Below are 142632 nucleotides of genomic sequence, written 5' to 3' on the forward strand. Positions count from 1 at the left end.
AGAATATTTATATACATAAAGTTTATATGTGGGAATTTACGGTACATATATAAGTATAAAGTCTATGCACATGAATAAAAGATATTAGATTTATTTTCTATTTTTTTAATTTGTTTTTTTTAAAGAATTATAGTGCAATAAGTAGAGAATAAGGGGAGGAGCCGTGTTAATCTAGATAATCTAGATAATAATTGCTAGTATAGTATATTTACATGTAAAGTTTTAGGAGTTAGTGATAGCAACTTTATAGCAAGATAGGATAATGTCAACTACTGGACCATAGCGAATCTGCGAACCACTGGCCGGTCAATTCAATCATCTATTATTGCCCATCGAGTATGCAACGTTTATCTGCCGCAGCTTCTGCAGTTCTGCCGGATGGCCGAAGAAAGAAGTTATCCAAATATTATCGATATAGAGATAAAAAAAGGGAAATGCTGCGCGTCGGGCGACCGAGCGGCCGAAAAAAAAAATTGGACGCCTGGAACCACGTGTTGAGTATTTTAAATAACTTTAAAATGATTTTTCTCCTAAACTAATTATCCAATCTACGATCCGATCATGCCGTTGTATTCGTTGAAATTAAATCTTTATAACAAGACCACACATGATTATATTTTGATAAAAAAATATTTTAGCTTTTTTATTGATATTTTTCTAAAATGCTGCATCTGGTTCTTTAGATGTTTCAACCAGTAGTTTTACGTTGTTTCAGCTAGTGTACTCGTGATATTTCACTATATACGGATCAAATGTTGCAGTGGATTTTGATATTATAGAACGCGTCATTGCAACAAATCACTCACATATTTTGGAAATCCTCTATTAAGGAAATTTATTTCTTTTTTTTGTTCCATCAAAAATGTTTCACCTAATGTACTCACAATGTTTCACTATATATAGATCTAATGTTGCAATGAACTAAAACATTCCATTGCAACAAAAAACCCACATATTTTAGAAACCCCCTATTAAGAGAATTCGTTTCATTTTTTGTTCCACAGAAAAATGTTGCACCTAGTGTACTTATAATGTTTCACTATGTATCAAATGTTGCAGTGAACTGAAACATTCTTTCGCTATTTGCTGAAACATTGTTTTTATATAAGGTGAAACAACACCCGATTTAAACGAGTGAAACATTTTCGATATATTTAGTGCAACAATTCCGATATACCTGGTGGAACATCGTGTAACATTTAAAAATAATTCAATAATTAGGTAAAAAAATTTCGTCAGAATATATCAATGTGTGGTCTTGTTTTGAAGATTTAATTGCAACGAATTTAATGGTGCAATCGGATCATGATTTAGATAAGTAATTTAAGAGAAAAATCAGTTAAAAATAAGTTTACACGTAAATCGGGCGCACCCCCTCCCGATCGGGCGCCCGACGGGGAGTCGTGTCCAGATAAAAAGGTTTCAAGAAACATTATTGTCGCTAAAATTGGTTGTGCAATGGAGCGTACATCCAAACACCACGCACTATAACCACACGAACACAGAGGACGTTGAGAGTGCAGACTACACCAAAAATGACCGTCGCTATGCGAGTCCGATCGACGATCGTCACCGGTTGATTTGTCCCTCTCAGTTGCTAGTGCGCACGTTAGTTAGGAGACATGCCAATTGCCAAAGTTGATGTCCCTTAGCCGGACGGCTGCTGGTTTTTGCGTTCTTAAGCAATGATCATGTATGCAAATTGGTATGGCCAAACTTCTATGGGCATCAAAATAATTTCATCCCGATCTTAATTTTCGCTGCAACTTATTAGAAATACTTATATTTATATAGACGGATGAAGTAGCCCTCACTACTTAATCCTGTTGTGCAAGTAACTAAAATGATTAACTCTACGGTTCAAAAATTTATTGTAAAATTTAGTACTATGTATCAAGAGGTACCAAATTTACAGTAGAAAAGGTGGTACATCATGGTACCTCCTCAAGAACCGTAAAATTACTCAACTAAAATAGGACAAAGTATAATAGTCCTGAATTTTTCAGCCCCCATTTTGTGTGCCTGCTCGGCCACCGCACACATAAATACACGTGCGATGAGAACTGAGTATAGCTCAAGTGGCGTGGGAGCGAGGGTATTCGCGCAGCCCATCTGAGTTCAAATCCTGAACACAGCGTGTTTCTCATAGGGTTCCTTACACCCTCTTCCTCTCTATACAAAAGAATCAAAGATAGCCAGCTCCTTCCGGTTATTCCCATTTTTTTTTCTTTCAAAAAAACTAAATACACGTGTGATAGTGATATATATCTTGCCCAGTCACGCCCACCGCGTACGTAAATACGTGACTGTCGTGTGGGATTGGAGGGGCAAGAGCTAAAACAAGAGCGTATATATGATCCCTTCAGTTTGCTAGGAGAAGAGCGTGCGAGAGGAAGCCGCGAGAATCGTGCAATCTCACATCGGAATAGGAAGCATCATGAATTCGAGCCGAAACGTGCATCGAATATCCTGCACAATCAGGTGGTATGTACGTTCTCTTCTGCTCCCCACTCCGTGCAAATGTTCGAGGCGTGTTCTTTTCAGTTAAGAAAAGAAAATGAAAACGCAACAGGAAAGGGAGACCCAGCAACAACTTGCAGGAGCAAACCTGTCTGTCCTCCCAACTCTGAGGAATGAACATGGAAGCTGTCACGCTCTGATAAATCCATCCTAAATTAAAAATCATTCTCTAAAAGGAATAATAAAATTAATTAAAATTCGAAGTTAAATTGGTAAACATTAAAATGCGTATAAGAAAAATTTTAATGTGGCTTGGAGTATTTTTCTTAAATTCTCCATGCTCTAAATTGGTCCCTCAATTTTTATTTGAATATTCAGAGCACAAGAAATAATTTAAATGCAACAAAAACCAAGTGCAGAGTTAATTAAAAATGAAAAGCTAAAAATAATTCTCTCCTTCTCTTTGGGCCATTTTCGGACCAAAGTCCTCCTCTCCCTCAGCCCGTGGGCGACCCTCTCTCCCTCCTTCCTCTCGGGCCGACCTCCTCCCCTCCCTTGCTCGGCCCAACTCTCTTTCCTCTCCCTCGGACAAAGTCCATTCCTAGTCCCCCTGCGGCCCAGCTGGCCCAGCAGCCGGTCGTCTTCCTCCTCCAGCCGACCGCCGCCTGTTCTTCTCCCAGCCGAAGAACAGAAGCGCCGCCACCCCTCTTGATCTCCCTCCCCAGTGGTTTCTCCTCCAAATTGAATGCAAAAATCGGTTCCTATCCTCCTCCTCATCAATTCCCCCACGTTCTTCCCTCTTAATTCGGCCTTTAATCATCGAATTGAATCTCTGATGAACTGCCGCCATTGATGGCAGCCCGGCGAGCTCTCCGGCCGTTCCTCTCCTCTCCCCGGCCGATCCCCTCCTCCTCCCAGCCTATAAAAGGAGTCCCGACCCCCTCCTCTCTCCCCACACAACGCAGCCCTCCCCCTCCTCTCTCCCTGGCTGCCGCGCCGCTTTCTTCTCGCGCCGCCGCCGTCGTGCAACTCCGGCCGCCCCTCCTCGGCAGTCGGGACCTCCTCGGAGCCCGGCGTCGCCACTATCTGCTTCGCAGCGACCTCCTCTTCCCCGGCCTCCTCTCCGTTTCGCCCAGAGGCTGCCGGGAGTGCATCCTCATCGGCAACCAGTGGCGCCACCACCGTCGTTCTCCTCCAGTCGGCCCTCACCATCGAATCGAGCGACGCCGCAGCGCGCCACTGCCTCCACCGGCGTCGCAGCCGCCTCCTCTTCCTCGGCCCAACCTCTATTTCTCCTGGAGACTGCCGGAAATTCGTCCTCAATGGTGAGCAGTGATGACGTCGCTTTCATCCTCGTCCTCCGGCAGCCCTCCCTCGTCGCTAGAGTGCCGGCTCGCTGCACCGTCGCTGCCGTCGGCTTCATCTCGTCGTCTTCGTCGTCGGCCGCGCCTCCTCGCTGCCCGAAGACCCGTGGAACGTCGCCACGTCGCAGTCGCCTTCCTCTGGTCGCCGTTCCCGCCAAGACTAAGTGCTGCCCGTCATCATCGTCGTCAAGTCCGCAGCGCCAAGCCCCTCGTCGTCCGCCTCTTCGTCAAGCCCGAGGATTGCCAGAGCCATCCCCTCGTCTTCGACCCGTTCGTCTCCGTCGCCTTCCTCCGTTCGTCGTTGCTGTGCCAAGGTCTTCGCCGGTCGCCATCGTTGTTCCCTTGCCGCGTCGTGCCCGTGGTGAGAACCCTCCCCTTCCTGCCCTCTCCTCGTCCTCCCCTTGTGGTCGCCGCGTGGATTGCCCATGTGTGCAGCTCACGTGGTAGTCCCGGCTGCCAGTCGCTCTATCCTTTCTCTCTCGAGTGATGTTACATTGCACATAATTTAATGGTATAATAATAATAATTAAACAACTCGGAAATATCCACTTTAATTGCACTTAAAATTCGGATGGTCGTTTCTCGGCCATACAAGCTCCTAATTCACTCGTTAAATTGTTTAATTTCTGTTATAACTTAAAGAACCCGTGTTTATTGTTTTTATGTGTTGTTATTGTTTCTTTCTTAGATTTGTAGCCCTGTTTTGTTGTTCGTGTAGCTGCCGTCGTTTCGGAAGTTCCCAAAGTGCAGATCAAGTCGTCTGAAGACTTTCTCTTCGAGCAAGGCAAGTCATACCATATTTCTTGAACATATTGAATCCCATTATTGCAAAAACTATGTTGTTTCACTTCTATATGCATCGCTTTTATAAATTATATGACGCTCACCATTGTTTATTTAATAGTTAATATTCCAATGTTCCTTGTTATATAGCCATGTTGTTGAATTGCTACCCATGCTCTTGACAACCCTAGTAAAATGATAAAATGACTAGTATGACTCCGTATATGATGGACTTACTAGTTGCACTAGGTTGAGCTTATCTATGCTTAGATCCAACATGGAAACCCTTTTTATAAATTAGACTGTGGGTAATAACTAAAATATTCAAGATTGATGATCAGGTGGCTAGCTGAGCCTGGACATGTTGGAATCTCATTCAAAACTCCCAAAACCTGTTTTTGGTGGGGCGCGAGGTGCATGGTTTTGTTAGAAGCACCTCGGCCACTATAAGGACCAGTCTTCGGGCCTCTGTTGCGAAGCATAACAGTGCAACCACAAGTCTAATGGGTAAGGCCTGACTAGAAGTCTAGATCATCTCAAAACAAAGGCCATCGGTATGATAGGTCTGGGGCTAGGGGAGGCCGACTTTGACCTGGCGCAAGAGGGGGCCTGTCTCGTCCCGGGGGATCCGGCAACCTTTACCTTATCGAGGACCGGCGGGCGGCGAAACCTTAGCGGGTCCTTCTGTTTTGGGTTGAGCTAGGTGGATAGTCTTGTCACGATCTTGACTTTTCGGGTACCTTTGAGGTATCGCGATGCATGGCTGACATGAAGTCAAGTGTGTCTTGTGGGTAAAAATGTACACCTCTGATCGGAGTAAAACTATTCGAATAGCCGCGCCCTCGGTTATGGGCAAGCCTAGCAATGTACCCAAGTTAGTGTTTTTCTTCTGAGTGATGGTTGGAATTCATGGCACTTTGGACAGGTGGTTAACCTGGGGTTTAAGGCCGGTTTGCGTGGTTTCGCAATCGTGATAATATTGGACCGAGTTTAAACTATGCTTTAAAAACATTAAAATATTGCAACTCTGGCTTTACGCAAAAATGAACCCTATTATGCCAACTCTTTGTTCCCCTTTGCACTATAATTCATTTCCCGGCATGGCTTGCTGAGTACGATGGTTGTACTCATTCTTGCTCAATCTTTCCCCCTTCAGTCAGCGAAACTATTTGAAGAATATGTCTTAGGTGGAGTCCTGGCTTATACCCCAGTTAAGTGCCTGTGAAGATGGAGCCGTAGGCCCGCTAGTCTGCTGCTGTTTTTCTTTTGTTGTCGGGCCTAATGTGCCTTTGTAATAATGTAAATATTATCGTGATAATTAATAAAGATGTGTCTTTTGTATCAAGTTTGTTGTGGTGTACCCCTGCATTTCCTGCGACGGGGATTAATACATTAGCGTTTGGGAAAGGTATTTTCCGGGCGTGACAAGTTGGTATCAGAGCCATCTCGACTGTAGGATAAGCCAAACGAACAAACCCTAAGGACTTATTTGCCAAACGAAAACTATTTGTCAAATTTCCATTTTCCTTCTTCCCTATGCTATTTACAAAGTGTTCATCTCCCCCTCCCTTGCTTGGATTCAACACATAATAGTTGTGAAGAAGGAACCTGCCTCCGAAGTTCCCCCTCTAAGCACCAAGGAGTGAAGATCCTGAAGAATCCTATAATTGAACCTAAGCTACCAAGAGTTCCGTAGTTTTCTTTTAGGCGTCTGTTTTCTTGCTTGTGTGTGTAGCGCATGGTTTACATCGGTGGGTTGTGATGTAACCATGATAGGTTGCTTGCTTAATCAACTTGCAGAATTAATGTACCGACATCATATCAATAAAAGATTAGATCTTTTAAGGTCTTACCCTTAGTTCTGATCTATCCGTCCCCAATTTTTCCCTCTCTCCCTCTCCAAACCCTGCAGCAGATGGCTGACAATAAGAACGGCAAGAAAATCGGAAGCTATGATAATAGTGCCTCAAGCTCCCAAGCTAATGAATCACCGGGTGTAGGCTATATGGCAGTGGCCCAACACCTGATCCGTCAGAACAAACAGCTCATAACTCTATTACAGCAAGACAGTTTGCAATATCAGAACTGGAGTCAAAATCAACATCAAGCCCAGATGAATCCGACGCAACCATTCGCATCTCAAGTAAGCATAACGCCGCCACCTCAGAAGGCTCGCAATGCCAAACCACCAGGTGATCTACAGGATACTGCTGAATTGTGGTCCGGTCAGACCGGGCTAGTGCGGCCGGTCAGACCGATGTGTATTGCGCGGTCAGACCGGCGCAGCCCGTGGTCTGACCGGCCGACGCTGTGTCGGTTTCGGTTTCGGGTTGTTTGTTTGGATATCCGTGATTATTTCATGATTATGGCTTCTAGATGGATACTATACGTATGTAATACTGTTGTTTGCTACTAATGTGTCAAGTTGGAATTAGCTTGGTCTCGGAATATGGTTTCTTTGTTTATTTCATGTGTAGGTGACTCGATGCCTCGGGAGAGTATTTGCGGTGATGGACCGGGAGTCGGCTTGGGGATAAGACAACGTCTGTGGTGGTCAGAGATCATGCGGGATACTTAGGCTAGAGTTGATGCACGTGGTTGATGGAGATTCCATATGGCATACGATGGAGGTATTGTGTGCATATGGGATGCGGAGTCAAATTTGGAAGGAGTCCAAATTTGATATGATTGGTTATGAAAAGTTTGTTTCTTGTACTAGAGAGTTTTCTAAGGTGTTTAGGACTTCTAGTATGAGTTTGGTTCGTGGCTTTAGGCTACCTACCTCGGGTATAAATAGAGGGGGAGCGTGAGGCTTCCCGGTATCGCTTTAGAGAGCAATTGAGTTGAGTTTTGAGTTAGGGTTTCGAGTTTAGTCAAAATTTTTGTAAGGAGTGCTATTGGTGCACTTTGTAAACACAGAGAGAATCAATAAAGTCGTCATCTACTTTAATAGTTCTTCGATTTGTGTTTCACCAGGTTTCGGCGGTCTAACCGGCGGCTCACCGGCGGTCAGACCGGTGGCATCGCGGCGGTCAGACCGGCGGCGACAGGAGTCGGCAGCAGATCATCTCGGCGGTTCAACCGGAGTTCGATCGCTGTCAGATCAACGTTCATTAGGCGGTCAGACCGGCGCATTCACTTCGGTCAGACCGCGATCCATCGAATTCGAGGTTTACTTTTTTTTCCGCTAAAAGTTTTCAGTTTTTGGGTATACCAACCATTCACCCCCCCTGGTTGGCTTAGTTCTTGTGATTCGATCCTACATATGGTACTGAATTAATTAAGTCACCATTCTGGGTACTACCCAGCAGAGTTTCCCGTACCTTTGGAATAGGGGTTGCCTTCACCCTAACAATAAGCACGGTTACCGCGCTAACCATGGCAAACAGTAAGACACCGTATAAAACTTATCAAAAATTCAAATTATTTTTCAAAATTTATTTGAATTTAATGGAGTTATCTCAGTTTTACCTTTTATCGTACCCGGCAATAAATGTGATAACCACGATAACCCTGCAGTTATCGCCGGTTTTGTAAACCCTGCCTACCCAGCCGCAACACATAAATACGCGCGCGATATATATGTCGCCCATGAGCCATGCCCACGCACACATAATCTCGTGTGGGATGATTGGAGAGGCAGATCAAAGAGCGTAGGATCACTTCAGTTTGCTAAATTCGATCATGCACATCGGAATAGGACGCATCATGAATCCAAGCCGAAGCATCCCCTTTGTATCCTTCACAAGCAGCGATCGAGAACCACGGTAAGATGAACGCCAACGCAGGTGGCATATGTATGCTGGCTCATGCTTCCCTGTCAGTGCAAACGTGCGAGGCGTACGTGCTCCCTTCAGTTCAGCAGAATGCAGGGAAACTGCAGAGCGATGGGGAGAGCCCAGCAGCAGAAACAGCAGCTAGCGTGCCTGAGCAACCTCTCCTCCGGACACAATAACGGCGTGAACGTGGACTACATCCCCTGTCTACTCTCTCTGTTTTTTAAAAAAAATCAATCTGAACTAATACTTGTCCCGACTCTAGATTCTAGATTCATTTTTAGAATTGAGTTTCTTTTTAGACTGAGAGTAGCCCGCAAGGCTGTATAGTAGCAAAAGAGCTGTAGCAACCACATCTCAACCCAAAACTAGCATGAGTGGAGCGAGCTTAGTTCCAAAACTCTATGTAAATCCATTAAAAATTGTATACAAAATTTTAAAATATACTCTCTCCGTCCTAAAATATAAGCATTTTTAGACTAATACTGTGGAGATTATGGGTATCCTATATCTACACGGCGATGGTATTTGAACTGGGTACAGGATACTTAATGTAGATAGAATATCTTATCTGTATCTCGGGTTTGTTTCTTAACTTGTGTATCAAGGAAACACCCTGAGAATTAGTCGGTTACGACTGTATTTTACCTGTATCTTCATATTCCGTTAGGAATATAGATTATCTTTTGTAACCCGGACTCCTTCCCATATATAAGGGGGGTCCGGGCGCCTCTAGGGGCATATGTTGATTTTTCCCGAATCATACAATCAATAATACACTCGGCGGATTCATCCCCGGACAGGAGTAGGGTATTACTTCTTTCATAAGAAGGCCTGAACCTGTATAAATCCTTTGTCTCCAAACCCATACACTTTTCTAGCTTGATAGCCACCCCCTTTATTATTGCCGAAATCTAGTTTCGACAGTTGGCGCGCCAGGTAGGGGTAGCGTCAAGCTTTTCGCCGATCAGTGCAATGGGTCCCTTTTCCGGCATCGACGACCTCGTCTTCCCACCCGGGCAGGCGTTTCGGTTCGGCAGCCTCGACTTCATCACCAACAACTTCGGCAAGATTTCTCTCCTCGACTCGGAATCAGACCAGTCGGGAGAGAACCGGCTTTCGGTCCCGTTTGGATTCCCGAACGCGGCTGAAAGCTATTTCAAGACCATCTCAGCCGAGTCGGCTTCAAACCACTCGGCCGAGATCGCATCTTCTCCAACGACACCAGATCAAGATGACGGGGCTTACCCACCAGTCCTGATGAAGCTCCCCGACGATTTAGCGGCCATCTTCACCACGACAGCATCTTCATCCCGTAGGCCTAGGCGGAAGTCGGCTTCAACACCGATTTCGCCTAGCTTCAGGGAAGTCGGCGTCATCCTCCAACCACTCGGCACGGTTTCGACGGACCAGCTGGAAGACTACAACAGCTCTCCCACCGTCGACTCACGTCCTACTGACATCGTGGAGTACGACGAGTTTAGTTCTCGCTACAACGACTTCGACGACTTCGACGACTTCGACGGAAGCCTAGATGACAATTACACCCCTCTCTACTTTGGCGTTTTCATGGCCAATAATGAGACGGAGGAGCAGCGCCAAGCCCGGGAGACCGAAGAACGTCGCCGACTGGAGGAGGAGCATCAAGCACAAGAACAAGAACGGCTACGGCGCGAGCAGCAGGACCGTGAGCGGACTGCGAAGGAGGCTGAGGATCGACGTCAGCGAGCTTTGGAAGCAGGGCGCCGAGCACGTGATCTCATCGGTCAGCAAGATGTCGAGGGGACACCGGTTTTCCGCACCCCTCAACAGAATGCGGTTGCCGCGATCACCCTTCTCGACACCCTCCTCAACCAAAACGAGCTCAATCGTTCCGACCACGTCGTCAACATCTTGAACCAGACGAAGACCATGATTGCGGCGACGGTCCCAGTTAACTCCGAAAGCGTCCACACGCCGACTGGCAGCCGGGTCCCTCACTTCCGATCTCATGACTACCGTCATCCAAGCCTCAGCATCACTGGAGCAGGATCCAATCGCAGGAGCAGGGGCCACGACGAGCGGTCTGTTCACTCGCCTCCCGAACTTCATAGGGAGCGCCGAGTGGAACGGCCTCGCTCACCACCTCGTCGCCGCCCCATCGATCTTCGCGACACAATCACACAGCGCCGAGCAGCTCGAGGCTACCATCACTCGCCGGATCGCCGCGACGACGACCTTGACGGAGTTGCTGCCTTCACCGACGACCTGCGTCGAGTGGATTGGCCAGCCGGCTTCAAACCGACTGGAATAGAGAAGTACGACGGTACCACTAATCCAGAATCGTGGCTTACCGTCTACGGTCTCGCAATCCGCGCAGCAGGAGGTGATAACAAGGCTATGGCGAACTATCTACCAGTGGCTTTAGCGGATTCCGCCCGATCTTGGCTCCATGGATTGCCCCGTGGTACCATTGGATCTTGGGCCGAACTACGCGACCACTTCATCGCCAACTTCCAAGGCACCTTCGAGCGTCCCGGCACACAATATGATCTTTACAACGTCATTCAGAAGTCCGGAGAATCCCTTCGAGATTACATCCGGCGATTTTCTGAACAACGTAACAAGATCTCCGACATCACCGACGACGTCATCATCGCCGCATTCACCAAAGGGATTCGCCACGAAGAATTGGTCGGCAAATTTGGGCGCAAACCTCCCAGAACAGTCAAGCTCATGTTTGAAAAAGCCAACGAGTACGCCAAAGCCGAAGACGCCGTCACCGCATCGAAGCAGTCGGGTCCCAGTTGGAAGCCGAAAAACACGCCGGCTACGGGAGGAGGTGGAAGTAACAATCATAAGGACCGCAAGCGTAAGCCTGAGGAACTTGTTGCAACCGCTGCTCACTCTTCTCGACAGCGTTCGCGCGTCAACACCTTCGACAAGATCATGAACTCCCAATGCCCGCATCATCCAAACTCCAACCACGTGGCCAAAGAATGCTTCATCTACAAGCAGTTCGCGGAGCAGTACACCAAGTCTACTCGGAAGAACTCCGACGAGGAACAAAGCACGTCAAGGAAGAAGGACGACGGCGACACCCCGGCTGGATTTCAAGACCACCGCAAGGAGCTCAACCATATCTTCGGCGGCCCCCTGGCTTATGAGTCTAAACGGAAGCAGAAGTTGACTGAACGGGAGATCAATGCTGTTCAGCCCGACACGCCCCAGTATCTTCGATGGTCAGAGATTGCAATCAAGTTTGACCGCTCGGATCATCCTGACCGAGTGGTCCACCCGGGGCGGTACCCCCTGGTACTAGACCCAGTGGTCCGTAATGTCAAGCTTCGCAGAACCCTCATTGATGGTGGCAGTGCACTCAATATCCTCTTCGCCAAGACTTTGGATGATATGCAGATCCCTCGCTCCGAGTTAAAACCAAGCAATGCGCCTTTTCACGGAGTAATTCCAGGATTATCCGCAACTCCACTCGGCCAGATCACTCTCCCGGTCACTTTTGGCACTCGGGAAAACTTCCGCACAGAGAATATCAGCTTTGAAGTTGCCGATTTCGAGACAGCATACCATGCCATACTCGGACGCCCGGCGTTAGCCAAGTTCATGGCCGTCCCGCACTACACTTACATGATGATGAAGATGCCTGGTCCCCGTGGAGTCCTATCCCTACGGAGCGATATCAAGCAAGCTGTCACATGCGACAAGGAGAGTTGCGACATGGCCCAAACCCGCGAGATGGCGTCTGCCCGAGAGGAAATCTGACTGGCTGCAACCACGGTGAGCGAAGGAGAAGTGCCCGCTGCCAAGATTTCAAAAAGTGGGGAAACCGAAGCCCAGACTAAAAAGATTCCCTTAGATCCTTCTGATCCTACCAAAACTGCTGTAATAGGCGCCGAGTTAGATTGTAAATAGGAAAGCGCGCTCATCACCTTTCTTCAAAATAATAAAGATATCTTTGCGTGGAAACCTTCGGATATGCCCGGTATTCCCAGAGAGGTGATTGAGCACTCCTTACATGTCAAAGAAGACGCCAAGCCTATTAAACAACGACTCCGCCGATTTGCACAAGACAGGAAGGACGCGATCAAGGAGGAATTGACCAAGCTGTTAGCAGCAGGCTTCATCAAAGAAGTCCTTCATCCCGACTGGCTGGCAAACCCGGTTCTAGTTCGGAAGAAAACAGGGCAATGGCGCATGTGTGTTGATTATACCGACCTCAACAAATCTTGCCCTAAAGATCCTTTCGGGTTGCCTCGCATTGACTAGGTAGTTGATTCAACCGCCGGCTGCGAGCTTCTCAGTTTTTTGGATTGCTACTCGGGGTATCATCAGATCCGACTGAAGGAATCCGACTGCTTGAAGACTTCATTCATCACGCCCTTTGGGGCATATTGCTACGTCACCATGCCGTTCGGACTAAAAAACGCAGGAGCAACTTATCAACGCATGATTCAGAGATGCTTCTCAACACAGATCGGCCGCAACGTTGAAGCCTATGTGGATGATGTAGTCGTCAAGACCAAGCAAAAGGATGATTTAATTTTGGATCTGGAAGAAACCTTCGCGAGCATCCGCGCTTTCAGGATGAAATTAAACCCTGAAAAGTGCACCTTCGGAGTACCGTCAGGGAAGCTGCTTGGTTTTATGGTGTCTCATAGGGGCATCCAAGCCAACCCGGAGAAAGTTGCTGCTATCCTCAACATGAAACCGCCAAGCACCCAGAAAGACGTTCAGAAGCTGACTGGATGCATGGCGGCGCTCAGCCGATTCGTTTCAAGACTTGGCGAGCGGGGGATGCCCTTCTTCAAGCTACTGAAGAAAACAGATAATTTCCAATGGGGACCCGAAGCACAGAAGGCCTTCGAAGATTTCAAGCAACTCCTCACCAAGCCACCGGTCTTAGCCTCACCACATCCGCAGGAGCCGTTGTTGCTGTATGTATCAGCCACCTCCCAGGTCGTGAGCACAGTCTTGGTTGTCGAGCGTGAGGAAGAAGGCCATGTCCAGAAAGTTCAGCGACCAATTTACTTCGTCAGCGAGGTCCTGGCCGACTCCAAAACGAGGTACCCTCAGGTTCAGAAGCTGTTATATGGTATTTTAATTACTACCAGGAAGCTGTCTCATTACTTTCAAGGTCACTCGGTAACGGTGGTCACATCATTCCCACTCGGTGATGTACTACACAACCGCGAAGCAAATGGGCGGATTGCTAAGTGGGCTTTGGAGTTGATGTCTTTGGACATATCATTCAAGCCCCGCACTTCAATCAAGTCTCAAGCGTTAGCTGATTTTGTCGCCGAGTGGACCGAGTGCCAAGAGGATACCCCCGTGGAGAAAATAGAGCACTGGACCATGCATTTTGACGGGTCAAAAAGACTTTCGGGCACTGGAGCTGGAGTGGTTTTAATTTCCCCGACTGGAGAAAGACTAAGTTATGTGCTTTGGATACACTTTTCGGCGTCTCACAACGTCGCCGAGTATGAAGCGCTCCTTCATGGGCTACGGATTGCAATTTCCCTAGGGATAAAGCGTCTAATTGTTCGAGGTGATTCACAGCTGGTTGTCAACCAAGTTATGAAAGAGTGGTCCTGCATTGACGACAACATGATGGCATATCGACAAGAAGTACGCAAGCTGGAGGATAAGTTCGATGGACTTGAGCTCAGCCATGTTCTTCGACACAACAATGAAGCTGCCGATAGACTTGCGAACTTTGGATCCAAGCGCGAAGCAGCGCCCTCTGATGTTTTTGTCGAACACCTTTATACGCCGACGGTACCTCACAAAGATGCCACTCAAGTTACGGGTACCCATGACGTCGCTATGGTTGAAGCCGACTGGCGAGAGCCCTTCATACGATTTTTAACTTCTCAAGAGCTCCCTCAAGATAAAGATGAAGCCGAGCGGATTTCAAGGCGGAGCAAACTTTATGTTATGCATGAATCTGAGTTATACAAGAAAAGCCCTTCAGGAATTTTGCAACGCTGCGTATCTTTAGAGGAAGGGAGACAATTGCTGAAAGATATACATTCTGGGATATGCGGAAACCATGCTGCAGCGCGCACCATTGTTGGCAAAGCTTACCGGCAGGGTTTTTTCTGGCCTACTGCAGTGTCCGACGCCGACAAAATTGTGCGCACATGTGAAGGTTGCCAATTTTTTGCCAGACAAATTCATCTACCAGCTCAAGAGTTGCAGACTATCCCGCTGTCTTGGCCGTTTGCGGTTTGGGGGCTCGACATGGTTGGCCCGTTTAAAAAGGCAGTCGGCGGTTACACGCACCTCTTCGTGGCCATTGACAAATTCTCCAAGTGGATCGAAGCTAAGCCTGTTGTCACGATTACAGCAGATAATGCTCGCGATTTCTTCATCACCATTGTGCACAGATTCGGAGTACCCAATCGGATCATCACTGATAATGGCACACAATTCACCGGCGGAGTTTTCAAAGACTTTTGTGAAGACTTTGGAATCAAGATTTGCTATGCCTCAGTAGCACACCCAATGAGCAATGGACAGGTGGAGAGGGCCAACGGCATGATACTTCAAGGGATTAAAGCTCGAGTTTTTGACCGGCTAAAACCCTATGCCGGCAAATGGGTGCAACAGCTGCCATCAGTACTTTGGTCTTTGCGAACTACACCCAGTCGGGCCACAGGCCAGTCACATTTTTTCCTTGTCTACGGGGCAGAAGCAATGTTGCCGAGTGAAGTCGAGTTCGAATCTCTGCGCTTCCGTAATTTCCGTGAAGAACGCTATGAAGAAGACCGAGTGGACGACTTGCATCGACTGGAAGAGGTCCGCGAAGCAGCTTTGATTCAGTCAGCTCGGTACTTACAAGGGTTGCGGCGTTATCATAATCGCAATGTTCGATCTCGTGCCTTTCTAGTCGGCGACCTGGTTTTACGGAAAATTCAAACCACACGAGATCGGCACAAGTTATCTCCTCTATGGGAAGGGCCATTTATTATCTCTGAGGTTACCCGGCCAGGTTCATACCGACTCAAGCGCGAAGACGGCACTCTCGTCGACAATTCTTGGAACATTGAACATCTTCGTCGTTTCTACGCTTAACTTTATCATTGTATTTCCCTATTTTGACTGTCAAACATCAAGTTTTCTCCTTGAAGTTGTCAGTCGGGGGCTATCATCATAATAATGGAGTGTGATTTTTTATCAATTCAGTTTGCTTACTTGGTTTATCATTGCCTTGTTTGGTTTTTCTACTTAGTTTGAGAGGACTGAAAGTTTTTAATAGCTTCTTTGGGTTTTAGGCTCAACAAAGCTTAGCAAAAACTTTTAAGAAATCAAAAACTTTGCAAGAATCATCAAGCACAGCATAAATACACCAGTATTGTACAAATTGAGCCTCCATGTATTACATCTACACTCAGTCAGAGTCAGTCCTTTCATCATCAGAGTCATCATTACTCGGCTGGAGGTCGTTGTTGCGAAATTGCTCCACAACATCACTCGCTATTTTGTCAGCCGCAGTTTGCGCACTACTGATAAGATCAAGGGCAGCTTCTTCACTTGTCCCGTCTGCAAATCCATCAATGGTGTCGACTTCAATTCTCGGGTACAAGGATTTTGTCATCGCCAAGGCCATGCCAGCTCCCATACTTCCAGCTTTCTTGATATTCTTGAAATATACTTCCGGAGCAACACTCAGCTTGTCAAATATTTCGGTTGCGTCGAGTGTACTCGGACCACCATTATTGAGGAACATGGCTTGGATAATTGGTGCAGCGGCATTGGCGACATCATCTCTTGCTCCTTCTAGCCTCTTGATCTTACCAACCAGGACGTCGAATTGAGCTTGAGACTTGATCTTGCGGTCTACAAAACATATTTATGGTGAGAATCTGCTGCATTGAAAAGAGACAAGTTCAGGCCAATAGCTGGCAGTACCTTCAACTTCCTTCAAGGCCGAGTCCCTCTGCGCAGCCAGTTCTACATTGTCTCTCTCCAGGGCTTCAACTTGCTTTTTCATTTGTTCCATTCTGGCGGCTTGCGCTGTTTGAAATCCAGTTGGTTGAGGATACAGTTATGTTGGCCTAAATCAATGGAACATATCTGGATGATTACCTTTTGATGAACCACTTAGTTCGAAGTTTGCATCCTGGAGCTGGGCGATTCGGTCCCTTAACTCTTTCTCTGTCTTTTTGGCGCACTCCTTGGCCTCATGCAGCTGGTCCCTAACTGCTTCTCGAGTTCCCAAATGAGGAACCAGCTTTTCCAAAGTTGTGGTCTTGGCTTCATTGCGAAGATGGATTCTCTGCATGATGGATCATAGTTCAGTTCTGCTAAAAAGAAAAACAAAGTTACAGGAGGCCGTCACTTGGAAGACTTACGTTTACAATACGAGTGGCTTCTCCGAGCGCTTTCTTCAGCTGGCACACTTCTTCATCTTCTTTTTGACGGTTTATGACTATGCCGGCGGCTTGTGAGTTCTCGTCCCACCATTTGATCAAGATAGGAGGACGAGAGTCGTCGGTCGCCTTTATGCGAGGGATTTCTTCTCCGTCATCACCTGATGGTCCTGATGTGTTTCCAGGGCATTAGACGGATACACTGAGGTTATTTAAATCACCGTTGTATGAGAAGACAACTAACCTGAAGATGTACTTAGCTGAGCGTGAGGTGATCTTTGTTCCTTGCCTGGAGATCCAGCTATCGAGTCATTACCAGCTTCTGGCCCTTGGGAAGCTGTCGTCTGCGCTTCTACTTCAGGGATTTCTTGATCAGGGCCTGCGTCCGACTGGTTTCCAGTCGGGGGCTCTTGAGTTGTTGCTGCTTCAGTTGTTGCCGACTGGTTTCCAGTCGGCGGCTGGTCACTCGGATTGGCCTGGTCACCCGAAGCATGGGCGCCGGTCGGCTGGCTTTTGGCAGTCGGCTGGCTTTCGGCAGTGGGCTCGGGGTCTTTGGATATATTTTGCTCTGCCATGGCTGGATCGGGGTCTTTTCCAGATGGATCTATATCAGATGGTTTCCTGCAAAGTATTCTTTCAGAATTTAGCATCATTTTCATGAGAGAGCTTACCAAAGTGAAATCATACCGAGAGGTCTTATACCTGGAAGATGTTCTAATTTTTAGCATTGCGCGGCCGGCCAGTTTTTTTCTGGGCATGGTGCGCTTTGGGGGTTTATTAGGCGAGCCCTTATCCCCAGATTTATCATCGTCGCCTTCATCGTCATCAAGCACCAGTTTCCTCTTGCGAGGACCCGTCTGACCAGTTGATTTGGAGGTCTGAGGCTGCGGATCTGGTCTGATCGTTGGCCCTCCACCTCCCTGAGCAGTGTGTTGGCGAGGAGACCGGCGCTGAGTGACTGGTGGATCTGACTTCATCAGTGCATATTCCTGAACAAGATGCTTCCATAGTTAGTCAATTCAGCATGAAGACGAAATTATGTTCTGATCATAGTTTGAAGATTTCCGATACATACCTGCGGAGGCGGATTGAATGCATTATATGGCACGACTGGCAGCTGGTGTGAGTAGCTGACGACGATTGCATTTGAGAAGATTTTATACATCCTCTCCTTCATGATTCTGAAATCCAGAGAGTCTGATTCTTCACGGTTAGGATCATACTTGCCGTCGAACTCGAATGCCGTGCGAGATCTTTCCTTGATTGGCGCTAGTCGGCATTTGATGAAATGCCGAGTGATCTGTTCTCCCTGTAAGCCTTGTTCTTTAAGATTTAACATACGATCCAACAACTCCAAGGCTTGTACTGCTTCATCTCCGATTGGAAGAGAGTTCCAAGTATCTTGGTACACTGGAGGAAGACAAGAGTACCCGGGAAGAGCAGGCTCGGGATTCTGGACATAGAACCAGTTTGCATGCCATCCTTTGTTCGAAGTCTTGAAGGGCATCGAGAAATATTTTTGACTCAGAGTTCCCCTTAGTTGGAATCCTGCCCCCCCGACTACACACGGTTTGTTCTTGTTTGGTTGGGGCTTGAGGAAGAAGATCCGGCGGAATAGGGCAAAGTGAGGTTTGATCCCCAAAAAGGCTTCACAAGCATGGACAAAATTGGCGATATGCACTATGGAATTCGGGTTTAGGTGATGCAAGCTGATTCCATAGAAATTCAAGATCCCGCGGAAAAATTTTGAGGTCGGAAGAGCAAAGCCGCCGTAGAAGAAATGCGAGAAGACCACAATCTCATGAGTATCCGGAGACGGGAAGGCCTCACCGTGCGCTGGTCGCCACCCGATGATCTCCTTGGCAGGGAGAACGCCGTGCGCCACCATCTCCTTAAGATTCTCCTCCGTTACATCGGATGACGCCCATTGGCCTTCGAAGCTTTCTCTCTCTTCCGCCATCAATTTCACTCAAATGTGCTGATTTGATTTGAGGGATGGCTTGGGAGAGGTGAGGGATTGAGGCAGTGGATCACGGGAAGGATTTTGATGCACTTTTCGGAGGTGGATTTGGCCGGAGTTGTGAACCCTAGTTCGCCGGCGCAGCTTTGCACTGTAGCAAGGAATGGGGAAAATGGCGAGCGTTCCGGCGGGGAAGACGAGGCGTCGCTTGGATTTCGGGTTTTATTGTTAAGGGTATCGGAAGTGCTAATGGGCCTAGGCCTGAACAGTACTTCAGCCCAATACTTTTAACAGCGTGGCCCATTGTGTTCCTTAGGGACTTAGGCATATTTTGCTTTGGCAATATTATGCGCACAACAGTGTTGCCCAATGCTGATCAAATCCTTTTTATGCGGTCATATAATTCTTTGGAATTATTGCAATGCAAATTAAAAAGGTGCCCGACAGAAAGGCGTTATGCTGTTTTTGCAAGCTCTTTTAGGCTACAAAAGCTGTTTGGGTTAACTAGGGATGACTTGTTTTTATTATAGTCATTTCCTTGGCATGTTATATGCCTGTTTTCATGGTAAATAGTCATGGCCTAGGCTATTCGACTTATTTATTACCATAATCTTTATAATACTTGATGGGTAATCTTTAGAGTTTTTATATTCGGATGCCTGTCGAGTGTGTTCATTCGTGAACCTTTTAGAGTGTAAACCACTCGGATTTCTTTTATTGTGGCTAAAAAGCAGTCGGCTAGCATGCCTATTTAGGCGCCGCGTATGCTTTTGTCATATAATGCACAATTGTGTTATTATTTTGTCTTTCAACTATATGTTTAGTTTGTTAACTAATCACATAGTTGGGGGCTACACCTAATTAGGTGCATCTATTCGATGCACCATATTCTTTATCTTTTCGCCCTTTACAGTCCACTCGGCAGATTTTGGCTTGAAGAGTTTGAAGTACTTGGATTATCATCTTTGAGAAGGCTATGATGGTCGACTGCAAAGGACTCGGGGGCTACTGTGGAGATTATGGGTATCCTATATCTACACGGCGATGGTATTTGAACTGGGTACAGGATACTTAATGTAGATAGAATATCTTATCTGTATCTCGGGTTTGTTTCTTAACTTGTGTATCAAGGAAACACCCTGAGAATTAGTCGGTTACGACTGTATTTTACCTGTATCTTCATATTCCGTTAGGAATATAGATTATCTTTTGTAACCCGGACTCCTTCCCATATATAAGGGGGGTCCGGGCGCCTCTAGGGGCATATGTTGATTTTTCCCGAATCATACAATCAATAATACACTCGGCGGATTCATCCCCGGACAGGAGTAGGGTATTACTTCTTTCATAAGAAGGCCTGAACCTGTATAAATCCTTTGTCTCCAAACCCATACACTTTTCTAGCTTGATAGCCACCCCCTTTATTATTGCCGAAATCTAGTTTCGACAAATACCAAGTCAATTTTTTTAAATTTTAACTACTGATAGCAAAAAATTTAAAAAATCAATCATGTAATTTGATGTACTAGTTTTATCATTAAACAAACTATCATAACATATCATTTAACTATTTTTATTAAAACATCTTACTTTTGCTGATATTATTGGTCAAAGTAGTATCTCGAAAACCGTCTTGAAGTCTAAAAATACTTATATTTTGGGACGGAGGAAGTACTTTAGTTTCTAACTAGAATCACCAAATTCAGTCCTAGACTTATAATTTACTACCTCCGTCCCAAAATATAGCAACGTCTAGATACATTGTCTTAGGATGGATCTTATTCCATACTAGACTGCTATATTCTGAGACGGAGGGAGTATGTTTTTCTCCGCCGCTGCACACTGGGAAGTAATCATGTGGTAGATCATCGGTTGATCCTCCTCAAACCGTACATTCTAGAGAACGTCTCGAATATGTGAAAGCAAGAACTGTCATCCTCCTCTTTGATTGGTCACTCACGGCAGGTCAATTCAATCATCTTTCGTTCGGAATTCGGAATTGATCCCGTACTCCCTCCGTTCCAAAAAAAAAACTTAATCTAGTACACGTTCCAACCAATACTAGATTAAGTTTTTTTTTGGACGGAGAGAGTATGCAACTCTTATCAAAAATATATACTCTAAACAGCAAATTTCAGAATGGCAACCAAATGAACAGCAAAATTTTAGCAAACATTGTTTCTTTTCTTGAGGAATATTGTAATCACATATTTGTAGTCGAATAAAGTACTAGCAGTGTTCACCCTCAAAATTTTAGCAAATTACTACAAGTCTGAAAAAAAAATATCAATTTTTCACACTTCTTATGTTTGTTGAGAAATTAGCAACATTTTCCCTTTTCTTCTGTGCCTGCTGATCAATAAGCAATGCTAAGCTGGCTTCTTCACACTTCACTCATACAGCAACATGTTTCTTTTCTTTTGTATTCTTTTTCTTGCTGCTCCTCGGTTACTTCAAAAAAATAGCACCCCTGCAACAAAAGAAGTAAAAAAAGGAAAAGCACCACGCAGAGACACACACAAACACAAGCCGACCATACTTCTCCCAGTTAGCTTTAGTTTCCCTGCTTCTCTCATTTCCTGCTCCTCTTTTGCTTTCCCCTATCGCTTCAGATGATTCATGCGTCATACCATGCAGTGCAGATTTTTTTTTCTCTTTTTTTTTTGTTGAGGAATTTCACTTTTGATGAATAGTAACATTTGATGCAGTGAAATTGCAAAACAACAATGAATTGTTCACACACACACACACACGAACTGAGTTGAATATACATCATCGAACAGCTTGTCAGGTTGGCCGCTCTGAAGTCTGAACCTATACTGACAATAAGAACAGAAGGGACTCTTGGCAAGAGAATGATGGCCAATTCGGCATCTCTGGCTTCTTAATTACACACAAGAAAAAAGGGAAAGAAAGAAAGAAAAAAGAGGAATCACCATAGATTCAAATCAAATCATGGAAGAATATGCGAAAGATTGGTCAAAAAAATGGCAGATTTCTTGAGAGGGAAGATTGCAACTTTTGTACATACCCCCACTACCAAAATCCTCTTCAGTAAAGGAGAAGCTAGCTACCTCTTTGCACAAAGCCAATGATCCTCCATCTTATGCATTGCCGGTAGAGCTGGCTAGTGCACATCATATAGCTCCTTCAGTCTCATCCAGATGCTCACTGGAAGAAGGGCTTTCTTCTTCTTCTCCGGCTAGTCTCTCCGCCGCGGCGCAACCGTCGTCTTCCCGGCACGCCTGAAAAGCCACATTTCTGTCAGCCATGGAGCTTTGGTAACCAACCTAGCAGAAGGTGAGTTGAAAGCTTTTCATGTAAGTTTGAACCTAATGTGCTTAATATTTGAAAATTTTAATTGTTGATGTTCAGAACCATGGCCCTCTTACTTACTGACCTGTGAGACCCACTGACAAATGCTGATATGCTGTTCTTTTGTTTTGTTATATATGTGGTGACAATAGTACTGTGTTGCCAATCATTTGTCTGAGATGCTTATCTTAGTTGGTTTCAGATAAACTAAACAAAAGCAGGGAGCAGAGATGATGAGGACATATTGTTCCAGTAGTGGAAGCTTAGATGCCTCAAATACTAATAACATAAATGGGCTGCTATTGATTATGTGTAAATAAATAAATCATCACCCTACTTGCTAAAACTAATATTTGTTATTTATTATAGGTGTAAATCATTTTGTGTTTTACTTTGATTTCTTATGCATTTTGTTAGTTTGTTTCTGAACAAACATATGCAATGTACATTGCATGCCTGAACTGACAACGAGCAGAGCAGAGTAGTCGTCAGACAGCATGAGCAGAGTATCAAGGAATGTTCATGCATGGCACAGTCGTCCATTCCAAGCCATTTTGGTCCATGTTTCTACTCGAATTTAGTACTCGAAATGCCATAAAATTTCTGAAGAAAAAAGAAAATGCAGGGTATGAGTCGTATGACTGAACAGCAATGCATGCATGATGCATCAACGAACCTGTTGTGAATAGGGTCAGGCCCCTTGGGGATCCTCCTCTTGCTGCCTCTGAACTCGTCTGCACCGGCCGAGTACCTCGCCGGCGACCCCGCCGTCAACTCCGTCCACCTCCCGCCGCCGCCGCCGCCAGCGGCCGCAGCACTCGTACCCTTCACAGCATCCATCGTCGTTGTCGTCGCCACCAAGACGCAGACGCAGAAGAAGAAGAAGAAGAAGAAGAAGACAAGAACTATCCTGCAGCACGCCATTGCCCTTAGCAACCTCTCTGACCGCCGCCTGATTCCCATATAGAAACAAGAGGAGACAAGACCCTTCTTCTTCTTCTTCTTATCGACTTATCTCAATTCTCTCCTCGATCTCAAGGAAGAAGGAATGGCATGTCGTGTCGTTGAGCTGTAGGAGAAGCAGAGAGCCAAGAGCCAAGCCAAGGTGTATGAAGCTACCAGACAGTGTTCAGAGAAGAGAAGAGAAGTTCAGAGAGAGGATGTATGATGATGATGACAACGACAATGACAACAACACTGACAAATGCCAAGGAATGTAAGGAAGCATGACACGATCTTAATTAGGAGAGGAGTACAGTGCAACACTGATAAATTGCTCAGCTAATGCGGCTTTTCATGGGGGTGGATTTGAGGTGATGGGAATCTGTGATTCTTATCCCCTCTCCTGCTGCAACGCATGGATGGATGCTTGCTTCGGTTTTTCTTCGCTTCTTTCTTTTTTTTCTCTCTTCTCATTCGCTTTGCGTCTCTTTGCGTGATATGCTTTGCTTTGGGTGGTGATGGTTGCTTTCTTTCTCTCGCTGCTGCTGCTGCTGCTGCTGCTGCTCGCGTCTTCCCCAGCTAGCTATAGCTTTGCTCTTTGTTCTTTGCCTTTGCGAGAGAGGGGGTTCAAAGCAAATCTGCCGCGCTTTTGTAGGACCAAGCATGGGGGATAGTGAGCTGAGCAACGTGAGTTGAGTGAGTGTTTGAATCTCCTGAAGATGAAGATAAAGATGAAGATTAAGATTAAGATTAAGTGTTTTACGCAAAACAAGGTGATAATAACGTGTGATTAATTGAGTTTCAATTATTACAAACTTGAAAAATGGATTAGTATAGAAAGTTTTCGCACGAAACGCACCGTTTAGCAGTTTGAAAAGCGTGCCACGAGTATCCAAAATTTAATCTTGCTTGCAGAAGAAACGAACAGGGCTGAGTGTTGCTTCAGTTTTGAGCTCTCCTCTCTTTGGAACTTTGTGGGTCCTCTCTCCATCTTTTTGCATTGCTAGCTTCTTCTTCTTCTTCCGGCCTCCTTTCACACTCTCTGCCCACACACCCACGGAATCTCTCCTAAGCTTCTTGATTTCCTTTCTTTTCTTTGTTTCTTTCTTTCTAGTTCGAGATTTTTTCTTGAGCAATTTTACGGTCCTTGAGGAGGTACTATGAGGTACCACTTTTTCTATTGTAAATTTAATATCTCTTAGTACCTAGGTACTATGAGGTACCAAATTTTACACTAAATTTTTGGTACCTCATGGTACCTCGTAAAGGACCGTAGAATTGCTCTTTTTTCTTTATACGGACGGACTTTGTTTATGGATGGTTCTTGCTTGTGGCCATGGATCCCACATGTCGTGGTTTCTTGGTGCCATCGGCTTGGATGTGCGTCGATATTCGTGCGCAATTTCGAATGAGGTCATTAATTGATACTCCCTCCATCCCATAATACGAGATAATTTTAGAGGGATATGACACATGACAATACTCGGTAGAATATATCGCATCCCTTCAAAATCTCTTATATATGGGACGTAGAGAGTAGATTATTGTTGTCTATATAATCTTCTCTTTCATCTTTCTCTTCCCTTCCCTTCCACCATAAAATTCTACTAGTATATATGACACCTGCTCTTAGATGTAACATTACAATATTATTGATGCCCTGATATGGTAGGATTAAAATGGCCGAAAATGATATTATTTTTACGGAAATGGTATAGCTAGGATTATTTTTATATTTTTAAATGTAACTCGATATTTTTTTTCTTTTTTATTAATGTAGGATTTTCAACTTTTGATAGGACGTTGTGGCTACCTTTTCTATTAATTTAAGATAATGATGTATAGATAAATTTTGATTGTGCCTCCCAACTCATCATGTGCTAGTTCTTACAACCGGATATATTACCCATATAAAATGCCGGAAATTTGGCCATGTTGTTTTCTATCTCTAAATAAATTAACAGAGTTGTTGTAGGATCCATGTTCTATCTGAAAAATATAATATGAAGTATTCCTACGACCTCTCACAAAACACGCGAACGGGTCCTTGTAAAATTTGAGCATAATTTATTTAAGGGGCAAGTGAGACTAACATCAATTTTGTCAGTGACCCACTAACTGCAGAACACAAGACAAGGACAAGGAGCACAAGCTCTGTAGAGGAACACTAAAAAAACGAGATTTCTCCAAACATTTTTTTCTAAATTGTGAGTATGTTGAGAATTGAACACGGTATTTTTGAGGTTGAAACCACACGCTCCATATCACTGTACTAAGGATATCTCTGAAAGGGAAACACTTAAAAAAAATAAGCATTAATATGGCCCATATATATGAAGTGTCCAAAGAAGGAAGAACAAAGCAGTTAGCAGATAACAGGTAGGCCCAAGTACATGAGTTCAAAACAAGGTATTGTCCAAAATTTGAAGGAATAATTGTACTTGCACACAATCATTTCGCTTCTTCCGCTCACTTTTACTTTCTTTTTTTTATTCCCCTTTCGACAGTCACCTCTTTGGCTTACTGACAAAGGATCGAATTATGAGAGAGATTATGCCAAATTAAGAATAAATGCCTTTTTAATCCAAAACTGGTAGAAAAGAGATTGCCCACTTCACTGGCATTTTGTCCTTAAATGGCTCATCAACCAAACCAAATCAATAAAGTACAAGAACATTCAATTGACAGAGCTTGAGAGGTTGTAAAAAAACAATTCATTTCAAGTCACTCAGCTTGTAACAGTCCTCATCAAATCAACCTTTCTTACGACATAAAGACTCTCATTGCCAAAAATTCCTTCCAACTATTGTATATGAGTTAGACAAAGTTCTAAACTAACTATTATCTCTGTTCTCAAATTAATTATGTTTTGCATATTTGTAATAAAAAATTAATAAGATTTATTATGGAAAACTGGCATAAAAAAATTTCCATGGAAAATACTACTATACGTTACATTGATTAAAAAATTGTTACAGTCAAAGATGAAGATGCAGGAACGTGGAAGTAAATAAAACAAAAAAGTTAGAATCACGGCCAATCTATTCCGGCCTCATCTTTTTCGCTTATGCTTATACTCTCTCCGTACTTATAAAGGAAGTCGTTTAGGACAATGTTTAAGTCAAACCTTGGGAATATAAATCATGAATAACTCTCAAGTTATTGAGTTTGAAAATGTAAAAATTATATGAATAGATTGGTCTTGAAAAATATTTTCATAAAAGTATACACACATCACTTTTTAATAAATATTTTTATATAAATAAGAAGTCAAAATTATGTTTTGGAGACCGTGTCGCTGTCCTAAACGATTTCCTTTACGAGTACGGAGGGAGTACTTATCAGACAAAATTTAAATTTTCAACCTTAAATTTGGAGTTGTTTTTGACTTTTTCATCGAAGTTTATTTTTCAGCCTTTGTTTTTAGAACGCTAAGAACATGTGTATAAAAGTTTTATTCACAAATTACTTTTCGTTTGTAAATATGCCGTTTGACTTATTCCACAAATAAGCGAAACGATGAAGCCGTTCATATCTTTTACACTTTTACTGAGATTTTGAGATTTTGTGTGATCACATAGATGAGCGTGCGTATGTATGAACACCAGTATTTGTACAGTATTCAAAATAAACCTACATCAAAACACTTTATATATAGTGCATTTAAGCATGCATCCACCCACTTTAATTAGCCTTTAGCTAAGCCATCAAACGTGCAGGTTGGCAGCAGAGAGGGCTTTTTTATTTTTTTCTCTTGCTCCGAGAGATTTTTCCGAAAGAGCCCCTGCACTTTCCTCCTTTCCCAGACGACGACGGAAAGTCCCCAGTCAAATACGGCCGTCTTTAGCTTCACTCAACTCGATCGCTACCTCGTGTAATCTACTCATTGCTACCATTCATCCATGTTTTTTTGTTGAGATAGATTTAGAGATCCTTTAGTAAAAAGAGCGTATATCCTGCAGGCAGATGCATGTGATCCATCTATACGAATCAGGTGTCTTTTTTTTTCTTTCAATCTACGTACTTTGAGATGAAGACGATGATGATGATGAATGAATGAATCTAGCCTGGTTATTCCAATCTTTTGTTAAAAGAGTAGATGGCCGTATATACCCTTGATCTGGCATCTCTGCACGTATGTGTACCTCGATCCGGGAGCGTATAGATGCTCTGTAAAAACATGCCCTTTTTTCTTGATGCAAAGTTTATGACAGATTATGGGATGGAATTAATTAATTTCTTTGAAGTATATGAGAGCAAATTTTATAGAAGATTAGGTGGTCGTCGCCTCTAATTTTATCCATCTAAACTTGTGCATTAATACATTATCTCTAAATTAGCTCTACCACGCCAATCTCAATAGTTTATTTTATTTGTTTGCCTAATTCACTCTTCATTTTTCTCCTTTTTTTTCGAGTTTGTGCAGAGGCTTGCATTCTCTTTTTTTTTCTCTCCTTCACTTTATTATATTAGTTTATGTGATATTTTAGGGCAAGTGTACAGTAGGTTATACACTTGTGGTACTTGCTCTGAGATTCGCCGTTTGATCTTCGGCACAACTTCTTCAAAGTGCAAAGCATTGTTGAACGATGTGCGTTTGCGTGATTGGTTGGTTAGGAATTTTGTGTCGTGTCTCAAAGTGAGAGACGAATGATCAGGTCACAGGCTCAAGCACAGTAGTCCACCTTGGTGTCTTCGCATCCGGTTTTTGTACCGTCCATCCAATTTGCTTCAGCCTGATTCATAGTAGTACTCCTAACCAAAACCCAGCTACTTATGCTATACTGATCAGTGATTGGATTAAGTTATCACCGAGTGGAGAACATTGTAGCACAATACAAAATTACAGTTAATACTGCTAGTGCATGTTCAGATTTATAGTCAAGACCCCTTACATTTAAGGACAAAGGGAGTAGTAATGTGATGGAATCAAACCACTCTATAGAAATGTTTATGAAAAAATCTGTATATATTTAGATGAGATCGCATTGACAGAAGATTTATCCTACTCAAACGAGCATAGGAAGATGGCAACTATAAATCTGTAAAAAAAAATTGAAAGATTGTTATAAAATTATTATAAGAGTTCAAGATAAGAGAAATGAAACAAACTAATCTCCTGAAACAGATTTTCTATGGATATTAAGGAGAGTTGAAATTCAATGAAAGACTGTTGTGGTTAGTTGAGATAAAAAAAATGAAGAGAGAGAGATGGTTATTTTTTAGAAGTGTAGAGGGAAGAGGGGGAGGGAGAGAGTTTCCCCACCTAAATCTTGTATTGATCATTATAAAGATACATAGCACCGTTTTTAGAACAAGGGAGTGGATAGAATATTAAAAGCACAACATAAGGGATGAAGAGAAAGACAACATAGCACACAAACATGAAGAAAAAAATATGAAGCCACGAAGATACTAATGTTAAGGGCTCATAACACCGGTTTACACCACTTTTGAGAACATCAACTTGCTGACTTAATACTGAAAAATTGAGGGCTACATCACTTGTCTTCATGAAACCAACCAAACATGTCTTCATGAAACCAACTAAGCCTGCCTATTAGGTTGTTGTTCTTTCCGATGCCACCCAAAACCCTTTGAGGGGAGGGGAGATGATGGGCATAGCTTCAAAGGTGGGTCGTTGTAGAAGTATGAGTAGATCCAAGATATGATCTAAGAGCTTGCTACCCAGTTTTCAACTAGATGAGTAAGCCTAACCTCCAACGCACATTAGATATGAAAACCTTCATTCTAAAAAGCTGATCTCCAACTACCATCTGATTGCCACTCAATTAGACGCCTACTTAAAGGGAGGGAGGGGCGCTAGAAGATAGCAATGCGATCCAAGAGGGTTCAGCGGATAGGAGCTAAATTAGCATGAATGACATAAGCAAACAAAGGAGAAAAACGAAGGCAAAAAATGCTTTCAAGAGGCAAATGCTAAAAAAATGATATATGACGAAAGACAATGGCCTTAACAAATGGGAAAGTGCACTAAGAATGTTTACCTAGCTACCTATCGGACCAAGGTGGCAACAAACTGAGAGGAAGCAAAAAAGATCAAATTGTTGGAGGTTGGAGCAAAGGAAAGGGCAAACACCCGCCATGCCAGAAACAAAGGAGATCAGCTCTACCATCGCTTATCATGGTTGCAAATTGCTAGGACTCATAACCTTCCTGACGAGCAACTATTTTCTAGTGGATGGATATGTGTGCCGCCAACTGTTCTATGAGAAGCCAATTCTCGTTTATCGAAGCCATGGTCGGCTAGAAATGCTCTACCTTAGCGGCAAAGGCAATTGTTTCCAATGAAGGTGACTAGCTGCTGAGAGGAAATTGCAGATGAAACAACAAAGGACAAGGGGATACTCGCAAAGGAGACATGATGTCTATGACCAAATCCGACCCTAGCCTGCACGAAGGAGGGAGACAAGGTAGGGGGAGATAGGGAAGAGAACGAATGTCGGACGAGATAAATGATGATAGGAGATAATGATGTGGAGCACAGAGCCGTAGACCGGCTAGAACTCATCGGGTGTCATCGGCAAGCTACGTCGCCTAAGCACCTTCAAGCCCTCTCCTAGCACCAGTTTTAAGGTCCAGGTGATAGCAAATGTGAAAAAATGTTAAGGCAAGGAAGAAAGAGAAAGGGAGAAAGAGGACTAAGAAGATGGATAGAGAGGACCTTACAGGAGGTGGGGCTGCCGTCAGCTATGGCAAAGGGTAGGTATTAGGGTTAAGACTCAGGAGGGTCCTCGCTTCTCAGGTCATTCGGAGGAGCAAGATACCATGAACAATTGCTATGATTGGTTGATATAAATAAATATGCAAAATCTAAATCGAGAGCACTCTCGATTTAGTCATAACGAGCGACCCCCATCAGCATTATCTAGATATGTGTTAACTTAAAGAATCTTACTTTACTATAGTACTAATCCATTAAGTAAGTAGGGAAAATATTCCTATCATCTATGCTTCAAATAAATTTTCTCTTAAATTACTCATCCGATTTACAATCCAATTACACCGTTGTGTTCGTAACAATTAAATCTTTACAACAAGATCTTACATGATTATATTTTGATAAAAAATCACAAATTACTTTTATGATATGTCTAAATTACTTTTAGACTTCACTAAGTTACTTCTTAAACATATAAAAGTAAATTCAGTAAAATCTAAAAGTAATTTACATATATTATAGAAGTAACTTAGAACAAAAAAAAGTAACTTTGGCATGTCATTTGAAATAAATCCGTTGTAGAGATAAAAATATGACTCTATCTAGAAATTAATTTAATCAGCACAAATTATGAAATTAAGTAAAAACAATAATAAAAATAATCACCTCAGAGCATTATGAATGTATAGGAAGTATTTTAATAAAATCTAAAAGTAACTTTTATATATATATATATATATGATAATTCGTTTAATGAAAAAGACATTAATTAAAGTTACCTTCGTTTTGTTCTAAGTTACTTATATAATATATGTAAATTATTTTTACTCTTTATTGAATTTACTTTTATATGTCTAATAAGTAATTTAGTGAAATCTAAAAGTAATTTAGATATATTATAAAAGTAAATTATTATTTTTCATAAAAATATAATCATGTGAGATCTTGTTATAAAGATTTAATTGTTACGAACACAACGGCGTAATCGGATCGTAGATCAGATAAGTAGTTTAAGAGAAAATTGTATTCGAAGTATATGTAGATAGTGTCTCTCATGGATGGAGTGGTAGCTACCGCCAGTTGTGTAGTCATGTCCAAATAAATATGTTAAGCCGTGAAAATTAACTATAATATAAAATTTAAATGTTAGAATTAACAAAGTTTTAAAAAAGAAAGCAATATTACCTCTAAACTAATGCACGTCAAATACAATGCATCTAGTACACGACGCAGCACAAGCACGACAACTGCTTGGACCTGGTCAGCGCTGCTGACGTGTGAATGGCGTGTGGCCCATCGCGACACGCTCTCTGTCAAGGCGCCGCGAGCACGTCACCGCGAACCGCATCCATCCGCACCCCGCCCGGATCGCGACACGTGACGCGACCCCCGCCGTCGGATCAGGCCCCGCGTCGCCATCCAACCCCCACCCCACGAACCTCGACGCCTTCCCGTCCAGGTTCACTTCCCCACTCCCCCACCTCGTCATCTTCCTCCTCCTCCCCACACCACCACCCCCAGATCCCGCAAACCGCGAAACAAACCACCCCCGCATCTCTCTCTCTCTCTCTCTTCGTCGAGCTCCTCCTCCTCCGCTGCTGCTGCCGCCCATGGCTTCGTCGTCGAAGAGGAGAGGCGGGGCTGGAGGTGGAGGAGCGGAGAAGAAGGACCTCTTCCATGTCGTCCACAAGGTGCCCGCAGGGGACAGCCCGTACGTCAGAGCCAAGCACCTGCAGGTGATTGCACTTGTTCTTCTTCTTCTCTGTTCTTGCCGATTCTCTATTGAGCTTTTTCCTCTTCTTGATGAGTAGGAGTAGTATAGTAGACGATTCATGATTGTACCAGCTAATTAACCAGCATTGAATTGGTAGGTATAGGGTATAGCTTAGCTTGATTATGATTATGCACGAGTGTTCCGTTTGTCAGTTGTGATAACTTGTATTCAATCCGAGTGAGTTTTTTTTTATTAATTCGGTATGTTTAATTTAGGAATTTTTTCATGCCAATTGGCGGTTTTCTTGGCACTGAAAGGAGGGTATCTCTCGCGTTGATTATTAGATCTCCTTTTTTTTTCTTTTCCTAATTCTTGCCGTAAATATTTTCCTGTCCATGAAATTATAGCCGCAAACTGACTCGTTTTCCTTTCAATAGTAACGGCTAACTGTCGTCGTATGTTTATCCCCAAGGTTGTTGTTTAGTTTGATATTAATTGGAGTTATTCAGTTATTTGCTTTGTCTCTTTGCAGTTTGCACCATAGTAGTAGTACTGTTCATTGAATCGTTGACTGTATTATGATCCAAACACAGGGATGATTTGATTGCCTAATTTTGAGGTCCACGAGATTAATATTGAACTACTTATCATGCTTTAAAAAAAATCCAGTCACACACTTTAATTCAGGATTAGTAGAGACACAAGAATTTACTGAAGTTCTCACAGAATTCAGTAGTAGTTGCTAACCTCGGCAAAACAACTTCGTTTCGATGAATCAGCTTGTCGATAAGGATCCGGAGACAGCCATCGTGTGGTTCTGGAAGGCGATCAACTCCAGGGACAAGGTGGATAGTGCCCTGAAGGACATGGCTGTGGTGATGAAGCAGCAGGATCGCGCCAAGGAGGCGATAGAAGCCATCAGATCATTCAGGCACCTCTGCTCAAGGCAGGCTCAGGAGTCCCTTGACAACCTTCTGATCGACCTCTACAAGGTGTGTTTCGTTCTAGTTCTACCTGCATATCTCACAAAATTACTAACAAAATGATTGCTGCGGTGTACTGACAATATGCGGGATTTCATTTTCAGAAATGTGGCAAAGTCGATGAACAGATCGATCTACTGAAACAGAAGCTGAAGATGATATACCTTGGAGAGGCCTTCAACGGGAAGGCGACCAAGACAGCACGTTCCCATGGGAAAAAGTTCCAGGTCTCTATCCAGCAGGAGACTTCTCGCATTCTGGTACAGATTACCGCTCCCCCTGTTACTCCTACTGATTGGTAATTTGGCATGTCAATGCTGCATTCAGTTACACTCGAAGTTACTGAAACCTTCTTGTGTGCATATTACAGGGCAATCTTGGCTGGGCTTACATGCAGCAGAGCAACTATTCAGCCGCTGAATTGGTGTATCGCAAGGCGCAAAGCATTGAGCCTGATGCCAATAGGGCATGCAACCTTGGGCTGTGCCTAATTAAGCAGAGCAGGCATGATGAAGCAAGACAAGTACTTCATGATGTTGTGCTACGCAGAATCTCCGGATCGGAAGATGACAAGGTGGTAGCCCGAGCTAAGCAGCTTCTCCATGAACTTGAGCCGGTGACGCATGTTACGTCGCCAAATAATGCTGGGCTGAGTGTCAGTGAAGAGATCATGGAGAGACTAGACCTTGTGTTGAACGAATGGACGCCGTTCAGGTCAAGGAGGCTGCCGGTATTTGAGGAGATAGCTACCTTAAGGGACCAAATTGCTTGTTGATCCCTTTATTCGCAAGGTTTTTGTTCTTTTGCTTAATGTGCATACGGGTGCGTTGCCTTAGAAATTCATGTGCATATGTAGAGGCTGTTGTGGGCTTGTGGCAGTGCGAGTAATGGAGTAAAGGTTGTGATGTTCAGATAGATATCATATAGCTAGAGATCATGCAAAGCATCCAAGGAATAGTGTATTTTGTCTTCATGTTCTATGATGCTTATAATGTGTTGTAAACATTCTACAGACTACAAGAAATCCAAGTGTACACTTCACTTGGCTTGTTGGAATCAAAAACTGGAAGACTGAAATGGTTTGGTTTCAAGTTTGCAGCACAAAATGTCTCTTTCTCTGAAGTAAAAATGAAAATCTTCGCTATGGAATGCAGAGTTGGTCCTAGAGATGTATACTTCCGTTATCCTTTTTTTAAAAATACTAATACAAAGTTGAAAGGAAACAAAATGATGGGGAAAACAAAAATCAGTCAGATCATATCAGACAAGCATTTCCAGTTCGAACTGGCCTGTTTAGTTCCAAAGTTTTTTTCTAAACTACCAACTTTCCATCGCATCAAACCTTTCATACACACATAACTATTCTATCACATCGTACCAATTTCAATCAAACTTCCAAACTTCAGTGTGAACTAAACACATCAGTGTGAATTACTAACAACAGAGAGCAGCATACATCAAAGTATCAAACAGCCAAACACCATCTATATTCCGTGACAGAAAGGCACCCAAGAATTGGATGACTAAAAGAAATTGCAGTATTATTCATGAACAAACTCCAACATTAATATTCACAAATTGAGTATTTGCTTTCTTTCTGATGTTTCTGTCACTACACCATTTCTTTTCAAGCTAATAGTAACTGTACAAATCTACTTCCCCATGTCAGAGAACAGAGCAAAAGTAAGTTCCATCCTAGATGAGTGAAAACTCACAACAGGTACAAGAATGTGTTAAGTTCTGAACACCAGAAAATTCGCGTGTCAGAGCACTGAACTACTCTCCATTCTTCATACACTGATGCGTGCCGTATGCCCATTTCCAAATGGAAATTGAAGAGCACTCGCCACTGCAGATACAGAATTTACACAAAAAAAAAACATAAGTAAACTGTTTCACAAATGTTACCATGTCAGCAACATGCACGAGCACAAAAAGTTCAGAAAACTTGCACCTCTGGAGGAGTGCAAGACGAGGACGAACTCCATGTCTCTGTTGCCGGGGGGGAGGTCGAGGACGACGGGGAACAGCCCCGGCGGCGGCGCGGCGCACCTCCGGCGGCAGACGACGAAGTCCTCCCGGCGCGCCTCCTCCTCCAGCCGCCGGCGCAGCGCCGCGAGGCTCTGCTCCTTGAACGTGAAGTACCTCCACGTCCCCTGGTCGAAGTCGTCCACGCGGCCGTCGTCTCTCGCCGTGTTGTAGAAGATCGTCCGCGCCACCAGCGCGCCCGGCGCCGCCTCGCTCGGCGGCTCCTCCTCCTCCTCCCCCTCCTCCGGCGGCGGCGGCGGCTTCACCACCTTCAATTCCTAGAGAAAGAGAGATCCCATTTGCAATTCAATTATTCAAGAATTCAAGATTATGCACATCTCAGCTTAAGAATTCAAGATGGAAGAAAGCCAAGCACCTTGGCGGAATAGAATCTGACGAAAGCAGTAGTGAACGCCGTGTCGGGCTCCGACGTGGCGGCCTCGAGGCGGGCGTCGCAGGACAGGGCGCGGCAGCGCGGCGGCGGCGCCTCCGATTCCGGGACGACCTCGACGACCCAGGAGCTCTCCTCGGGGGCGGCGTCGCGGTCGACGGTGACGGCGTTCTCCCGCGGCGTGAGCCCGAACCTGGCGCGGAGGAGGCGGCCGTAGAGCCCCGTGAGCGTGAGGTGTTCCCCCTCGCGGCGCGGCGTCCACAGGAAGGCGCCGTCGTTGGGGCTGGGCGGCGAGCCCGCCTGGATGACCCAGCAGCACGCCGCGGAGCCGCGGCAGCCGCCGTCGAGCGCGGCGGGGAGCTCGGTGGCGCAGAGGTAGAGGCCCCGGTGTCCCTGCAGCCTGACGTAGTCGTCGCCGGAGGTCTCCACGGCCCAGACGGTGCCCCGGCAGTTGCGGCGGTAGCCGTGGGTGACGGCCTCCCCGCCGCCGCCGCCGCCGTCGTCCGCCGCGCAGAGGTACGTGCCCAGGTGGCTCCTGAGCCGCACCGACCTCGCGTTCTCGAAGACCTCCATTGCTGCCGCGGGGCCAAGAAACCAAGAACCGCTTCTTGATTTGGAGAGACGGGTTTGGGCGGGAGGAGGAAGACGAGGCTAGTTGGGGGGGTATTATTGTCCTTGGCAATTCCAACCTTAACGGCTTCCGATTGTGGTAAACCGACTACGTGGCACTTTATGGGGCGTTGGGATCTAGGATCAACGGCTCAGATTCGGCACAATTTAGGTATCTCACGCTTCAGTGCTTCACCGCCATCATCATTTATCAGCAAGTACATGAGACCATTTCCTGTTACTTGTGACTGCACGCTAAGGTTTTGTTCGGTTTGGAAGGGGTTAAAGGGGATTGAAGGGGTTTAAGGGAAAATAATTCCACACCACAATAGATGTGGAATAAATCCCCTACAATCCCTCTCTCTTGGGATTAACCGAATATAGCCTAAGGAGGATTACTCGTGCCACTTTGTTTTCGAACTCTCCATTCCTACATTTCAGGGGAAATTTGCCAAATACTTCGATATTAAATTTATTTATTTATAGTAAGTACTCAAAGTGCTCAATTTCTCTTCGTGTTTGGGGTGTATTTTAGGCCCATTTATAGCAGTGGAGTAAGTTCCACTTTAACTCCCTCAAATATACATCTAATCTAATTCATATCCATCAATAGTAATACTAGATATCTTGAACTCCTAACAAATAAAATCGGTACAAAATGATTTCCTCGGTGGTTTTAAGGGTGGTTTCCACTAGCGTGGCTCGTTTACTAGTCCAAACATCGAGTCAGCATGTGATGCCCGTCAATGGGCTGTAACCAAATAGGATATTTGTAGAGTATGAGAATCATTGGTGCCAGGGTATACGCGAGTTTGAGGTAAAAGAGATAGGAGGCATGGATTTTTATACATGTTCAACCTCCTTACCTGATAGACAATAGCCCTACTCCCGTTGGCTAAATCTAGTGTTTTATATATCAGTACCATATATAGTACAATATCTGGGATGACCTAATCTAGTCGCTGCTGACCTAAATAGTCCTTGTAGCATCCGAGTAGAACTATATTTCTCCTTTCTTATCCGGAATATCTTCCGTATACGAGGCATGATTCCGTATAAGACTATAATAGTTGGTGTATGGTGAGCCTCACTTTGCTTAATACAAAAGTATTGGGTATGCCTTATCTATAACACTGACAACGCCCACCTGTCATCATCTCTCTCTTATTCCCTTCCTCCTCCCTCTCTCTCTCCCATTCCCTTTCTCCTTCTCGACAGTGGCGGTAGGATGAGAGGAGCGCCAGAGGAGTTGTTTTACACCAGTTTTAATAGTTAGAGAATGTCAAGATACCCGGTTTTATGAATCAGATTCGACCTATACATTAAGGGACTCATAGTGGACCTTTTCCTCTAGCAAGCTTCCTTCCAGCACTTGATCGGCCCAACCCAATCACACGTGGGCCCCACCCCCGCAGCTGCCCTTGCGCCGCTTACCAGTCCCACTCATTCACATCCCTACCCAAACTGTAATTACAGACAACTCGAGGGGGGCATCTGCAAAATACCACTACTCTCCGTCTCCTCCTTGGTCCAAGGGTTAAAAATCCCTCGTCCTCGAGGTAGTCGCGACCTCTCTCTCCTCCGTCTCTCCATTCCCCACTCGCTCTCGCCTCTCCCCCCTCCTCCCCACCATGGCGGTGAAGGGGAAGGGCAAGGCGGTGGCCTCCGCGTCCGCATCCGGCGGCGGGGTCAAGCGGCGGAAGGGCCCCGGCGACGCGGCGGGGCCCTCTTCCTCCTCCTCGGCGGCCGCGGAGGCCGCCAAGCGCCGCCGCCGGTCTGGGGTCCTCCAGTTCTTCGACGACGCCGCCTTCGTCGGGGACGAGGAGGAGGATGAGGATGAGGAGGAGGAGGAGGAGGAGGAGATGTTCGCGTCCGACGGCGACGACGACGGTACGGATCGCCTCCCGGTTCCCTGGACGACGACGAGTTGGGGCTGCTCTCGCGGGCGGGTTGGGTTGGTTTGGGGTTTGGGGGGTATATGAGCAATGCGGCTTCTATTGGGTCAGTCGCTTGTTGGGGATTTGATTTACTACATGTGTTGTTGTATTGGTTGGTTGGATTTGTGGTGCTTGGGGGTTTCAGTGACTGTGTCCCAAAATCTCGCATGTTGAAACTAGGGTTTGGATGAGCACTTAAGAGGTTGAGAGGTGTTGATGCATATGGAAGTGTTTGGGTGAGGATTTAGATCAATAAACTTCTGTTTTGAATGGAGACACAGCTTACAGGTTTCTAGTAAGTGGCTCGGTGAGTGAGCCACTTTCTCTGGAGCGATTCGATGGTCAGTGGTAGAGTAGAGTCTGGGAGGACTTCGTCCTGTTGCTTCTCCTTTCGTTTGAATCCATCTTGTTAGAAGTTTTTGTTGGCCTTAGACCAGACAGAATATTGGGCAAAAAACAATTTGTTTGTGCCTGTGAACTTGCCATTGTTCTACTGTAAGAGCAAATGTTTTTTTTTTATCTGAAGGATTAAAGAACCAAGGAATCTATAATGTCCACAATTGTTTTCATTTTTTGCCATTTTGGTGCATGGTGAGGTAAGTTAATGCTTCCCTTTTCTGTTCTTTTTTTTTCCTTCAATCATTGGTATGGTGCTGCATTTTCATACTTAGGATGACAGTGTCAATCTTTAATTTTTTACCATTTGATCTTTTGCCTATGTTAGGACTGATTATTCTGGCTACTTGGCTAGAAGATATTGCTGTATTTTACACTTAATGTTCATAGTAATTACCAGGACGATGCATGTTATTGCACTTGAAATGGCACTAGTGAGCAATTTATCCTGCAGCTTTTGGCCATTGGCATCTTAAAATGTTATTATTGCCTGATTATTCTTTGAATCTTCTGTTGATGCAATCTTGTTCATTAACTGCAGGTTTCTTCACCGAGGGAAAGGCAGAAAATGTTAACTTAAAAAGAACTGAAAGGTCACACCCTCTTCCGTTTCTTGGGATAGTTAAGGAAGAGGAGCTGAGTGGTGATGAACTTGAAGAATTTATCAAGGATCGTTATTCAAGTCGAGTGAAACACACCCCTTTTGATGGCTCCACCAATGTACAGGATGACGAGTTTACCGAGGATGGTCTATTGAAAGAGCCAGTAATTTGGAGGATCAAATGCATGGTTTGTGATTTACTAGTCTTTGACCTTACATTGTTAATCTAGTATTTGGCTGCAAGGTTCTGATTTGTTTGGCTGCATTTCAGGTTGGGCGTGAGCGCCAAATTGCTTTCTGCCTCATGCAAAAGTATGTTGATCTGCAAAAGTTTGGTACCAAAGTTCCAATTATCTCAGCATTTGCACTTGATCATGTGAGAGGATTTGTTTTTGTTGAAGCTGAGAAGGCCTGTGATGTTACAGAGGTACATGATTTGTGGCTTCCATTGTAAAAAGATACCCACATTGAGGAGAGCAAGTCAAATACAGTAGATGTAATCATTTATTCATTGCATTATGTGGTTTGATATCATGCTCTGTGAAGGGTTGAGAACTTATTCTTTTATCTGCTACTCCTACTTAAATTAGCACTGTCTTCTTTTTGCCATTTCTCACACACTTCAATTCAATTCACTCTTTTGTGTAACATAATAATTTGAGGTTTGGAACTGAAATAGGCTTTACATGTGTAGTTCTGTTACTAAAATCATAGTTTCTATGATAATCTAGGAAAAAGTTGTTTGCTCAAAGATTTCTTCCTGTCCTGCTTGTAATCTGACCTACTGAACATTTGCATTTCTTACTACAGGCATGCAAAGGATTTTGCAGTGTTTACATAAGCAGAATTAATTCTGTTCCTGTAGCTGAAGTTCCTAGCTTGCTATCAAGCCGCGCAAAACCATTTGCAATATCTCCAGGTACATGGGTGCGCATGAAGACTGGAATTTATAAAGGAGATCTAGCACAGGTATGTTTAACTCAGCTTCTTACTTTTCTGGGCCCCCAACCCTTTTACATATCGTCACATTTTTTTGTTCTTACATCACTACACCCCTGTGAATTTGTAGGTTGTTAGTGCAGATGAGGGGCGAAAACGGGTGATGATCAAGCTTATACCCAGAGTTGATCTCCGGGCTATTTCAAAAAAAATTGTAATTCTCTTATGCCCTCTTTCTGTATTATATTTATTTTTGGCAGTAAATGATGCCTCTCATTTTTAGTTGGTTTCATTTAAGTTGTACTGACTTATCTATATCAATGTATAATACCCCAAGTAGCTTTGTGAAAGTCTTGTGAAACTCTAACTAAGCTAATTACATTATATATTGCCTGTACCTGTTGAAATTCTTACATTTCCAATGATGGGTATGTACCTCGTCCTTTTTCCCCCTGGTGGTGGGGTGGTTAGGTTGGAGCTTCATCTTTGTCAGAGAAACTTCACATGTCATTGTTGTTTTTTGGTACACTGGATAATGTGACATTCCAGTGAAACCATGTGGTGTCTATTGCGTATTTCCATTTTGCTCAACTGTAGTATCATGGCTTGGGTGGCTTATATTATACTGTTGTTTTTATCTTTGATTGTACTATTGTCTTGTTCATCTGTTTTTCTTGTTAACAACCATTTCTTTTTATTTTTTTCTTCCATTGTTCTTGTCCTTCTAATAGTTTGAGTTTGCTACCACATTATTTATATTAGCCTTCACCTTTGCAGGGTGGTGCTATTCCACTAAAAGAAGCTGCAATTCCTGCTCCACGTCTAATCAGTTCACAAGAATTAGAGTAAATACTTCCTTTCTGTTTCCAGTGTCTCTCTTCATGCACTCAGTATCCTTCTCATATCATTTGTTTCTACCTAGGCTTTTGACACTGTTGCCACGATCTCATTGATATTAGGTTCTTCGGATCTCATATTGAAAGGAAACATGATCGCCAGACAAATGATTTTTATGAAGTGCTTGATGGTCTCATGTTCAAAGATGGTTTCCTGTATAAAAGGGTTGCACTTAGTTCTTTGATTTACTGGGGGATACAACCAACAGAAACTGAACTTCTCAAGTTCTCTTCCACTCCAACTATTACAAGTTCAACTGATGACTTGGATTGGGTCTCCAGCATGTATGGTCCTAAGAAAAGAAACGTTCCAAAAGAACCGGATATGGAGCCTTCCTCTTCGAAAGCTTCATCTTCTAAAGGAAAATACTCCAAGGCATCTTCTAAGGCATCCACTTCTACTGAAGATTACGAGGATAAAGGATTTAATCTCCATGATCTTGTACTCTTTGGGTCAGTCTCTGTTATGCAATCCTTACTAATTGTCACAAAAGTTTAGCAGATGTCATCCTTATTTTTGTTTCATATAAACAGGCGAAGAGATTTTGGTGTGGTCATTGCTTTTGAGAAAGATGGTCTTAGGGTAAGATTCTTTATAGCACACTATTGTACCACATCCATGATTTTTGTCTGAGAATATACTGTTTTTTTTTAGATATTAAAAGGTGGTCCTGAAGGATCTGCAGTAACTGTTAGAAAGCAGGATATTAAGGACGTTTGTGCAGACAAAATGCTTACTGCTGTTGATCATAAGAAGAAGATAATATGTATTAATGACACCGTTAATGTTCTGGAAGGGCCATTCCAGGTGAAATGTTAACCATCCCTTATTCCCTTTAGCAAGAATTGTTGTAAAGTTCTTTTTGCCTGTAATCTGGGAAAATATGCATCTTTTTTCGTTCTTTTCAAGAAAACATTCACCTGAAAGAATTCTAAAGGCAAAATTGGTTCCATTCCACTTGAAAGGTCACTAGTTTAGATATATACCATTGAAAGATTGTGGTGCACTTTAATACCATCGAAAGGTACATCTGTTTTAATTTTTCTTTTTACCATTCCATCCTTTGCCAGTTTGGTTTTTTGCTATTTTTCCTTTTATTTCCACACCAAAAGGGTGTGCGTCAGTACATGTTTGCCCTCTACTGCAGTGCTGTTTGGTTTCAGCCAAGCACGAAGCAGTTTAATCAACCAAGCAAACTGACCCCCAAATTCATGAGAAAACCATCCATGCCTACCTCAGTAACCTTGCTAGTTGATATACCTCCATCCCAACAAAATCCCCTGCTCTATGCCCTCTGTTGCACCATCCTTTGATATCAATCAAACACAGCAGCACACAGAAGTGACAAGTGGTGACTGGTGAGGTGGTGGGGCCATGTGTGGAGGTTGTTGTTTACGAGGATGAGTAGCTGGACACCTCATCCTTGCTGGGAAGCGAGACGGTGCCATGGGGAAGCAGCCAGGGATGGCTTTGGAGAATCTTCACAGGAGCAAAAGGGATGTGAGAAGAGGATTGAGGGAGAGATGGGGTGATGGAATGGAAATTGAAGTGAGCAGAGTGCCAAAATCGTCAACAGTAACAGTTTTAAGGACAGGGCATGATGGAGAAGTAAGAAAACTGAAGATCTTAAAGTGTGCCCATGAACTTCGATGGTATAGACCTAAAACAGTGATATTTCAATGCCACGAAACCAATATTTCCAATTCTAACCCCGGTCAAAAAAAATATTTCCAATTCTAACATACCAAATACTAACATACCTGATATGGTTATTGTAATTCTCTCAAGTGTCTGGTAAAGTCGTAATTTAGCATATTTTAGGAAATATTTTGTACTCCCTCTTCTTATTTACTTGTTAGTTAGAACATCAACATAGTTTGTGTATGCACTTGTTTTATCATTACATTTTCTAATCACATACTATATTTATGAAAAATACTTAACTACATCCAAGAATATTTCATGACAAATATACTAATATCATTTTTACATATTATCTATTAATTTTGGTATATATTTGTGATTTAAGATTTCTTGGTTTGACTGCACGCATCTTAAAATGACGTCTATCTGTGAACTGAGGGTGCCTTTTAAAATGAATGTAACGCATTATTCTCATAATAAAATGATTTACAGCACTAGTCTATGCTTCTACATTTCTTTAATTATGAGAATTTGATTCCTCCCATTTGGCACCCTTACTGATTCATTTAATATTTTTACAGGGTAAGCAAGGAGTTGTTAAACACTTGTACATGGGCATACTGTTTATCCATAATGAAAGTGAAAGTGAGAACAGCGGATTTTTCTGCGCCCAGTGCAGTTCATGTGAAAATGTCAAGAAGCGGAAGGAACTGGCAAGTTTCACTTTTGGAAATTCGGTATGTAGAATTGCAGATACAATGCATGCACTGTTCTACTTCCTCTATTCCATATTGTAAGACGGTTTAATTTTGTCCTAAGTCAAACTTCTCTAACTTCGACCAAGTTTATTGTAAAATGTACCATATCTACAACATCAAATTAGTTTCATTAAATCCACCATAAAATGTCTTGATTGTGTATTTATTTGGTACTATAGGTAATTATTTTTCTATAAACTTGGTCAAAGCTAAAATTTGACTTATAGGACATAACTAAGATACCTTACAATATGGAACGGAGGGAGTACTTACTAAAGAAGGTTTGATATTTTCTGTGACACTTTGTTTTTGATGTACCAGGACGATAATCCTATTCCCATGTTTTCATATGAACAAAATGAGCAACGGGACAGTAAGTGTTCCTGGAGATTGATGATTTTGTCAGCATAAAATAGTTTTTTTCCCTGATTCCCTTGATCCTACAGATGAAAGGCCTTACAGGAGCACTAGAGAACAACTTTTCTCAATTGGGGAGATGCTGCGTATTCGAAAGGGTCCTATGAAGGGCTATCTCTGTCGAGTAGTTCGAATATTTCGCAATGATGTAACTGTTAAGCTAGATTCACTGCTGAAGATTGTCACAGGTTGGTTACTTGAGTATCCTTGCAGCTGTTTTTTGACAGTGATTGACTACTTCTGTGTAATGTTTGCAGTGCAAGCTGAGTTTCTTTCAGTCCCAGCTAAAAGAGGGTAAGCAGCTTAGCATGCTTCTCTTCTCTTTTCATTTTGTGCTTGTTTTAGTAACGTGATTTTGTAAACCATCATATTGTTGCTTAATGCCACTTACATCTGTGCACCTTATTGCATTACCAGGGATAACTCTTCTGGTGCTCCATCTGGTCCTTTTGGTAAGTGCAAGTTTCATGCACACTGCAACTATTGCCAATTTACTCGCTGCTGGCTTGCTGCCATGGAGTTTGTTACCTATGCTGATTGTAATGTAGGTTCAGAAGCCGATAAACCCTCATGGGACAATGGATTACCATCTTTTGGAAGGTTCTTTCTTGCTTTCCAGCTTCCTACTTTGTGAATGTTTTAATAAATTGTTGGACTTCAGATTTCCTAATCAACCACCTTTATCCGACCCCTTCCCACCAATCAAAATGAACCTATGCGGTTGACTTGGTGTATATCATTGGTTGGTTAAATAAAAATCCTCGACTGTTATTTATATTTGCACTATTCACTGAATTGTTCAATCTTGTGCAGTGATTCCTGGCAACCCTTTTCAAGTGCTGCATTACCAGTTCAGAATGCAGGTATATTCAGTCGTAGGCCTTTCTATTTGGTGGTATAGTTTGGCTTTGTTAATTTTTAGTATTGTGAAGTCATGATGTTGCAACATTTAACCTGTTCAAAATTGCTTGCTCAAGTATAACTAGGGGTGGAAACGAGCCTGGCTCGGCTCGGCTTGCAATGGCTCGCAACAAGCTAGGGTTGGCTTGGCTCGGCTCGGTTAGAGAAATGAGCTAAAACATGAGCTCGGCTCGGCTCGTTTCCTGGCTCGAGCCAGCTCGAGCTGGCTTGCGAGCCTTCCGTTGAAGCTATATAATTTGTAATCATTAAGAAAAGCAATAACAAATCATCAACATGTAAAATTAAAATAACTTTATATATTCAATTCATCAAAATCTAGACGATAAATTACATATTGACAAATAATAACTCCACTAAAAAATAAAGTCATCCATACAAATACATGATGGCTTAGGCTCGCGAGCCAAATCAGGCGGCTCGCGAGCTAGCTCGGGCTCGGCTCGTTTCAGAAACGAGCTGAAAATGAGGCTTGGGCTTGGCTCGTTTGGCATTCAAGCCGAGCCGAGCTAAGCGAGCTCGAGCCAAGCCTGAGCTGAGCTCACGAGCCCAAGCTTTTTTTCCACCCCTAAGTATAACACACTCAACCAGTTATCCATTCCATGTCTCATAGAAGTCCTTGAATTTTTGTAAGAATAGGCGCAACAGGGGATCAAGTGGGCTCTCTAGGATTGGTAGAGCAGATAACTCAAATCCGTTTAATTTGGTGTGGGGGTGAAGTCACAGGTGGAATGGTTTTTTATTGGGTTAATGGGACAACTTTTTCTACAAAATTGACAAGTCTTAAACGTGAACAGAAAAAAAATGATGCTCATTTATTAGTAGTTTAAGTCTTTATAATTTTGCTCATGTGCAACTTCTGCATTTTTAGATGGGGAATCTGAAGTTGATCCATGGTGTAAGAAAACTTCATCTTCTGCCAATGATTCTGATCCATGGGGTACGAAAACAAAATCTGCATCTGTTGATGTATGGAACAACAGTACCACACAAGTAGAGAACTCCAGTGACAATGCATGGGATAAACAACCTGGAGGTAGTGGACCTAATATTGGTGGAAGCTCTTGGGACAGACCAGCAACTGATAAGGAAAGTGAAAAAAGTGACAACTGGGGTGAGGCATGCAAGGAGACAGAGAAAACTGGTAGTGATACAGATCCCTGGGGAAGCAAGGTCAAAGAGATAGATCTGAAAGAAACGGATAGCTGGGGAAAGGCTTCAATGCAACCAGAGAAGAAGTTGGAGGATGATAGTCAAGGATGGGGCCAACCTGTTGGCAAGTCAAACCAAGACCAAGAAAAAGGTGCAGACAAATGTGGGGCTTGGGATACTGTTATTGCTGGGTCATCTTCGTCTGTTCCTGGCAGAGGGGATGATGACTCCTGGATTAAAACTGATACTTTGCCTGTTGCTCAAGATGATGCCTGGGGCAACTCAAAAGATTGTAGTGATGGGGCAGCTGGGTGGAATGAAACTAGAACATCTAAACAAAGCCACAGCACTGGAGGATGGGATGCTGCTGCTGCCAACCTGAATGAATCATCTGATGTGGATGCACATAAGGACTCATGGGGCAAAGCAAAAGATACAACAGCTAATGCTGAAGAAAAAAATAATGAAAGTGGAAACTGGAACAAAGCTGGACCACTAGACAAAGTTTGTGGCAGTGATTGGGGTAGTCCAAAGTTTTCCAGTGGTGATGGTCCATCCAGCTGGAACAAGGGAGACAAAATTGGAGGAGATTCTCAAAACGGCAGCTGGAGCAGACCTGGTGGAAACTTTGAAGGTGGTCGTGGGTTTGGGCGAGGACGGGGCAGAGGCAGGGGCCGAGAATCTGGGGATTTCGGTGGCAGAAATGACCAAGGAAGCTGGAAGAACTCAGGGACTAGTGACAGTTCTGGAAGGCCCTCTTGGAGGTCTGATAGTCAAGTTGAGAAGGAAGTGGGAGATTCTGGTGGATATCGGGGGAGAGGAAGAGGAAGAGGCCAGTATGGAGGACAGGGAAGAGGAGACAATGGTTGGAGAAATGGAGGTCAAAGCAATTCTGAGTTTGGAAGGAGTGATGCTGATGCACCAAACTGGGGAAATAAAGGTGTATCCAATAAAGGTTCTTGGGATAGTGGTGACAATTGGAATGCCCCAAAGTCATCTGATGAAAATCAAACTTCCGCTTGGAACAGTTCAGAAGATAAAAGGCCATCTGGAGGTGAGCGGTCTGTTTGAAATTGATACCTTGTATTAGATTTGCATGGTCAATATACTTTTGTCTACATGTGCATGTGTTTTCTTCTTTATGTTTTGGATCCCATATTTATTTGAATAGTGCTATTGAGATTTGAATAAACTTTTTTTTAACTTCAACAGGAGCATGCTACTTGAATTTCTTGCTTTGATTGCTATTGTGGTTACTTAGGTTTAGTAATATGGTTTCTACTTAGATTTAAACTTGATAATGCTCTTTTTGGGTATTGGTAAACAAAATGATCCTTAGGTTTAGCAAGATGGTGCTACTCTGGGTGCTGGAGGGTATCAAAACTATTTGCTCGAAGTTTTATCAATACAAGCTAATGCACGCGCTTTGCTACGGGTAAAGGAAAAAAATATCATAATATTGTCTAAAATTGATAAAATCATACTTCCCATGTGATAGGGAAGACTCACCTTAATTTAATTTTATATGTTGCTATCCATTTAGACTTAGTAGTTATGTAATATTAAGAAGTTCAAAATATGTAAAAAAAACTGCAATGAGAGTAGGTAGGGTGGCTGATTCACTGCAACCACCATGAAATTCTTTTTAAAGGAGTATAGATGTTGAAGGGCTTTATTTCTGTTCTGTTGCATAGGTCATAGGTGAACAAAGTGATTGTTGATAAGTTCTAAAGGTGAAGATAATTAAATTTAGCCATATCTATTATTCTACTTGATGTTTTAAGCTATAGTTGTGCGCTGACTTGTATATCTTGTAGGCCAAGAGCAACAAAGTGGTGCTTGGGCTAGCAAGATGACTTCTACTGCTGGCGCTGAGGATAAAAGTGATGCCTGGGGCACCAAGGCGGAAGGCAATTCTGGTAGCACTGGGGGAAAGTGGGAGAATGCTTCATCTGGTAATTCTGATGCCAAGTAAATTTCTTGTTCTGTTCAATGGTGGATATACTACAGAGCTTATGGTTTCCTATCATGTTCAGGGGAAGAGCAGCAAAGCGACCCTTGGGGAAGCAAGATCTGTTCTAATGAAGGTGCTTAGAGGATATTAAATTGTCTCTCTTTGTTGTATGCTTGATTTTTGAGCTAAATAATTGATTTTGTCCATGTATTTACATGTTGCCTTGCAATGCTTATATTATACTACTAACTTGTAGGCAAAGAACAAGAAACTGACCCTTGGACAAGCAAGGTGACATCCACTGCAGATGCTGATGATAACAATAATGTCTGGAACACTAGCGCAAGTGATACTGCCTCTGGGAGTGAGAGCAAGTGGGGCAATGCTGGGGCAGAGGAAAAGGCAGATGCCTGGAAAAGTAAAGTGGGGAGTGAAAATAGTGGAGGTTGGAATCAGAAATCTTCTTGGGGTAAACCAAGCTTCTCAGGTGGAGAGCAGGAACCAGCTTGGAGCAATCCAAAGAATGGTGATGATAACAGTGGATATGGTAGGGGTGGATTTGGACGAGGAAATCGAGGCAGAGGGAGAGGAAGAAATTTTGGTGATAGTGGATCCTCATGGAGCGGAGGAAGTTACAGAAATGATGAGTCACGTGGAGAGAGATCTGAAGATCGCTGGAACACACGAGATTCTGATGGTGGCAGAGGAAGAGGAAGAGGACACTTTGGCAGAGGTGATCGCAATCAAGGTAATAACTATGGTTCGGGTGACAACAATGACAGAACCTGGGGTTCTGGCAGGGGAAACAGGGACCAGGATGGTTGCAAAAATTGGAACCGAAATGATGACAGAAGACCGTTCGGTCAAGATCGAGGTGGTGACTGGTCCCAATCTTCCGACTGGAACGCCAACAAAGGACAGTCCAGCTGGGGAGCGCCAAAACCTTCTGGTGGAGATGACCAGGCAGGAAAAAACAATGGAAACAATCCGTGGGGTGCTCCTGCTGACAGCATGACTGGTGGTGGATCCGGTGGAGGAGGGTCTTGGAAAAATAAGACTGAGGATACCTGGAATTCGTCTGGAGGAACAAGGGATTCAGGTACGACCCCAGGAAAATCTTCTTGGGGTGGATCAGAAGATGGCCAAAAGAAAGAAGGATCATGGGGGAAAAGCGAGGGGAGCGGGAGACAAGTCGGTGGAGGCAGCTCCTGGGACAAGCCGGATGGAGGATGGAACAGCAGCAAGTGCGAGGGCACCCAAGGAGGTGGCGGCGGTAGCTCCTGGGACAAGGCGGATGGCGGGAACAGTAACAAGGGCACCCAAGGAGGTGGTGGCGGCAGCTCCTGGGACAAGGCAGATGGCGGATGGAACAGCAGCAGCAAGGGTGGGAGCTCCGGCAATGGTGGGTGGTAAGCTCGATCCAGGATCAGCTGCAATCCATTAGTGCATGTATATAATGGTTGCCATGCAGCTTGAACTTGCTGTATATTTCTACTCTTTCTAGACTTAGAACGCTATTATTAGTAATAACGTCGCCATGCTACTCTAAACTACGAACTTACCTTAATTCCAGCAGAACATTATCTATTGCTGACGGTTATTAAGGTAGCTTTGTATCACCATCTCTACGATTCCCAGGTGTTTTTATGCTCCTTTTGTTTTGACGATGTGATATTTTGTGTTAGTTTGATGGATGCGCCTCTGGGCATAATGATGAAGCTCTCAAACACCGTTTCTCCATGGTTGCGTGCGCTTCACAAGGGTTATGTAACTTATGTTACTGCTGTAGGATATACATAGGACAATAACAATGCAATTACTTTGTTATCCGCAGACCCCTGCTTTGTTCCTGTAACGTTGATAATCCCCTGTTATGGTTTTAGCATCCGTTTTGATAATTTTGGATCAATTATGGTATATTATATTATTATATGCCATAGCACAGTAAACACATCGCTAAGGCTTAGAGTAAGTTTTAGAGTGAGTTTAATAGTATAGCCAACTACTAGCTCTAAATTATCTCTAGTCACATACACATTATGTTTTGTAGTCTGCTGCAGCTGGCTTTAAATATGTAGTCCGCTGCTTTTATCTCTCCTTATTTATCTCCTCAATATGTGTTTATACATGGTTTATAGTATGCTATTATACCTGCTCTTATAATTAATGTAATTAATTATCACCAAAATCTATAGTCTGCTCTTATTGGACCCTGCGTGCCTTGCTCCTCATCGCCCACGCGTCCTCCCACCTCGCCACTCTCCTCATCCCTGACTCAACCTACTCCCTTTCCTAGGGCTCGCCTCTCTATCCCTCTGTCCTCCGTTGCCACTACAAATCACTATGCTTCGGCCCGGCCTCCTCTTCCCCGCCGTATCCTTCGTTGTCAAGGAGGTACTCTGGCGCGCCACCAACACCTACATCGCGCTTGCCGAGCAGGCTGCGGCCCCCGTCCTGCCCACCTTCTGGACGGCGTGTGCTGGTTGCTGTCTCCTCCATGAGTTTGACCGCAAGTATGTTGGATTCTGCCTCATGTGCCCCTCCTGTCGTCACACCTTCCTTGCCTTTGAAGTCCCTCCTCCGCTGGAGGTTTGAGGCAAAGGCAGAGCTAGACCCATCGCCGGCTAAGAAGAAGCCCACATTAAGGACATGTTGTTGCTGCTACTGCGATCAACAGCTAGTCAGCGGTGTCACCACGGTCACAGCCACCGTTTCACTTCTATATCTCTTCTCTCGTCTATCGTCCCTCCTCCCGCGCCACACCGTCGCCTCGTATCCCCGCTCAACTGGCCACTCCACTGCCAGCACCGGTGCTGAATGGGCCAGGATGAGAGAGAGAGAGAGAGGAAAGCCCCGTCGTCATCCTGCCACCGCCTTCACCACTCCCTGTTGTTGTCCCGACACCCTGCTGCTGTCAGCCGCCTTCTTGCACCGTTGAGCCAAGAAGAAGAAAGGGGAGAGAGAGAGGGGATGACAAGTGGGTTCTACTTATTTATTTATTTATTTATTTATTTATTTATTTATTTATTTATTTATTTATTTATTTATTTATTTATTTATTTATTTATTTATTTATTTAATGACTAGGTTGGCACATGCATGTCACGTCAGTGAAACTGCCTTCAAAATTGACGGTGGAGTCGTTTTAGACGGTTGTAATAGTTGGGGGACTTGTCATATCTAATTTTGTGGTTGAGGGATACGAATTAGATTCAGCTACTAGTTAAGGGAGTTACAGTGGGCTTATTCCTTTCCGTATGTGGCTTATCCTGACTCGCATTACTGTGGGTTCGGGAAACGGCGTATGAGACCAATAAATGTATACTCTATTATCCTTGTCCTTCTTAGGTAGGCACGTATATGCCTACAAAAGTATCTAGTGCCCCACAAGTAACGGGTTGAGCGCACTAGCACGAAAAACATTATTACATAATAAAGAAATGGAAACTTATAGTTATGGAGCAATTATGGTTTTGGCGTCCGTTTTGATAGCTTTGGATCAATTATGGTATATTGTTATATGCCATGAACTAGGGTAAATTTCAATTTGAGACACATTTTATTACTTACGTTTCACTTTGAATCACTTTTTAACTAATATTTTTCATTTACTTTGAGCCATGTAATCTTACCTTTGTTTCACTTTAGATCACCCCTGCTGACCTGCTCTCTTATCAAGTATATAAACAATTTCAAATAAGCCAGCTTCTACTCACAGTTGAACGCCAGCAACTATATTTAGACTATTGCTTTGACATATGATTAAGTTAATGCATATGGAATAAATAATTAAGGGTGGTCTAAAATATCACAAAGATAAATTTACACGATTCAAAAGTGAAAATATTCATTAAAGGGCGATGCAATAGTAATTAATTAAAAGGTGGTTCAAAGTCAAATTTACTATTATTAATTACTCTTCTCATAGCACAGTAAGAGCAAGTATAATAGGAGGCCGTAAGTCGGCTAAAGGTTGAGGCAGAGGAGAGAAGAGAGGAGAAGTGTGTTGTAAACTCTTAGCCGGTTTGGATGTAAGAAGAAAAAAATTTTATGAGAGAGATAAGTGGACCATGTATTAATTGTTAAATTGCTAACTACTCCCTCCGTATTTTAATGTATGCCGCCGTTGACTTTTTAACCAACGTTTGACTATTCGTTTTATTCAAATTTTTTATGCAAATACAAAAATACTTATGTCATGCTTAAAGAACATTTGATGATAAATCAAGTCACAATAAAATAAATGATAATTACATAACTTTTTTTAATAAGACGAAAGGTCAAACATTTATTAAAAAATCAACGACGTCATACATTAAAATACGGAGGGAGTATTATATATGTGGGCTAAGAGAATGCTACAAAGAACCTTATAGCCAATAAATCGGCTGTATTATTAGCCTACCCATCGCGCTAAAACTTGTGTAATTAATTGTCATCAAAATTTATAAGCCCATTGTTGACCAGGTGACACGTACAACTAGCTCCAAGTCTTTCGCCATCACCAGCTCGGCTAGGCTGCTCCCATGCTTCTGCGCTTCAAACGACAGATAGCTCCGAGAAACGGCCATGGATAGGCCACCCTCGCCGCCGGTGACAGCTTCGAGACGAAGGCTCAACTCGTCATCCTGAGCGACGGCCACCACGGCAGAGAATGCCAGTTTCGCCGGCGACGACAACGACGACGACGACGAAGAAGAAGGGGAGGAGGAGAGTGGTCCATCGAAGAGGACGATCTCGTCCTCGTACCCGCTCGTCAGCGCGGCGGCGTTGAGACGACGGCGCCCGTGACCCGGTGATGGCGGCGGCGCGCCGCGAACCTCGACCTCCACCGTCGCCTCCACGCCGCGCTCGATGAAGGCGTACGCCATGTCCACGGCCACCGCCGCGCCGCCGCCGCCGGGCGCCGCCCGGCCGTAGATTCGCGTCTTCAGTTTCTCGCCGACCGGCATGGTAGACGGCGAAGTGAACTCGATGCAGCCGTCGATGAGCTCCACGTCGTTGCCGTCGCCGTCGCCGCCGCCACCGCGCTTGGCTTTCAAGCTGTACTCAAGTAGCACGCCGTCAATTATGGATGTTCCTCGTGCAGGAGAGATCAAAGGCAGTGTAGGGCAAACCTGCATTTCGATGCAATAGTAGCAACTTTAATTACCAAGCAAATAGCCGGAATAAAGTTTGTTGGAAAGTCAAATTATCTTTCTTTAAGATAAAATACTATTAGGTCTTGCCTAGCCCTAACAGTTATACTCCCTCTGTTCATATTATCACGTTTGACTTTTTATTAGTCAAACTTCAACCAAATTTATAGAAAAATATAGTAATATTTTTTAAAACAAATTTTGTATCAAAATATATTTAATGTTAAATTTAGTGAAACTAATTTGGTGTATTTAGTGTGGTAGATGTTGCTAACTTTTTCTATAAATTTGATCAAACCTAAAGAACTTTAAGAAAAAATTAAACAATTTGCTCTTTGTGACAGCTTTAGGGCTTTAGGTGACGATGAGGGGCTGTCAAAAAAAACCATTCTCTAGTAGTATTATAATATGAAATGGAGATAGTATATCAAATTTTCTTCCGACTACAAATTTTTGTGTTTTTTCTCTAAAAAGGGGCGGAGCCATGTGTGGGACAGCTTGGGCTTGGGCCCCACACGTGGCAAAGAATTTCAATGGCAAAATACCAAAATTTAAATAGAAACTCAGTGAAAATTTTGAAACAGCATAGCTTCGGCTCTACTCTTAGTGAAATCTTGCCTCCGCCCCTGTCTACAAATATAAATTGTGTACTTTTTTTTTTATAATCCACTTACCGGTGTGATGTCGCAGGGGTCGTCCCTAGAGCGGTTGAAGACGTAATTCCTTCGGCAATCCAGTTCATCATGGATCGCCACAAACCCGTAAACCCTCATCGACTGATCAAGTTGGACGCCGTCGCCGGCAAACCGCATTGAAAAAATCTGGATCATAGTGATCGGGTAGTCTCTGTCCTCAAGGTTCGTGTATAATTTGTTACCTAGAGAAGCTGAGAAAACAAAATTGAACCCAAGTATTCATCATGGTTTCGATCATCATCATCATCTCATGAATAATGCTACTACCTCCGTTAAAAAAAAACTAACCTCATACTACACATTCTAGTATAACGAATCTGTACATAGAGTATATATGTTCGGATTTGTTACATATTCTAGTATAACGAATCTGGACATAGAGTATATATGTTTGGATTTGTTGTACTAGAATATGTCATATTCTAGTATTATTCTAGTATGATATTAAGTTTTTTTTTGGACGGAGGAAGTATGTAAGCTAGAAACGGGGTGGTGGTTTTTGCAAAAAGGAAAAATAGATGAACAATTAAAACTACAGTTGTTATAATTGAACTCTGAACAAAAATAATTTAAATACCCATGAAAAAGAAAAAAAAATCTTACTTGGATTGGTGTCATGCATAAAGTACATGCGGTGAACGGTATAGAAGAGTGGTTCCGGAAGAGAGCGAGGTAGGAACTGGACACAGTAGTAGTGTTCCTCCTCGGGCAGTGCAGAGTTCAGCTCTTCAGTTTTTCTCATGCATTCCTCAACTTCCGCGTTGCACTCGTCGTATTTTGCATTGATTTCTGTAGTTCGATCGTGAAGAGAAAAAAAAAAGTTCAATTTACTGTCCCGTACTATTTCATTGAAGCACTTAGCCCCTAAATATTTTTCGATTCATTTTATTTCCTAAACTATTAAAAATGCTTCACTTAATTGGTAAATTACATTTCTCTTCATTGTTTCTATTTATTCGAGTCAATATTTTAAAGCCGTATATGATACTATTATCAAAGTTCTAAAATAGTTTAAAAAATTTTCATGACTATTCACTTGAAATTTGAAGCCTCTATGTTTAAATTAGTCCAAGCGCTTCCAAACCTATGTAAACAACGATTAAAAAATTCCAAAAAAGTTTAGAGATAAGTTATAATGCATATATCAATCCCACAAAATTTCATTGCAAAAATATAACCAACCAAGAGGGAAACAAAAAAGACAAACACCGTAGGAGAGTAAGTTGAACCATTTCCAACCATTTGAGGTCTAAAATGAACCGAGAAATTGTTTAGGAGGTTAAGTGCTTTTTGAAAAAAAAAAGCCGCAAAGTTTGATAAGAATCAAGAGAAGAAACAGAAATGATGAAGTAGATAGGCCACACCAACCATCGTCGTCGTCGTCGATCATCGTCGGCGCCTTGGGGCGATCGTCACTGGTCAGTAGCGGCTGTTACTGCAGGTGCTCGGCGAGGTCAAAACCGGCGCCGCCGCCGTGGCAAGCCTCCTCGGCCGCCACCGCCATGGTTAGACCTAACCTAGCTAATCAATCGAGGTCGTCTGATGTCTAGCTCAGCTTATAGAATTATTATATAAGTTGAAGTTGGGATCGGAATCGACGAAGGCCGGCGAACTATCCGTGTCTGAGCCGAACTGGAAGTCGAAGTTGTGCTTCTTTTACGAGCGGGCCCATTCGTCAGAGACTAGCTCACAAATCCTCGCTATGTATGTTCTACTCCCGTGGTAGATGGTATTTGAATTAAATTTGAAAATATACTATTCATTCAATTTTTTTCAGGAATATTTGGGATGCAAATTTTTTTTACAGAAATATACCGTCGGTCTCGTATAACCGTTGCACGAAAATGACGTGGGAATGACGTCGCGGGCGGTATCACACAGTAAAAGACCGCGCGGTCTCGCGCATGCAATGAAAGCGGCCGCGGTATGAAAGAGCTAGACCGCTCAAGCGATCATCGACACTGTCGCTCCATTTGATCAGTGATTAATTACTTAATTAACAATTAACTAATAATAATTAGTGACTAATTGTCTGAATTAACGAATTAACGATTAATTAATAATCAATTAATCACTAATTAGGATAATTAATCGCTAATTAAATCGAAATGGCACCGGTATCGCTGATTGCTTGAGCGAGACCGTTCGGTCTCGTTCTTCCATTCCACGAGACCACGCGGTCTCGCTCTTTCACTGCGCGATAGGCGTCCACGATGTCATTCCCACGTTATTTTTCGCGTAACGGTTGTGCGAGAACGATGGTATATTTCTACAAAAGATTTTGCATTCCAAATATTCCTAAGAAAAAATTGAATGAACAATATATTTTCAAATTTAATTCGATGGCATTTGATGCGCACAATAAGATTTGGATATACTTTTAGAACGTTAATCATCAATTTTATATGTAAATAGATTCATAAAATCTACTAAAGTTCATAAATATTATAAATAAATACTTTTCAAGATAAATCTACATATACATACTTTGAGAAATTGGTGATGGAAGTTTTGAAATATTTATGACGAAAGTAATATATAACAAAATAAAAAATGTGAGCGTATGCCTTGCCAAGCACGACCTAAGCTAAGCGAAAGAACCATAATTAATGTGCAAGGATACAATGAGAAATTCTGTTACCAAAATAACCATCTTTCAGAACAAAGAAGCATACCCACCACCCAAGGCATCGTCATCGTCCTGTCGTCCATACGAGTTTTAGAAGGGGAAAAAAAGAGAGAAAGAGTTTTAGCCGAGCAGGTAGATTGCAAAAGCAACTGCTTGACCTGAACCACCTGATAGACAGGAAGAACAAATCCTTCTTGTACAGTCCTACTGCGAGTGTGCAGCCCGGTCCATCCAGATTAATTGGGTCTGCTCCACCACAGATCCAACTTTAGATTATAAGTATAGACAATTCAAAAGACTAGTCTGAAGGGTGAGAACTGTCCCTATCTTTTAAGTCATGCTCACATATCATCAATTACCGATGTAAGAATAAACCCAACCATTATACTTCTACTCCTGTTCGGACGGAGACAAGACAGAGAACCTTTCCTAACAAGCGCGAACCATCTCAAAATTCATTCATTGCAGTACAGGATAATTTGCACATTAGCAAGCTTTGCTCCCATCCATGGTTTCCTTTGCAATCAGATCAGTAGCGATCGATCGAATAGCTGTCAAAATTGGCGGATCAGCGTAAGGGCCGTAGAGAGCCACCCCTTGGCGATGTAGCGGTAGATGGCCTCCGTGTAGTGACCACCGTCCCAGTGCACGGACGCCGACGGGTCCTCGCACGCGACCGCGCCCGCCATGCCGCAGATGGCGTTGCCGTTCCAGTTGTACGGCCCGCCGCCGCCGCAGCAAGCCTTGAGGATGCCACCGGCGGCGAATCCTGCACATCACAAATGTACAAATCACTTAACCATATATTGTAGATGGATATACCATGTACTGGATGTGACACATCTTAATACTACGTCTATTCAGATTTCGTAGTACTGGTCATTGCTTTCTTTTTTCCTTATGGAAAACTGAACGAACCAAATCTTGCAACGGGACACTGTACTTGATTAGTAAGCAGCTAGGCAAACGGATCGTCTAATATACTGCCCTCTAATTTTGAGTGGCTGACATGTGGATCCCACAGTCAATAAGCTCACATGTTAGTGACGTATATCAAAGAGTAGTACGTTAGAGGAGACTCGTTTTTGAGACTAGAAAATATACATACCAAAACGGACGGGGTCTTAGAGAACTTGGATGATGGGTCGGTAGAAGTCGGCGAAGATGATCTTGGCATGAGGGTACTTGCCCCTGAGCCCGTCGAGAGCCGCACGGAGCATTGCGTTGTGGCGCTTGGACATGCGGTTGACAGCACGCAGGCAACCGAGGCCATCGTAGTCTGTCGTGTTCGGGCTCATGAAGAGCGTGAGGACAATTGGCGAGCACCCCCATTGGCGGGTTTCCCGGCACGACCTAGTAAACCGCGCCTTGGTTGATCAGCCTCTGCAATACCCAAAGTTGAAGCAATGTAAACAAGAATACAAGTGAATTAATATGTATATAGTACTCTCTTCGTTCTAAAATATATGTATATAGTGCTACGTCTATTCAGATTTCGTAGTACTAGGATGGGAACCAAAATCCCTTATATTTTGGAACGAATATAGTAACAAAGTAAAACTGCAAATTGATACTAATGCAGATCGAAGTTTACCTCCACGGCCGTGGTGATTTTTTCCACGACTTGAGGCACCAACGATTTGACCTCTTTTTCGGTCTTCTTGGCCGTCCACATGAAGTTGTAGTCATTCACCCCGAACTCTCCAACGATGAAGAGGGATTTGCTGAAATAGTTCTTGAACCCTGTAGAGACCAATCGGTCTCTTGAAGTCAATTTAGGCTCGTGGAGAAGAGTGCAGTACGATGCTGTCTTCGATTCAGAGAATTGTTACCAATTCCAGCCGACGCACCATTGGCTTCATCTGTGCTGTTGCAAATCGACGGCTTGAGATGCTCGAGCCAACCAAGCTGCACATCCAGCGAATTGTTCAGAAGCTTATCTGCAATGTTATTTCTCTTGAAGAATGCAGAGTCGATCGCCGGCGCGGTGCCGACGGCGAAGTTCACGCCATGAGAGATGCTTGAGCTGTTCGCCATGAAGGCTGGAAGGAAAGGGAGACCAAACTCCTCGGCTACAAACAAACCGATTATTCTTCCAGTGTCATTGTAATTTTCAGGAAATTGAACTATTTGTATTGTTCTCCGAATCGAAATATTGCTGAACTTACCGATGAAATCGACGATGACTCTCCCATTGCAGACACGGCCCGTGGGGTGGCCAAAGAATGTCATGCCGTAAGGAGGCTTGTCGATCCACACGGGCATAACCGGAGTTGCCATGATAACGAAGTTACCGGTGTCGATGTAGGAGTTTCCAAAGGAAAACATCGAGGTGAAATAGTGTGAGGTTGAGCTCACACCAGAGAGACAGTAGAGGAAGGTGATAGAAAATACAAGTTTGAGCTCCATGATGCTACCTAACCTACTAGAAATGTGAAGAGCAGAGCTGAGTGCTAGCTAACTGCTTGGGTTATATGGAGGTACAATTCAATACTACTCCCTCCGGTCATAAGTTTTTGTTGCAGGTGACTTTGGAAATGACTTCTGACTATATGTCTTTTTTTAAAGAATTTTAATTACTATTTATTTTATTATGACTTGTTTTATTATCAAAGGTATTTAACTTGTTTTATTATCAAAGGTATTTAAAACATGACTTATATTTTTTAAAAAAATTTACACTAAATTTGAATAATATGAATGGTAAATTTCATTTCAAAGTCCATTATGTGAAATATTTATGATCAGATGAAGTGTAAAATAGTAGATTGTTTAAAACTTTAAATATGTGCCAAAAAGTGAGATAAGCAGTTGCTTGTTCGGTAGAGCTTGCAGTCAAAGGTTTGAAAATGTAGATCTGTATTGATAAAGAGCATAAAGGTTGAGAAAGGTTAAGGTTATGATTGCAGGACATAAGAAATGTGATAACGATTACAACTTGCAGTCTAAGTCAATATTTAGTCCGAAATCCACCATGGCCGCCCACGGGGGGCGCCGTGGATATCAAAGCTTACACGTTTTATCTGGTTTCGCAATTTGATAGACGGCTCTTTAGAAAGAAAAAAACCGTACTACGAGTTGATCCTTAATGATAGTAACACGTGAAGATTACTGCTTGATGGTTCTATATAGATGACAACAATTTATTGAAACAACTTTCTTGTTAATTATCAGGTTGTACAGAACTACAGATAGCTTCTTGGAATTCCAAGTTGACAAATCACACGAAAGAGTTAAAATCTACTAGTAACAGTGAGACAGTTTAGCATGGAAATACATCCTCTCACAATCAGTTAAGGTTCCAACAGAGGATCAGGATAGCACTCAGAACCAGGATGGTTAATTAGAAAATGATTTTCTTCTCTTTTACAAACTGTGGTGTGCACACACTGTATTACACTTATTTATTTCTTGAGCATAATCTGAATGTCAATTGTCAAACCACAGATCGATCGATTGCACACGGTATACAGACTTGCCACACAATCTGCCTGGATTATTATTCTTCCATGGTTTTGATCAATCCTTTCAGCAAATCAGTGGGGGATAGCAGCCAAAATTGGGGGATCAGCGTAAGGGCCATGGAGCCACCCCTGGGCGATGTAGCTGTTGATGGCCTCCGTGTAGTGGACACCGTCCCAGGAGACGGCGGCAGATGGATCCTGACAGGCGACCACTCCGGGCATGGCGCAGATGGCACTGGCGTTCCAGTTGTAGGCGCCGCCGGTGCCGCAGCAAGCCTTGAGAACGCCATCGGCGGCGACTCCTGCATAAGTACAGCAAATGTCAGACAAAAGTCACTGTGTTATTGAGCAATGCTCCCTCCGTTCAAAATGTAACAATTTATATGTAGTGTTTCCGAATATACTATTTCTCCATCATAAAATATAGAAACATAATGCTTACAGTATAAAATATGACTTTACCACTAAACTACCTGTATTATCTCTGCCCTTGACTTTATTATAACCCATAACTAGTCCGATCCTACTCCCTCTATCCCTAAAAATAATCCAATAATTTTTTTATGGAGGGAGTATATTTCACTTATCCCAAGAAGTCAACTAGGTCTTTTGTACCCTCTTCTTAATACCTGTGCTAAAGGCTAAAACTTAATATACTTTGGGACAGAGAGAGTAGCATAATAGTTATATTCGATACCAACGCGCAAATAATTTAATAATTCACAAGTTATGATGGGAAGTATTTCCACACCGTAAGATTGTGTGGAAAAAATAAAATAAAAATTATAAACTAGTTAGTGCAGATAACTCAATAAGCCAATAACATTACATACCGAAATGGCTGGGATTCTGGAGGACTCGAATGATGGGATTGTAGAAGTCAGCGAGGATTATCTTGGCATGGGGATACTTGCCCCTGAGCACGCCAAGAGCCGCACGAAGCATTGTATTGTGGCGTTCGACCACGTCATTGATGAAACGCAAGCAGCCGAGGCCATCGTAATCTGTCTTATTGGGGCTCATGCGAGACGTGAGAAGTGCTGGTGCGCATCCTGTTGGCGGGTTCCCTGGCACCACCACGTAAGCTGCACCTTGGGTGATGAGCCTCTGCAATATGCAAATTTCAGGGAAAAAAATCAATTGATCTACGCGGTGATTAGAATTTTCCAAGTGTTTGGAAAATGAAAAGCGTAAAAAACGACCAATATAACGTTGATAAAAAAAGGAAAATAATGTGCTGGATACCTCAACGGCTGTGGTGATTTTTTTCACGACTTGAGGGACATACGAATCGACCTCTTGTTTGGGCTTTCCCGCCATCCACATGAAGTTGTAGTCATTTACCCCAAACTCTCCGACGATGAAAAGGGTTTTACCAAAACAATTTAGCCCTGTAGAGACCATCAGTTTCTTTGATATTAATTTACGCTCATTAAGAAGAAGATAAATATATATGTATATGTCATTGCCTATGGTTCAAGAATAATTATCAATGGCAGCCAGAACACACCATTGGTTTCATCAGTGCTGTTGCAAATGGATGGCTTGAGCTCCTCAAACCAACCCAACTGCACGTCCAAAGAATTGTTCAGAAGCTTAAACGGCACAATATTGTTATTCTCGAAGTATTCAACGCCAGTCGCCGGCGCGCCGCCGACTGCGAAGTTTACGCCATGGGAGACACTTGAGCTATTCGCCAGGGAGGCTGGAAGGAAAGGGAGCCCAAATTCCTCGGCTAGAAACCATGTCAACACAAAGTTAGAACTATAGTACCAAACTGATCATGCAAGTTCATAGTGGAAATCCTATTTTTTAATTCTCACGGTAAAATACCAGATTCGTTGTACTAGAATGTATCACATCCTAGTACGAGATTGGTTTATTTTGGGACGAAGGGAATACCTATTTAGGGTGTTGCTTAACTTACCAATGAAATCGATGATGACTCTCCCATCACTCATGCGGCCTGTAGGATGGTCAAAGAAGGTCATGCCGTAAGGAAGCTTGTCATTCCACACGGGCACAACCGGACTGGCCATGATGACGAAGTTGCCGGTGTCGATGTACGAGTCTCCAAGAGAAAACATCGAGGTGAAAAACTGCGAGGTAGAGCTCACACGAGAGAGACAGAAGAGGAAGGCAATGGGGAATACAAGTTTGAGCTCCATGATGCTCTCTCTGCCTGCTAGAAATGTGAAAGAAAAACAAAGACACAGCACAAGTAGAGAGGACCTTCTAGCTATTTATAACCGTAAGACATGACAGATGAAAAATAACCCATTGTTTAATACTTAAATTAGTACTTCCTCCATTCCATAATATAAGGCACAACTACTTTTTTTTATGTTCCATAATATAAGGCATGTATACATGCACACAATTAATTAGGACCTCTTCTCCATTAGATTATTGCTTTTTTAAGTCCTCCACCCTCAAGATCTCTAATTCTATTGGATGCATGCATTATATTTATTAAGGTGATCCAAACTATGAGATAATAATAATTATTTCTTGATCTTTGGGTTAAGAGTGGTTGTGCCTTATATTTTGTAACGGAGGGAGTACTCCTTAACTACCCTTTGTCAACGAGGTGGCTAAGTTGTTGCTTGCTCAATAGTCAATACAGTTTGCAATCCATCTGGAAAATAAATATATAAATGGCGTTGACAAAGATCACAAGGGTTCATTCCCTCTGTGTGCTTAAATAGATGAGGTTTTAGGACGCGACCTTCAAGTTGATGTATGCAAAAAAAAATAATATGTGAAAATTCTTTTAGTAGTTTTCTCATGATAAATATTTTCACGCCGATGTATTTTAATCATTTACATGAAAGTGATCGGAATAAACAATTACTCCCTTCGTTTTTAATAGATAACATCGTTGACTTTTAAACATATGTCTAACTATTAGTTTTATTCAAAAATTTTATGTAAATATATAAGATATAAAAAGTAAATTGCACCCATGGTATAACAACTTGGTAGGTGGGTGCGATATAGTATAAGAACATGAGAATTGAACATCCGAGTACAACAACTTGACAAGTAGGCGCGTTCTAGTACAAGAACTTGATAATTTAGTATTTTGATGCATCAACTTAGCTAACATATGCTAGGTGATTTTTTTTTCACGATATCAATATGCAATTATATAGTAATCCTACGTATATTTATAATATTGGATTTAATCTTTAAGAATTATACTTCACATACAATTTACATTCAATTAACTTTTAAGATTTTTTTTTGTTTTCTTCACCTTCATAATAATATTTTTTTACATCCAGTTTAATTGATTTTTATTTATTAGTTATTAGGATAAAAATAAAAATATGCTTATACAAATACACGCCAATATATTGTCAAAATAAGTACTTAAAAATTGAATCTATAAAAAAATGCTCCAAATAATTAAGTTGCCGCATAACTTCTTAATTTATTGAATCAAAATCATATCTACCTTGTAAGTTATTACATTTATATGATCACTTATAAAGTTTTTATATTAAATTATACCTATCTGCCAAGTTGTTGCACTAGAACTTTCATTTCTCAAGTTCTTTCACCAAATTGCACCCATCTACCAAGTTGATGCACCGTCGGTGCAATTTACTGTAAATCATGCTTAAAGTACTTTGTGTGATAAAACAACTCACAAAAAAAACAATTGCATTAAAAAAATCAACGATGTCATTTATTAAAAAACCAGAGGTAGTATCAAATATACACTTGGAGACTGTCACAATGCCATTAACAACATGTAAAAGAGAATAATGGAAGGACTAAGGAGGATATTGTAAGACCAAATTGCAATTTGACTATCTGAATCATTATCTTTTTTTAAAAAAAAGTCCACTATGCCAGTTGCCACCCCGGAGGCACCGAGGGATAAGGGCTTGCATATTACACAATCGCTGGATGACTGGCTCCGCAATTTCAGAAAAGCTATATTGCGAGTTGGTCTTTTAATTACAACCAAGTTCAGAAAACTGCTTGTGCTTGAAAAAACTTTTCTGTAATGACAATGCACAGATAGCTTTATTCACACGACGCATGGAATTGAAGCTTCCTCTGCAATCAATTTCAGGTTTCAACAGAAGCTCAGCTGAGCCAACATGAAAGCTGGGAAATTTGAATTCAGTTTCCCCCAGAGGCTGATAATTTGGGTTCAAATTTCCCCTGATTAAGCTCCAATCCTCCTCCTTTTTTTTTCTTTTTTGTGGGTAGCTCCAAATTTCTTGTCAGCACCTCAGGGCCAAGATTTTCGGTAGCAGCTACAACTCCAAAATGGCTTCAAAACCGTCGAAACAGTAGATATAACTGCTCAAATTTATGTGCTATGTCAGCTCATATGGCCGACCATGATACTACATCTGTTTGATCTTACGAGAACAGCAAGAAATTAGAACCAGCATGCCTAGCAAATGTTTTTCTTTTTTGTTTTGTTTTGTTTACAAACTGTGTTGTACACACTTTTCTTTTTGCATGATATGCTATTGTAACACCGACCCAATCAGTACACAAACAGCGGAAATTTTGGAAATTATCTAGAAGAAGAACTAATCCGATACTGGACACTAGGACTCACGACTCCACCACTACACGAATGGTGCTTCCCCCCATAAATACATGGCAGGCATCTGCATCTCAATTCAAACAACAGGTTGATACCACATTGGTAGATTTACCATGCTGCTAAGGATTATGCGATGGTTAATTTGTTTCAGCAAATCAATGGCGAATAGCATTCAAAATTGGTGGATCAGCGTAGGGACCATAGAGCCACCCCTTGGCAACATATCGGTAGACAGCCTCCGTGTAGTGAATCCCGTCCCAGGACACTGATGCTGTTGGATTCTTGCAAGCGACCACTCCAGGCATGGCGCAGGTAGCGCTTGCGTTCCAGTTATACACGCCACCAGTGCCACAGCAAGCCTTGAGAACTCCATCGGCACCGAATCCTGCAGATGTAAATGTTCAGAGATAAGCCACTGCCTTAGTAAGGTCCTGTTTGGGGAGTTTAAGATTCTGAGAATTTACTGATTGGTAGCCAACTTCTGAGAATTTAGAGAAACTGGGTTTTTCAGCTTCTGGGTTCTAGTTAATTTATTTTTTGGATTCTACAACTACAGATTCTCAGAATCTGGGTTTCTCAGAATCTGGGTGACAATCTGAACTGTTTGGGGGAGCTAGAGATTCTAAGAGAAGCTGCAGCAGCTAGAAGCTCCCCCAAACAGACCCTAAGACTGACCATAATCCTTTCATAGTTTTGATTATAAAACGTTTGTATAAATTGGTTGACACTTTTTTATTAGAAAATGGGATAAACCCAGCCTCTGCATCCAATCAGATATACACAGCCAAAATCCTGGTTGATGTATGTAACTTAACAAAGCTAGAACACAGTATGTACCAAATCGGCGAGGTTCTTGGGTGACTCGAATGATGGGTTGGTAGAAGTCGGCGAAGATGATCTTGGCATGAGGGTACTTGCGCCTGAGCCTGACGAGAGCTGCGCGAAGCAGCGTGTTGTGCCTCTTGGCCACGCTGTTGATGGCACGCAGGCATCCGAGGCCATCGTAGTCCGTCCTGTTGGGGCTCACTCGTTGCGTGAAGTGCTGGTGCACACCCTGTTGGTGGGTTCCCCGGCACGACCACATAAACCGCGCCTTGGTTGATGAGACTCTGTGATGTGCAAATTAAGCTGCAGATTTAGAATGTGGCTTGACAAATATTGCTCATTTTTCTTATATTCAGAAGCAACTTTGCCATGGTGTGACAAAGAGATCAAACTTTTTTCTTGAAAACATAACAAACTCAAACCAAAGTAAAACTTCACGGTATTACACTGGAGATTTGCTCCAATCCAGCAAAAAATACCTCGAGGTACCGGTACCCTACAGTACCAAATCGTTTCTGATCGTTGGATCTAACAATGCCCATCCTGCTCAGCTAGATTCAATGATCTCAAACGATTTAGTACCGTGAGGTACCAGTACTTCGAGGTACTTTTTGCTGGATCGGTGCAAATCTCATTACACTGAGTGATGGGTGTACCTCCACTCCCATGGTGATTTTTTTCACGACTCGAGGCATGTATGATTCGACCTCGTGTTTGGCCTTCCCAGCCATCCACATGAAGTTGTAGTCGTTCACTCCAAACTCTCCAACGATAAATAGGGACTTACTGAAGCAGTTCTTGAAATCTGCAGTTTGTTGAAATCAATTTAAGCCCACTGCGAAGTAGATACAAATACTCATTGGTTATATCTTCTCTGAAGGCCAGAATGAATTCGATTATCTAAAAATAAAGATCAATGCTGATTATTGGCGCCTATGATTCAGACTACTCGCCATTTGCATCTTCTTTGGTTGTGTTGCAAATCGATGGCTTGAGCTCCTCGAACCAGCCAAGCTGCACATCAAGTGAACTGTTCAGAAGCTTAAATGCCACAATGTTGTTCCTCTGGAAGTAGTCGATGCCAGTCGCCGGCGCGCCACCGACGGCGAAGTTTACGCCATGGGAGACACTTGAGCTATTCGCTAGGGAGGCTGGAAGGAAAGGGAGACCAAATTCCTCGGCTAGAAAGCACAACAAAGAAAAGTTAGTACTGCTGAGTTGTACCATGTAATATGTAAGTAAATTGCTCTCATCGTCCTCGTCAACTTAATACTAGTACCTCCGTCCCAAAATATAACAATTTTTGGCTATGAATCTGGACACATAGTTGTCCAGATTCATAATTAACAATGCTTATATTTTGAGACAGAGGGAATACCTTCGTTTTGTAATATATGGTGTCGTTGACTTTTTGATAAATGTTTAACCATTCGTATTATTCAAAATTTTTGTGTACATATAAGAAAATTTAAGTCATGCTTAAAGAATATTTGACGATAAATCAAGTCATAATAAAATAAATGATAGTTATATTTTTTTAATAAGATGACTGATCAAACGTATCAAACAAAATAAAAAACATCATATATTAAAAAACGGAGGGAATAATATTTTGGACGAACTGGTTAGTACGTGCAACTCAATGGTGCACATAATTAACGAGCATGCAAGTTCACAATAGAATTCTGAATTCTCCTGGTATAATTTGCTAGAAGTATTTCTAGGAGTTAACTTGAAAGAATTGTTTGTGTAGCACCCTGAATCTTTGAACGTTACTCAAGAAAGCGTTTTAAGCCCCAAAGGACATACATCTTCGTGTGCATGTGGCCCAAATAGCTATTAAAAAATATGAAAAAAAATATACAGATTATGATGTCACATATTGATTCACAAACATGCTACTCCAAATTAATTAGATACTGGGAGTAGAAAAAATAACAATTCAAACCACAAAAGGTGTGTGTGATCGTGTTCACAGTTATTTTCTTTCAGTGTACATATATTGAATTTAATCTTGCGTGTTTGTTCATAGATGTATAATACAACAACCATGCTTCAATTCTTTTTTCCATATATTTTACATAATTGAGTGGGCCACATGCACGAAACAAGGGCATAAATACTCAACTTACCAATGAAATCGATAATGACTCTTCCATCACTTACGCGGCCAGTGGGATGACCAAAGAATGACATGCCGTAAGGAGGCTTGTCATTCCATACGGGCGCTACCGGAGTTGCCATGATGACGAAATTACCGGTGTCGATGTACGAGTCTCCAAGAGAAAACATCGAGATGAAAAAATGCGAGGTAGAGCTCATATGGGAGAGACAGAAGATGAAGGCAATGGAGAATACAAGCTTGAGCTCCATGATGCTACTTGCTAGAAAAAATTTGAGGAGAGAACACCAGAGACACATGAGAAGTTGAGGGGTTTGCAAGCCACTTATAATCACATGGAGATGATCATATGCTTTATAAAAGTAACACTGTTTAAGACTTGAGAAGTAGTAATACACGTTGTTTAAGTGATCAAGTCTTCAGGTACGATTTGACAACCGAGGTGATCCTTCTTATTGGTCAATCCAGAATATTGCAACCAAGCTGGAAAATATCAAAGACCATAAAGGTTATAATTGCAGGACGAAAGAATTGTGATGTTACAAAAATGCAAGTTGAGTCAATATTTGGGTAAAGATCCACTTGACCAACCCAGAGACGCTGTGAGATGATCACGGCTTCACCGTTACAGATGTGTTGGCTCCGCTTGTTATTGACGCCGTTTCAGAAAAGCTGCGTTGGTCTGAATTACAGACAATCTTCAGAAAACTGCTTGATTGATTAATGGTAGCTTGAAAGAAATTTTCTTTGGTAATGACATAGTACCGAGCGTCCTGGAATCTCAAGCCATCAATTATGGGATCCTAGCACACGCCGCCAGCTGTGCCAATCCCCACGGGCCTTTTTGTTTTTTGTTCACATTTTTTTTCCCGATCTTTTTTCTTTTCTTTTTTTTTTGCTGTTTCTTTCCATTTTTTTTCAATCTTTCGCACTCCTCTTTACAAAATATAAAATTGAAAATTTTTTATTTTCACTTGAAAGTTTTCAAATATTGACTTGAAAGTTTTCAAATTTTGTGTTGAAAGTTTTCAAATTTTGAGTTGAAAGTTTTTTAATTTGACTTGAAAGTTTTCAAATATAGGTTGAAAGTTTTAAATTTGAATTGAAAGTTTTTCAAATTTGAGATGAAAACTTGAAAGTTTTCAAAATTTGACTTCAAAAAATTTAAATTTCGAGTTGAAAGTTTTTAATTTTGTGTTGAAAGTTTTCAAATTTTGAGTTGAAAGTTTTAAAATTTTGAGTTGAAAGTTTTTAAATTTGAGTTGAAAGTTATCAAGTTTGACTTGAAAGTTTTCAAATCTAGGTTGAAAATTTAAAATTTGAGTTGAAGGTTTTCAAATTTGAGATTAAAAGTTGAAAGTTTTCAAATTTTGACTTCAAAAAATTTAAATTTTGAGTTAAAAGTTTTCAAATCTGAGCTGAGTTGGAAGTCTTAAACTATATTTGAACAAAATATGGTTGAACGCGGCGAAAAGAAAAAATCGGTACTAATTACTCCCAGAGCTAATCTTGTTTTCTAATATGGCGTAATTAAAAAGCGAAAGATCAAATTAATCACATCGATAATGACGTTTTCTAATAGGGATATACGCCATAATTACCAGAAGAAAAATCAAAACTAATCATGGTACTAGTCACGTTTTTTTCTCAGACTCCGGTTTTGACCACTGCGCTAACGACACGTGTACCAGGTGGACGTATGCGCGAGTTCGACATCTGGCGCGTATGCGCTAATTAGTTCTTTCCTCAATTATTGAAAACCACATCTTGTTCACATGAAAGAGTTGAAAATTTTGAAAAGACTGGTAGACTCAGGTCCTCAATACTGTCTCACTGTAGTCTACTAGTACTCCCTCTGTCCAAAAAAAAAAACAAACCCTGGTTTCCGTGCTCAACGTTTGACCGTCTGTCTTATTTGAAAAAAATATTAAAAAAATTTAAAAAGACAAGTCACGCATAAAATATTAATCATGTTTTATCATCTAACAACAATAAAAATATGAATTATAAAAAAATTTCATATAAGACGGACAGTCAAAATTGGACACGGAAACTCAAGGTTTGCCTTTTTTTGGGACGGAGGGAGTAGTAGTCTACTGCATGACTTGGATTGTCAGGTGAGCCAACCCAAAGATGAGAGTTTTAGGAAGCTGGGCAATTTGAATTGAGGCTTCCCCAGACCTCCAAAAATCTTATCCTCAGGGCTATGATTTACGAAGCAGCTAGATATCATTTATATTACTACCTCCGTCCCAAAATAAGTGCAGCCGTAGGAACCGTGTCCGACGTTTGACCGTTCGTCTTATTTAAAAAATTTATGAAATTTTTTTAAAAAAATAGTCACACATAAAGTACTATTTATGTTTTATCATCTAATAACAATAAAAATATAAATCATAAAAAAATTTTAAATAAGACGAATGGTCAAAAGTTGAACATGAACAGTGCAAAACTGTACTTATTTTGAGACGGAGGGAGTACTATGAAAGAGAGTAGTGGTGCCACCACAACTTTTGCACTATTTTTTAAAAAAATTAGTCCGTGATAAAAAAAAATCGCAGAACATATAGCTGCTCAAATTTCCATGCTGACTGGCATGATCAACTTTTTTTTTGGATTGCTATTGTACGTAATTCCCTCATCAATCAACTAATACTCATTGGTACTATAAGGGCGCTGGCAAGGAGGTACCCCTAGCATTTCCTTTCCCTTTTCTTTTCAAAGAGGGGTCAGTACTGTCGAAGTTATTACAAAGGTAACTTATACGATGATATACTTTACTGTTTGCTTGGGCCGAATTTGGGTCATAACCACATTCGTCAAAATATGGTTTTTTTTTTATAGAAACTTTGGCGTCAACCCATCGGTTTTCTGGTTTTTCTAATTTTTTCTTTGACAGCATCTGAAAGATTTACCCTTTGATTTACCAGAAGTAGAGGCGGTGTGAATTTGTTTTAGGTGTACTCCGATCCAGGTCCAGCCCAAAACGGCCCACGGAGCTCTGGTCTCCCTCTGAGGCACGGCTTCGTTCATCCCAGGCGTCACTACGCCACCAACCTGCCTGCCGCTGTCTTGCCCGCAGCCGGAGACAACAACATCCGCCATAGAAGCGGTTGCCTCCATGAAGCGTCCACGGACAGCCTGCCGGAGCTAGCTCATTTTAAAACGAAATATTAATAAAAAAAATTCAAACAATAATGTCCAACTACAGATTGATTGTACACACTGATATAGGCCGTGTTTAGTTCCTCCTCCAAATTTTTTTTAACGTATACGGATAATATTTTAAGTATTAAACGTAGACTAATAACAAAACAAATTACAGATTCCACCTGTAAACCGCGAGACGAATTTATTAAGGCTAATTAATCCGCCATTAACAAATATTTACTGTAGCACCACATTGTCAAATCATGGCGTATTAGGCTCAAAAGATTCGTCTCGCAATTTACATGCAAACTGTGCAACTGGTTTTTTTTCGTCCACATTAATACTCTATGCATGTGTCCAAACATTTGATGTGACGGAATTTTTGAAAGTTCGAAGGGAACTAATCACAGCCATAGATTACATTTACCATGCTGCTAGGATTAATCATGTCATGGTTTTTGCTCTCAACAAATCAGTGATGGTGGTGGATAGCAGTCAAAATTGGGGGATCAGCATAAGGACCATAGAGCCACCCCTTGGCAACGAACCGGTTGATGGCCTCCGTGTAGTGAATCCCATCCCAGGATATCGAGGCCGATGGATCCTTGCAAGCGACCACTCCAGGTAAGGCGCACGCGGAGCTGACGTTGAAGTTGTAGGTGCCACCGGTGCCGCAGCAAGCCTTGAGAAGGCCGTCGCTTGCGAACCCTGAATAATTAATATTGCAAATGTTGAGACAAATTAAACTCCGGTCACTATCTCAGTGATGCACACCGTAGAATTGTCATCGTGTTTGAGAACGAAAGCACAAACAATTCCTATAATCTTTGCCAATTTCGATGGGTAAACTATTTGTACTCCCTCCATCCCATAATATAAGGGATTTTGAGTTTTTGTTTGTACTGTTTGATCACTCGTCTTATTAAAAATATTGGAATTATTATTTATTTTTTTGACTTACTTTATTATCCAAAGTACTTTAAGCACAACTTTTCGTTTTTTATATTTGCACAAATTTTTTTGAATAAAACGAGTGGTCAAACAGTGCAAGCAAAAACTCAAAATCCTTTATATTATGGGACGGAGGGAGTATATCTTATGCATGATTGCGTACAAAAAATATATATACTACATATGTTTCGTATTATAAGTCATTTTGACTTTTTCTTAACTAACCTTTTTTGAGTTGAGCAATATTTTTAACATAAGACACATATTATTAAAACATATTTAATGTTACGTTTAATAAAACTCAATTTGTATTATAGATATTAAATTTTTCTATAAACTTGATCATACTTGAAGAGATTTGAGTAAAAAAAATCAAAACGACCTATAATATAAAACAGAGGTAATATATTGTATGAACTAGTTGGTGCATATTACTTTCAAGAAAGCTTGGAATGTAGCATACCGAAATGGCTAGGGTTCCGCATGACTTGGATGATGGGTTGGTAGAAGTCGGCGAAGATGATCTTGGCATGGGGATACTTGCCCCTAAGCCTACCGAGAGCTACACGGAGCATCATGTTATGGCGCTTGGCCACGCCGTTGAGGGCGCCAAGGCAGCCGAGGCCATCATAGTCTGTCCTGTTGGGGCTCATGAGGACAGTGAGAAGCGCCGGTGCGCACCCGTTTGGTGGATTCCCAGCCACCACCACGTAAATCGCGCCTTGGTTGATGAGCATCTGAATATTCATATTAAGATAGAATTATCTTTCTTTTGATTCCAACGATTGGAACTCGACTTTTCCAAGTCTTTAAAGTAATGAGAAGGGTAAAAGTTTTAGTAAATGACTGTGATGTCTTTGAAAAAAAAAGAAGGGTAAAAAAATTGAGTAAATGACCGTGATGTGTTTGAAAAAGAAGAGAGTAAAATGTGCTGGATACCTCCACGCCCATGGTGATTTTTCTCACGACTTGTGGCACATAAGACTCAACCTCTTGTTTGCTCTTCCCTGCCATCCACAGGAAGTCGTAATCGTTCACCCCAAACTCCCCAACGAAGAAAAGTGATTTACCAAAACAATTCTTGAACCCTGTAGAGACCGATCAGTTTTCTTGATACTCCCTCTCTATAATATAAGACGTGTACATATTCGAAGATTCAACTTTAAAAAAAAATGACTAGTAATTATTATAATATAAATTAAATTTTATTTGTTAAAATTAATATCATTGGAGTGACATTTAAATTTATTATTTGTTGCAATAAACCTTATAGTATATGAGAAATTTTAAGTCAAAGATTAGTTTTAAAGATTGTGACAAGTTTAACCATGCCTTATATTATGGGATGGGGGAAGTAATAATTTCCGATGATTGAGAAGATAATATATACATATTTTGTTCCCTATGGTTGAGAGAATTTTCGATGCCATCCACTTACCATTGGCTTGTTCAGTAGTGGTGTTGCAAATGGATGGCTTGAGCTGCTCGAACCAACCCAGCTGCACATCCAGAGAAGTGTTCAGAAGCTTGAACGACACAATATTGTTCCTCTCGAAGTAGTCAATGCCAGTCGCCAATGCGCCGCCGACGGCGAAGTTTACGCCATTGGAGACACTCGAGCTATTCGCCATGGAGGCTGGAAGGAGAGGGAGCTCAAACTCCTCGGCTACAAATTAACCATGCATGTCAACGAATAGTTAGAGCTTTAGTACCCAAACCAATCGTGCAAATACTTGCATGCAGGTACTGAATAGTTATCCTTTCGTAGCATATATAATTTTTAGGAAGTTAAGAGATTTCAGTCCTTCAGAGGAGTTATCTTTGCAGGGATTCATTTGTCTGTCCCACTCTCTAAATTAGTCTGAAGATTTGAAGATTATTCTGTCTTCAAATAATTGCAATTAATTCATGGTTTGCCTATGTGAAAAGAAAATCATGAAATGCCAAATTAGTTGATCATTACTCAACTTACCAATGAAATCAACGATGACTCTCCCATCACTCATGCGACCTGTGGGGTGGCCAAAGAAGGTCATGCCATAAGGAAGCTTGTCGTACCGCAATGGCAGACCGGAAGGTGCCATGATCACGAAGTTGCCGGTGTCGATGTACGAGTCTCCAAGGGAAAATATCGAGGTGAAATAGTGCGAGATAGAACTCGCACCAGAAATACAGAAGAGGAAGACGAGGAAGAATACAAGTTTGAGCTCCATGCTTAATTTGTTTGCTACCTGCTATAGAAATGGGAAGAAAACCAAAGATACACGAGAAGATGAGGACTACCTAGTTACTTATAACCGTATGGAGATATGCTTGGATGTATATAATCAATTGTTTAAGACATAAATTAGTAACATAGGTACGTAGCCCTTTGTCAAACTGAGGTGGCTGTTGTTGCTTGATCAATACAATTTTCAATCCATCTAAATATATCTATATATATATCGTCGTTGACAAAGAGCATAAGTTTTATTCCCTTTCCGTTCTTAATAAACTAGTAGTCGTACACATACAGTGCACGTTTTTATCATGATTGATTGTGCAAATATTACTAGTTGTGTCGAAGTAAGTCTTGGGAATAACATGACAAAGACTATATATGTTAGTTCATTTTCATTTTCATTTAATACGATGTTTTGCATAATTATTTAGGAGTGGCTTAAGAATAAAGATCCAGCTATAAATCTGAGCTATTGGATCAAGTAGAGGCAAATCTCCAGGATACGGTCCATCCAATATGTAGTTATTGCAACAATTTCAAATTTGTGCTTTCTATACTGGTAGTTATATATAGATCTAGCTAGATAAAAGAAATAGATAAAGATAGATGAGGCCTTAGAATGTTGACTTAACATCTTAACTCGTTGATATATGTAATAATTAAATTTTGATATGTAAAAAATACTATTAATAGATTTTTCATGAAAAATATTTCCTTGTTGTATTTTGAACTTTTCTTATGAATACATATATATACTGGATAAAAACATCGGTCAAGTATATTCTTAGGAGACTGTCAGAATGACATCAACAGCATGTAAAAAAAGAACGGAAGGATTGCGGTTGTAAGGCAGAAGATTTGTGATAACAATCATAAAGTGCAATTTGACTATTTGAGCCATTATTTGGTATAAAAGTCCACTTTGACACCCTGGATTCGCCGTGCTATCTTAAACGTCACAGAATGGCTGGATTTGCAATTCGATAGATGCCGTTTCAGAGAAGCTAGCTAGGTAGAGTTGGTCTTTAATTTAAGGCAAAATTGGTTATATAGCATCGAAAGTTCACGTTTTTGGTTTTATAGCACCGAAAGTTACCGGTTCACTTTAATAGCATCCAAAGTTCACCATATTCCCATTTTTAGCACTTCCGTCAATTTTTCCGTCCGTCTTGATGGTTATTGATCCAGCCACACACATGATATGACATTTCTACCCCTCATTGACATGCATTACACTTGTACTTGTGAGGGGTAGAAACGTCATATCGTGTGTGTGGCTGGATCAAGACGGACGGAAAACGATCGAGAATTGACGGAAGTGTTAAAAATGGGAACATGGTAAACTTTGGGTGCTATTAAAGTGAACCGGTAACTTTCGGTGCTATAAAACCAAAAACGTGAACTTTCGATGCTATATAACCAATTTTGCCTTAATTTAATTACATATAAACCGTGTTCGAAAACCGCTAACCACTTGATGGTTTCAAACTTTTAATGGTACGCCTTGAAAGAACTTAAGAACCTTTCTGTAAATTTTTTTTTACCGCGAAACAGTGGAGGAAGCCTCCACGGTGATTTTCATATATTAAGGGAAGAAAAAACTGTACAAAGTATGTTAAGAAAGAGCCTTTCTGCAATTACAATATACAGATAATCTTGGAATTCCAATCCATCAATTAATTTGGGCTCAAGATTATCAAATCTTCTTTTTTCGTCGGGCCGACGAAGACAGCCGGCCAAAGTATATTAATAGATAAAAGAGAAGCTGTACAACATGCCCCGACAACAGACACACGCTCGCAGTTCGTCAAAGCACCACCTTTACAAATTTATTTACAAGGGCTACGTCAAGTTCTCAACCATCTTATCAGCACCTCATGCCAAGATTTTTATAGCCGCTACAAATTCACAATGGTTTTAGAATTCACAAGATGGCAAAATTCAACACATCTCACAGCTATGCAGTAAACCCCTGATGGGCGTGCGCGTGCTCAGACCTATACGCACGTCTGTACTAGTATGTATGTATGTATATACAAACTTTGTATAACTACATAGTAGGGTTTGTTGGAACCATGCCACCCTAATTTTGCAAGATTTGATATATGCCACCCGTATCTCAATGACATGTAGGACCCATATGAGTTAATGACATGTGGGTCAGGGTGACATCACAAATTTTGCAAAATTTGTGTGTATATATAGTATATACGTATAAATTTTGTATATATACATAAAATGTTTGTATAAGAAATATTCGTATATGTATAATTTTGTTGTGTATGTATATATTTTTTATAGAGAAAATGTACATATAAATACAAATTTTATATACGTATAGTACAAACTTTGGTTAAAACGGGCCAACCCACATGATGAAAATGAAGAAAATTGGACAAGCCTGTATTTTATATCAAAAATGAAAAAATAAGGGTAAACGGGCTAAGCCCACACGATAGAAATGGACTAAGTCTGCATTTTATATATAAAGAAAAGAACGGTAACAGGCTGAAAACTGCATAATGGGCTCCCACGTGCAGGGAGCCGCGCAACTGACCGCTAATTAGCGATCCCCTATGCAGAAAGCCAGAAATAAGAATTGTTGAAACAATATACTCAAAAAAATATATCTGATTAAAATTTCATGTTAAGTCCAGCATGCTCAATATTGTTGTGGAATTCATTACAAAGGCAAAAACTAGAGGATGGTTATATGGTACTCAACTAATATACCACTCAATCTAACAGCAAGGTGACTTCCCCATGGTTAACGCAAGAGTTGGAGCAGTTACCCCACAGAACCCTTTAATCTGACCTGGCCAATTGTCAACAAAAAATGAATAGCCTTCAGCTTTCTTCACTCAACGTTTATCTTTTGCTTCTTCGTGTGCTCCTTGTTTTTCTTGGCCTCACGGCGCTCCCTCTTGAGCCCCTTGATGTCGTTTGATAAAGACATCTTTGCAATCTTTAACAGTCAAAACCATGAATCAGATTAGGATGTCAAAAGGCAAGTTCAACCTTTACAGCTGAAGGAAAAACAAAACAAACTCTTACCTGCTGGTCTGGAATGTAGACCTTGCCCAACTTGCCCTGCACAGGATCCTTCGTGACATTTTTCATCTGCGAGAAGGTCCATAGTAATTGTGAATACCATAGTGGTGACTGAAGGGTCTTTCTTAGCATGAACGCAAGAAAAGGAGCAATAGTTGCTTAGGCTAATGGCACCAAAGGTGCAATCTTATTAGCAACCTAGCAATAATGAAATGAACAAAGACAGTTAGTGATCAATTGGTTTTACCTTCTTAGCATGATCGGCAGTCTTCATTGCTTCCTTCTTCAAACTTTCAGCTGGATATCGGTGCCGCCTAACTACTAGGTCCATCGAAGGTCCAACTTCAACCAGCTCCATTCTAGGAATAGATGTGCCAGACCGTTTCAGACGGAGAGCACAGTGCATCAAGTAGACAGTGGTAGGGGATATTGCTGTGCACACAAATACCCGATCTACACCGGCAAGATTCAGATTCTCTACCACCTACATCAGTAGCAAACAGGTTATGCCAAAGCTCAATGTATTATCTATTCACAATGTGCAAATCGACAAATAAAAAAGATGCACACCTCTCCTCTGAAAAGATCAAGCAGCACTTCCTTCAAATGCTTCAGCTCTTCAACACTTTCAAAATGCTCCCCAATGAAGGTAAAGAAAGGCTTTGAGCCAAGCTTAGGTGCCAGTTTCTTATCATAGACATATGATTCAATTTATTTGTAGTTCTCAACTCCTACTTCAACAAGGTCATATATATGGTGATCATAAGTCCTTCCCAAAACAAGATTGTTGGGCCTCTTCTTTGAGTGAGAACCATACTGGAATAACAAGAACAACAAAAAGAAAGTTTACAGTCAAAACGGTACATAAACATAATCTCTTAAAACACATCACTTGGTTACTACCACATTTAAATAAAAATTATGGAACTACAAGCACTTGGAATAGGCACGGAGTAAGCTTCAGATAGGTTCCACGTAAGTGGTGTCAAGTTCATAGTTTAGTTCACAGTTTAGCTCCACCTCTCCTCGACACTACCAAATCGCTAGAAATAACAATAACAATCTATAATTGCAGATAGAATAAATTGAACTTACTACAATTAGGCTGCAATCCGTCTTGAGTGAGAAGAACTCAAGCGAAGTTTCGCCGCCGCTCTCGAACGGCCTGATGTTCTCATTCTTCTTGGAGTACCTGACGGCATTATCACGCTTCAGGTGGAACAAATCTGCGAGCACGGAGTTCAGCACCGCGCTGGTCTTGGTCCCATGGAGAACAAGCGTCTTCTTGCCGGTCTCAACCTGGTTCAATCAAAATCATCAGAGGAGAAAACTCAGGCCGGAATCTCACGGAGGAGCAGCGAGCGAGAGGGACGCTCACGAGCTTGGGCGCGTGCTTGAGGAGCTCCCTCTTGGCGCGGTGGCTCTTGGGCGCCCTGATCGCCACCATCTTCTTCTTCTTCTTCTCCGGCTCCGGTCGATCGATGCCGCCGCGACGGGGAGGTGGAGTCGGCGGCGAGCGGCGGCGCGGTCTTCTCTTGTGTCGCGGAAGGGGAGGGAAGAGATGGATGGACGGATGGGATTGGCGGGAGTCGGAGAGGTTGGACGGCTCAGATCGTTCGTAGTGCTCCTCCGAGATTGGCCTAATGTTCATGCGCCTTTTGGGCTTAGGTTTGTCAAAACTCGGCCCAATTTGCCACGAGACGGCCGGTCAGCCTGGTCCAGCACGAGATCGGACGGTCCACGTTGATATGGACTTGAATGTGTGTCTAGATTCATTAACATGTATATGAATGTGAGCAATGCTAGAAATTTTTATAATATGAATCGGAGAAAGTATTTTACAATGAAATTTGATAGTAATGATAAATGTGTTTCAACATACGTCGCACCTCTCAACTTTTTGAATATTTTTTTCATCACTACTTATATACTCCATATTTCATCTTGACACACAGAACAAGGATAAGTAATTCTACTTATCATATATTTAAATATGCTACTAGTCATTCCTCGTAAATAAGCGATTCATTAATATTTACATTTCTCGATGCCCATATAGCCAATCTTGTGTAGAAGAATGAAGAGTCGCATATTAAATCCGAGAAAATCATTAAGATAGGTTGTTGGATTGAAAATATGCCTATCAAAAATAAATTTTTCAGATTTAGAAATATAACTATCAAAAATATATGAAGGGAGTAGGTTGGAAGCATCCAGGCTGATTTAAACATTTAAGGTTTTAACTTTCAGTCAAATAGTCATGGAAAAAGTTGAAAACATTTTGAATGTTTGCTAATGGTGTTATTTATGGTTCTATAAAATTTTAGCTTAAAATATGGCAAATGCTATTAAGAAGTAAACCATTTTTAATAGTTTATAAGGGTTAAAATAAGCCAAAAAAATATTTTAGAAGGTTAAGTGATCAAAATGGAATAGTTTGAGTAGAATGAACTTTTTTTTTTACTATGGTTATTCATTGTTATTTAATTTTATCAATAATGATGACGTGGTAATAGCTAACGTTTCTCTTCCCTTCCACGTGGGACCCAGCGTGCAGGCCGCGCCGACCGAGGCGCGCACTAGCCGTTAACCCCCCCGCGCCGCCACCGACACCCAACGGTCGCCGGCGAGACTCTCCCTCCCTTTATTAACGCCTCCATCTCTCGCCCTCCACATCATCCCACTCTCTCTCACCCAACGAATTCCCTCGCAAATCCGTCCAAGTTCATCGACACAAGAAGCTCGAGCTCGCTGTGTGTGCTTGCAATGGCGGGGGTGCACACGCACAGGGCGTTCCTGCTCTGCAACTACCTCCTCCTCGGCGCCGCCTCGGGCTGCATCTTCCTCACGCTCTCCCTCCGCCTCCTCCCGTCCCCGTGCGGCCTCCTCCTCGTCTTCCTCCACGCCCTCACCGCCGTCCTCGCCGCCGCGGCCTGCTCGGGCTCCTTCACCGCCCCCGGCGGCGGCGGTGGCACGCACACGGCGCACACCGCGTCCGCCGTCCTCACCGCCATCTTCCAGGGTGCCGCCGCGCTGCTCGCCTTCACCCGCACCGGCGACTTCCTCGCCGAGCTGCGGTCCTACGTCCGGGAGGAGGACGGCGAGGTGATCCTCGAGCTCGTCGGCGGGCTCGGCGCCGCCATCTTCGTCCTCGAGTGGGCCGCTCTCGCCCTCGCGTTCGCGCTCCGCCTCGGCGACGACGGCGCCGACGGCGACGAACACGACGGCGGGTACGCCAAGAGCTGGCAATCAGGTTACCATGTCTGATCCATCGAGACTGATGAACAGAGAAGCATAAGAGAGGAATTCTTCGATTCTTCTTTTTTCTTTGTGTTTATTTACTGAATTCGTGCGGCTATTCAGCTGTGATTACAGTGTTGCTGCAATTTTTTTTTACTGCTCTCTTCTTGGCTTCTTGAACTAAAGAAGTGCAAGGCAAATGTATTGCTTTGCTGTGTAGTATTCGTTTTCCTTTACCGGATCTGGTATAAATTAGAGGAAATCATGTCATTCGCTTGAATGAAATTTGTCAAATTTCTCGTAAACAACCTTTGCGGGCAATGTTGGTATGATTTCTCAATAGAAATTTTGTCATTCAACCAAGGAAATTTCTTGTTACCATCCTTGTTAGTGAACAACCAACTTTAAAAGTTTAAAGTGGAGGAAATTTATAATTCACTTGAATGAAATTTGTAAAAAGAAGTGCGGTTTGGGCCGTTCGTCCATTAGTTGAGTACGTGGGCTCGGCCCATGAAACTGCTCCCCATCGGCGAATTTTTTGTATTTTTAGATTTTTTTTTTTTAATATTTACAGAAATATTATAGCGCCGAAAAAATTTGCAAAACTAGACCCTGCCGCCCTTCGCAAGGGCGGCAAGCCGACGTGGCACACGGCGCGCTGGACGGCGCGGGACGGCCGTCCTCCTGCCCCCTCCTGCCCTCTTGCCGCCCTGGCAAAGGGCGGCAGGACCCCCTTGCCGCCCTTACAGAAGGCGGCAGGCCTGGCCGCCTATAAAGCCCAGCCGGCTCCTTTGAGGAGCCCATTCCCTCCTAACCTCTCCACATCAAAAAAAAAAAAAAAAAGGAGAAGGGGAGGAGAAGAAAAGAAGAGGCGAAGCCCTGCCAGTTTCAAACTTCGATTTCAGGTAATATTCGTAGATTATATACGTGACTAAATATATGATAAATGCACTGTATGAAATAGAGTTTTACCTGTGGTACTATATAAATATATATTGTTAGATGTAGCCATGTAGGTAACTTAGTAGATCTGTAGTATTTGTAGTTATTAGGTTTGTAGTTTTAAATGTTGTTGAGTAACATTGCAATAGAATATATAAAAATTTAGGTACGTTGCAAAGAAGATATTACACTGTAGTCGTTTATTATGTAAAATAACGGCCTAGTAATTAACTTTGCAGATATGTCCAGTAAACTTATATTTCAACTATACCATGGTCAAGGAAACGTCCGTTATGGGCCAACTGGGGTAGATCTGTCAGAATTTATTGTAACAGCAAGGGGAATTGATAGGCCAGCCGAGAGGAGTGTACCTTCTATAAAAAAATGGTTGATGCGGGGCTTGGGAGTTGATCCACAGACTAGTGACATTACAATCTATGTTGTAGTAAGTCGGGCAACAGAGGGTTTTTATTGGGAACTAATGCCGGTTCAAAACTCTGGGATGTGGAGATGGTATGTGGAGAATGCATTGCAACGTGGGTGGCCTCTAGCTATGGTTCCGTATGTTCATCCGAAGGATCCAAGTGTACAGATGAACATGGATGATGGCGAGGGGCCAAGTGCAGAAGTGAATGAGATTGAAGTGGATCAGGTCAACGCACCAGAGGAAGATGGAGTAGCTCCAGTAGTAGCTCCAGTAGGCATGCAACCTGGTGGAGTGGCTGACGAGGGGGAGACTGTGGGTGCCATTGTGGACGAAATGGAAAAAGAGGATAGTGACAACGAGCGTGTCGAGGAAGATGATTCGTCAGATGATGACGAGAACAATATTAATCCAGCTGAATGGGCTAGTGATGATTTTTCTGGTTTGGTCATCTCTGAAGGGGAAAATGTGAGATGGGAGTACAAGGAAAACGAGATTATCGAGGGAGCGAGGTATGGTAATGGAGAAGACATGAAGGAGGCGGTGAAGCATTATGCAGTGTCACTTCATAGGGAGTTTTGGGTTGCCAAGTCTAACCGGACACAATATGAAGTTAGGTGTGTTAATGAAAAAGATGGGTGTCCGTGGAGAGTGCACGCCTATAAGGGGAAATGGAAGGACTACTGGACAGTGTCGGTCGTTACGAAACATACTTGTTATCTACCTGGTGTTCAAAAATACCACAGGAACATTACATGTGCATTTGTTGCATCTGAGATGTATGCGCATGTCGTGGACAATCTGGCATATGAACCGAAGTCAATAATCCGACATATCGAACAGACTTTCAAGTATACAATTAGCTATGCCAAGGCGTGGAGGGCCAAACAGAAAATAATAGAGATGAGATTTGGAACTTATGAAGCCTCATATGACAATTTGCCACGTCTGCTATCTGTTATCCAACAAAGAAACCCTGGGACCTCTTGTGCACTCAAGACATTCCCCTCAATTGAACATCCTGGCAAGACTGTGCTGCAAAGAGCGTTCTTAGCTCTACATGCATGCAAGATGGCATTCGTGCACTGTCGTCCAGTTCTTTGTATTGATGGCACATTTTTGACCGGGAAGTATCGGGGCCAGATACTAACGGCAATTGGGGTAGATGGGAACAATCAGGTATTGCCGTTGGCATTTGCTTTTGTCGAGAGCGAGAACACCGACAGCTGGTACTGGTTCCTCCATCTGGTTAAGACAGAAGTTGTTGGTATGAGGCCCAATGTGTGTCTAATACATGACAGGCACGCCGGTATGCTTCGAGCGATAGAAGAGTTAAAGTTTGGGACTATGGAAAGAGGATACCCTGGCCAGTGGGAAGATGTACAAAGCAGGTGGTGCATGCGTCATATGGGAGCTAATTTCTTCAAGCAATTTAAGAACAAGGAGTTGATGAACATGTTCAAGAGGCTATGCAATCAGAACCAGGAGAAAAAATTCAATGAGCTTTGGAAGAGATTAGATGAGTTGACAGGCAAATGTAGTGACCAGCGTGCAACAAGACCAGCGGCCGCTGTACCTGACCCTCCTCAAGCACTCGGAGCTCTCCCAACAGACAGTGTAACATTGGTTAGAAGAACTGGGGAGCAAATTCGAAAATTTTCTCAGTGGATTGAGAATGAGCCAAAAGAGAAATGGGCTAAGACTTATGACACAGGTGGTGCTAGATATGGTATAATGACAACAAATTTGGCGGAAGTTTACAACTGGGTGATGCGCGGTGTCCGTGGACTCCCACTAGTTGGTATAGTGGAGTTCATTTTACATGGGACATGCAAGTATTTCAGGGAGCGGTTCCAAGCAGTTTTTCCCTCTATGCCGAACAACAACATTTTATTTGGAACTTTCATGGAGAAAAAACTAGCGGAGTGGCGTGCAAAGGCCATGAAACATCGAGCTCTAGTGCAAGGTACCCAACAACACAGGTTTGAGGTACTCTGCCAAGACAAGGCAGGCAGGGGTATCTACCGCAAGAGAGTAAAGCAGGAGTGCGTTCTCAAAGACGACGGCACATGTCACTGCTCCTGTAGAAAGCCGACGCTGCTCCACAGGCCATGCACCCATGTCATTTCCGCGGCATCTGAGTGTGGCATCCAAGATGCAGTATATGTGTCACAATACTTCTCCAAGCAAGCAATATATCACACATGGAGTGGCGAGATTTTTGGCTTCGGTGTAGCTGGGGAGTTCACAAAGATTAACGATCTGATAATCTATATTCCTGACCCAACGAAACTCCGAGACAAGGCGGGACGGAGGAAGACTCGGCGCATCCGCAACGATATGGATGAGTCGGAGGCAGGCAGGGTGAAGCGGTGCAGCAAATGCGATGAACGTGGCCACACCTACAAGTATTGTCCTAAAGACAAGGAAAAACCAAGTGCGGCGGAGGCAGGTCTATCAGGATCAGCAGCAGATGGAGCTCGCCCTACGGGTGAAGGCACTACTTCAAGGCGACCCCGTCCTAGACGTTCTCGTGGAACGACCGGTTACGTGGTGTAGTTCGTGTGTTGTATGTTGGCAAAAGGCTTTGCTTGTAATTTCGTTCGAACTTATCGATATGTTCGCATTGTGTTGTGTTGCGAACCACTTGTTAGACTTCCGCATGTAATGTCTTTATGTTTTACGGCTTGTAATTTTGTTTTATGTTATTTCATTCTCGTTACGTGCCTTTGTGTAACGAAAGTTATGTTCTCAATAATCTGCACTCTTGCATGTCTCTATAAGTATTCTTCCGTTTCAGATAACTTGTTTTTACAATTATATTATTACCTTCTTATTTACCCTAACATGTAACACGTTACTTGCAGAGATGGCACATCCTGAGTTGTTGGATCCGGCGATAGATCAGCGCCACCGGTCGTACCTTACTGCGGTGGAGGGGGCTCAGCTTGGGACGTTCCGTCCACGGTCGTCACGTGAGCGACTTTTGGTTCACGACTCCTTCGTCGAGAGGTATGGTTTTACTGTGTTCACGACACCGGGCTTACCTTACTACGGTGGAGGGGGCTTAGCAATGTGTTCATTTTAACGTCTGGTATTATTTCGCTTTCGCAGGTTGCGTGAGGCCGGTCTCTTACCGTTGGCTCGGCTAGTTGAGGCCGCGACCGGCGACGACGACGTGACGAGACGTTGGGACCCGGACAGGTCCCTCCTAGCAGCGTTGGTCGACCGGTGGAGGCCGGAGACGCACACTTTTCACCTGCCGTGCGGTGAGGTAGCCCCTACCCTGCAGGATGTCTCTTACTTGTTGGGGCTACCGCTCGCGGGAGACGCTGTCGGGCCAGTTGACATGGGTGTCGACTGGAAGGACGAGCTGACGGCACGTTTCGCACCCGTGCAGCGCCTACCAGGTCTACCGCTCGAGCCGTTGCAGCAGCACCGCAACACCGGGCCTACGAAGAGGTGGCTGCTTCAGTTCACTGTAAGTTCTTTCTACCTAAACTGACGTGTATTATGTACGTAACTTGTAAAGTGCCTAACATTTCATCCAACGCTTGCAGGTTGACCAGCTACCGGAGGAGGCCGACGAGTACTCCTTCAGCCGTTGTTTGGAGGCGTACTTGTTGTGGCTTTTTGGGTGGGTGATGTTCTGTGGTAGTCACGGACACTCGGTCGACCGGGGTCTCGTGCACTACGCCAGGAGCATCGCCGACGCCGCGGTCGGTGAGGTGCCTCAGTGGAGTTGGGGCTCCGCGTTGCTGGCGGCTCAGTACCGTGGCCTCTGCGAGGCTTGTACCAGGACGGACCCTGGCGCGATCTTCGGTGGGTGCCCTCTCTTCATTTCTCTTTGGGCGGCTGAGAGGATTGCGATCGGCCGCCCCCTTGTGGAGCACCACCCTTACGACGCGTCGCTGTACGAGAACAGACCGGCGGTCGACTACCCAACGATGGGTACTCTGTGGTGCCGGCGTCAGGTACGTCGCTAGTATTTGGTAATGTTGTCCTACTATTGTTAACTTCATCCTACGTCACACTGACCTTATTGTATTGCAGCGCCGATGGGCTCACGTGCAGGTTAGGCGGTCGTACGCGGAGTTTGTGATGGAGTTCGACCGCCTTCTGCCGACGGACGTAGTGTGGGAGCCCTACAGTGCCTTGCTTACCCACAGTCGGGCGCCGCTAGGCCTGTCCACACTCTGCACGAGGGACCAGGCGTACTGGATGACTACGGTTCCGATGGTGTTCGACATCTGTGTCGAGCCGCACGCACCTTACCGCGTGATGCGGCAGTTCGGCTTCCGTCAGTCCTTTCCAGTCCCGTTTCCGGCGGGCGTCACGGCTGCCGTTCACCGGTAAGCCGTTTTACTACGATTTAATATGTTGCATTAACATCGGGCTGTCCATAATAATTTGCTTTGTTTGTCGTTTGCCCTAATACAATACATTAATTTGCAGGTACTCGCGCAAGGGTCAGCACTCAGCTGGTCACTGGCCTGCCAAGTTGGGGCCTTTTCTCGACGACTGGTTGCTTGCTACCGAGGAGGTCGTGGACCACGCGGGAGAGCCACACACGGAGGAGGGGTATGAGGCGTACCTACGTTGGTATCAGCCACACACCCGTACTAGAGTCACCTACGCTCCGACGGAGCAACAGGCCCACGCCGCGAGCGCCAGAGACCTCTACGCCAGGCACCGCGACCAGGACTTCGCTCGTGCGGTGAGTACCTTGCATCGCACCATCGTCTCATCATCCTTTCTGTTGGACAAAGGCTACGAATATTTACGTTGTAATTAACCGTGCAGGCCGTTGAGTGCAACAGGGTCGTCGTTGATGCTACAACGGCGATCCAACGGTTAGGCGCGGGGATTGAGGTGGGGGCAGACGAGCACCTGTCGACGTACACGCGGATACGGGACTCGATGCGCTCGGTTCTCCGTGCGCTGACCTGTCGTGCTGCCGACGTTGCTCAGGCAGACGCAGCACCACAGGTGCGTCCCCGACCGACTGCTCCTCGTCCAGCTGCGCACGTTCCTACGCCGACACCCCCTCCCTTCGGAGGTACGTATATTCAAGGTCTATTTGTACATCATCAATCAATTGATACTCAATTTATGTGTAAGCTTACAAGTGTCGCGTCGTCGATGTGTAGGCTTCGCTCAGCCTGGGACGACGCCGGGCGCCCACTCCTGGCAGGCTGCGGGGTCATCGTCACAGGCAGGTGTGTCGGCCTCGCTGTCTGCGCAGTTCTGGCAGGACGCCGGGACTTCGTCACAGCCGCCCGGCACGTCTTGGCAGGGTCCTACCGGGACTTCGTCCGAGCACGGGTGGGCTTCCGCCACGCACTTCGACATTAGTGACTTCGACTTCCCGGACATTATCGGTCCCTCACAGCTTGGAGGCGCACCGCCGGTGCACACGCAGGAGCAGTCGCCCTCCACCCCACTCCCAGACCCTCGCGCTACCCGTGCTGTCCCACCGGATCGCTTCACGTACTCCCAGGACCACGTGCGAGCACAGGCCCGGAGGACCAAGCGGGGTCGCGGCGCGAGTCACGGCCAGTAGAGCAGACATCTCTTTATTTTTCTTTACATTCTTGTACTATATGGTTGTAAACTGAATATGTTGTTGTTTATATTCGGGACTCGCATTCCTACACTTCGCTGTTACGTTTTCCAAAAACAGGAGTCCTTTCCAGCCGTTGTGCAGAGAGGAAGCTGCCGCCCTTGCAGAGGGCGGCAAGCCCTCGGCTCCCCGCGGCCCGTGCGCGCCGTCAAGACGCACACGGCGCCGTGTGCCACGTCGGCTTGCCGCCCTTGCGAAGGGCGGCAGGGTCTAGTTTTGCAAATTTTTTCGGCGCTATAATATTTCTGTAAATATTAAAAAAAAAAATCTAAAAACAAAAAAAACTCCCCCATCGGCTCCTACAAAAATCCACCTCCTCGCCGCCGCCGCCCTTCCATTGCTAGGATTTACAGCTGCAGAGCAGGTTGCCTCCTCCCCTCGCCGCCATGGTAAGAGCTTCTCCTCCTCCTACTTCAGCCGCATCTAAGTTATTAGATCTCCTTTCAGTTCGTGTAGTTTTATTAGCTTGGAGTAGATCTAGCAAGTTTGCTTTCAGTTCGTGTAGTTTTATTAGCTTGGAGTAGATCTAGCAAGTTTGAGTAGTTTAAAATGTCACCAGAGTTGATGATTTCGTGAGAAATACAATGGATTCAGTTGAGGATTTGAAGATAAATTCTCAATAGATGTTTGATAGTATGATGTTATGTTAAACGTAGCAGCTTCACATCGGTTTTTTTTTTGTACTGATGTGATTGTAGTATATTTGATGATATTGCATTCCTGAAGTGAAATCATGGCACGCTGGTTAAATAGCCTAATTTATTTCCAAGTAGCCTAATTTATTTCCAATACTATGATTAGCTGCAAGTTTGGGCCTCTTATTCCTTTTATTTTCATATAGCCGAAGCAAATCCATGAGATCAAGGACTTCCTTCTCACAGCGAGGAGGAAGGATGCCCGCTCCGTGAGGATCAAGAGGAGCAAGGATGCCGTCAAGTTCAAGGTGCGCTGCTCCAGGTACCTCTACACGCTGTGTGTACATGACACTGACAAGGCCAACAAGCTGAAGCAGTCTCTCCCCCCAGGTATGCAGACGGGTTCAACCCAGTCTGATCTGGAATCATTTCTTTTGTTTCTAAATGTCTCCATTGTATGGTTTAAATCTGGATGGAACGAGATGCAAGTCTACTACAAATTCAGTGAAGATGTTTACCTAGACATTTTATATATAGCATGGCATAGGCTGTGAAAGCAGTTATCATTCCTATAAATATTGTAGAAGAAAAAAACTGTTATGGAATAGAACATCCTGACCCTTTTTCAGTGTTGTAGTGCATTTCAATTTGTTTTCTTGTAACACTTGTAAAATCCAGATTGCACTAATATATCTGCGCTTTTCTTCCCTATGATTACATTAGATTAGATTAGATATGCTGTTTCAAGCAGAAATCCAAATGTAACATGCTTTTTTGGACACCATTTGAGCTAGATATCCATGCCCTCGAGTAGATAACATTACTGTTAGCTAAAATCTTGCTTGTGTCTTTTTCCTTATGTGCATTATTACTACATTTAGCTCGACTGTATCTCTGGAACTTTTCAGAGAACTGAAATATGCTTGTATCTCTTGCAGGCTTGACCGTTCAGGAGGTTTAAGCATTCGAGACAACAAAGAAAATGGTTCTGTAGACAACTTCTGGGTTTTTCTTGTTTAATTTGGACCCTCGTGGTTGGAAGGAATTGACTGATACGCCTCCGTTTGATATTACAAATGTATTAGTGATGGTCCATGACTTTGCTTCTCATGAAAAATTTGAGATAGTGTAAGGTTGTTTTGTTTTTTCTCAGTGCAATCTTTGGCAGTTGCTACCTTCCATCTGTTGATGTGTGGATAGTTCATAGTAGTATGCTATTGTAACTTACTACTAGTAATACAGTACGTACGTAGTATGTTGTTATGTTTGACTATTTGATGTACTTTTTTTTATAAAGTTATTAAATATGTGCATCAATATTATTAAATTGGTAAAATTTTGGTATTGTCAAAATTTGGTAAGGTTTATTTTGGCTAAAATGTGACTTGCGCCTGTTTGTCAGACTGATCTTAAGCTACAGTATTCTGACATGGAGGATGCCAAGACACGTGGAACTGGTGACGTGGCATTCTCCCAGTGGCTACGAGAGAGGTACGGCGAGCTGTGATTGGCTCACCAGAGGTGGACAGTGAATTTGTCACACTTTTGTTCATTTATTTAGTGGGCTGTTTGACGCGGTCGTCGGGGCCCAGTCATGTGGGGCCCATCTGTCAGCTGTGGGCCTGGAAAGTCATGGTCCACCGTGGACTTCTCCAAGTCCACGTCTTCGTGCGACGTCGCCCTCCATCTGGCCGGTCCACCACGGAAGACCGACCCGAATCCCGCAAATGGCCTTCTCCTTTAGCTAAAACCACAAGACTGCCATTCTCTACGAAAAGGCTTGCAAAACGGTGAGTGGCATAGGCTGTAAATAGTTCTGATTTTTGAGGTTATTTCGGGCGTCAGTTGGCCTACAAATATTCCAGCGTCGCACTGGGAAAGCAGCAGTGAAGCGTACAGCCGAGCTACCACCACTCTCCGGCGCCGGCGAGCGGCGGACACGGCGACGGCGATGGGTCGCCTCCGCCGCGGCGGGGTCGGTCTCCTGCGTGGTGCCGTGGTGCTCGCGTCCCTTCTCCTCGTCGTCTCCGGCGAAGTCATCTTCGAGGAGCGATTCGATGGTACTGTGTACTACTGTTCCTGTACAAATCTCATTTGGTCTCGTTATCTGTTTTAGCTGTGTTGAACTGGAACGCTCAATTGATTATTACTGCCGCTTACTGTCTCCTCTACTGCTTATACTAGCTGTTGCTTTCAAATCGAGTTGAATATTTGATTGGATGCATGGGAAGCATTTCCTACCTGTAAATGTTATTCTGCTTCCGTGTTGATACTTTCTTGGTACTGAACTACTTATTGCTGCTTTCATGTTGCCGTTCTTGCTTGTTACAATTGATAAACTCAAAAAAATATATATCTGTTTGTGCCCTTTGGTCAGAGGAAGCTGTGATTATTGTTAAACTCAGAGAGTTTGAGCTAACCAACGGTGCAATGTTTTTCACGTTTAGATGATTGGGGAAGCAGATGGGTGAAATCTGACTGGAAAAAGAGCGAAGGGAAAGCCGGGACATTCAAACATACAGCAGGGAGCTATTCTGGAGATCCTGACGATAGAGGTGAGGGCCTGATTTGGTGCTACTTTCATTACAATTAGCATACTTCATTTATCAAATTAGCACTTCAAAATTCAGTCCTCATGTTTCAACTGTCAAGCCATACGATTAGAGCCTTATTTGTGCTATGAATTATGTCATGAATCATGTTGGTAATCTGTGTTGAAACCATGTTAGGTATACAAACAACCTCGGATGCTAAGCATTTTGCTATATCGGCCAAGTTCCCAGAATTCAGTAACAAGAACCGGACATTGGTGGTTCAGTATTCGATAAAGATTGAGCAGGATATTGAATGTGGTGGTGCTTATATCAAGCTTATGTCTGGCTATGTGAATCAGAAGAAATTTGGCGGTGACACTCCTTATAGGTAAATTTGGCTCCCTGTTTTTGATCTGCAAAAAGCTAATGATGCTATTTCTGAATTTGGTCTACACATTGACTCTAAAAGTTCTAACAAGGGCCATATAAAAGATTTTGTATGTGCAAAAGATAAAAAGCTTGAATGCAAATATGCAATTTGTTGAATAGTGAGTAAACCAGAATGTTAAGCCTTAACAGCTAAGCTGGTTTGGTTTACCACAAAAACCTAATAACCCATCCTTACAGTAAAATGGGTTACTATCTTACTAGTATTAAGTACTTGCTAGCCAAATATTGGTTGGTGGATATAGAATGTACCAATTACTTTCCGGTCCTCATGTTTTTTAGATAATGATCCGGTTGTCATTGTCTCATTGTGTTCCTCACTGAACTATTATTGTGTTTTCGTTCTGTCTAATCCTCTTCTGAGTTGCATCTGCTAACATCATGATGTTTACTTTTGCAGCTTCATGTTTGGGCCTGATATATGTGGTGATCAGACAAAGAAACTCCATCTGATACTGTCTTACCAAGGGCAAAACTACCCTATAAAGAAAGATCTGAAATGTGAAACTGACAAGTTGACACATTTTTACACATTCATTCTTAGGCCAGATGCCTCTTATAGTCTACTTGTTGATAACCGGGAGAGAGAATTTGGTAGTATGTACACTGACTGGGACATCCTCCCTCCTCGCAAGATCAAAGAATCTAATGCGAAGAAGGTTTGGGATCTGCAGCATGATTCAGAGAGATGTTATTGTGAGGAATTTCAACAAAAGCTTCTCTTATATTTGTCTTCTCTTGCAGCCAAAAGATTGGGATGACAGGGAATATATTGAAGATCCTGATGAAGTTAAACCAGAGGTTTGCAATTTCATATTTGTTATACATTGATAATACAAATAAAGAACGTTATGTAATCTTTTACCTTAATTTTCCAGGGCTATGACTCTATTCCTAAAGAGATTCCTGATCCAAAGGACAAAAAGGTTTGCACTTAAGAATTACGCTGTAAATCCAGCTTCTAATATTTTCGCATTTAATTGGCATATCCGTTTATAATGGACATAGTGTCATATGTTCTTAATATTATGAGAAGAACCCGAGTGCAGACAAAGGTTCCATTTTACCTGTTCAAGCTTGTTTCATTAGAAACATCCTATGGCATGTTAGCATTTTCTATCTGCTATTAGCTATATTGAACCCAGCATGACCTCAATGGCTCTTATGGTGTGTTTGCTAAGTTAATAAATATAACACAGGATGACATATGTTTTCCTTTCTACACTAAATCAGCCTGAGTCATGGGATGATGATGATGATGGTGTATGGAAGCCTAGAATGATACCGAATCCAGAATACAAGGGACGTTGGAAACGCAAGGTTTGTTTTATTGACTGATTAGCTCCTCATTGCCACATTTTGTAGCATTTTTTTAACATGCTTCTGTACGCAGAAAATTAAGAACCCTAACTACAAGGGAAAATGGAAGATCCCATGGATTGATAATCCAGGTGAGAAATGATGGGCTTTTTTTTTTTAACAGTACTATGTTAGCGTTTTTCATTTCTTGCTGCATATCTGACTTAGAGCTGGACCTCACCTCCTTCCAAATTTGAAGTGAATATTAAGTGATGTATATGCATCTTTCACAGAATTTGAGGACGACCCAGACCTATATGTGCTGAAACCTTTGCAGTATGTGGGAATTGAGGTTTGGCAGGTATTATATTTCTTGGTTAAATATGCTTGTTCTGTTGGAATGCTGCTTCTAGGCTGTGTCAAACGACACAGTCCTTTACATGAATGGCATAAATGCTATGTAAGCTAACATTCCAGGTGGTATGCAGGTGAAAGCTGGTTCAGTTTTTGACAACATTTTGATTTGTGACGACCCGGAGTATGCAAGAAGTGTTGTTGATGAAGTTAGGGCTGCAAATAAAGAGGTAGGCTCACCTGGAATAACAACACAGAACGCATATTTGTAAATTTATCCATGCCATTAGTTTCATGTCATGGAAACCCCCATTTCAATATATTTTTCTGTGTTGTAGGCTGAAAAGGAGGCCTTCGAGGAGGCTGAAAAGCGGAGGAAGGCTAGAGAAGACGAGGTTTGTGATTGCTTTTAGTTCACTGGTTACTCTTCTGTTTGTTCATTATTATGAAGAGTTGGGTCTTGTGACTCAGCAATTCCAGTTCATAGGGAAGCTAACAGATGCTTCTTTTCCACAGGAGGCTCGGCGTGCACGAGAGGAAGGAGAGAAACGAAGAAGAGACAGGGATCGGCACCGAGGCAGGGACCGTTACAGGGATAGATATAGAGTACATTTCTTCTCCCTGCTATCATGTGGAATACTTTCTTCCTTCTACAATTCAGCTGGTCTTTTTACTCCTTTCAGAGAGGGGTTGCCTCTAATATATCAAACACCGACCATAATAATCTATCAAAAATTTTAGCTTGTATCTGCTTGCTTTAGGATATAACAGGAAAATCTATAGCTGTATTAAAATTTACAAAGATCAGGTAAAAGATAGGTAGCAAGAAAAAAAAGTAATAGACATTCTGTCAGCAAAACATGTAAGAATTCTAGACATCATCACTGTGGAGACATGTAGAGGTAGTGTGCGTGCTAACCACTAACTGCCATATACATGTACAATTTGCTAATGCTGATGCATAGGCTAGTATCAGTAATATGACACCGGTTGATGGCCATCACAACTGACATCTTATTTTGTTTCTCTACATTTGCAGGGTCATCATCGTAGGTATGACTACCATGTAAGTTACAAAACTTCTCCATTTGCTTGTATCTCTAGAACTGCCAAAGGTACAGGAGAAACAGTTCAGTAACATTTTCAATCTGTTGGTTTCATATTCAGGACGAGCTATGAGGTCTCCAGATTATCCCATTCTTTCAAGGAACTTCAGGAAGTTAGTGTTGCCCATCGACTATTTCATCACCCAATTGATGATTGTACCAATAAAATAGAACATGTTATTTCGAGGACAGAACAAAGCTTTATTTCAGGTGTGGATAGCACACTACAACACGAACTGATGCTGTTCACCTGAAACCAAGTAACAAACTGAAGATGTGAAAGCTAGAACGTACATTTTTGGGCAGTAACAATATGCTAGCGAAGAGGACGATATGTTTCCATCTTCCAGTAATATTTCTCCTTATTAGTGCCTTAGAACATAGAAAATAAATCACTCTAGGTTGTGAAATATAAACTGTACTTTCATTGTACTTCAGTTATATATATCTGGCAGTGTGTGTTACTAATGTTCAGAGAGTAATGTTTTCCTTTCTTCTATCGTCTGTTTGGTGTGGCACTAAAGTGAAGTGCTTGCTACCTAGCAACTCCCCAAGTTGCCCATAAATAAGTTAGCTGCTGCTACTCCGCTACTAGAAAACTGTAAAACCCCTGGCAATCTCCTTCCTCTGTCCATGAGAAAGCAGAGTCAGATAGTGTAGAAGTCGAACGCTGTCTCGGCGCTTCGACGACGCGAATGCTTTTGAGAATGGGATGCATGAGGAACGCGAACGCAAGCTGCAGAGTTGGCGGCCGATATGCTACGGTTGCAACGCCATATAGTTCTTCACGCCAGTAACCTAGCGTATCACAGTCCATCAGTCTGAGGTCGAGATTAGAGGTGTAAGTGGGTCAGCCGCGAACCTATTTATAGATCAAAATAAGCGGGCTCGCGGCTTATTTTAGTCTATAAATAGGTTTCGCGGGTTAGCCACTTACACCCCTACCCGAGATCAGCTCGATTGGTAAGATTTCGAGGAGAGCTTACCAAATGATCTCAACCATCACCGAACAACACACTGATTGTAGGTGCACCCGGGTGACTGACAGTCTAGAGAGGGATCCAGCAGCTAGGGATCCAGCAGCTACATAACCCGCTGTTATTGTGTTAAAGGGTAGAACATTGTACGCCGTTGCTCCAACCATGCGATTAGGGATGAAACTGGTTTGGATAGTTTCCGTCCGTCCGGACCATTTTTCGGATTCGGATAGTTTCGATCGGAATTATCCGGAAATTCTCGGATTCGGAAACGAATTCGGATATTTTTTCTCGGAAACGAAAACGAATACAGTAAGGAAACTATCCTTCGAAATCGGAAAACAGTCGGAAACTATCCGGAATTTGTTTCGGATATCCGCAGACATTGAGCAAATTATATAAAAAACATGTCTATATACATAACCTTTTCATACGGAATCAGATGAAGACAAACTTTATATCAACATTGTAGAGCTCGATGAGATCTACAACTTTATTATTGACTATTTTATTATTTGAGGTCATTTATGGGTCTAAATATTCATTATAATATACCATATTAATTTTTACGAAATCTCAGATCTACAATTCAACGACATCTGATGGAGATGTGTTCCATATCAAAGTTATAGAGCTCAACGGGATCTACCACTTTGTAGTTTATAACATTTGTATTTGAAAGCATTTAAAATATAATACAAACATTACAAGTTTCGAAGATGTGAAGTAAAATAAATAAAATCTCTAATTTATACAATGGTAAGTAAGTTATACATGTAGTAAAAGGTCTTGGGAATAGAAAATGATAATCATATTTGCATATGGATCTCTTAGAGGAACAACCATGAAAATTGATTTTCACATACGGTTGTGGGACCGTCTATAAAATTAACGATATAAATGTTGGAGATATTGAACTAAAATAATAAACGATATCTCTTCCTTGATCAAGAAACTCAATTTGAGGGGTTTTTTATATACCGGTAAATATTCGCTACCGTATTCGTTCCGTCTCGTATTCGCTCCGTATCTATATTCGATAATATTCGATTTCATTTCCGTATCCAAGTTTTCGATTCCGATTCCGATTTCGAAAAAAAAAATGAAAACGAATATGATAAAGCTAGTTTCCGTCCGTTTCCAATCCGTTTTTATCCCTGCATGTGATGCTTTGAGAATGGGATGCACGTGGAATTTGCGTTGGGCGATCGAGAAACCCTGGAAGTCGATACGCTCCGGTTACAGCAACATGGATCCATTCGTTCTGTGCGTGATAAGCATACGACCTTACGATTTGACAGTTCATCAGTGCAGCGCGTGTACTCCAGGCGGTCTGGCCGTTTTGCCTCAGGACTTGTTAAGTTCCTAATTTTTTTTCCAAAAACGTCACATCGAATCTTTAGACACATGTATGGAGCATTAAATATATAGATGATAAAAAAACTAATTGCACACTTTGCATAGAAATCGCGAGACGAATCTTTTGAGCCTAATTAGTCCATGATTAGTCATAAGTGCTATAGTAACCCACATACGCTAATGATAGATTAATTAGGCTTAATAAATTTGTCTCGCGGTTTCCAGGCGAGTTATGAAATTAGTTTTTTCATTTGTGTCCGAAAACCCCTTCATACATCCAGTCAAACGTCCGATGTGACACACAAAAATTTTCTTTTTGCGAACTAATCACACCCTCAGACGATTGATCATCGATTCTCGAGCTGAAAAATGAAAAATAAAAGTTTGATGGAACCTGAAAAGTGAAAAAGAATGTACGTTGTTTTAAGGAAAAAGTACGAATTACTTCCTAAACTATCACGTTCGATTGAATTATCTCCCGAACCATGCATGAAAGCAGATATCCTTCACCCCCAACTATACAAACCGCACAAATAACTCTCACCTCCACCCCCCACTCTCCTCGGGGCTCAATCCGCGGTGGTTTTGGTTCTACGTGACAGTCCAGTCAGCAATTTTTTATTAAAAAAATTGATAGACCCCGCCTATCAGTTTCGCACCTGATCTCTATTTCTCTCATTTTTATCTCTTTCCCTAATCCACTCTCTTCTCCCTCCCCTCACCTAGCTCCATCACTCACCGACGGCGGTGAGTGACAATACATTTTCAGGCAGTAACAATACGCTAGCGAAGAGGACGATACTTTTCCACCTTCCAGCAATATTTCTCCCTAGTGCCTTAGAACATAGAAAATAAATCACTCTAGGTTGTGAAATACAAACTGTACTTCCGTTATAGTTCGGTTATATATATATGTGACAATATGTGCTACTAATGTTTAGATAGTAAACAATTTCCTTTCTTCTCTTGTTGTGTGTCACTCGTAATGAAGTGAAATGCTACCTAGTACCTCTCCCCAAGTGCCTATAAATAAAGGAATCTCGAGGTGTCTAAATTTTACAGCAAGAATTTTTAGTACTTTGAGAAACTTAGTACTTACAAATATTAAATTTTACCTCTATATATCTTTCAGTGATGGTGAAATTACCCTCATAAATAAGCTAGCTGCTAGTGTGCTATACTAGCTCCTCTGGCTAGAACCCGCACTAGAAAAATGTAAACCCTGACCATCTCCTCCAGAAAGTGTAGAACACACAGTATCCTAGGTGCTTCAACGATATATGCGATGCTTTGAGAATGGGATGCACGAGGAATGCGAGCGCGAGCTCTAGGATTTGCCATTGATATGCTATGGTTGCAACGCCATAGTTGTTCTCGTTACCAACCTAGCATATCACAATCTAGTTCTAGGCCGAAGTTGAGTTAAGCTCGATCTACCTTCAAGGCGGATATGAGCTTAGAGCATCTCCAGTGTGAAAGTAAAATCGATTTAAGGCAGAGAAAAGCGAACCATACACATTGTGACAGCCGACTCATGGTGTCAGAAAAAAAAATCGAACTCTAAGTTGAAGTCGAACTCTAGAGAGTTAAAAAATATTTGTTGTCCATACATGCATAGAAATTAGAAAGTAGACGCACTGATTGGTTGATGGATTCTTTTTATGGGCCCCACAAATTGATTTCACACTGCAGCTATCGATTTCACTCTCCATTCGACTTCAATCAATACAATGGCCGAACCAAACACTGTGGTTGCTCTTACCAAGTGATTGAGTCAGTGATGAACAAACAGCTTAGCTTGTAGGTGGCTAGGTGCACCCGGGGGGCTCCACAGTGTGGCTTAGTCGAGAGCCCGAGACAGGCATCTTGCTATTCCCGTTGTGCACAAACTAACAGTCTCATCTTTTCACTTATACTCATGTTTATCATCTAAAATTTGAATTTTTAACCTTATACTTCAAGTTGATTTCAGGGTTTTTAAGTGAAGTTTATTTTTCAGCCTTTGCTTTTAGATCACTAACAAGTTTTATTTAAAATTACTTTTTGTTTACAAATATGCCGCTAGGGCCACAATGTTCTGCGGGTTTTGAGTACCAGATGTATAAAATCCTATAGCATGTGATAAACCCATTACTACAAAACATCAAATAGGTGTTGGCACTATAGGTGCCGGTAGTGCTTCTAAAACCGGCACCTATAGGCCTTTTTCGGGTTTTCCCACCTCCACGGGTTGAAATCGCAAAAAACGACACCATTAAGTAATTATAGGTGTCGGTTCTAAATAAAAACCAGCATCTACTCTATTTTGTGCCGGTTTTAAAAAAACCGGAACCCTTAGTATTTAATACCGGCACCTACAATCTATAATAAATTATAGGTGCCGGTTTTTTTGTAAAAAATCAACACCTATGAATTGAGCCGAGCCGATGGGCCCCACCACGAAGCTTTGAGGAGAAAAGGCCGCTCCGCAGTGCTCGTCTCCTCTCGGTCTCTCTCTTCGTCTCTCCGTCTCTCGTTCTCTCCTCTCGTTTTCTCCGCTCTCTACTCTTCTCTTTCTCCTCTCTCGGTCGGCGGAGGCGGCAGCGGCGGCTGCGCCCTCCCCTTCGCCAGATCCGGGGAGGGGCGGCCGCAGAGGGGCGGACCAGTGGCGGCAGAGGGGCGACATGCGGCGGCAGAGGGGAGGGGGGATGCTGCGGTGGGATGAGAGGCAGTGGCAGCTTGGCGGCGGCGCCCTCCCCTCTCGACTCTCTCTTGCTATCCGCGGCCGGCGGAGGCGTCAGCGGCAGTCGCGCCCTCCCCTCTGCCAGATCCGGGGAGGGCGGCCCGGCGGCGGCCGTGGAGGGGCGGTCCAGTGGCGGCGGAAGGGAGGGGGGATGCGGCGGCAGGACAAGAGGCGGTGGCGGCCTGGCGGCGGCTCCCTCCCTCCGTCGGATCTGGCGAAATGTTTCTTAAAAGATTTCTGTGAAATGATTTGTGTGATGTTCTTCAATGTTTCTTGATGTTAGTGAAATGATTTCTGTGATTTCTGTGAATGAGTTCTGTGATTTGGGATTGGGGATTAGGGAATGTTTATTGATATTAGTGAAATGATTTCTGTGATTTCTGTGAATGAGTTCTGTGATTGGGGATTGGGGATTAGGGATTGTGATGCAGAGATTGTGATGCATCAAGCTTTTTTTTTTTGCTCACGAGTGGTGTCAAAGGTGCCGGTTTTTAAAATAGGATTGGTGCCGGTTTACTGTTCAGTGCCGCCTTCGTAGTGTCGGTTGAAAAAACCGACATAGAAAGGGGTTTCCCAACCGGCACTATTCTCGTGTTATGTGGTAGTGACCTATGATTTATGCTTCCACAAAAATGCATTGAGGAGGCTGAAAATTTTTTTTCAGGTTTCGTGTTCAGGACGAGCACTGAGGAATCCATATATAGCATTCTGTTCTTTCGAGGGATCGAAGTTAATGGTGCTCATCGATCATATTTCACCATTTGTCTAAGTGATTATTATTGTATCAATAAAATAAATTGTAGATCAAAGGTATATCATTTGAAAGTCAGAACACGCTTTGTTTCTTGAGCGGGGAGTGCATTACAAGTTACAACACGGAAATGATGCTGTACACCTGAATCAAATTGAAGCATGAGAAAGCCACAACATCTAATTTTGGGAAGTAGTAGTGACCAGTACAGATTCCGGAATTTGTGACGGGCTAATGCGACCTGTTTAGGATGATTCATCTCTAATGGATAAAAGATATCACGTTTGAGATATAACTACCAGGGATGGCCCGTCACCGATATGGGGTCAATTATGATGGATCATATATAGCTGTGATGTTAAACATCACGGATGACCTATAACAGGTCACAACCGTACATCGTCGCATATAACATGTCATCCATGACGGGTGTAATGAGATAACCCGTTAAAGATGAGAGCACTCATCCGTAATGGTTATTTGTGAAGAGTGGTAATTACAAGCCGTCACGGATGAGGGAAAATTCATTTTTTTGGAAAATTTTCAAACAAACTTGAATAGAGACATGTCTTATATGAAAGTTGTAAATCTCGAGGAGATCAATAACTTTAAAATTGACAACATTTGAATTTGAAATAGTTTACATGCCCGAATATGCATTATAAGGGGAACATATCCTATGCACACAATCTTCCCGTGCACACTCCGTGCACAACAACTAACAATTGTCATAGAAAATTCTAAAAAAAATGGACACATATTTTCAATAGTATTGCACTTATTTGTGAAATTTTATCTTCAAATTCATTATATTTTAGCCATAAAAAATAAAAAATCTAACAGTTTTAAGGATAAAAATATGTCAAAATTTTGTATTTTTTGTTACGGCTAAAATATAATGAATTTGAAGGTAAAATTTCATATATAGGTGTAATACTATTGGAAGTATGTGTCAAATTTTCTCTAGAATTTTCTATGACATTTGCTAGTTGGTGTGCACGGAGTGTATACGGAAAAACTTATGTGCATAGGATATGTTCCCGCATTACAAGTGGTGAAATCTATCTTGAAATACATAATTTTGATTTTACTTTTTGTTCAAAAGATCTCGGATGGAGACATGTCCTATATCGAAGTGAAAGAGTTCGATGAGATATATAACTTTATAATTCACAATATTTTTCATTTGAATATGTGTTATAAGTGATGTGATCTATTTCCAAAATATTTTTTGAATTTTTGAAATGACCTTGGATGGAGACATGCCATACATAGAAGTTGTAGAGCTCGACGAGATATGCAACTTTATAGTTGAAATTATTCTAGTTATCTAGAGTGTCAATTTTGTGTTTCATGTTTGGATAAGAATAGTGAAAAAAAAGACATGCAAAAGACCTATCAACAAGTGGTCTATGAATGAGATGGTAAGATTGGTTTGCATGTTTTGAGAGATCTTAGATTTAAATTTCACTATAACATGCATATAAATGTCACTTAAAAAATCATGAATTTGTGGCTATAACATTGTAAGTTCTTATGTGTGATGTGTGATAAGTTATCACCCGTCATGGATGAGTCATCAATGATGGATGTTCACTTGTCACAGATGAGGTTTCATTGATAAGTCTCTTCTCCGTCACATATATGTGTTGTCACCATTGTATTTTTCCACTTCCGAGTACTCCCTCCGTCCTAAATTATAAGGTCTATATTTTTTACACGGTCTTCGATGACATAATTTGACCATTAATTTATCTCATGTTATGTTTCTAACAAATATGAAATTAGCATAACATGAAAGTACTTTAAAATATGAATCTAGTGATATAACATGCACAATATTTAGCATATATATTGTTAGTATAATTATTAGACAAAAGTTATCAAGTTTGATTTTTCTTAAAAAGAGGACGCCCTATAATTTGGGACGGAGGGAGTAATATTTATCGTTAGTGCCTTGAAACAGAGAGTGAAATTCGCACAAACGGTACTTCCGTCATGCTTCCGTTATATACATGTGACAAAATCGTGTGTTACTAATATTCAGAGACTAACGCATTACTTTCTCAGCCAGAACTCCCGCCTGTTCTGGATGGCATGGCAGTGAAGTCCTAAGTAGTATAACTTGCCAAGTGCCTATAAATAAAAGCTATAGCTGCTTTCTAGCTCCTTGGGATATTAGAACGTACAGAATCAGCACTCAAAAACTATATACCTCGATCAACCCCAATTCCTCTCTGTCTGCTGGAAATCAACGATGAGAAGAGTAGTAGAATATTGTGCAGGTGGTCCAACGATACGATGCATAATTTGAGAATAGGATGTATGTGGAATTTGCGTTGGGTGATCAAGAGACCCTGAAGTCGATACGCTCCGGTTACAGCAACATGGATCAGTTCATTCTGTGTGTGATGAGCATACGACCTTACTATCTAACAGTATGTCGGTGCAGCGCGTCTAGGTGAACGTGCACCCAGGCGGTCCAGCCGTTTGCCTGCCTTAGGGCAAGTACTGTAAACCCCTACATTTTATCTCTAAATTTATCGCATAGGATTAAGTGATGAGTTGGAGGAGAGAAATTAGGAGAGAGAGAATGAGCCACCCCTCATACAAGGGGCAATCTCCACAGCATCTCTAAGAAAAATATAAAATGATATGAGAGTAAACTAATATTGGGGTTTGTGTACTAGAGGTGACATATTGTACTTGTTATCTCTTAATTAATAAGAATATAATATGGTTTAAATTAGATGTGACACTCACCTCCACTATAAAACTTGTCCTTAGGAGATCGTTCGTCGATTCTCGAGCTGAAAATTGAAAAATAAAAATTTTGGAGGCATGTGTTGACGATTTTGTAATGCATACGTATAGAAGCGACACTCAGACACCTAGCATGTGTTTGATTTGGGGACAAGATAGGACGGGTTAGGTCCATCCCTATTTTTGGATGGGATGATTCTATTTTTTTTCGGTTAAGGGGATAGAACATACCTTTTTTTTTTGTCTGATTTGAGAGATATAATGGGTTAGAATGATCCTATCAATTGTTTGGATGGAGGGATGAAGGTGGGTTGGCTAGATAGAATTACCACTTCACATTAGTTGTGAGGTTACCTCTCAGAATGTATACACTACAAATAATATTTGGATATGAAGATCACACTATGTAGAAATAAAATACCATTCATATAATATATGTTAAATATTTCGGAACTGTCCACAAACAAAGTAGGCTAAATCACTCTTTATCTGCGTGTATCTCTTGAATTTAATGATCTTTTTTCTTAATAATTCACTTATTCTTTTTACCCGTCTCTTCCTGGTTAAGGTAATGCATAGTTCCTAAGCCTGATTGTTTTTGATAGATTCGGACTAATCACAGTAGCAAGACGAACAAAATACTGCTAAAATCAACTTTGACGGGGGTAAAAACTAACATCATGCAGCGATAAGGTTAGATATGAATGGTTATCAGTGAGCAGAGGGAAGAGCGTCGTGCTGCCGCTGTCCGGGGACGATGGCGCGCTGTGCCGCCGCCGGCTCATCGCCCTGCCTCCCGCCGCTAACCCTAAACCGGCGAAGAGGAGAAAAGAGCGAAGGAGAAAAAACGGTACTTCCTCCGTTTCACAATGTAAGTCATTCTAGCATTTTCTACATTCATATTGATGTTAATAAATCTATACAGATATATATGTATAGATTCATTAATATCAATATAAATATAGGAAATGCTAAAATGACTTACATTGTGAAACGGAGGAAGTACTTCCGTTATGCTTCCGTTATATACATGTGACAAAATCGTGTGTTACTAATGTTCATAGACTAACGCATTCCTTTCTCCGCCTGTTCTGGTTGGCATGGCAGCGAGGTCCTAAGTAGTATAACTTGCCAAGTGCCTATAAATAAAAGCTATAGCTGCTTCTAGCTCCTTGGGATATTAGAACGTACAGAATCAGAACTCAAAAACTATATTAGGACTTTTACGGTACAATATACTATCAGTATATACTGGCAGTATATTGATGGGCATGTTAGGAATTTGATAGAAAATAAAAATAAGATTTTAGTAATTTTTTGTTCAGATTGAATTTAATTGGAAGTACCTCGTCTTAGATCTTATCGTGCAATAGAGGAGGAGCATCTTGAGTGACATTTGATGACGAAGCACGTGACGGTAGCACGATTTGATGATAGAATAACGAAGAAAAGATAAAATTACCCTTTCAAACTTTATACTGCAATCTAATTAACAAAAAAAATCAAATCAATCTACACCGTTAAATCATATATACTTGCAGTATGTACTAGCAGTATATTTTACCGTAAAAGTCCTAAAACTATATACCTCGATCATCCCCAATTCCTCTCTGTCTGCTGGAAATCAACGATGAGAAGAGTAGTAGAACATTGTGCCGGTGGCCCAACGATACGATGCTTAATTTGAGAATAGGATGTATGTGGAATTAGCGTTGAGTGATAAAGAGACCCTGAAGTTGACATGCTCCGGTTACAGCAACATGGATCTGTCCATTCTGTGTGTGATGAGCATACGACCTTACTATCTGACAAGATATCACTGCAGCTCGTCTAAGTGAACGTGCACCCAGGCGGTCCGGCCCGTCCAGGAGATCGTTCATCGATTCTCGAGCTGAAAATTGAAAAATAAAAATTTGGGAGGCAATGTGTCGACATATTTTTCTGTTAATTAAAATCAGTAAAACTTGTGTACGTGCCTTTTTTGACCGAGACCTCGAGTCCAGCTTCTCCATACTTGCCACGGTTAGTTTGTTGTTACTCATGTGAATATCTCATTTTTATTGCCCAAAGAAACTCATGTCACATCATCCATTGAATTTAGTTGGAGACAGAAAGGTAAAAGAGAAGAAAGAAAACGGTGAAAAGTGAAACTGAGAAATTACCAAGTAATTACACCATAGTTACATTATACTTATCCTGTAGTTATATTAATGTAAATACGGTGTAATTATAATGTAAGTGAATATATTTACAGTGTAAAAACGATTTTGACTATTTTTTTATGAAAAATGTGACGCTATAAATATAGCTACTCCCTAGTTAGAATTGAAATAGACAAGTAGATAAATATAGCTACTCCCTAGGTAAATTCGTATGTTATACGATAAGTTATAATGATAGAAATTACTCATGTTAAAGCTTCAAATAAAATGTTTTCAATACTCATGCAAAATCAAAGTTTAGATTTAAATTCTACTACTGTGCTACTGTGCTATAAAGTTTATTTAGATTTAAAGTTACCTTAATTTTTAAAGTGTTTCGTAGTACTGCACTCCCTAAATCAAACTGTAACTGGTTGGTGCAGCACTTAGTGCTAAGTCACTCGGCCACTGAATGTACTTAAATACATAACCTATATATGTGCCCTACTCCTCAGGGGCAGAATCAAATGAACATTGTGACGCTTGATGATCTCCTTCATTTGTTTCTTCCTAAGGCGAGAAGAGATGAGCATTGCATTTGTTGTTTTGATGATGAGATGCCCTGAGAATACTCAGAATAGGATGTGTTGGGAATTTGAGTTGGTCAGTACCTAGAATTGCAGGGTTAAATTGTGGCACTATGCTTGTTGGTAGCCATTCATATACTAGACATGAGTTACATAATTGTTCTTCAATCAATTCATTCCGAACGTCGAAGCATGGTTCATCTAGGAAAGTATGTTGTGTATATTCAGAGTTGCTCTACAAGTCAGTTCGGTCCTCAAGTTTGGCTCTGCTTTGAGTATGCTATCAAGGGTAAAAGGAAAATCACAGTGGATGACAGCCACGATTTATATAGTGACTCTATATGTAATTTCCTTTTTCAAGGTAAATCAATAGGTTTCAGTCCTGATTAGGTACAGCTTAATTGGTTGCTTATGCAATGTAGCACAGTCGTTAATACAAAAATGGCTACAACGATGGCATAATATTACTGTCATTAGTGAAAACAACCATGGCAGAAAAACACCACCGTTAATAAAATCACGGATAAAAAATTGGTTGGTCATCAAAGACGTATTCTTTAACGATCACGCTTTTGAATCCTGAAGCACATCAGACGGCCAAAAATTCAAAAGTTTTAAGGGAAAAGGAAAAATCTGCCGAGCGTTTTTTTTAGCAAATTCCGTTTACTCCGAGCAGTGAAATATAAACTGCATGTATTCTTGCTACACTTCGTTATATACGCTAACAACTAAAGAGAATGTTTTTCCTTTTTTCCTTCCTCTTCTTTGGCTGGTGTAGCACTGAAGTCCTAATAACTTGAGGTCACTCCATATATGTATGATACGAGCAATTTTACCATCCAACATTTGGTACATCGAGATACCACATTTTGCATACAAAATTTTATTAAAAATATCTCGAGGTATCGGTACCTCATGGTACCAAATCATTTTTGATCGTTGGATCTAGCTCGACCGGATGGGCATTGTTAGATTCAACGATCGAAAACGATTTGGTACCGTGGGGGGATTTGCAATTATGACACTGCAAACATTAACCTTTACTATAATGATGGTACCACGAGCTACTTTTTTGTTGGACCGGAGCAAATCTCCTACTCCCTCTGTTTTAGGTTACAGGACGTTTTAACTTTTACCAAAGTCAAACTACTCTAAGTTTGATTAGTTTTATAGAAAAACGTAGTAATATATTTTAACCCAGGACAAATATATTATTAAAATTTATTTAATTATAGATTTATAATAAAATTATGCTGGCGTTGTAAATATTACTATTTTTTCTACAGAATTAGTTGAACTTAGAGTAGTTTAACTTTGATCAAAGTTAAAACGTAGGGAGTACCTATGTACCTTGCCTGCTTGCCAGGTACTTTTTATTGGACCAGAGCAAATGTTATAAATTTAAGCTAACTTGTTGCTGCTACGTACTCTGGGCACTAGAAAACTGTAAAACCCAAATGCCCAATAAACCATATTCATCCAATGCCCATGGGAAAAGCAGCTGTGTTAGAATGTTGTCTCGATCGGTGGTTCGATGATCAGCGATGATCTGAGGATGGGATGCATGGGGAATTCGAGATGAGGAACCAGGACGCCGTGACGTACTGAAAGCCCATTTGAGGGATCACCACATTGAAGTGCATGTCATGTTAGCCCCTCACAGGTTAAATGCCCTGACAAATGTTGTGCTCTTGTTCGTTTGATCGGCCTTGTGATTGGCCCATCTGCTTGACAGAGACGGGACTTCGGTCGACCAGCTCAGAGCAAGTCTAATAGTGTAGTAAGCTATTAGCTTCAAAATAATAACCATGTCAGCAAAATATTTATATTTAGCTATAAGATGGTTTTAATTTATACAAATCTTGTTACACCCTGTTCGCGCGCAGTCTTGCTCATGAGAGATATGTTTTGTCATCTCTAGGTTGCTTATGGGATTCGTTAAGATTGTGTTAAAAATTAACCTTTTTACCATGTATTTTTTTAGAAACATAGTACAAACACAATCACTCACAACACACGCACACTCTATCCTTATAAGCACCTTCGCAATACTAGGCCGGCATATCTTGAGATTGACGAAATCACCATAAATGTCTTGCTGTTGACGGTAAGTCGCCTATCACTGAAAGAATAATTAGTTGTAAATACAAGCAATGGGGTGATTTGGATCCACCACAAGGAATATAACCAGTTCAGCCATGCTTACTTCGCTTTTGCAATGTAAAATTTAGTTGGACAATAAACGACTTCCTAGCAAATTTTAATGGGTTAATTGGATCCATGCCATTGCAACTTTGCCAAATTGAAAAAATGCTACTATTATTCATCATATTGGCTGTATGCCACTGGAAATTTCTAAAATTGGAACCATACCATTCCAGTCACTTTTTCTATCCTCTTCTCTCACGCCGTCTCCGTTCCCGTCCTCATCCCCTCCCTCCTTCCCGTCCTCTCGTTCCCAGGAGGCCAGGACGCCGTTGCCGAGGTCATCACAACCACCGTCGTCGTCCTCACCGCATCCCTGCTCCGCCGCGCCCATTCCCTCCTCTCCGCCAGCGCCCACCCTACCGCGGCAATCGACGCCCTCCACCTGCTCGCCGCACGTGCCGTTGGGATCCTCCACGCCATGGTCAACCCTGTCGAGCTCTCCATCATCTCCTTCGTGTCCTCGTCGTCCTGCCGTTTCTTCCTTCTTTCTTTTTTTCTTCCCCCAGTTGGTGTGGAGGGGAGTCTGCACGATCTTGTGAACATGCGGCATACCCTTGTGAATGGTGGGAGCCTGCACGACCTCCTCCGTAGGGGCGGATCCAGCACGGGGGCCTCCGCAGGGGCGTATCCAGTACGGGAGCGGCGGGTCTCGAGCCCCCGCTACTGGCGTGAAGACTATGAAAGCCCCCACAAAGAACCCACTAAATTCTTTTACCATATGTAGATGGTAGGGGGACTGTAACTCTATCTAATTTGCTCAGACCCACTGCTATTTCTTTCTGCATCCGCCACTGCTCCTCCACGTCGCTGCCGTAGCCGGAGAGGACCTCCTCCGCCTCCTTCCACGGCTTGGGTTGCTGCATGCAGGGGTGGCACCACCGCTGCATCGGCCTTACCCGTGAACGCCTCATCGCTGGATGAGCGCAAAACAGGAGCATGATTTCTTCGATTAGATTTGATTCGACTCGACTTTTGTTTCTTGGCCGTGAGTTCTTCCTCTTCTTGATGAGAAAACAAAAAGAGAGAAAGGATAAATTCTTTTGATTTGGTTGGATTTGTTCGGATTGGTTCGCTTTGGCCATTGCTTGTTGACGATGAAGCTGGGCATGGCAGTTCCACCAGCAGTAAGGTGGCGTTGGTAGGGCCTCCTCTCCTAGCTCGCAGTCGACGCGGCCCTCGCCGTCGTAGATTCGACTCACCCGGACCTCCTCACCCAGTTCGCCGTCGATGCCGCCCTCGTCGGGAAGTCCGCCGCGGTGGTCGGAATGAGACAGGAACGGAGACGGTATGAGAGAGGAGGATGAAAAAAGTGACTGGAGTAGCATGGTTCTAATTTTAGAAATTTCCAGTGACATGTAGCCGATATAACGAATAATAGTGACATTTTTTTATTTTAGTAAAGTTATAGTGGTATGGATCCAATTAACCCAATTTTTAATTGGCCAGTAAACGATTTGCTAGCACTGTAATATAAGGGATTTTGCCTATATATAGGCAAAATCCCTTAAATTTGTAGACGGAGGGACTATCAAACAAATTTTTATTGTTAAAAAGAACATACTAGGAAAGTGATACCAAATCAAACAATATAATACACCACCCCAAACGAAATCATTTTTTTATAGATATAGACACTCTAAGTTAATTACCGAAAAACAATTTTAGCGTTCTAAGGAGGAGGTATTGAAGAAAAAAAAAGACACGTCACTTAAACAAAACGCATGGCATACTAGTCAAAGCAAAGATGTTGAGGAGGTATTGAAATCAAGAAAAAATTGCAAAAGAAACAGTTCAGGTCTTTGCTTTTCCAGAAACCTGCAATTTGGAAACGTCACTTCTTCAGAAGTAATTCAATTGGCGCATGATAGTGATTAATTAGTGCCTTAGTGGTCGTTTGATCATCGAGTGCTAATTAGTACTCCTCATACGAGTGCAAACATTTTTTTTCTTCTTCTTTTGGCTTTTTGATGGAATATGAATGATGCCAGAGCAATAGATGACCACATATTTATAGATGACCATATATTGATCTAGGTGGGAAAAAAATTAATGACAAAGTTACCCCTAATCACTGTAGTATTAGTAAATTACTATTTTTTCTTAATAATGAACGGTTCAGATCATCTTCTACTAGTAGTATAATTTTACCAATAGAGAGAGCACCACGATATCGCTAGTGTTTTATATGTGTGAAAAGAAATGCATGGAACTAGCTAATGCTGAGAGAGTAATGTTTTCCTTCTTTTTCTCTGGCTGGTGTAGCACTGAAGTGCCATATATCTTATCTAGGCCCTGTTTGGAGAACTAGCAAAGAGTTATTTTGAGAGCTATTTTTTTTCACAAGAAAATAACCCTCCAATAAAATAGCCCTAAGTTGTTTGGATCCAACGGTTATTTTAAGAGCTATTTGGTCTTTAATGTAACTTCCTATGGAGAGAGATAGAGAGAAAATGCAATTTTTCAGTGGGCCCTACCCAAAATAGCCCCAATTAGCACCTCTTGGGTGGAATAGTTTTTTTGGTGGGTTATTTTCAAATAGCCCTCAATTAGCTCATCCTTTTAGATTTTTTTTGACAATTTAGGCTATTTAAGGGAGGGCTTAAAAAATATCCCTTCGATCCAAACAGAACCCTAATTACCTTGCCAAGTGCCCATAAAAAGGCTAGCTGTTGTTGCTACTTCGGCAGTATCACCAGCACTAGAAAACTGTACGCCCAAACCATCTTCATCCTCTGTCTGTCGGAAAAGCAGCGGTGAGAAGAGAACGTCTATAGAATGTCTGTGTCAGTAGTTCGACGATGCGATACCCTGAGGATGGGATGCATTTGGAATTCGAGATGAACAACGATGACATTCCAAGGCTCCTTCTTAGGCATGATTTGTCATGTTAGCCTTTAGCAGACTGAAAATATTTGCCAATTGCAGTGCTCCAATTCACTTGATTGGCGTTGCGATTGTCCCCTTTGCAAGAGGCAAGGATCTTCTGGGGCCGTCCTGCTCGTCACGCAAACCTCAGGAGAGCTCGTCGCGCGTTGCGAGATTTCAGTGCGTGGAGTTGCCGGTGAAACGACCAGCATTGGGCAGAATAACTTCTCGCGTGCATAATTATCTCGTTAGGTTTTTTTTTTGTCTTCTCCAGTTGATTCTGGGATTTCACAAAGGCAGTATTAATAAAATGTTTCACCATGTACTCTCTCCGTTTCAAAATATTTGACACCGTTGACTTTTTAGCACATATTTGACCGTTCGTCTTATTAAAAAAATTTATGAAATATGTAAAACTATATGTGTACATGAAAGTATATTTAACAATAAATCAAATAATATGAAAAGAATAAATAATTATTTTGAATAAGACGAATGGTCAAACACGTACTAAAAAGTCAACAATGTCAAACATTTTAAAACGGAGAGAGAATAACTTAATTGGACAGTAATTAAATGATTTCCTAAGCAGTGTAATGATTTTCTTAGCACCCTACCCTTGGTGCTTGGTCTATTTGGATTGGAAGGAAAGGAATAACATGTGTTCAGCCGCTGCACACCGTCCTGGCCCGAGGTCGTCATGGCCATGACGTAGGAGCCGCCAGAGTGGTGCAGGAAACCACCCTCTGGCGGCTTGCCAGGGCCTTGTAGCCTGCACTTCCTATGTAGGGTGCTAGGTCACTAGGTCATCTATTTTGTAGTGTGAGAATAGGGGTAAGTTCCTCTGGTTTTTAGTTTCTTTTTCTTTCTCAGCTCTTGGCTATTGTTTCCTTTTTGTTTGGTCCCGTTTGTAAAATTTTATTCCTCCTGATACAAAGGTGCGTTATCCTTTTGCGTATTCCCGAAAAGGAAACTATGGCGTGATATGAAACTTTTTACCCCTTCCCCAACATTCAGGTAGGAGAAGCTCCTCCCCACTCCCTCCTTGACTAGTCTAGAAAAAGGAAAAGAAGAACTCTGGGTCTATTATGTCGCTCGTTGCCTCGCCAGAGCTCCGGCCACTACCTGTCGATCTGCATGACTAGATGTAAAATCAAATTGTGTTTGATTCTTATTCTATGATGAACAATTGGCATATGAGATTATAGTTTTTAATATTTGAGGATTATTGGTGAAGTGGTTTTGGAGATGATTGGATTTACAAGTGTTATTCAGGTGCTGCTGTTTTGTCAGGTCCGGTCAGACCGAGTGGGTGCTGCCGGTCAGATCGGCCAGCCTGCGGTCTGACCGGCCGACTCTGCGTCGGTTTCGGTTTCGGGTAGTTTGATTGGATATCCGTGGATATTTTGTATTTATGGCTTCTAGATAGATACTATACGTATGTAATACTGTTGTTTGCTAATAATGAGTTAAGTTGGAGATAGCTTGGTCTAGGAATATGGTTTATTTGTTTGATTCATGTGTATGTGACTTGATGCCTCGCGGGGGAGTTTTGCCGGTGATGGATCAGGAGTCAACTTGGAGATAAGGTGACGTCCGGACGGTCAGATATCATGTGGGATACTTAGGCTAACGATCAATATACGTGGTTGGTGAAGATTTTATATGGCATACGATGGACATATTGTGTGTGTATGGGATGCAAAGTTGAATTTGGAAGGAGTCCAAATTTGATATAATTGGAGTTTGTAAAGTTGGTTTCTTGTACGACAAGGTTTCCTAGATAGATTAGGACTTCTTGTATGAGTTTAGTTCGTGGCTTTAGGCTGCCTACCCCATGTATAAATAGAGAGGGAGCGTGAGACTTCCTAGTATTGCTGTTGAGAGCATTGAGTTGAGAGTTGAGTTAGGGTTTCGAGTTTAGTCGAAATTTTCGTGAGGAGTGCTATTGTTGCACTTTGTAAACACAGATAGAAGTAATAAAGTTGTCATCTACATCAAGAGTTCTTCGATTTGTGTTTACTCGGGTTCGGCGGTCTAACCGGCGAGACACCGGCGGCATCGCAGCGATCAGACCGACGGGTTAGTAGCGGTCAGACCGGCGACGGCAGTTTATCTTGGCGGTCAGACCGGAGATACAATCTCGGTCAGACCGACGCATCTACTTCGGTCAGACCGCGATTCGTCGAAATTGAGGGTAACTTTTGTTTCCGCTAAAAGTTTTGGTTTTTGGGTACATCAACCATTCACCCCCCCCCCCTTTGATTGGCTTAGTTCTTGATGTTCGATCCTACGCTACACTTCCTTCTCCACTTGCTCAAGGTAAATAGATAGGTTTCAATCCTGTGATCGTCCAAGTACATATGATTGTATTGATCAAATAGAACACGAATTGATGATGTCCACCTGAATGACTTGAATCAAGTTGAGGCAAACATCATATAGAAAAATATATTTTTCCACCTCCCAGTACAAGTTCTCATTAGTGCCTTAAATCACACAGAAAAAAATAATTCACTGTAGAAAATAAAATATACTGTCCTTGCGTTGTACTTTGGTTATATATATATGTGAGTATGTGGCCAAATAATGTGTTACCAATGTTCAGATCGAAATGTTCTCCTTTTTCTCCTCTCGTCTGGTTGGTGTGAGGCACTGAAAGTGCTAGCGCCTCTTCAATTCCAAGTGCCCATAAATAAATAAGCTAGCCACTACTCCTCAGGGCAGAAATCGGCACCATAAAATTGCAAACCATGACCATCTCCTTCCTCTGTTTTGTGAGAAAGCAGTTGTGAGAAATAGTAGAACGCTATCTCTGTGATTCGACGATGTGATGCGCTAAGAATGGAATGCAAGGGGAATTTGAGGCAAACAACCTCAATGTAGAGAAGCTCGTGCATAGGCATCCTATGTAATGTTAGCCTCTCATAGATTTCCTACCTCGCCAAATACTGTGCTCTAGTTCATCCTGTGTGCTGAGAGCATAAGAAAGAAGTCATAGAATTAGTCGTAGCAAGCGAAGTTATCGTTGAAACTGTCATAGTAGACCATAGTAATCGTCGTAGCAAGCGAAGTTGTCGAAGTCGTACTCATCGTCGACGTCGCTGTAGTTGATGGTCTCGGTGTTCGCACAAGAGCCATTGCTTGAAGGGCTGAGATAGCTGGCGATCTCGGTAGATGAGCAAGATCCGAGTGGCTGGAAGATAACACCGACCTCCCTGGAGCCAGATTCAATATGAGCCAAAGTCAGATTAGATCGAGACCTGCGGGGAGAGGATGTCCTTGATCCGAATATGGTGGTGAGGTCGTCTAGGAGTCGCATGGTGATCACCGGGTAAACCGGTGTGTCTTGAGCTGGGCTTAGTGAAGAGAAAGAAGTCTTGGGGGTCTCGCCCTAGTGGTTCGAAGCCAACTCGGGAGAGATGATGTTGGAGTAGATCTTGGCCGAGTTCGGGAGACCAAACGGGGCCAAGCCGCCGTCTCTTCTCGACTGGTTCGAATCCTAGTCGAGAAGAGTGATCTTGCCGAAGTTGTCGGTGATGAAGTCGAGCACTACAACAAAAACATTATATAAAGACACTTTTGTAGAGGCATTTTGCAAATTGCCTCTAAGATCAGGAGTTTTATAGCGTAGAGACACTTTATATAGGCACTTTCAAAATTGTCTAGAAAACTTTTACTCTAGAGACACTTTAGAAATATTTTCAGCACATTTTATTAGATTTTATCTTGTAAAGGCATTCTTTCGGCACTTTAAAATGTGTCTAACATGTAAAGACATTTGCTTGAGACACTTTAAACTCTGTAGAGACACTTCTTACAATAAAAGTATACTAAATGGCTAAATATAAGTAACTTAAGGCATAAACATATACAATGAATGACATGGGGTTGAGTTGGTTAGTGCCTTGAAGATAAGAATGATTTGTTCAAGAGATCATGAGTTCAAGGATGGACAAAAAACAAGGGAAAATATTTTTTTCTCATTTCTACATTGGTTTCATATGGTTGTGGTACAATTTAATGTCTCTAGAAAATGCCTCTACCACCTTATAGACATTTTATAAAATGCATCTTCGTTTGTAGAGACAATTCACCATAAGACACTTATTAGACATTTTTTAAAATTCCTCTATAGTATTGTAAAGGCATTTGAAAAGAGTCTCTATAGTACTAGAAAAATGTCTCTACAAAGCATTTTTCTTGTAGTGGAGGCTGCCGAAGCGGTACGCCTGCCCTGGAGGGAAGGCAAAGTAATACCTGATGTAGATCCAATCGCACTAGTTGGCAAAAAAACTTGACGCTACCCCTACCTGGCGCGCTAACTGTCGAAACTAGATTTCGGCAATATTAAAGGGGTAGCGAACAAGCAGGAAAGTGGATGGGTTATGAGACAAAGGATTTATACAGGTTCAGGCCTTCTCGATGAGAAGTAATACCTACTCCTGTCCGGAGAAATATTCTGCTGATTATGTTATTGATCTGACGATCTAAGGTGTGGTTATGCCCTCAAGGGGCACCCGACCCCTCCTTATATAGGCGAAGTAGTCAGGATTACAAGAGACTTTATCCCTTACAGTCTAAAGCTCTATATATACTTTACAATCATAACTGACTAGAACTACAAGATATTTCCTTGATACGCCAGTTAACATAATACTCGAGTCCTGATCTATACATATTCTACTCATATAAGTTATTCTCTATAACCAGTCGAATAACATTGCCTTGTGCGTATATGGTAATCTCCACAGAAATGGTGTTCCTGTTCGTCTTGCAAGGGACAATAGCATGAACCGTGCCAATTGTTGCGGGGAAGCCTTAGCCGAGCCTGAATGTGTGGACAGAGTGCATTGATTTGATGGTGGAAACATGGAGCGTTGTTGCTTATAAGACGATCTATTAGCTAGGATTGCCTCATGTTAATCGGATCGTGTTCACCATCCAGCAGGCATATGCATGCATCTCTTTGATTTTCTTACATCCACTACCATAGAACACCTGATAGATGCCGGTTGGGAAACCCCATAGGTACCGGTTTTTTCAACCGGTACAACGAAGGCGGCACTGTTATGAAGAGAAAATGGATGTTGGTTTCAGTGCTGGTTTAGAACCGACACCTTTGAGGTTTCAAGAATAAAAAAACGGCTCGATGCATCGGCTTGATTTGAGTCGATGCATCGAGTAAATCTCCTTCGCCCCAACCAGATTGCATACAACAATTTAATTTATATACATGCAAGAACAACAAGAACACACATGAACAGAAAGAAAAGCATGAACAGAAAGAACACAACTCCCATCGGGCCATTGTCATCTCTCTTGCCGTCAGGCCACAGCCGCACCTTGTGCCGGGCCGGTGCCTCCCCTCTCGGCCGTGTTAGAGTTTATGTCGAATATGTGTACATAGTCGGTTACAGTTTAGGACTTGGAGTTGTACTAGGTATAGGACTAGAGTAAGAGTCGGACTCTGTCATAAGATCTCTCATAAATAGAGGGACGTGCCTGTTGTAACCGCATGGCTACATAGCATAGCGAGAGGGACCGGCTACCGGCGGCGATCGGCCATGAGTTGTTGTAACTCTGATACTGTCACATCCTGATTTTTGTTTCAGGATTTATAAATTATTTAATAAATTATTATTAGAATTTATATTAAATGTTCATTAATTTACAAGTGAAGTTAAATGTGGGAAATAAAATTTCCTAAATATAAAGCATGGATGGATTTAATTTTTATTAAATTCTCCATGGTTAATTATACTCTCTGGAATATTCTCGGATTTTTCGGAGCTCAATTCCTAATTTTAATCATACAAAGAACATTTCAGTAATTACCCACATATTAAATTAATCATTAAATGGTCTAATTATAATTTTGTATAGTACTTTGAGTGTCCAAGTATTTTCAGGATTTTTCTTGAAATTATTTGAGCATTGGAAGTATTTTTAACAATTCAAAGATCATTTAAGTGATTATTTTAATTGGAAAAGTAATAAAATTCTCCTCCCTTGTCTTAGGCTGAATCGGCCTATTCCTTTCCTTCCTCTCTCTTCCGCCGGTCCAACCCGAGCCTGCATCCTCTCTTCTTCTCTCAGCCAAAGTCCAGTTATGCTCCCTCTTCTAATCAGGCTGAGAAAAGAAAAGCCCGGCAAGAAGTCTACTTCCCCTCCCCGCGCTACTGTTCATCTTCCAACTCAGGCAGAGCCCGAGCCAGCCGTGCCGTGCACAGTGCCACCGCCTCCTCCTTCCAAATCTCGCCTCCCCGTTGCTCCTTTTTTCAATTTAGTTGAGGGGAAATATTCCTCTTATCCTCCTCTATCTTTACCCCAAAAATCTGAGCTAATCGTTGAGTATCTTATCCGAATCGAACTCGTTTTCGAGTTTATCTCCAAAACCGAGTTTTTGATTTCCCGGATCGATTTCTTGCGAGAGGAGTCCGATCTCTTCAATCCAAGGCTATAAATAGGACCCCCTAGTCCTCCTCTTTCGTTTGCCCCCTCTCCCGTGATCTCCCGTGCCTCGTAGCGCCGCCGCCACGTGCTCCACCCCGCCATCGTCGCCGGCCGAGCTCCATCCGCGTCGCGCCGCCGCCTCCGTCGTCGCCGCCGGTCGCCGTCACCACCATTAGGTGCGCGGGAGGGTGGAGAAGCCCGGCCGCCTGACCCCCGAAGCCGCCGACCACCGCAGCTCCGGCGCCACCGTCGACCGAAGCCGCGCCGCCGCTAGACCTCATCGCCGGCCGTCGTCGTTCGTCGTTTGGTTCGAGGGTGAGTACCGTTAGGTTCGTCTCGTCGTCCTCTACGTGTACATGTCCTTCAAAGTCGCAGCCGACCATCCAATCTCCGGCGAGGTCGCCATCTTGGTCCGGCCATTGATGAGGTATCATGACGTCATCATCGTTTTTCTTTTTCCAGTTTTTCTAATAGATTAAATCTTCGGAAATTCATAACTAAATCATCGTAACTCGGTTTTGAGTGGTTCAAGTTGCTAAATTCATCTAAAATCATGATCCACATGTTTGTTTACTTTATATGTACTTTTTATGCTTGTTTTTGTACTGTTTATTTGGTTTTTATTAGTCTTTTTCTTCGTTTTGCATGTTAGCTTGTCGTTTCCGTCGTTGCGAAGGTTTGTGAGTGCGTCGGGAGTGTTCAAAAGATTAATTGAAGACCGATTATTGCAAGGCAAGTCACACAGATACTAAATACAATCCTTTGAGCATGTTGATCCTATATTTAAATTCTATATTTATTTCAACTGTGCATTTATTTTCGAATGTCACTGGGTGGTGTGAATCTATTCCTTTGTTATGGCCTGTTTGCATTGATTACTCTATTCCTTGATACCTTGGGATATTATAATTTGACTAGTTGAGATTTATATATATTGGTTCAACTAGATGTTAGATATAATTGCTTAGCCATGCTTCGAAACATTAGCTCACTAATGGGATGAATCATATGTAGTACATTATTATTTATGGTTATATTTAATGGTAGCTCACGATGGTTAATCGTGTTATGATAATTAATTGGTAATTAAAATATGATTAATGGTGGGTTGTGAGCACATGGTTTTGAAGGTCGTGCTCATGGCAATTAAGGACCGGTTCGCAAGCTACTGTTGTGAAACATTAACCGTGCCAACCACAAGCCAGCGTGGGCAACGGCTTTACCTTTTGTATAACATGGTTCATTGCGGAGCACCAGACTGAGAAGTGGCGGAGACAAGCCCACGGGGGTCGCTGGGGAGTCCATGCCTTGTTTTATAAGGGGGTGATTATGATCCAGGAATGGTGCACTGTGGTGAGTTGTGATGTGCAGAGGGTATTGTCACAGCCTCTATTCGGGTACTTTCCAGTATCGCGACGCATGGTAGACATGATGTTGAGGCTGTGTCTTGTGGGTACAGTGGTACACCTCTGGCCAGAGTAAAACTATTCGAATAGCCGTGCCTGCGGTTATGGGCGGGTTGAGCAATGTTTTTCGTGATTAGTCTCACACCTCTCACAATAATTATGGATGTTATACCTGGTAATAATTTGCTTAGCTCCTGGTTTGGAGTTAGATCTGTACAACCGGGTATGGTTGTTCAGGATGGTTGGGCCTGTGCAGCATGGGTGTGTTGTTCAGTGTTGATTAAAATTTCTGATTAATTACTCCACTGTTTCACTTCTCTTAAATGTTTTGCTAAATGTTGCTTTTGCAAATGAGCCTATATTATGCCATCCTTTGGTATCCTTGTGCACTTGCAAATTTGCTGTGTGGCTTGTTGAGTATGTCATATGCTCATTCTTGCAATAATCAATCAACCTCCTTTGAAGAAAAAGGATCCAGAAGGAGAAGACGTTTGGCTTATACCCCAGTTGAGCTGCCTGTGGGAGTGGAGCTGAAGCCATCGCTAGACCATTATTCCGCTGCTGTTTTCTTTTCTTTTGTAAGTGTGTAACGTTATTATTATGATGGATTTGTATATTAAATTGTCAGTTTGTGTACCTCGGCTGATTCCTGGACGAGGATTTTATGCACAAATAAGTTCGGAAATTACTAGTGAATTTCCGGGCGTGACAGATACGCTGTATATGCTGGATCGGGAAGGAGCGCCCGTAATCAGTGCCACGGAGATGTAGGCCTCGGCTGAACTCCGTTATCAAATATCGTGCCTCGGTGTCGTCATCGTGTTTGGATCTCCTATGGCATTTCTTCCGCATTTGGTTTCCGATGTGATTTCGTGGCTGCTTTTATAACAAGTGGTATCAGAGCCTACGGGAGATCCATGGTAGAGGTACGAGGGTGGTGCTCCACGCTGCGACGACTACACAGGGTGTCCAGGACGGACATGGACGCAAGGTGGAGCACGACGGCGATCAACGGAATTTGATCGGTGGAATCGGACATTTCAGGCGGTGGTCTGAACCGTTCGATGGCTGCAATCAACAGGGAGATGACTAGACGTGGTGCTCGGGTTGATGGCGGCGGAAGCGATTGGCAATTCAATTGGTGGGTCGAACACTTCGGGCGGGTGGCTCAAACTTTCCGGTGAGCTATTTTCAACAGGGAGCGGCTGGCCAGACGCTCGGGGTTGATTGAAGCTGGAGGTGATTGGCGTTCTCGATCGGTGGAATCGAACACTCTGGGCGGGTGGCCTAGGCCTTTCGATGAGCTGCGTTCGACAGGGAGACGGCTAGATGTAGCACTCGGGTCATTCGGCGGCTGGGAAGACGACACGCGACTTGTCGGCTTCGGTTCGCGACTAGATTGATGGCGTTCAATCGAAAGTCGGAGCGGGTGGATCCTACAGGCTGTTTTGGAGGTGTTAACGACAAGGTACTGCATGGAGGATTGCTACTTAGCAGCGTACATGCGATGGATGGTAGAACAGAGAAGCGTCAGCATAGAATCAGTACATATTGGCGGCAGAAGTCGTTGACGATGTCGGTGGTCGTGCTGTGTGTGTTTGCTCTGGAACCAGGATGTTGCTGGCGTACGTGAAGCTTGGAGGTCAGGGTCGTGGTGGTGTGCACGATTTTGCGTTGAGGCGTGCCGGCGACGGAGACAGAAGCGGCGCTGGTAGTAGCAGGCCCGATCTGGGTTCATGCAGGACTTGACTTGGTGGAGGTCATGGTATAGGAGTCGGGCACGGTTCGATTTCAATACACATGGCACGGACGAGGACTGTATTCGTTTTGGAATCGGAGTCAAGTTTTACCCAAAATAGAAGCAGCAGGGATTCCACAGGATTGCAGAGATTGCAATCGAATCAAACCAACCAAAGCAACGAAGAGATCGTACCCGATTTCTTGGGCGGCGGGGGGTTTGGGCGACGAACTGCGAGCGGTAGGAGCACGGCTTGGTGTAGTCGTCGTGCAGGTGCCGGCGAGTTCGACGCGGGCCGACTCCTGCGAGGAGGTGGCAGGTACTGGCGAAGGGGCGGCGGCGACGCTCCTGTATCGGGGAGGTGGCTCCCGTGGGCGTCGGCATCCTCACCGGCAGGAAACCCACGGCGGAAGCAACGGTGGTTGCCCTCACCGGCGAAGTCCTGAGGGGAGGCGGCGCAAGGGAGTCCAGCTCCCGTGCGTGGCAGCGCCTTCCAGCGGGCGACAGCGTTGAAGAGAAACCTAGGCTGCGGCAGTAGCAGCGGCGGCGCTATTTCTTGGGGACGCGGAGGAGTGGTAAGGTGCGACGGGCTCTGGTGCTCATGGTCAGCAGAAGGAGTGGCGGCTGGGAAGAGGCGCGTAGGCGCTGGGCGGCGGCGCACTTGGGCCGAGGAGACGCGAGCGAAGGAGCGAGAAGAGGGTCGATCTGGTCCTTCTGTGTTGACTGGGTCTTACCGATAGAAAAACCAGTTGGTTTTTTGGAGAAGGAAAAGACCGGTCGGTCCGCTGGTTAGGCTGTTTATGGTTGAGTCTGTTGTGGCTTTGCACGTGACGAGGCTATGGGCTGCATGGAACGTTAATTCATTCGTGCATTGATTTGGCCAGTTCAAGATCTGAGGGAAGGACACGCGTGTGTGTCAAATACACATGCTTGGATCTTGTGGAGTCATGGCATTTGCGAGAAAGCAAAGGAAATTGATGCATGCAGCAAGGCAGTAAGATGCCAAGTGTTGGTACGACTCGGTAAAGACAATCTTCAGTGGGTGAAAATAATCCCGGGCAACAGCGAATGAAAATCGTTGAGGGCGTCAATGAGCTGTTTGGTAGTACAGGATATATCCAGGATCTGCGGGGATTGCATGATGGGGATATATGGAATCTGCGTCACTGAAGAGGAAGAGCAAATGCTATGGTGGTAATTTCTTCGGGTGATTCAAGGCAACAATGATCTTCTCAAATTATCGGATACTCAGTCTATGGATGCGGAAAGCGTGGATGTTGGATTCGTTAGTTCGGTTCATAAGACGACAAAGAAGAAAGGGTTCTCTTCAAGTCTAGTGAGTTTGATTTATCTATTTGGTGATGACATCGGTTATCTGGCCATGGATTAGATCAAGTCAAATTTAAGATGGTAGATGGAGGTGAACATAGTCTTCGGGAAGTCTATGACGTGATAGCTAGGAAGGAATTCAATTTCGCTTGGCAAGACGACTGTGATGATATGAGAGAAGGTGGAGCACTGTTGCAGGTGGAGTCAGGAGGAAGAAATTGCAGGTATAGTGGAGTCTCTTGTTTACGGTGAACCTGGTGGAGGCTTGTCGAGGCAGCTCGGTGTGAGCGGCGAAAAAGGATCAACTTAAGTCCTGGTACACGGAGGTTCGAGCAAGTAACGAATTCAGGTTGGCATGGCATATTCGCCAAGGTGGAGTTTGTTAGAGTTTATGTCGAATATGTGTACATAGTCGGTTACAGTTTAGGACTTGGAGTTGTACTAGGTATAGGACTAGAGTAAGAGTCGGTTTCTGTCCTAGGATTTCTCATAAATAGAGGGGGCGTGCCTGTTGTAACCGCATGGCGACATAGCATAGTGAGAGGGAGCGGCTGCCGGCGGCGACCGGCTGTGAGTCGTTGTAACTCTGATACGCTGTATATGCTGGATCGGGAAGGAGCGCCCGTAATCAGTGCCCCGGAGATGTAGGCCTCGGCTGAACTCCGTTATCAAATATCGTGCCTCGGTGTCGTCATCGTGTGTGGATCTCCTATGGCGTTTCTTCCGCGGTTGGTTTCCGATGTGATTTCGGGGCTGCTTTTATAACAGGCCGAATCTGGTAGAGGGGAGACGCTGCCGCCACCGCCTCCGCCGCCCCCTCCCGCCGAATTTGATAGAGGGGAGGGTGCCACTAGGCCATCGCCGACTCCTCCTGACCGGATTTGGCGAAGGGCGCTGCCGCCTCTGCCCTGGCACCTCGTGTCAGGCCGACGCCTCCCCTCCCGTCCGGATCTGGCAGAGGGGAGGCGCTGCCGCCGCTTCCACCGTCGGGTCGCCGCTGACGCTGGGTGGGGTGGACGTGCAAGACAGCCGAGGGGAGGGCATGCGAGAGATGGAGGAGGAGAAGAGGAGAAGAAAGAGAAGGAAGGAGAGAGAGAGAGGTGGGGCCAGATGGATAAGAACGGCTTGAAAATATCACCCTCCCCTGTGCGGCTTGGCTCGATTTTACAGGGTGTTGATTTTTTTTAAAAAACGGCACCTATGGTATTTGTGTCCGTTTTTCTTTAGAACCGACATCTATAATCGCTTAAAAGTGCCGGTTCTTTGCTTTTTGCAGGCTGGCTGGCACGTGGTTTGGTGCGGGCAGGTAAAGTTCTATATGTGCCGGTTTTACCACTTCCGGCATCTATAGTACCGACTTGTATTTGCTTTTCTGTGGTAGTGGTTGCTTGTGTGATATGGAAAGATGCTCCGCTTAGTTAGGACATTTCTTTAAACGATCATACTCCAAACTCAATACGAACTGTTCACATAACCACATTAAACGGATCGGATGATATTTGATCTACTCTGAATCCATTCGAAATGACGATATGGTATGAGTTTATAAAAATCTGGCGGATAAAGATACGGATACGGGTAGTGTGGTGCGGATGCAAATAAGGATATGGTATCTCTAAAATCAGCTGGATGCGGATTATCCGGTAGGCTATTTGCCAGATAATCTAAAATTGTTAACATAAGTAACCATTCTATATGTTGCATACAATATGAGTCGGCCCATCAAATTGGGTAGCTCTAATATGCGAGGGATCACGTGCACACGGAATACGTGATCGGGAAAGAAAAAACAGATCTCGGACACACAAGTCTGGCAAAGAGGGAAAGGAGACGGGGGCATGTACAAAGGTAGAGTCTAATATGAGCTCTCTATACTAATTAATGTCACTAGAGACTATCCTCCTACAATAGTAGAGATAATAAGATTTCTAAACCATTAATTAATGCACTAAATAGTTTTTATTATACTTCTTTCCTTTTTTCCACCCTCTTGCAACAATTTTTTCGTTAATAAATGTTAACAGTCGACTCTGAGCCGTTGTCATGTGTAGCAACGATGTATTCTTTTCCTCTCTTTCTTCCACGTCACCAAATTTACTGGCATGACAATGAAGAGAGCCCGTTATTAGACGTCATTGTACATGCCCTAATGCCCGCTTGTACGATCGCATTGGGAGACGGGTACCCCTAATGCCCGTGTGTACGATTGCATTAATGCATTTTCAGGTATAATTGTATAAACATCCACGCGCTTGTTTTTCTTTTCAGTTTTAGATATAGTTGTCTGCATTGGTTGATGTCTATTGCCCAATAATCCCTAATAAAACGTACTAGTTTTTTAGTGGTCTGGGGTGACCTAACATCTAAGTGTAATTAGGTTGTGGTTTTGGATCACAACGTGCTATTTTCTACTACCTCCATTTCACAATGTAAGTCATTCTAACATTTCTCACATTCATATTGATATTAATGAATCTGAATGTCCAGATTCATTAATATCAATATAAATATGGAAAATATTAGAATGACTTACATTATGAAACGGAGGAAGTATGTAAGAACTTCTGACATACAAACATCCATGTATAAACTTTACAGATACAAACTTTATACACACAAACTTTTGATCTAGAAATTTTATACGCATAAACTTTAGATATGAAAAGTTTCCATAGATGGATTTAAATCAAAAAAGAAAAAGATGGTATGAACTTTCTATTCGGCCGAAAGCAGGCCCACGCAGGTAGCCGCATACAAATTTTGCTCTGCACATATGCACATCTTGTTGGTACCATCGAAACCGGTGACAAAAAAAAAAAAGAGAAACAACCACAAAAAGCGGTAAAAAAAAGAGAGAAGATTTCAGGAGCACAAGCCTGGCAAAAAGGGAAAGGAAACTGATCACGACGCTGAGATTCTAGCGACAGATCGTGCATTAGCGATTTTGTATCAACTATCAAATATTATAATTCATCAATTAACCTAGACTGCCTAGAGTAAGACTCTCACCATGTCGTCTTTCACTTGCATAACTGCATATTTATATTATGTATATCATGTATTCACATTTTTTAGCACTTAAACATATAGTACTTACAATTGATCGTTCATTTATTATTGTATTGCTAAGTTGATGTCGTGTTGATTGTATATACATGTAACATTCGATAATTTTAATCCGTTTCTGAACTGAGTCCGCATCATTTTTGACATCTGAGACAATCCGCATATGCACACTATCTGTACCAGCTCCGAAACCATTAAAAAATATGGTTTAGAATATGGTACGACCATCCGTTCGAATCTGATCTGTTTTCACCCTATCTTCCCATGGAAATTACTTGTGTAGGCTAAAATCAGTGTGGATTAATTCTATGGTCAATTTTATGATAGGCATATCTTTTTCGGTAGGCCCAAAATTCGATGGGCATAGATGGGCCTCGTTTTCCTTTGCCAAAGATAACGAAACTGGGCCGGCCTCTGCAGGTTATAGCCTAGATGACCCAGAGAAAATGCTTGCATGGGTTTCTCTAACTACTACTCAATTGTTTCTCTTGAGAGAGTACTGAAGTGCTGGTAATTTCAGGTCACTTCATATATATATATATATATATATATATATATATATATATATATATATAAGCTAGTTGTCGCTGCTACTCAGGCAACCCAGCACTAGTAGAAAACTATAAACCCAAACCATCTCTTCATCCTCTGCCTATGAGAAAATCAGCGGTGAGAATTGAAGCTGGAGTAGTAGAATGTTGTCCCGGTAGTTCGATGATACGATGCCCTGAGGATGGGATGCATGGGGAATTCGAGATGAACTAAAGTGACCAACCAAAGCTCGTCTTGAGGCATCGATAGTCATGTTTGCCCCCTCACAGATTGAACACCTCGTCAAATGATGCGCTCTAGTTCATTTGATCGGCGTTGCGATTGGCGCCTTTGCTTGCAAGAGACAGGAGCTACGGACATTCTGATCGTCGTGCGCGATCCTCAGCCGAGCCCGTCATGCATAATGAAGCACATGTGCAAGATCACCTCGTTCTGCTGTAGTAGTGAAGAATTGTTGCCGGCTGGTACGTCGCCCAAGGCCTCTGCGGACCTCTGGACACTATCGATCTGCATGACTGCAGCAGTCTTCTTCAGTTGCCCGAGGTAAATCAAATAATCAACAGGTTTTTCAGTCGGGTGATTGAATCTACCTTAAGCTGCTCCTAACCAACGCGACCGGTTTTGGCATGGCACAATTAATGTGCCTACGCCTTCACAATTCCGATGAAGAAAGCCACTCCTCGCATCGATAAAAATAGAACAAACCATTTTGAGCACAGAAGTATTTTTCGCGTGGACAGAACACGAATTGATGATGTTCACCTGGATCAAGTTGAGGCTATGCAAGCCACGGCATCCATCTTTGACCAGTTGCAAGCATCATAGAAAAAATATTTTTCCACCTCCTAGTGCTATTTCTCATTAGTGCCTTAAATCAGAAAGAAAGAAATTCACTATAGACAGTAAAAAGAAATTCACTATAAACAGTAAAATATACTGTCTTTTCCTTGTACTTTGGTCATAAATAATGCCTTTTCCACCTCCTAGTACTATGTCTTATTAGCTTGTTACTTCCACCGTCCCAAAATATAAGAGATTTTAAGTGAATGTGACATATCTTATGACTGAATCTGGACAGAAAGCTTTTCCAGATTCATACTTATAGGATATATCACATTCATCAAAAATTATATTTTAAGACAGAGGGAGTACAAATGTTCAGAGAGTAATGTTTTCTTTTTTCTCCTCTCGTCTGGTTGTGCTGAAGTGCTAGTACCTCTTCAAAATTCAAGTGTCCATAAATAAGTTAGCCACTGCTCCTTAGAACAGAATCAGCAATATATATAAAACTGCAAACTATAACCATCTGCTTTCTAGGTTTTGTGAGAAAGACTGAAAAAGTAAAACGCTATTCTTTTTATTTTTTTTGGAAACCAACAGATGATGCACTACTGCTCTAAGAATGAGATGTATGGGGAATTTGAGACAAACAACCTCAACGCAGAGAGACTCGTGTTGAGGCATAGCAGGTCATGTTAGCCTCTGACGAATTCATGACCTACTCAACTGCTGTGTTCTAGTTCATTTTATGTGCAGAGCATAACAAAGAAAAGGCGTTGTCCCGGTTCGGGTTGCAAGGGTCATCAGCATACACCGTGCAGCTCGTCACGTGGAAGCCTTAGCCGGTCTGGCATGTGCAGCCAGGAGGCGTAGTCGGTCGCCTCGGGACGCAACATGTAAAATCAATCTACATCTTCAAGTTTGTCATATACCAGTGTTTTCTGTGTCCCGACGGTTTGACCGAAGGCAAGGCGGCGATCTAACCGGCGGGAGATCGGCGGTTTAACCACGGGTGTATGCGCGGTCTGACCGTCAAACAACGACAGTCAAACCGGTGGCTTCGAGGCGGTTTGACCAGCAGCTACGTACAGGGGTTCGTCATCTACTCCATTCGAAGTAAATTTTTTATTTCGCAAAAGATTTTTGGTTTTTGGTTTTCCCTATAATTCACCCCTTCTCTGGTAGGTTTGTTTGGTCTTGTTCAATCCTATACAAAAATAGCATGCATACGCAGGCATATGCAGCTGTGTCAGCGAATGCTATCTGCCATGCAGGCCCCGCCTTGTAAGACGATTTTGCCTTGTAAGATGATATTGTCAATTACTATATATCTAGCAATGACGTTTGATTTTCTCTAGCTAGGCTGCTTGTGCGATTCGTGAAGATAGCATCAAAGAAAACCTTTAGCGTGTAATGCTTTCGATTCTGTAAATGAGAATCGGTTGTTGTTCGAACACCAAGATGTGGATGTTGACTCTTTTATTGTCTACATGTCAACAACCGTATGTGAAAATTAATTTTCATAGTAGTTTCTAAAATACCCACATATAAATATGATATTCACTTTCTAATCCCTTGACCTACAGCCTCTCCCCCTAGCTCAGGTCCAGTAGGGCTATCTCTGTAATCTCCCATACTTGTGTACTACTATATAAGAATGTCATCCCCCTTTCAGGGGGACGATGAATGAATAGAGAACAACTACATCCCTTCTTTCCCTTTGCTTGATCTCCGATGGATTTTGTTCCAACAATCTCCTTCCTTTGTTTCTTTTGAAGGTGACTAGAGTCAAGTATTATATTAATTGGTAGTTTGTTCATGAGATGTCTTGAGAATAGGATGTGTTGGGAATTTGAGTTCAACACTGTGGTTAAGAGCATGGTTAAAGTGATAGTCCTATGTGGGGCATTATTGTTCGGTGGTCAGTTCTTCCTGAATCACCCAGAATGGTTCATCTAGGAAAGGAAGGTTTCTTTAGAGTTGTTCGATGGATTGATGCTGTCGTCAAATTTGGTTTTGATTTGAGTTTGCTTTGGAGGAGAAACAGTGTAGGAGATGGTTTCTTATCTTGAAGGGATATCCCCTCAAATGTTTGTTCTAAGCTCTCAAATGTCATCAAAAGTAGTTTATAAAAACTCTGTTTTTTGAAGTGATCATCTATCTTAATAATTCCAAACCCAATCTATGTATCGAGAAAATAAAATTTAATTATAGGTAGTACAAGCACTACTAATAGTCAGATTTATTTCTTTTTTCAACTTGTATATATTGAATTCAAACAACGATTTATGTTGCTTCGAAATTTTAAGAATTTTCCTTAACTAGTTAAGTAATTTAAATATATTTTTTATTTATTCTGGCCTTTACTTTAAGACAAGGTTGCATGTCGAATAAATACGAATTAACTTGATGAAAAAAGAGAAAACTACTTAGAATTCTAACCTAAAGACAAAGATAACAAATATCACTAAACTTCCATTTATCATTGGCAAGAATCTTCCATTTATCAAAGATAGACACGATTTCTACAATGACTCTACACGCAGTTTCCTTTTTTTAAAAAAAAAAATGATAGGTTTAAGTCATATGATTATCTTACGTTGCTTCTCTAATTTATGAGGGTAATTTTACTATTTGTATGACGATGTAAAATTTGTAAAAGGTTATACCTCTAAGTATTATGTAACTCGGGGTATCAATTTTTTTAATATCTCGAATTCCCTATGCCTGGTAATCTTGTGAGCGTCTCCTGCCAAGACATCGCAGTTTATGTCAGCCTCTCGCAGATCCATGGCCCAAGCAAATGATGTGCTTTAGTTCATTTGAAAGGCCACAGTGATATGTATCTTTGGCTCGCATGAGCAGTGCAACTGCGACCATTGCCGCTCGTCACGCACAAACCTTTGTTGGCGCGGCGTTATACACCAACACAGGGTATGACGTGTACACCAACACATGGTATGACGTGTCGGATGCGGCTTCCCTGTTCCTGTTGCGTATGGCAGGGAACAGGGAAGCCGCATGCCCTGAGGACACCTCCCGCATGATGCATGGTCATATGTATGTGTAGCATACAATCATCGAAGCTGTAAATATAATGAAAATTGTGTGCTGCTGAAACATGGTGGATTACTTATCGATATATAGATATTGACTCTGTTATTGTCTGCGTATGTAAGGAGTAAGGACACATCACGCATATCAAAAAAGCTAGCTCGATGCACCGACTCAATTCGAGATAAGGTACGATACACTGGGAATAGGACTCATGGGGTAGGGAATTCGATATGAAAGACAACGATATGCATATGCTCCGTTTCATCTTAGCTTTATGAAAATGCGGTCCTGGTTATGCTCTACTACATTTCGTTTTCTATGCACAAGAGCTAGGAGGTGGTTGGAGTGTTGCTGCCGTAGGCTTCTGCAGCAGGAGGGACCATGCCACCATGGACCGTGCTACTCGCCAGTCACAAACCTCAGCCAACCCTTGCATCGCGGTACCGACGAACTGCCAATTGTTGCCAAAATCAAGTCATTTTCTATATTGATTTTTGGTTTTGCAAAAACCACGTTAAAAAAATTCACCATGCTACCATGTAAAACCTGTGCTTTTGTTCTGGACCTTAAAGTAAAATTGAGTATTGTTGAAGACGTAAACAACATGTGCGCACTCACCCATTTGAATGCGCACACGCACATCTTATCTTTAAGAGCACATTTGAAAAACCGATATATTGACGAAGTCACACTAATTACCGACCGTCTTTACCGTGTTTGTTTTAGGGTTAAAACTGTGGCAGATCTCGTTTCCATAAAAGGGTACCATTTTCCACAGTTTCCATCTCTAAATTTTGATTCTTCTAATTTTTTTAACACCAAATCCTATTGTTACTTTATAGTTAAATTGGTAAATATAAAAATTCTTTGGCAACGCACATCCATGTGGGATGTAGAGGCTAGGTTAATTTAATCCATTATCTAAAAAACAAGAAAAAAATTGGACCATAATCTTTTTCATTAAAATGATATATTGTTTCCGTCCGTTTTTATATCTCTCCATTTAGTGTCTTTGAGAAAGTGGCCCACACCTAGATCACCAATTTGATGAGAAACACATTCCATAGTGCAGACTACCGTGCAGTCATAAATTCAGAACACTTACCTCTATGATGAACACACAAATTTTGACAATTTGACTCTTTACAAAAACTATTTTTACAAATGAACCGCTGCCAAAACTTATTTGAAATCTGACCCTTTTGCTCAACGCTAAATCGTGTGGCGCTGAACTTAGACATCTCAGCGCCAAATAGCATGGCGCTGAATGTACGTTGGCACGCTGACTTAGTCTCCCATCTGTCGTGGCACGGCATTCAGCGCTAGCTGACGTGGCGCTGAGGTGTCTAAGCTCAGCGCCACATGATTTGGCGTTGAGCAAAAGGGTCAGATTTGAAACAAGTTTTAGCAGCGGTTCATTTGTAAAAATAGTTTTTGCAAAGGGTCAAATTGTCAAAATTTGTGCGATGAACATACTGTACTATATTTAACACTTGAGTGGTTGGTTTAGGACTTAAAACACTTGGATGTGTACTTCCCTACACCGACCAATAACCATATATATATACATATATATACACCCTACTCCTTTCCGGCCGGTGTCAGAATCAACATATGAAAATTTTGAAGTTTGGTAATCTCCTTCCTCCTCCTTCTCCTTCTTCTTTTTGAGTATATTTTCCTTCTAAGATGACATGAGTTGAGCATTGCGCGCATTATTGGGGTTCGAATATGCCTTGAGAATGGGATGTACTGGGAATTTAAGTCAAACAGTATCTGCACACAACAGTAGAGTCAAAATTGTGGTACCATGCATGCTTGTTGATAGTCTACCCCACAGTTTAGTTCTTCCTAGTTTTGGGCAATCAGGCCGAATGTATGATGTAGCTCTTCACATTCTAAACCTAATATTATTCACAACGCAAGACAACTTGTTAATAAGCACAACCAAGTCCTTCCCAACGAATTGCTTGAGTTGGTCATTAGACATGGCATTAAGGACAGTAAAAACAGTAGGTGTCGATGAAGAAGAGCAATCATAAAAAGAAGATGAAAAAGAAACCAAAACATTAGACTTAAAATCAACTTTACGAGAAAGAATATTCATGTCATGGGTTTTGAGTTTAATGTAAAACAACAGACTCTTAAATTGATGTAACTTTCATCTTCCTAATTAACATACCAAGACGGTTCAAAAGATGTAGTGAAATTTTATATTAGGGATAATTAGTATTGTAAGATCAATCTACAGATCCAAGATTGCTTAAAACTTTGTTAAAGCACACAAAATAATCATCTAAAGTCTCTCCATATTTCATTTCAAATTTCATGTACTACTTTTAAAAACATATTTGTATAATTCCTTGATGTTAGAAGTTCCTTGATGAAAATTAGATAAAACCTTCCAAATCTCATTAGCAGTTTGAAGATGTGAGACACGGTCAAAATCCGAATAAGAAATACCATTAAAAAAAATTTGGCGAGCTTTACAATTGATTTTAAAATCAGTTTTTATAGCAACAATATTGATCTGAGTAGGAATTTCATTTGGATTTTCAATTTTAAGCCAAATATCATAACTCTTAAACATGATATAATATTGCATCTTTTAGTTGTGAATTTATTAGCCATGACTAAAACTCAAGATTGGGAATTTATGATTCCTTGTAGGATCAAATACAATACGATAATATGAAGCCATGAAGCCACTCCTCCTGACTATCCGAACGACAATTTGTGCCCTATTATTTTCTCCAACAAAAGTTGGATTAAATTTTGGATACTTGTGGCATACTTTTCAAACTGCTAAACGGTGTGTTTTGTACGAAATCTTCCTATATGAAAGTTGTTATAAAATATCATATTAATATATTTTTTAAGTTTAGAATAATTAAAACTCAATTAATCACATGTTATTACAACCTCGTTTTGCGTGAAACACTTAATTTTCATCTTCATCCTCATCATTCAAACAATAATAAACACGAACCAGGTTGACTGGTTGAGGATGTGAAAGCCAGTGCATTCATCTTTGCCCAGTAACAGTAATACAGACGAATGTGTTTTCCCACCTCCTAATGATATTTCTTTTTAGTGCCTCAAAGCAGAGAAATAAATTCACTCTTGGCCGTGAAATATAAACTGTATTTTTCCCTATATTTCATTTTAAATGTGTAACAAAATACGAGGGACTGGTTAATGCTTAGAGGGTAATGTTTGCCTTCCTCCTCTCTGGTTGATGTAACGCTGAAGTGCTAGTTAGTAATTAACTTTAGCATATCTACCTATACTCCCTGCTTCCCTAAATATTTGACATCATTGACTTTTTTAAACATGTTTGACCGTTCGTCTTATTCAAAAACTTTTGTGATATGTGTAAAACTATATGTATACATAAAAGTATATTTAACAATAAATCAAATGATAGAAAAAGAATTAACAATTACTTAAATTTTTTAAATAAGACGAACGGTTAAACATTTTTTAAAAAGTCAACGGCGTCAAACATTTTAGGATGGAGGTAGTACCTCGCCAAGTACCCATATATATAAATAAGCTAGCTAGTGTTGCTGCTACAACTCTGGGTATAGAATCAGAAAATAGAAAACTGGAAAACCAAACCATCCCCTTCCTCTGTTCTGTTGGAAATGCAGCAGTAGTAGAACTGTAGAACTAGAACATATATACGTTGTCTCTCGGTGCATGGTTGGTTATAAGTAACAATCTGGAACGGGATGCATAGGGAATTCGAGATGAACGACCATGTCGTGTAGAGGCTCCTGCCGACGCATCACGGCTCATGTCAGCCCTTCACCGATCCACGGCCTACACAAATGCAGCGGTTTAGCTCGTTTGATCGGTCGCGGCAATTGCCGTACTTGGATCGGACGAGCAGCAGCCGCGATCGTGCAGAGACTGTCGAGAGCAAACCTTGCCGGAGACGGCGTACGGTGGTGGTGCGCGGCCTCAGCGTACTACTTTGCTGGCGAAACGGTGGCGGCCGACGTCGTGCTGGTTAGGCACTAGGACACCACACGTAACGTAAGATGGTCATCTCAACAAGATCAATTGGCGCGATTAACAATGTGAATCAGAGCTACTCCCTCCGTTCTAAAAACACCAATATTACAACGAATTTAGACAGCTTTTTTTTTTCAGATTTGTTATATTAGGAGGGGACTGCCCTCCTAGTTTGGCCACATAGGGAGTATATTGGTAGCAATATGGGATGTGCCTCGTATTGAGCCATAAGTGTGCTATCATCAGTGGGTCAACTAGATGCGCCTCATTTTCATTTGGCAAAGAAAAAGAAGAGTCCACTTTAGGCTCCTAAAATATTGGTCAAGCTTCATTTCTCTTTCAACCGTAAAATCGGATATAGTAAGTCTTTTGATTATTAATACTAGTTTAAATCAAGTCGACAGTATTAAGGATGGTTTTAGCTGATGTGGCGTCTTGTTGATCTGATCTTCATCTCATGTGATGCCTATGTGGCATTAGAAGAAAAGTAATACATAAAAGGGTTAATTAGATCCATGCCATTAAAAATTTTGTGGTTTTGAAATATATATACCATTACTATTTGATATTTGTAACGATGCCACTGCTACTTGTTTGTATTCTTAGTGGTGCCACTGAGATACGAGTTACGTATTTTACATCTATTGGATGAAAATACCCTCATCTTCTGCCTGTCTCTCTTCCACATCTTCTACCCCTCTCTCTCTCTTCTCCGCTGCGCCGCTTGCTCCACGCCATCCCTGCTGCCGCGCCGCTCACTCCGCTGTCGTCCCGCTGCTCCTGCTGCTGCTCGCGCTGCCGCCGCGCCGCTCCTGCTGCTGCTCATGTTGCCGCCGCCGCTCGCCGGAGTAGGATGTACGGCAAGCATCGCAAAAATCCCAAACCTTACCAATATGATGTTCTTGATGCGATAATGCAAGCAGCAAGTTCCAACGTATGTATGTATATGGGTATTGACAACGTAGATCGTTGATGCATCCCCTGGCGGGGAGAAGGGATGGAGGAGGAAGAATTAGATGTCAATGACACATGGATCCCCCCCTAATTGTAAGCAAGTAAGCGTCACGTAGAACATAATTGGGTCAACACGTCACATCAGCGAAAACCACCGTCCAAAATAACGGTGGGACTTAATATAATTTGCGCTGATTTAGAAGTTGAGGATGCTTCAATATTCGGTTTTTCTGAAAACTTGGCTCCTATTTGAGAGATCTCAAGTGGACATTTTTCCCTTGACAAACATACCAGGACGGCAGGACTAGGCTGAGCTCTACAGGTTGTAGCCATAACTGGATGGGCTAATTTGGAGCTGTCCAAATTCAGTGGCCCAATATAGGATTTCACCTTTCATCCGTCAAGGAGATGATACGAGGGTGGGTCTAATCGTCGAACGTTCGCATCTCGCGGACAGTTTAATAGGTTTTGTCGTTATTCGTTCTAATGACTGTTTCAGCTCGTATATAGTAGTATTTGTTATTTCTGTTAGCGACCAACCAATCTCTTTTCCCTATTAACAAATTGTTCAGACTAGATTTTATTTCTTGAAAAAAATCTCTTTCAAAATCTAGTGATGCTTATATTTTTTTATTTGTACTGAAATTTATACATACAAATATAATTTATTATAAAGTTTATAAATTCAAATTCTATAATATAAAGCGTATATACATAAAGTCTATATATATATATATAAATTATATACATAAAGTCTATATATATAAAGTTTATGCATATAAAGTCTATATATAGAAAGTTTATATATAGAAAGCATACTTGCAGAGAGTTTCCATGAAAATAGTACATATAAAAAAGTTTCCATTAAAAAAGCTAAAAATGACTATAAGAAAAAAAATTGAAAAAAAAAGAATGGAAAAACAGAAAATTGATACATACCGCTACGGGAGAATTAATTAATGTAAAAAAAGGAGAACGGGAAATTGAAAAGAATCACATAAAAAAGAAAACAGGAAATTAGGAAAAGAAATATATATCGTAGCGACACACCGCACCAGCCTGTTGCGCATCGCCACGTGTTTTTATCCTCCCCTGCCTGATTCGTTCGCGTGATGGACAAGTACCGAACGTTCGCCCAATAGCCAATCCGAGATGATACTGTGCTGAGTTGTTATCGTCATCTTATAATATTTATTTTTCGCAATTACAGTATGAACAAAAAGAAACACTTCAGTTCTACAATTTGAAATCACCACTTCGTCCGAGCTATAGCTAAACCAAGCGGCCTATGCTAACCGAGTACTAGTTAATTAAGGGCTTGTTTACTTTGATGTCAAAAAAAAACTTTACCAAATTTTGGCATTTCCAAAATTTTGGTATAATTTTGGCAACTTGCCAAAATTTTGGTAGGATTTCTTATATAGTTACCAAAATTTGACAGCAAACTAAATGTAGCTATTTTTTTGGCAACTTTACAAAAATTTGGTAAGGTTGAAAATGGCATCAAAGTGAACAGGCCCTAAATACCTCCTCGAGTGCTGCATGCTACTAGGTCCTCTCGGCGGAAACTCGCGAGAGCTAATTCGCACGTATGCTGGCGCGCGCTCCTCCCCACGCCGCTTTTTTCGTTTTTTTCTTTTTTTCGTGTTTTTCTGATTACTTTTTTTAATCTTTTTAGCACACGTGGCTTTTTAAAATGTTTTGAGTTGAAAGCTTTTAAATCTTGACTTAAAAATTTTCAAATTTTAACTTAAAAATTTTCAAATCCGATTTGGAAGTTTTTAATCAGAGTTGAAAGTTTTCAAATCAGGGTTAAAAGTTTTCAAAGTTAAATTGAAAGTTTTTCAAATTTGAGATGAAAAGTTGAAAGTTTTCAAACTTTGACTTAAAAAATTGAAATTTCGAGTTAAAATTTTTAAATCTGGATTTAAAATTTTAAAAATTTGACTTCAAATATAGATTTCTTTTCAATTTATTAGTTAAAAAAATCTCGTGGAAAAAGAAAATCCTAACTACTACTATCATTATCTCAAACTATAATTATCTAAAACTAATTGATTAGTTAACTACCTTTTAGTCCCGGAAAACGTGCACCGGGGACGCACACGCGCCGACTAGGTGCCCCCTCTAAAACTATATAAACCCCAACTATCTGATTGCCTTCAAATGATTCGACGATGTGAAAGCAGCCGTAAAAATGAGTCGAATGTTCCCTGCAAAAATAAAAATAAAAATAGTAGAATGTTATTTCAGTGATTCGACGATCGATGCAATGCTTTAAGAATTGGATGCATGTGGAATACGAGCTGAGCGAGCTTCCAGACTTGAAGTTGATACGATCCGATGGTTACATGATCTTGTGGCGCTTAGTACGCAATCGATCGGCAATGCATCTACAAGTTGGAAAATTAAATCACCAAATCAATGGACCAGGTAGCAGTTGCTTGTAGGCCGCCCAGGCGGCAATCAGGCTCTAGATCCTTCTAGTATATATACATTAATAGATAAGAAGACGACTCGCTAACTCAGTTTGTCCTGTGACAGAGGGGCATGTCTCGCTGTATGGCCATCCCTCCTAACTGCTAGCCGATCTAAAATCCACAATCTATTTTAGATCAAAACCACACGTAGAATTTACATTGTGTGAAAGCTCATCAATGCACTGATGTAGGAAGGGGGATATCATCAAATAATCTCATATTGATTGTGTAATGGCAGAGAGCTAATATATAAGTGGGGGAGTATTTGGGGTGGGAAAGACAAGATACCATGGGAATGGGATGTATTGGGAATTTGAGTTAAACGGGGTGCACCGGACGGTGATGACATGGTTATTGGTTAATTTGTGGTATCGTTCTTGTTAATAGCCAATAGCAGACTATTATCTATTGGTCAATTCGTTCCAAACGCTTAACATGATCATCTAGAAAATCTAGAGAAATATGTTGTATCTTCACAGTTATTCACCTGCAAGAGAAGAAAAATTGCCGGAAACACATGACATGCTGTTTGCTGTCGCAAAAATGTCTCAGGGCATCCACAATGTGGTGTAAAAGTAGTCCATAAGCAATAGAATATTCCATTCAGCCACCTATTACCATTGTACAACTAGTCCATATAAAAAAAATAACAAAAGATACCCATATGCATATGGACTACCCATATATATGGAATAAATTATATTATCTATCTTTACTCCTCTCTCTTCTCCTAATGATACCTTGTATCTATATACATTGTGAACATTGACATAGAGATAAACTATTTATGTGGGTCTCATCTATATGGATCATTTTGCCATATATATTGGTGATGCCATTATAGAGAGTTATGTTTTGTCGTTTGTTGTGCATGAAGCAATCTTCAGAGTCGCATGTAGCAGCTTCTGTTATTCAGTTAATTACTTTCTTTTGTTTTCTTCTTGCAGCTGAAAGTGTGATGGGATGGCATTCCACTAGAGGTTAGCAATTAAAACCTTTCTTCTTTTTTTCCGTTTGCTGCTTTCCTTCAAGTCTGTAAAACTACCGTACATTTCTTTAATGGAAATGGGAGAGGCTTCGACCTCTCTATCTTAAAAAAAAAGAAATCTTCATAGTTGCTTCGTGGATTGGTTCGATCGACAAATAAATTTGGTTCTGATCGGAGTATGCTACGAACAAGGAGAAGAAATCATAGTGATTTGACAATATTCAAACAATGACTTCATATGTAATTTTGTTTTTCAAAATAAATCGATAGGTTCCAGTGTTGTGATTGGGTCCAAATGTGCCTTCACAACACCTATGAGCAAGCTACTAGTACTCCAGACTTTGTCCAAGTGAAGATTGCATCAATAAAACAGGACCTGAATTGATGTTGTTCGCCTGAATCAAATTGATCGAGACTGTGAAATCCGTAGTACAGCATCCATCTTTGGCTAGGAGCAATACAGGAAAAACGAACGTATTTTTTTTCACCTCCCAGTAATATTTCTCGTTAGGGCCTCTACACAGAGAAATAAAATTCACTCTAGGAATATAAACTATACTTCAATACTTTCTTTATACTTCTGTTATATAGTCATGACAAACTGTGAGCTAATATGTTCAAAGACTAATAAGATTTTGAATAATGCTACACATATGATTGCCTCGTCTGACTGAGACGTACGACAATGCATCTCCAGCGTAGATTAATTAATCCTTTGCCCATAACCCCTATGCCCTGATGGTAGTACGGGGTGCATTAGATGTGTGAATCGGGATGGAGTCATACACTGAAGTCGTATGTATAGCACGGTTGTAAGATTTTCTTTTCTCATCTTGTCTAAATTGGTGTGGCAATGAGTGCCTCTCTCTAATCCAAGAGCCCATCAATAACTTAGTGAATTATACTAAGTTAGTGAATTATATATATACTCATCTACACAAAACCAGCAGTAGAGAACTGCAAATCCTGGCCATCTCAGTATGACAGTATGCTATGCATCACCAATGCAATGCAATATCCTGGGAATGGGATGCATTGGAGATTTGAAACGAACCACCTGATCCTAGATAATGTCTAGCTGAGGCAGCAGTAGTCATGTTAGCCTCTCACCAATTCACTATCCAGTCGACATGTGTTGTGCTTTAGATCATTTTGTCTGCAGATCAAGCATATGAAATTATCGGCGTGTGGTCTGAATTTCTAGCCTTGCTAGAGAAACGGTGGCAGGTTGGGAAAAAGCCACCAAGCTCCTTGTATCAGTCTATCCTCGTTGCTCAATTGCTTCTGCGATTTGTGAGGATAACATCGCCGTGTAGCGTGTGGCCCTTCTGAACCTGTAAATGAAAAACAGCACGCTGTTGAAGCACTGAGGTATTACTGATACCAACTCTGTTACTATCTACATGTGTAAAAACACGTCTCAACAAAGAGATATTGTTAGAGATACAATTAACATGGTTAATGACACAATTGAAAGTAGATATTAGAGATCTGGCTACCGATCTGTTCTGTAGTGGTGAAAATAAATATGGCAGTTCCGACCACTCTACGGCTGTTTATCTGCATCATTGCATCTATGTTCGTCTTTAGGAGTAATTTTATCATTCTGGAGGGATCATATTTTCTATCTCAAATAAAAAAAATAGTATAAAATTTGAGAGAAATTTTAAAGTCCTTAAGTGGTACCAAAATTTCTAGTGCAAATTGAGTACCCTATGACTTCATTTATGGTACAGCGTACAATTATGTGCTAATGATCCGTACTGTTTTTCAAGCCGCCAAACAACTATAATTGTACTTCAAACTCAAACTTAGTTTACTTTATACAGCTTATGTATTTCATTGTTAATTTAAATGTCCATTATTAAAACAAAAATCTCACTATTGATTTAATTTGGATATGATGCAGACACGGAGATGTAATTCATCTTCCATAGAGGAAAAATGAATGAAATGTACTGTGCGTTGGAAAGTACGAGTCCAGTGATTTTGATTGGGGTCTAAAAACTAGGAATTATGTACAATCCTTCTAGGATTTGTGAAGATAACATGAAAAAAAAATGTAAAACCTTGGGATGGGCTTCACTTCTAACTTCTAAACCTGTAGATGAAAATTGCGTATCGCTAAGAGATGGTCGATATTGAGATACCGACTCTTCTCATCAGCATTTGTTACGTTTGTCTTTGAGACACTGAGAAGAAACGCATTCCATATTTTCAAGCAGTCACAACATTTCACATCTACAATAACAGACGGCAAAGTCACAACTTTGATTATGTGATACATGAAGATTATCAGGTCTGAATAACTAGTGACCGGTTAGCGTACATGCTACTTAGGTTGTGTTCTTCTCACTTCTTTTCTAACTCACATCTCTCTCGTTCCGCGGGCACGTTTTTCAAACTGTTAATTGGTACTTTTTTGTAAAATTTTTATATAGGAAATTTGCTTTAAAAAATCGGATATTAATCCATTTTTTAATTTTTTAGGTTAATACTTAATTAATCACGCGTAGGGGTGGACAGGAAGCTCGTGGCTCGTTAGCTCGCTCGACTCGTGACAGGCTTGGCTCGGCTCGGCTCAGCTCGTTTGATTTTCCTAGCGAGCCGAGCTGGCATTTTAGCTCGTTAGGGATAACGAGCCAGCTCGAGCTGGCTCGCGAGCCTTAACGAGCCAGGACTTCATCAGACAACCGCGAAGGCCCAGCCCAATACAATAGCACAGGCCCAAGCCTAAGACAATAGTAAAAGTGCAAAACCCTAGTTCTCCTCACTCGGTCAATCCTCATCCGCCGCAGCACACGAGACGAGAAGTCGAAACCGCACATCTGCAATTCCGCATCTCTCTCTCTCTCTCTGGCTCCGCCGCATGAGACCGCGCCGACGCCACCGCAAGCTGCTAGGGCTGCCGCCGGCGTCGCCAGGAGCTCGCGCCGCCGCCGCCGCAAGCCACTATGACCGCCGCCGCCATCGCACTTCCCCAGCCAGCGCGAGGGCCGCCGCCGCTGCACTTCCCCAGCCGGCGCAGGTCGCACACTCGCACTCGCAGCCTCGCAGGTCCCCTCCTCCTTGGTTCTTTCTGTCTTGTTGGATTGGCTCGCGAGCCTAACGAGTTAGCTCGAGCTTTCAAAAGAGCCGAGCCGAGCTGGTTTTCTAGCTCGTTAGGATAACGAGCCGAGCCGAGCCGGCTCGCTATCCACCCCTAAATTCACGCCTCAATGGATAACACCATTTTCCGTGTGAACTCCACCTCCCATATTCAGCCTTAGTTCACCCTATTACTCATCTCCACATGTGTGTATTGATGTTTGTTCACCTGAACGAGCATTCATCTTTGGCCAGTAGTTAGAAATATAGCAAAAACGAAACCTTGATACATATCCTTCATACTTCGGTTATATACACATGAAAAAAATGTGCATTACTAATAATACTCCCTCCGTCCCTAAATATTTGACGCTGTTGATTTTTTTAAATATGTTTGATCGTTCGTCTTATTAAAAAAATAAGTAATTATTAATTCTTTTCCTATCATTTGATTTATTGTCAAATATACTTTTATGTATACATATAGTTTTACATATTTCACAAAAGTTTTTAAATAAGACGAACGGTCAAACATATTTAAAAAAGTCAACGGCGTCAAATATTTAGGGACGAAGGGAGTATATATTTAGAGACTAATAATGTTTTCCTTTCTCCTCTTATTTGTTAATTGGTGTGGTAATGAAGTACTAGTACCCCTTCAGCTCCATTTGCCCATCTATAAATCAGGGGGTCTTAAGGCTGCTACTACTCTGGACAAACCAGGCATTCGGAAACTGCAAATCTCAGACCATTCCCTTACTCTGATTTGTGAGAAACCAGTGGTGCCCTAAGAATGAGATGCATGGGGAATTTGAAACGAACAACCTGATCCTACAGAAGCTCCAGCTGAGGAACTACTAGTCATGTTAGCCCCTCACAAGTTTCTACTAGTCATGTTGCATGGCTACCAACACTTGCACACCGATTCCCAATCAATTGCGGATTGGATGGAGTATCTGGCTACCATCAGACCAACAAGTGAACGTAAGAAAATTGTAGGGATGCTGCTAATTTCCTGGTGGCATGTTTGGCTAGAGTGAAATTGGCGTCTCTTCCAACAAAAATCGCTTTCGCCGCTGCAAGTAGCCTTCTTGATCAGGGAGAATTTATACCTTATGTAATTTCGGTTCCTTTCGGTTTCTCCTTCCCAGGAAAACTGAGCTGCTTGTAGCCTATACTCTATTTCTCTTCTAATATATCCGGCAATGCCCTTGCCGTCTAATCTTTTCAAAAAACAAAAAGTTTGCTGTTGAAATAGCGTCAGATAGTACTGATGCTGATTTTGTTAATACTGTCTGCATGTGTAAAGACACAACGCAACAAGAGTGGCTCGTGCATGGTACACCTAGCGTCGATGATTAACGACACGATTGACTTATCTGCTTAATTGCTCGTGGTCGAGTTGCCATCGTTCGTCAGTTCCAAACTTTAAATCCAACCAGATAGTACTATTAGCTAGTCATAGCGTTGCAGTGTTTTCCTTTCGATCACCTCTCGTCTGGGTGGTGTGGCACTGAACTGAATACTGAAAGTGCTATAGCTATTACTTCCTCCGTTTTCAAATGTATGAGGCCGTTAATTTTTAACATAACATTTAATCATTCATCTTACTAAAAAGATAGATCAATGTTATTTAATTTGTTACGGCTTGTTTTATTATAAGATAAACTATAAATTTACCTTATATTTCACATATTTATACTAAAATTATGAATATAAGACTCTACCTCGCACAGGCTAGCTACTGCTCGTCTAGACAGAATCTTTTTGAGGCAAAATCCTCTAGGCAGGAATCAACAATTCAAAACAATAAATCCTGATCTCGCCTCGCTCCAAAACTGTAAATATCCTGATCATCTCCTTCCTCTCTGTTGGTAAGAAATCCGCTGTTAGGATCGGAGCAGAACATTGCATCGATCGGTGGTTCGACGAGATATGATGCCATTCTTCCCTGAGAATGGGATGCATGGGGAATCAGGGATGAACAACACCAATACAGATTTGCTCCGGTTCACATGGTAGCTGATCACAGCCCGGTGCGGCCGTGCTCTACTATGCTCCATGTCGTTCTCTCTCTTTCACATCACCCGCGAGCTGACACGATGTGAGTGATCCGCACGGCCGGCGCCGGTGCCGCTCGCCGGAGCAAACCTGAGCCGCAGGTCAGTCAGCGTTGCTGCCGAAACCATGTGTTGCTTTCTACTACGTTGATTAAATTATCTTTGGATCCTCCACTGAACTAATGCATGATGCATGCTATATATTGGATCAATTCTTGGTCCATCCTACAGATCAAGGAAGAGGATCGAAGAAAGTTGCAAGAGGGAACGCTGCAGGTGGTTGCTGAAGTTTTCAGCTCAAGATTTGCCTGGAGACGAATGCAAGTCAAGAGGATAGGGGTTGGTTAGATGTCAGCACTCTACTTGCAATGTCTACTGGATGTGATGGTTTTTGGTTTAGATCAAACAAAATGACAGTTTTGTTTTACTTAATTTGGATGTTGTCGGTTGTTATTTATTAAACAGTCTGTTCATTCCCTCAAAAAATGGGAGAGCTTTGCTCCCTTTCTCCAAAGAAAAATGGATTTGCGAAGCAGAGAAGGCCACATTGATCGAGAAACTTCACCACACTGTAAAACATTGGGATGTGCTTTGGTCCTCAACTTTAGATGAAAACTGTCGAAACTGGGAAAGCATTTTTTACAAGATAATTATGTAAATATTTCATAAAATTTGATAAGATGGATAAAGATGATACAAAACCACTATACAAACATGCACATCGAAATTCAATTTACAGATAAAGAAACAAAAATAACAAATTATATTTGTGCTGGAGAGGTATTATTCACAATAATCTAATTTTATTGTTTCTTTAATTATAGAAGATTTCAGTCTTAATGTTTGTGTATAGACTTGTGCCATTGTGATCAATTGTACTCATCATTTGCACGCATCTTAAATAGATACGAAAAGGCTGGAAAATATTGGTAGCATTGATCACAATGGCACAAGTTTATACATATTGAGTGGACATACAGGGGTATTTTGGTTAGCAAATAACGGAAAAAAGGAAAAAGAATGATTTTAATTGGGAAGAAATGGAGGAAATGGCACTTCAGCGTAGACGTCTTGGTTGAAAGTGGCAGTTTACCGAAACCTATTTAGGGAGTGGAAATCCAACGAAATCCTGTTGAGACAATGGTACAGTATCAAATTTCTCCCTACAGCCATAATGTTGTGTGCAAACATGTATCACTCGCTAGATTAATCTGCTTGCTCAATTCATCCAAAAAACGAACATGTATTACCATTAGGAAATATTGTAAAGTTTTATTGTTTCAGTAAGTGCTAGCTAGTCAGTGTGGATTGTCTGCAGTACACCCACGAGTCAGTGTCTGCTATTGCATCAGCAGTACTGCAGAGGATCTGCATCCCTAGCTAGTACTCCTCAGGCCATGGCCAACGCTCCACCGTGGAGGGTATCCCTAGCTCGCCAGGTAGGAACCGAACCACTTTTCGGCTAGGGGCCATCACCCTACAAAGAATCACGGACCTCTGCAGGGCTCCGAGCACCTCTGTAGCGCCCGTTCCGTCGTGGCGCCTAGCGGAAAAATTATCTCTTAAAAACCCTAATTGTGAAATTTGTTTCCTTGCTTGTTGTCTAGTGTCCGTGCCATCTCAAGATCTCAAATCCCCGATATATCGTCGAGTTCAATCCCGAATCCAAATCCTTCCAAATCAAATTCCTCCGCAAAAGTCTATTTTGCCTCCCCCGGGGTCGATGGGCCGAATTTCTCTCCGCCCATCTCCCCCTCTCCCCCCGGCCCTCTCCCCCCCCCCCGGCGCGCTCCCTCTCTCCCTCTCCCCATCCGCTCCGCCCGCGCGCTGCGCGCGCGTGCGCGTGAGCCGCCCGCGTCGAGCGCCCCTCC

The 142632-nt window shown here is 42.3% G+C and overlaps 10 protein-coding genes, 2 long non-coding RNA genes and 3 pseudogenes across 12 annotated transcripts; 8 read left to right on the forward strand and 7 right to left on the reverse strand.

Moving 5' to 3' along the window:
• Positions 1-2841: 2841 nt before the first annotated feature.
• Positions 2842-7929, forward strand: LOC107280869 (uncharacterized). Its single transcript, XR_010741229.1, has 2 exons — positions 2842-4185; positions 4543-7929. It is a non-coding gene; the product is annotated as an uncharacterized lncRNA (long non-coding RNA).
• Positions 7930-21556: 13627 nt separating this feature from the next.
• On the reverse strand, positions 21557-23391 carry LOC4339250 (uncharacterized). Its single transcript, XM_015783431.3, has 2 exons — positions 22704-23391; positions 21557-21957 (listed from the first exon to the last, which is right to left on the reverse strand). The coding sequence occupies exons 1-2, from the start codon at positions 22988-22990 to the stop codon at positions 21915-21917; spliced, it is 330 nt and encodes a 109-aa protein (XP_015638917.1). The 5' UTR covers positions 22991-23391; the 3' UTR covers positions 21557-21914.
• Positions 23392-31170: 7779 nt separating this feature from the next.
• On the forward strand, positions 31171-33439 carry LOC4339251 (protein SULFUR DEFICIENCY-INDUCED 2). The gene is made up of 4 exons (XM_015782413.3): positions 31171-31387; positions 32145-32357; positions 32453-32608; positions 32719-33439. The coding sequence occupies exons 1-4, from the start codon at positions 31262-31264 to the stop codon at positions 33121-33123; spliced, it is 900 nt and encodes a 299-aa protein (XP_015637899.1). The 5' UTR covers positions 31171-31261; the 3' UTR covers positions 33124-33439.
• Positions 33440-33875: 436 nt separating this feature from the next.
• On the reverse strand, positions 33876-35379 carry LOC4339252 (uncharacterized). The gene is made up of 3 exons (XM_066310366.1): positions 34753-35379; positions 34303-34654; positions 33876-34197 (listed from the first exon to the last, which is right to left on the reverse strand). Exons 1-3 carry the CDS (start codon positions 35338-35340, stop codon positions 34139-34141), a joined length of 999 nt encoding a protein of 332 aa, XP_066166463.1. The 5' UTR covers positions 35341-35379; the 3' UTR covers positions 33876-34138.
• Positions 35380-36959: 1580 nt separating this feature from the next.
• LOC9268124 (protein RNA-directed DNA methylation 3) lies at positions 36960-48729 on the forward strand. Its single transcript, XM_015783842.3, is given in 21 exon segments — positions 36960-37266; positions 38251-38498; positions 38582-38737; positions 39121-39279; positions 39380-39463; positions 40027-40094; positions 40209-40598; positions 40680-40728; positions 40801-40953; positions 42372-42527; positions 42870-42921; positions 42995-43153; positions 43223-43259; positions 43383-43417; positions 43514-43565; positions 43779-43828; positions 44755-46089; positions 46853-46990; positions 47072-47122; positions 47246-48051; positions 48053-48729. Coding segments are annotated over 21 exon segments (4818 nt in total). The 5' UTR covers positions 36960-37007; the 3' UTR covers positions 48434-48729.
• A 7026-nt stretch (positions 48730-55755) lies between these two features.
• Positions 55756-57860, reverse strand: LOC4339256 (GDSL esterase/lipase At5g45910-like; annotated as a pseudogene).
• An 832-nt stretch (positions 57861-58692) lies between these two features.
• On the reverse strand, positions 58693-61105 carry LOC4339257 (GDSL esterase/lipase At5g45910). Its single transcript, XM_015783402.3, has 5 exons — positions 60843-61105; positions 60426-60650; positions 60161-60306; positions 59749-60022; positions 58693-59217 (listed from the first exon to the last, which is right to left on the reverse strand). The coding sequence occupies exons 1-5, from the start codon at positions 61081-61083 to the stop codon at positions 58988-58990; spliced, it is 1116 nt and encodes a 371-aa protein (XP_015638888.1). The 5' UTR covers positions 61084-61105; the 3' UTR covers positions 58693-58987.
• A 2209-nt stretch (positions 61106-63314) lies between these two features.
• LOC4339258 (GDSL esterase/lipase At5g45910-like) lies at positions 63315-66761 on the reverse strand (annotated as a pseudogene).
• Positions 66762-70005: 3244 nt separating this feature from the next.
• On the reverse strand, positions 70006-72806 carry LOC9269310 (GDSL esterase/lipase At5g45910). The gene is made up of 5 exons (XM_015782486.3): positions 72512-72806; positions 71978-72205; positions 71479-71627; positions 71003-71276; positions 70006-70296 (listed from the first exon to the last, which is right to left on the reverse strand). The coding sequence occupies exons 1-5, from the start codon at positions 72750-72752 to the stop codon at positions 70061-70063; spliced, it is 1128 nt and encodes a 375-aa protein (XP_015637972.1). The 5' UTR covers positions 72753-72806; the 3' UTR covers positions 70006-70060.
• Positions 72807-75373: 2567 nt separating this feature from the next.
• Positions 75374-77355, reverse strand: LOC4339259 (ribosome production factor 2 homolog; annotated as a pseudogene).
• Positions 77356-78485: 1130 nt separating this feature from the next.
• On the forward strand, positions 78486-79356 carry LOC4339260 (uncharacterized). Its single transcript, XM_015782487.3, has one exon. It carries the CDS (start codon positions 78578-78580, stop codon positions 79076-79078), a length of 501 nt encoding a protein of 166 aa, XP_015637973.1. The 5' UTR covers positions 78486-78577; the 3' UTR covers positions 79079-79356.
• Positions 79357-80090: 734 nt separating this feature from the next.
• Positions 80091-85212, forward strand: LOC112939052 (uncharacterized). Its single transcript, XM_066310936.1, has 6 exons — positions 80091-82895; positions 83287-83429; positions 83532-83898; positions 83978-84391; positions 84471-84731; positions 84892-85212. The coding sequence occupies exons 1-6, from the start codon at positions 80235-80237 to the stop codon at positions 85210-85212; spliced, it is 4167 nt and encodes a 1388-aa protein (XP_066167033.1). The 5' UTR covers positions 80091-80234.
• A 1098-nt stretch (positions 85213-86310) lies between these two features.
• On the forward strand, positions 86311-88011 carry LOC4339261 (large ribosomal subunit protein eL38z/eL38y-like). Its single transcript, XM_015785315.3, has 3 exons — positions 86311-86429; positions 86882-87065; positions 87614-88011. Exons 1-3 carry the CDS (start codon positions 86427-86429, stop codon positions 87634-87636), a joined length of 210 nt encoding a protein of 69 aa, XP_015640801.1. The 5' UTR covers positions 86311-86426; the 3' UTR covers positions 87637-88011.
• Positions 88012-88557: 546 nt separating this feature from the next.
• Positions 88558-92883, forward strand: LOC4339262 (calreticulin-3). Its single transcript, XM_015785313.3, has 14 exons — positions 88558-88735; positions 89123-89230; positions 89405-89597; positions 90057-90315; positions 90401-90457; positions 90535-90582; positions 90890-90976; positions 91050-91107; positions 91249-91316; positions 91444-91539; positions 91648-91704; positions 91826-91915; positions 92349-92375; positions 92477-92883. The coding sequence occupies exons 1-14, from the start codon at positions 88627-88629 to the stop codon at positions 92486-92488; spliced, it is 1269 nt and encodes a 422-aa protein (XP_015640799.1). The 5' UTR covers positions 88558-88626; the 3' UTR covers positions 92489-92883.
• A 22078-nt stretch (positions 92884-114961) lies between these two features.
• Positions 114962-117483, forward strand: LOC136356448 (uncharacterized). The gene is made up of 2 exons (XR_010741273.1): positions 114962-115671; positions 115897-117483. It is a non-coding gene; the product is annotated as an uncharacterized lncRNA (long non-coding RNA).
• Positions 117484-142632: the final 25149 nt, after the last annotated feature.

Source organism: Oryza sativa, chromosome 5 (assembly GCF_034140825.1).
Source record: "Oryza sativa Japonica Group chromosome 5, ASM3414082v1".
Classification (NCBI taxonomy): Eukaryota; Viridiplantae; Streptophyta; class Magnoliopsida; order Poales; family Poaceae; genus Oryza; species Oryza sativa.

Coding starts and splice junctions, on each gene's coding strand:
- LOC4339251 (XM_015782413.3), top strand. CDS start 31,262: ATGGCTTCGTCGTCGAAGAGGAGAGGCGGGGCTGGAGGTGGAGGAGCG. Junction 31,388..32,144: donor TCAGAGCCAAGCACCTGCAG/GTGATTGCACTT, acceptor TCGATGAATCAG/CTTGTCGATAAGGATCCGGA. Junction 32,609..32,718: donor AGGAGACTTCTCGCATTCTG/GTACAGATTACC, acceptor TGCATATTACAG/GGCAATCTTGGCTGGGCTTA.
- LOC4339262 (XM_015785313.3), top strand. CDS start 88,627: ATGGGTCGCCTCCGCCGCGGCGGGGTCGGTCTCCTGCGTGGTGCCGTG. Junction 90,583..90,889: donor CTGATCCAAAGGACAAAAAG/GTTTGCACTTAA, acceptor ACACTAAATCAG/CCTGAGTCATGGGATGATGA. Junction 91,540..91,647: donor TTAGGGCTGCAAATAAAGAG/GTAGGCTCACCT, acceptor TCTGTGTTGTAG/GCTGAAAAGGAGGCCTTCGA.
- LOC4339252 (XM_066310366.1), bottom strand. CDS start 35,340: ATGGAGGTCTTCGAGAACGCGAGGTCGGTGCGGCTCAGGAGCCACCTG. Junction 34,655..34,752: donor TCAGATTCTATTCCGCCAAG/GTGCTTGGCTTT, acceptor CTCTTTCTCTAG/GAATTGAAGGTGGTGAAGCC. Junction 34,198..34,302: donor CGTCTTGCACTCCTCCAGAG/GTGCAAGTTTTC, acceptor CTGTATCTGCAG/TGGCGAGTGCTCTTCAATTT.
- LOC4339261 (XM_015785315.3), top strand. Junction 87,066..87,613: donor GAAGCAGTCTCTCCCCCCAG/GTATGCAGACGG, acceptor TATCTCTTGCAG/GCTTGACCGTTCAGGAGGTT.
- LOC9269310 (XM_015782486.3), bottom strand. CDS start 72,752: ATGGAGCTCAAACTTGTATTCTTCCTCGTCTTCCTCTTCTGTATTTCT. Junction 71,628..71,977: donor CACTACTGAACAAGCCAATG/GTAAGTGGATGG, acceptor CGGTCTCTACAG/GGTTCAAGAATTGTTTTGGT. Junction 71,277..71,478: donor AAATCACCATGGGCGTGGAG/GTATCCAGCACA, acceptor ATGAATATTCAG/ATGCTCATCAACCAAGGCGC.
- LOC4339257 (XM_015783402.3), bottom strand. CDS start 61,083: ATGGAGCTCAAACTTGTATTCCCCATTGCCTTCCTCTTCTGTCTCTCT. Junction 60,307..60,425: donor CAGCACTGATGAAACCAATG/GTGTGTTCTGGC, acceptor TGGTCTCTACAG/GGCTAAATTGTTTTGGTAAA. Junction 60,023..60,160: donor AAATCACCACAGCCGTTGAG/GTATCCAGCACA, acceptor TGCATATTGCAG/AGGCTCATCACCCAAGGTGC.
- LOC4339250 (XM_015783431.3), bottom strand. CDS start 22,990: ATGGGAATCAGGCGGCGGTCAGAGAGGTTGCTAAGGGCAATGGCGTGC. Junction 21,958..22,703: donor CCTGACCCTATTCACAACAG/GTTCGTTGATGC, acceptor GTGGCTTTTCAG/GCGTGCCGGGAAGACGACGG.
- LOC4339260 (XM_015782487.3), top strand. CDS start 78,578: ATGGCGGGGGTGCACACGCACAGGGCGTTCCTGCTCTGCAACTACCTC.
- LOC112939052 (XM_066310936.1), top strand. CDS start 80,235: ATGTCCAGTAAACTTATATTTCAACTATACCATGGTCAAGGAAACGTC. Junction 83,899..83,977: donor GGTGGCTGCTTCAGTTCACT/GTAAGTTCTTTC, acceptor CAACGCTTGCAG/GTTGACCAGCTACCGGAGGA. Junction 84,392..84,470: donor CTCTGTGGTGCCGGCGTCAG/GTACGTCGCTAG, acceptor ATTGTATTGCAG/CGCCGATGGGCTCACGTGCA.